The sequence below is a fragment of the Aethalodelphis obliquidens genome, unplaced genomic scaffold (assembly GCF_003676395.1).
Source record: "Aethalodelphis obliquidens isolate GAN/ISIS:26980383/991018 unplaced genomic scaffold, ASM367639v1 scaffold3, whole genome shotgun sequence".
Classification (NCBI taxonomy): Eukaryota; Metazoa; Chordata; class Mammalia; order Artiodactyla; family Delphinidae; genus Aethalodelphis; species Aethalodelphis obliquidens.
The window spans coordinates 20,349,582-20,474,641 of NW_020837947.1; the positions used below are offsets into that span (position 1 = coordinate 20,349,582).

The following is a 125,060-nucleotide window of genomic DNA, read 5'->3' on the forward strand; positions in this document are numbered from 1 at the left end:
GCTGAGCCTGCGCGTCCGGAGCCTGTGCTCCACAACGGGAGAGGCCACAACAGTGAGAGGCCCGCGTACCGCAAAAAAAAAAAAAAAAAAAAATGCATTATAGCTGAGTAATATTCCATTGTATATATGTGCCACATCTTCTTTATCCATTCATCTGTCGATGGACACTTAGGTTGCTTCCATGTCCTGGCTATTGTAAATAGTGCTGCAATGAACATTGTGGTACATGACTCTTTTTGAATTATGGAATGGACCTAGAGTCTGTCATACAGAGTGAAGTAAGTCAGAAAGAGAAAAACAAATACTGTATGCTAACACATATATATGGAATCTAAAAAAATAAAATGATGAACCTAGGCACAGGACAGGAATAAAGACACAGATGTACAGAATGGACTTGAGGACACAGGGAGGGGGAAGGGTAAGCTGGGACAAAGTGAGAGAGTAGCATTGACACATATACACTACCAAACGTAAAATAGATAGCTAGTGGGAAGCAGCTGCATGGCACAGGGAGATCAGCTTGGTGCTTTGCGACCACCTAGAGGGGTGGGATAAGGAGGGTGGGAGGGAGACACAAGAGGGAGGGGATATGGGGATATACGTATGCATATAGCTGATTCAATCTGTTGTACAAGAGAAACTAGTACAACACTGTAAAGCAATTATACTCCAATAAAGATGTTAAAAAAATATATGCATCATATGTAGATGAGTCCTTTGACTTAATCTGAACTGAAGATCCCTGTTCAACATGTAAATTTTAGAGTACCATGAGAACTGACCACTGAGTTAATATTTACCTTAAAAGAATCAAAAAAGTGCCTTCCAGAAAGCAAGGTTGGAACTAATAGGCCCATTCATATCCAAATTTATCTACTGCTTTTTGCAACATAATCCAGCCAAAAGAATGTGATTCAGATCTCAGCTATGCAACTGCTAACTTTTCAATGTTTTTTGAAGTAGGAGCCATCAAGAAAAAAAAAAAAGTAATAGTCATCACCTTGGCATTAAAACACTCGAAGCAATTTGAGATTTTTAAGAATACTTTAAAAATACTTTAAAGATATAAGAAGTAATACAGGCTCATTGAAAAGCTTTAGAAAGTACATATGAGCAAAAAGAGAAAAATTATAATCCCCAAACGCCAAGATGACCACTATTAACATTTTAGTACACACTCTGCTAAACTTTTTTGAAAAAAAAATATTTTTCACATAAATGACTTCATATTGCACATATTTTTTATGTAACATCAAGAACATATTTCTATGGTCATATACATACACACACATTTTTATGAATGTATAATCTTCTACTTTATGAATACATGCTAATTTAATTAGCTCCACTGAGTTTCTGTATGATTTATTCAAGTGCCCTACACTAAAAGGAACAGAGTAGGTTAACCATTGTTTCCTAAAATTATTTTGCCTATGACATCCTTATTTGAATTACACATTAGAACTTATGCTGCTTTCAAAATACTTTGGGAAATTATGATCTCACCAATCCTCAATATTGGATTTTTATGGTGTTTATCATTTTTTTCTGTGATCAAATTTTTACTTGTATATTTCTGTGTGTTCCCTAGGAACAAAACTCCAAAAATGGAGTTACTGGGCCAACTGGTATGCATATGTTAAAAACATGTAATAGGGCTTCCCTGGTGGCGCACTGGTTGGGAGTCCGCCTGCCAATGCAGGGGACATGGGTTCGAGCCCTGGTCCGGGAAGATCCCACATGCCATGGAGCAACAAAGCCTGTGTGCCACAACTACTGAGCCTGCACTCTAGAGCCCACGAGCCACAACTACTGAAGCCCAGGCGCCTAGAGCCCGTGCTCTGCAACAAGAGAAGCCACTGCAATGAGAAGCCCACGCGCCACCACAAAGAGTAGCCCCCGCTCGCCACAACTAGAGAAAACCCGTGTGCAGCAGTGAAGACCCAATGCAGCTAAAAAATTAAATAAATGAATAAATAAAATTTTTTTAAAAAAACGGAATAATTTTTGCCCAACTATCTCCCAATAGTGTATGAGAATAGTCAGTCTTTTGAAATAATCATTTTTTTTTTGAAATAATCATTTTTAATTTAAAGAATAGTTTGAAAGTTATGGGTACTCATCATATATACCCAGTATTTTTAAACTTATATAATTACTTTTTTATGAACATGGCTAAAGTACATAGTTATAAATATCAAAGGTCTTACTGTAATGGAGGTCAGGAAACTATTTAAGAACATAACATAACTCCTCACAATTTATAGAACATGACAAGCATGGATACATTAAATTGTCTCATGTTCATTTTCCTCCTTGTTACATTTATATATTTCTGGATATACATTCTATACTCTTTAAGAAGATATTAGTAATCCCTTATATCAACATAGTACTCTATACTACTAAAGCATTTAAATCAAAAATAATGTGGGGGCAATAAAACATTCTCAGAGCATACTTTAAAATAAGATATTAAGCTGTACCCCCCAAAATATCCTCCAAGCTACACAATAGCACCTACATATTTAGAGCCAAGACTGTAATACCCAAAATCTTTACCAATCAACCAACAATAGTGTCATAGAGGGAAATGTATCTTAAATGTACATCTCTATTAATTTGGAGCTTATTTTCAGTGCATATTTCTCCAGATTCATACAATAAGAAGTAACTTCCTAACATAATAAAGATGGTGCACACAGCAAAAACAGACTTTAGGTTCCTTTTATGGTTTTAAAGTGACTCTGGATGTAAGTTTATAGCCCAAAGTAACTCTCAAAGTTACTTAAGTATAGTGTTCACACCCAGGGTGGAGTTCTGTGCAATTTTCAAAACTCAGAAAGGTCCTGCCTGCTCAAAAATATCTCCCCATAGAGTCTAGCTCAGAATTGTATTTGAAGCTTTTTAAAAATACATAAATTTTTATTCAATAGTTCTGTAGTGGAGACAATGCATCTGCATTTTTTTTAAAAAAAACTCCCCAGTTGATTCATTTGTACAGCCAGAGTCAAAAAGCACTCGGTTATATAAAAAAAATTGGGGGAGGGAGTGGTATCCTTAAGTCCCCAATTTAAATGTTCACAGAAAACCATTAATCTGTCTTAGTCTAGTTTATTATATTACCTAAGTGGAAACTGTGCCTCGAGAAGGTTCATAAGAAGTTTCAAAATGGGAAGAACAGGTAGGAAGACACCTGTTGGCCTAGAAGTAGTCACCAAATGGGACGGAGGAAAGGCAGTATGGAAGCAAAATTCAAGAGGCTCCATCCCAGCAGAAACCACAGTACTTCTTACTTTAAGCATCATTTTTTTTAAGCTGCATTTTGTGTTCAAGGGGTTTCTTATCAATGAACAGCAATCCACTAACAGGTGGCAGTTTCACCAAGCAATGTCAAGCAACATACCAGGAGACCAAGTTGGGTTGAGAAATTAAGATAGGATACAGAGATATTATATTACCATTTACAATGTAATAGTCATTTGTCAGAATTGTTTCTCAAAAGAAGTTTGTCTCACAAGAATAGTACAAAACAAGCCAATAAAAACCTGTGTCTTCTAAGTAGTTTATGCATAAAAATCATTCATTTTCTTAAGCTTCCATTACTTACCAGATCTGGACTTAATGATGTCACTGAACTCGTTCTGCCCATCGTCAGCCCTGGCCTCGTGTTCTCCATACTTGGCCATCTTAGCTGAGTTTCAATATAATCCAAAGACTTTACAAGGTCCTCTTTTTAAGACTTTCAGTTTTCTATAATGATCAACATCAATACCTAAAGAGAAATGGGAAAGTATTGATTTGAAATATATATATATGACTATAACATATATGTTGACATATATATTAACATATAGAACATATCACATATATTGCTATAATATACAACTATAATATGTATAATGACTATATAATATATATGACTATAAATATCAAACTATACATATACATTATATATATAGTCATATACAGTTATATAAAGTTATATATAGTAACCATTCATTCGGCAAATATTCAATCAGACTATGTGTAAGGCACTGATCTGGGCAATGGAAATATGACTATCAAAAAGAGACACAGCCTGTACTATCTTGAAATTCATAGACACCAAGCAATTAATTATATAATGAATTATTTCATTTTAATACTAACATGTTACGAATGTATAAACGAGAAGCATAGAGTAGTATGAGCATACAGAAGAAGAATCTGATTTGCTCTGGGCAATTAAAGAAGGCTTTCTTGAAGAGGTGACATTTGAGCCAAGCCTTCAAGGATGAGATGAATTTAATTAGCCAAAAAGAGAGGTGGGAAGAGAATTTCCCATGTTAAGTGGCAGGAAGAATCATGGAGCATTCATGAACCTGAGCAAAGGCCAGTGCTTTTGGAGAGAACAGCCAAGAGGAGAGAGACCTGTTGAACTAGGTGAAGTAGATAGGACCAGGGACAGGGCCTTAGAGACCATGTCAAGGCTTTCCTAAAGAGCAGTGGGGGGACTTTCCCGGTGGCACAGTAGTTAAGAATCCGCCTGCCATTGCAGGGGAACACAGGTTCGATTCCTGGTCCAGGAAGATCCCACATGCTGTGGAACAACTAAGCCTGTGCACCATAACTACTGAAGCCTGCGCGCCCTAAAGCCCATGCTCCGCAACAAGAGAAGCCACTGCAATGAGAAGCCCACGCACCGCAATGAAGAGTAGAAGAGCAGACCCTGCTCTCGGCAACTAGAGAAGGCCTGCGTGCAGCAACGAAGACCCAACGCAGCCAAAAAAAAAAAAGAGCAGTGGGAATCCCGTAGATGGTTTTAAGCTGGGAAGCAACATGATTGTGGCCTAAATAAGGGCACATGGAAAGAAGTGCGTGGACTTGTGGTATATTAGATATTAAGTAAAGGTCAATAGGATTTGGAAACTGATTGGATATGAGACGCTCAGGATACTAAGGTGCAAAATGACTGCCCAATTTTGGCTTGGGCGATTGAGTCATTCACTGAGCTGGGGAACACTGGAGGATGAGCCTCTAAAGGAAGAAATAATGAGTGTGATTTGGATTTACTGAGTTTGAGATGCCTCTGAGATATCCAAGTGGAGATAACAAAAAAGTCTGATCTCAGGAATGGTCTGGATTATATATAAATCTGAACGGTTACACGTTATATCCATTGACACAGATTTTATTCTGGAAAATACATCATGAAAATTCTGCTGAGAATACATATCACTCAAAATAATTTTAATCTTTAGCAATTAATTAGTCAGAGGCACCTTTAAAATTTAAAGAATTGAGGATTCTATCCTTCAGTACCACTTTTCTTTAAGAATGTCAATAATAATAGCCCTAGTACTTTCTGGAACACAATGCCCAAACAATCCACACAGAATCAGAATTCAAGTTTAAGTTCAGCAACTTGGCTACATCCTAACATCCCCTATGAGCACCCCAAATGCTAGTTAAATAAATTAATCATTTAATTGGGAATATAACACTCAACACATCCAAATATTAATCTACAAGCAACAGACATTAATTCACATATTACAATAGGTATCACAAGCAGAGTTTATGGCTAACTAGGATAGACAACTCAGTTCTTTATTTCAAGGATACACCATGTGGCATTATTATTTTGTAATAGATTTCATTTCACATATTTATGAAATAATTAGAAGTTTTACATATTACAATGTTTTATGACATTCAAGGAAACACCGTATTATTTTATAATATATAAATATATAAAATATATTATTTTTTTCCTTACCAGTTAGGAAAAAGGTGTGTTCTAATAATAAAGAGATCAAAATTACCTTAGAAAAATGTTTTAAGTGTTAAAGTGTTTGACGCACATGAAAACTGTGGTGGATTGCTAAAGCTTTAGGAACAATTTCCTCTCTAGTAGGGAGGAATACATGGATTGTATCATCAGCCTGCCAGATTTTGTGAGGGTATAAAAAACATTTTTCATTTTTTATATCGTCCACTACTGTTACGCTTTATGGATTATTATGTAATTAAGTTCTTTTGGGGAGGTACATAAATGCAGAAGATTTGCTGAATTCTTAAGTGTATTTTATTATATTCAAGAACCAAAACTTTGTTCAGAAGAATGCACATAAAATTTCATTATGGAAAATCAGTTTTGCCCCCCAAAAATTCTCTTTACTAGAAATGAACTAATTATTCCCTTTGAAAGATATTTCTAATGCTCTCCTTCATAAGTGATCTTAGCCAAGGGTCTTCTTCAACACTTTCCAAAGACTTTTCCCAATCCCTAAAAGATAAGTAAACTGTTCACACAGAACTTTATTTCATTGGCACATTAATATTCCTTCATCATAATATTTTATTTTGCCACTACTTAAGATAAACTCTCAAATTTTCTCTTCTTTATATGCTACAAAGATACAGCAGTAAGGGGGATCAGAGGACAAGAATGGGAAGGTGGGAGAAGCACATGAGACCATTTTAACAGTAACAGATACCCACTGACTGACACTTGGTGCCACTAATGGGCAGGGGTCTCCAAGCTGAGTAACACATGGCAGCAATTCATTATTGGTTGTCAGAAGACAGATCAAACTTTCATCACCAACAATGTGCCTCCGTGTGAGCCTCCACTTCTACATCAATAGTATGGAAGCAAGGCCATTTTCCACACCAAGCTAGGCGAGAAACAGAATAAATGAATGGGATATCGCTTTACAAGCTTTAAGCCCTCTGCAGTTGTAATTTATTGTTACCTCTGCTCTAAGTTCTGTTGCCTCGTAATGATGTTCTGCACAGTTTAGCCAGCTCTTTCTCACTGAAACCAGTACACTCTATACTCACCAGCCTTCTTCAGAACGTCTCTGGCTGTCTTATGGACCAGAAGCCGTGAGTATGTGGCAATAAACCCGGGTTGAAAGTATGGGGTTGGCCTTATGGGCAAATCTAATGTTTTAATTTTTTTTTAATTTGGAAATTACAAAATGTAAGAATACAAACATGTTTAACAATGTGCAGTTATGATGGAAATATGGTGTGGGTCCTTAGGCAAAAACTATTCATTCATTTCCACCGGGAACCAAAACCTAAGAATGCTAGAGAGAGTGGAAAAGGAAGCCCAGAGGGCCAGAGTTTGTGGCTCCGCTTGAAACTTGGTAAAAGGCACCGCCCAGTGCCAAGAACTGCCATTCATTCTCGGAAGCGCTCCAAGGGAAGGTTCCTACTGTTGTGGTTAATGCTGTTTACAGGGGCAATCAATTTTAGGTAAACACCTTAAGGAGAGTTAAAGAGCTGTCTCCTCGGTCCCATAAATGCGGGTCCAGGAGGCGGGAATGACTCCGCGTAAACCTTGGCCCTCGCCGCCTGGCCCTCTGGAAGCCAATGCACCCAGGAGCTTCGCATTCCAGCAGCTCTCGCCTGACTCGCGGCGCTATCGGCAGGCTGCGTGCCCCGGGCCCACCAGCAACCAGCCCGGAGGGGCCCACGCGACTTCCTGAGGCCCATGCAAGTTACAAAGGAATGGATGAGGCTACTGCCGGTGGTCCCTGAGGCCGCGAGCTCCCGCCCGAACCCCGGGAATCGAGGCTTCCCCGAACTCGGTTCACGCCCGCTACGGCAACTGACCGTCCCAAGGGGAGTTCCATGAAGAACCGACCCGCGAGGCCCTGGTGACCTGGAGGTTGGTAAAGAGGAGGCTCTCCCCGGGGCATCCCTGTGAGAGAGGCTGTTAAACCCAGGTTAGACCCGGGCTCCCCAGTTAAGCGTAAAACAAAGTGAGAGCTCCCTGGCTCTTGGAAGTCGGACACGTTTTCTCCTCCCCTTGAAACAACCCGGGCACGAGCCCCTTTGGTAATCTGGGGCTTGGCGAAAAAATTCACTTTTAACAGCGTGCCTTCTAAAAGTTGCACAGCCTAAAATTAGTGCTGTCTTGGTTTTTAAAGAGGCCTTGGGCAACCAGAGCCTCGGACCCGGAGCCACAAAGGGACATGAATTACCTTACCACTTGCAGCAAGAGATGCCAAGGGTCCGGGAAACCAGAAGAGGCGACCGCGCTGGACTACGCACCGACCGAGCGCCCCTCGTCACCTCTCCAAAGCCCCACCCTCGGGAGCAGCAACGGCCCGGAGGTCGAGCACGTTTCCTGCCAGGCGGATAGCTGGGAACCTCTCCCCTCCCTGTCCTTGCGGACACCTCCGGGGCCCCGCCTTCCCGGGGCTGGGGTATGTGTGACAGGCCCTCTAGGAAGCCACGTCCCCTCTTGGAGATCACTGGCCCGGCGCGCACGGAGGCGCGACCCTCTCACCCTAGCCGGGAGGAAGACTGGGGGAGTCAAGACGGAGTCCGGAACCAGTCGGAGGAGTTTGGGTCGTCGCTACTACACGGATTCCGAGGACCTTCTCGCCCGAACTCTCTCCACGTTTCTGGCATTCTCTGTCCCGCCGCGGGGAGCTGAACTGGGGTTCCAAGGAAAGTGCAAGCAAAAGTTGGTTACGTCTTAGGCTCAGCCTTGAGAAGGAGCTCGGGACGCTGATCCTGGGCGCGTGAGCCGCAGGAAAGTCCATCCTTCCCGCAGCCTACGCCCCGTTTCCCCGGGGCTGTGGTCACATTACCCGGCCCGAGGCTCAATAATGCATGGGCTTACCTGCTCCCGTGACCCGCGGGCCCGCCTTGCCTGCCCGCCGCCGCCGCGTCCCGAGCGGGCCGAGGGCTCCTCTGCTGTGTTTGAGGCGTAGTAATCGCGGGGGTGTGTGCGAACGTGAGCTCTGTGATGCGGTGGTTTTTCAAAAGGAACTATGGAAAACCAGACAAGATCCGAAAGAAAAAAAAAATTTTTTTTGACACCCGACTGAAAACGCCCCTAACTTGTGCAATCTCCCTGCCTCGTAGTTCCGCCAAAAACAAAAACAAAACAGTCCAAGTGCAAACCTGGAACGGGCGCGCAGGCACCAAGTTTGCCAAACACTAGAGAGTTTTCCGTCTGCTGAAATGACCCGCAAGGAGGGAGGCACCGCTCCCCGAGATTCCCCAATCGGCTTCGGGAGCCGGAGGCTCCTCCTCGCCCCTCGGCGGGAGAAAGCCCGCTGCAGGCTGCGGCTGCCCGCTCCCCTCCTCTGAGGAAAGGCGACTCCACAACTTTGTGCGCGAGCGGCTCGCTCCTCCGGCTCCGCCTCCTCCCTCCCCCCCCCACCCCCGCGGGCCTGCCCCTTTGTTGGCGAAGGGAGAGGAGCGCCGGAGGCCCAGGAGGCAGGGGAGGGCACAGGACCGCCGGGGTGCGCGTGGCCGCCCTCCTGGGAACTGGCTCTTGTCCGGTCACTCGGGGTTCGCTCTCCCGAGGAGGAGAGGGCCGAGCAGGTCCGGCCAGCCGCTCCCCTCCCCCTCGGCTCTCCAGCCCCACTGCCGCAGGGCCGGCAACTTTGTTCCGGGAGATCGGCTCCTCTCGGCTCCGGGTTCGGCCCCGGCCCGGCGCAGGCGGCCACCGCAGGCTGGGCTCCGGGAACGTGGCGCCCGGGGTCACCTGACCGCGCGCCCCGTCAATCAGCGCCCGCCGCGCGCGCCCTCCCGGGCTGCAGCAGCCGGGCTGGCGCTCGGCTGGCCTGGGGCGGCGCACCCGGAGTGGACTGTGAGTGCCGAGAGCCCAGAGCTAGCATGGATGCCTCGTGCTGACACGATCCCCTTTATTCAGATTATCCGAAAATGTGAGTCACACCCACCCCACGCAAACCTGGTCTTTGGTCAGGGTGGTTTTCTTTCTCCCATCTCAGTGTGCTGATGTTGCTGAATTTGGGGTCCTAGTTCCAAGGGTATATTTATTTTATATAGTTTTCTTGGTGTCATTTTTAATGTTAAGAAAAACTTGAAATTTTGTTTTACATTCGTTCATACGTACAAATACTGTTTGCGCTGACCTTGTTTTTCTATTTTTCCAATATACATACGCACAAACATCTATTACAGAGCCTGTTGCAAGGCTGAGGTGACGGCATAATATGAGTTTGTGCTGTGTGTGAATTTTTCTTACTTACATATGTCATTCCCAATGTGTTCCTCTGATTCTTTTACATGATCATCACACTTGGGAGGGGGAAAAAAAAACAGCAACCTAAATTCCTAGTTGGTATAAACAATGAGGAAAGGATGATTGATAAGGGAGCTCTGGTTTATTGCTGGTTTAATATTTGAGAGTTAACAATTTACGAGGTAGTAAAGATAAACCACTAGGGGCCTTAAACAAATTTTTCAGAAAGAACTCACTAGTCTTTTATTAGTTATAAAGTACAAGTTTCCTCAGTCCATTGGGGGGTGGGGGGAGGTTCTGAAAGATAGTATTCCTTATAAAGTCTCTAGCTTAGCCTCCTTCCTTTGGGGGGATTTTCTTCACATAAGCCAAATAAAATCCAGAAGATTAATAGGAAGTGGGTATAATTTATTCATCCACTTTCATTCATTCATTCATTTTACAAACACCAGTTTGTGGCCTTCCAGTTCCACTGGCACTGTGAATAATGCAAAGATAAATCTGAGATGTTGCCTTAAAGAACTTCAAATCTAGTAAGTGAGATAAGGCAAGTAAGTAAGTAAGGAAATGCAAGATCGGCGATAAGTGCTGTAAGAAAAGGACAGATCAAGTGCTTTTTGAGTCTGGCTGTATCAAGGGAGACTGAGGTTTCTTTTAACTGATAATTCTACAGACCCTTAAAGCTGCTCATCATGCTCTGTATCCCGGTGGAGTTAATGGAAACTCAGATTGCTTCCTTTAAAATAAAACCACATTGGAGCGTCTGAGGAGTTCATTACTGAAAATTATGTAAGTGAAGAGCACTTTGTAAATTGCAAAGTGATACACAAATATTTATTTAACCCAAAATTTTGGAAAAACACAGTCGTTTGGGGACATAGAATTTCTGAGAATTTCTGAGTTTTCAAGCTCTGAGGGGATGTTTAGCTAAGCTTCCTGGAAAACCCTAAGGAAAGGGACACGTGGGACAACAGCCTCCGTCTCTATGATACTGACTGCAGCCACGCCCAGCTTCAGGGGCTTATGGGTGCCTTACCTGGGAACCTGTGCCTTACCTGTTTCTAGCCCTTCTCCGCTCACTCAGAGACTGATATACCCTGTAGACCATGAGCAAAAGGAGCCAAAGAACTTCCCACTGGTGGGACAACCAAGCGTCCCACTCGTCCTGCTCCCTGTTTGCTTTGTAAGTAAGGAAACAACACTTAATGGGAGATTTTGACTTCAGAGGACTACGTTTCCATAGAACAGACAGTGCGACCTTCCTTCACAGCCTGAGAATGGAGCTCAGGGGAAAGTGGAGACAGGCCATGAGGATGTGGGTAGCAGTTACTGCCCCTGCGACCAACATTCCAGCTGCAGTCCATGTGCCTGTGATGAGGTTTTGTCTGCCCACCCCGAAGATGGATGTAGAACATTCAGAGAAAGTGATAGGAATGTGGCCTGGATCTGCCATTAATCCAAACTCTGAATTGCCTCACAGCCACCAGAGAACAGTGAAAATTCAAGAAAACTGAACTGATAATCTCTGGGATAAAGCCCTTGACATAGGAGAAAATATGATGATATGAGTATAGATTTCTATATAAAGGTGTAGCCATGTGTAGGTATATATAATATACAGAGACGTGATTCCACATAGATATGGTTCGTATACAGGAAACTGCATCCTAACATAAGAGCCAAAAAGAAAACTTGGCGACTAAACTTTTATGCAAAATTATAAAAACAGTTTCTCTCTAAACGATAGAAAAATGGGGAAATGCACAATGTATAAAAAGCAAGGTGCTTCCTCAGCTTTATCATTGGTGTTGACTGTGAATAAGTACCCCACGTGGAAGCATTTAAAAGAGGGACATAAACTGGAGAATTTACCTCATCTTTTTCAGGTCAAGAAAGTATAGCTCTGTGGCTTATATATAATAAAACTATAATATTTGCTGAATATTGTTGGTAAATTCTTCAGTCAAATGTCTAATACTTGTGCAAGTTGAAGAAACCTATAAATAAAATTCATTGATATAATTAAAGAAGCAAAGAGATAATAATATATGAAATTTTTAGAGGATAATTAGCACAAAGGCAGAGTTTCTTACAATTTAGTGAACTTAAGAATCACCAAGGAGCATATTTTAAATTCAGATTGCCTGCCAGCTCCAAGAAATTCTGATTTACTAGGTCTGGTGAGGCCCAGGAAGCTGCAGTTTTAACAAGCAACCCATGAGGTTAGATCAGGATGGTTGGGGAATTGCACTTTGAGCCACTGTTCCCTAAGGGGCTGGCCTCAAATAGGCCACTTTGGTTGATTGGATGGATCTAGAAATTGCCCTAGGAGAAAAAAAAAATCCATACTGGATCCATCATACTTTCAAAATACCCACGATTAGCCTTAGCTCTTTGCATTCAAGTGTTTCATTCAGTTGTGGATCGCCCTTGAGATTACCAGAGGTCATTCACATCTCAGGAGCCTTCTGGGCAATTCAGCCTGCTAAGCTCGCCCGGATGCTCTGCAGGGAAGGTCTGATGGCAGGAGGCCAAGGAGGAGAGGACTGTGGAGGGTATGGGAGCTGAAATGCAGGGTCCAGAGAAGCTAAGGTCAAAGTACAAGGACTAAGCTGTTGGGGAGAAAAGAGCAACTGATACAAAAGGATACAATAAAGGAGGCTCTGAAACAGAAGAGCTAGGAGCAGAGAGTAGAGGGTGTAAACACAGAACAACTCCTTCAGGTGTGCCTGCCCACTGGCAACCAGAAAACTGGCGTTAGCATCCGTGTTACTTTTACTTGGTTTCATTTACTTTGCATAATTTTATCATGTTGGCACTCGCAGGAATTTTACAGAGTCTCTCCTTCAACCGTCTAATTTTGTGGGTAAAGAAACAAATGAAAGATGCAAAACTGACTAAGGAGTACATTTAGGTAAAAAACAACCTATTGGCAGAAAATGTCCAAATTACTAAGAAGGGAAAAGAGCATCGCTGTGTTATGTAAGTTCATTCTTAACCTGAAGAAGGAGGAGGGCAGAAGATAATGTAGCTGAAAGATAACAGGCTGGATTTAAGTTACCTAAGTGCTAATTATTATATTGATGGTTCTCAGCTATATGACCTTGTGGACCTTAACCTTCAACTTCCTGTCTGTGAAACAGAAAGAATATCTCCCTCGAATGCTGTTGTGAAAATCAAATGAATTACTTAATGAAAACTATTTATCACAGAGTTTCGTACTTTTAAACTTTTATTTTGTTCCTATCTCTTTCTCTTAATTTAAGAGGATTTGGTGCCATTTGTAATCATCTTCATTTCTTATTTTTTTTGAAAACATTCCTGGAGCTCCCATTATCTGCTGAGGGGCTGGGTGTAAGCCACAGTAGCTCTCTTCAGAAAGCTCCTGTCTAGTGAGAGAGACCAACACTTAGATGGACAACTATAAATTAATATGGGTGCACCAGTACAGCCAAGATGTAACATGAGCCTGGAGAGGAACATGTAACCCAATAGGAGGAGACAGGGACAGAGGGGTATCAAGAAGTGACACCTGAGCTGAGCCTTAAGAGATCACAGGGATCATAAAGGACATCTATTGTCTTGCCTCTGCCCAGCATCTTTTCTATTCTTTTGGAAGGAATGTTACCTCTTCCTTTAGGTAATTGCTCTTCTCCTGCGCCAATCCAATTTTGTGGGGCTGTCAATCACTTCTCCATCTGGCCTTGGGGTGGGCTTATGACTTGGAAACAGCCAATCATAGGCCTCAACCCCAGTGATAGTGATTAACCGGAAGAGAGGATGGGAGATCCAGGCTAGGCCCATCTGAGTCCTTCCAGAGGAGTTTTCACAGTGACACAGAAAGGGAAACTTCTCTTTTTTCTCTTTGGATTAGTGAACTGGAGTAGCATAAGATGGAATCCCTCCACACCCATCTCCTGCTCCTATGGCTAGCTAGAGTTCTATACCTACAGAGGAGAAAATGAAAGCATCACACCAGGAGCTGAATAAATACGGAAAAAGAGACTTGAGGATATAAGAGTCCCTGGAAGGCAGTGCCCTTTTTATAGCTCCCTTTTTTCTGACTGTTAACCTATGTTGGAATTCTATCAACTATGACTGAACGAGCCCAGTGTAATATAAAAATTAACCAGGTAGGGCTTCCCTGGTGGCGCAGTGGTTGAGAATCTGCCTGCCAATGCAGGGGACACACGGGTTCGAGCCCTGGTCTGGGAGAATCCCACATGCCACGGAGCAACTAGGCCCGTGAGCCACAACTACTGAGCCTGCGCGTCTGGAGCTTCTCCTCCGCAACGAGAGGCCGCGATAGTGAGAGGCCCGCAGACCGCGATGAAGAGTGGCCCCCGCTTGCCACAACTAGAGAAAGCCCTCGCACAGAAACGAAGACGCAACACAGCAAAAATTAATTAATTAATTAATAAACTCCTACCCCCAACATCTTCTTTAAAAAAAAAAAAAGGGTCTTCCCTGGTGGCGCAGTGGTTGAGAGTCCGCCTGCCGGTGCAGGGAACACAGGTTCGTGCCTCCGTCCGGGAGGATCCCACATGCCGCGGAATGGCTAGGCCCGTGAGCCATGGCCGCTGAGCCTGCGCGTCTGAAGCCTGTGCTCCGCAACGGGAGAAGCCACAACAGTGAGAGACCCGCGTACTGCAAAAAAAAAAAAATTTAACCAGGTAAAGAGGAGACCTAAGTGAAGGCCTGAGGGTAAGAAAGCGTAGGATGTGTGTGTGTGGTGGTAGGTTGCAGGAGGAACGCTTCCTTTTGTTGAAGTCCTGCTTAACCCCCTCAGTTGTCTGTGGACAACGCTAGACATGCCAAACCAGATACATCCACTGCCTTAGCCTGGTAAGGATGGGGATCACCATCTAGATTTCCAGGCCATGGTCATACATTTTATATGCCTACATTGTGCATTTGTTCCCCCACCTTAAACTCCAGTTGGATATTGCAGCTGGAATGTGTCCTAAATCAGCCTGTCTGGCAAGAGCTGTAACCCTCAGCCTAGCTCTGCCTGCTTCCTTGCCCAGGGCCAGAGTTCAGGTTCCTGGATGTACCCTTGGGTCCACTTACAAATAGATACACCCCTCTGGCATTGAGAATCCAGCCTGGGCTGTGCTCCTCCGGTTCCAACGCAACAGGAAGGCTTGATGAGGTGAGGTCCGTGTTCCTGATGACCCTCTCGGGGGCAAACGTTAAAGTGCACAGCTGACTGATTCAAAAGGGACCTGCTTTACAGCCCAAGCTGTCTCCACGGCCCTTCTTTCCAAGACTCCTCCCTCTGGGCAACGGCCTCTCTGTATTGTGGGAAGACTTAAACCCGAGCCTGACCAAGTTGTGATGTTAACCAACTGGCCCTCCTTTAGTAACCATTTTTTTTGCATCTTGAAAACTCTCTTAAAGTTTTCAAGCGGTTACCAAATTCTTCCATGTTCTCACCCTGCTTTTAAAAGACATATTACTGCATCAGTTTCCCCATCCTGTGTTGTGTGTGCCCGGAAGTCAGCGGACTTCTCCCTCTGGAGAACCAGCAGGGGCCGCAGATGCACAGGTCAGTGCCTCCTTGGTGATTGTTGCGCATTTCCGGCCATGTGGACCTGAAGAAGGACTCAAAGATCCAATCACTGTAACAGGGTAAAATATTTGGGCAGTTTATTGGTAATGTGCAGACAATTTTAAGTATTGATTATTTTAATAAACTATTTTACAAAATTAGGACAAACTGGTTTTTAGTGTAGTTACAGTCACCACAGATCTCAAACTACTGGCTGCCTGCACTAGAATGAAATTATGTCACCGCATCAACTGTATCTGTCCTCCAATAAGCATCTTTATTCATGTGTCTGTTCTTTGCAAAGAAAAGCAATTCTACTCAGGTACGCACTGTGCCCCTGCTTTGACACAGTAGTCACCTCCACCAAGGAGGCATCCCAGAGATCTAAGGGCCTCAAGGAGTCATTGGTCAACTCACATGTGCAGGCAGAGCCTTCTTTAGAGAATGCTTCTAAATTAAAATAAGGGCCAAGTTTTTGTTCACATTTATGATCCACTTGGCATCATGAAGTACTATTTTATTTGTTAGAGACTAATATAAAAAGAACAGATGCAGGCTCAGTAGGTCAAGGTTACATTCTTGCTAAATGATGCCTATATGATAACGACTCTTGCTATCTGAAAAAAAGGTTTCCCTGTATTTCAAATTAAGAGAAATGGGCAAATTTGTTTCTCACACAATACATGGTAGTATGTGGATGGTGGACATAGAGATAAGTACCGTATTTATATTTAGAGTTGCAATTTATTTCCACTAAAATGACCTTACATTACATTTATGTCGTTAATTTGAATTAAATATGTGACTTTCTTGTATTAAGTTAGGGGTGGTGTTTTTTGTTTGTTTGTTTTTGCTTAAATAAATGCACAAGAGCTGTAAGCATAAATTGTCTATATTTACATTTAAATACACATTTAAGTAATATTATAATTAAAATAATGTAACTCAGTGAGAGTCTATAGATTGTATTTTTCCTTAAATAGGGTTAGAACATTACTCAAGTTTGAAAAACACTGGGCTAACAGGTAATTGTGTTGACTGCTAAGTACAATCGTAGATTTTTTTTTTTTTTTTTTTTTCCTGCGGTACGCAGACCTCTCACTGTTGTGGCCTCTCCCGTTGCAGAGCACAGGCTCCGGACGCGCAGGCTCAGCAGCCATGGCTCACGGGCCCAGCCACTCCGCAGCAGGCACGAACCCACGTCCCCTCCATCAGCAGGCGGACTCTCAACCACTGCGCCACCAGGGAAACCCTAATCATAGATCTTTATAAAGTATTATCAGAAACATCATATGTCACTGTGTTTGTATAATGCTGAATACTTCAACCTCTATATAGTCAAAAACTCAGTTTCAGTGGCTTCAAGATAAAGATGGAGATTAAAAACATCATCTAATCTTGCTTCTTCCAAAACTCCACTGAAACTAAACCTAAGAGACATATTTTAAGGCATAAGACTACAAGCTAGGGCTTCCCTGGTGGCGCAGTGGTTGAAAGTCCGCCTGCCGATGCAGGGGACACGGGTTCGTGCCCCGGTCTGGGAAGATCCCACATGCCGCGGAGCGGCTGGGCCCGTGAGCCATGGCCGCTGAGCCTGCGCATCCGGAGCCTGTGTTCCGCAACGGGAGAGGCCACAACAGTGAGAGGCCATCATACGGCAAAAAAAAAAAAAAGACTACAAGATAAAGATGACTATGACGACAACAATTTTGAAGCAAGAAAGTATATGGTCAAGTGGAAACTGACTTTGCAGACCTGAAAAAGACTAATTAAGTCAGCAGTGGAGGGAGGCTGAGAATAAATCTAATTTCCACTGAAATGTCAGCCCCACACCCAGGAAGTGATGGCACCAGGAACCCTAAAAGAGGAGAGTGATGGGGGAGAAAATAAAAAGGATTGGTTGTAGGAAAAAGATCCCTCAGTTCCTCAGCCCTCCCTAAACAGCTGGGCAACTGCCTCTCCCCAACCCCAGCAGAAGATCAGAATGTTTTCTCTGGATCAGGGAAACCAAGCCAAAGGTAAGGGAACTATACTCAACGAAGGGAGGATTAAGTATGCATATTCGAAGCTTATATTTCCAGCCTCTGCTCCCAGTGCAGCTCTCAGAATACAGGCAGTGGGTCTATATTCTCCACATGGGGATATAGATAATGTAAGTACATTCAATGGGGAATCTGAACACCCAAGAAGAATCACTTAAAAGCAGACAATAGAAGTTCCAAAACAAACAGATGACCCACATCACCTACCTACAGAAAAAAATGAAAGTCATCCATGAACTGGGAGTTTCACTCAGCTTTTTATTAGAACACCCTTAATCATGCACTAACAAACAATTTAGAATTATCAGACATCTGAGGATAACCTCTCACATAAATATCGGAATAAAATATATAAATAGATAAAGGCAACTTGAAGTAAACAATGATTAGGATGGCAAGGAAAAAAATTTTTTTATTACTATTAATATCTACAGAAGAGAGTAGAAGCTTCTGAATTAACGAAACAAGAATAGGAAGCTCCAAAAAAAACAGAGTTACAGAGAACAACAACAAAAAAATGTAAACATTGTTCTAAAAATGAAAACTCAATAGGTATATTGGAATAGAATATAGAAGAAATCTTGCAATAAGAAAACAAAAATTAAAAAAACTTGAAAAATAAGAGGGAAAACATAAGCAAATTAAAGGACAAGTCCAGAAGTTCCTCGAAGAGAGACTAGAGAAAACAATTATTTCATCAATGAAATAATTTAAGGTTTCTGAAAATTGCTGGATATATATTTCTAGTGTGAAAGGGCTTACTGAGTGTCCAGCAATGAAAATAGGCCCCCACCAAGATACATCATAGAGATATTTCAGAGCACAGAAGACAGAGAGAAGATCCTACAAGTTTCCAGAGAGAAGGGAGTGGGGGCAAGGTCACATACAAAGTAACAGGAACCAAAATGACTCTGAACTTCTCAACAGCAACACAGGAAGTTAGAAGAAAATGGAGCAATGCATTCCAAATTCCGAAGGGAAATGATTTTTAGCTAATATTAAATGTCTGGCCAGCTTTACAACTAAGTTGTGAGGAGAAAAATCTTTCACTGAAAAACTTTACCTTCATTCCACACACACATACTTTTTCTCAGAGAGTTACTGAAGGATATGTACAACCCAAACAATGGAGTAGATCAAGAAAAAAGAAGACATGCTTTTCAGAATAAATGAGATCCAACACAGGATGAATGCAAAGGAATTCTCATATTTACCCAGAATCATGCACCAAGCATGGGGGCAACCCATCTGGACTCATACAAGCCCAAATGCTCCAGAAGAAGCTTAAGAAAATAAAATTGATATAATACTCAACCTAAAGAAATATACTGAGAAGATATTTAAACATCTGGTAGACAAGTATACCAAGAAATGGTAAGCATGTACCTAGAAAACTAGGTAAATGAGAAAACAACAATTCTTAACTGAGGGAAAACTACAAGTTGTGCAGTAAAGGAAAAGTAATCATAGATGTTTACTAGATGACTCAATACCGAATAGCCTCCAGAGTCATAATAAGGTTAACCCTGAACATTGAGTGAATTAAACTTACAGTATATCTCAGTCAGGAAGATGAACAGCAGAGAAGTGTTTATGACTGGGTTCGGGAAGAGGGGAGGAGACAAGATATTTAAATCTTCATCTTCATGACAGGAAGTCCATAGATAATATCTAAACCTGAAAAAAACAAGAAGGAATATTACAAGTGTGTGACAGAGATTTGGAGGTAATATCAGAAGAGTAGCTTTAAAAGTTCAAAGTAGATGCTTCTGAGAAAGGGGATATGGAGAAAAGCAGTTGGAGACTGACATCTGTCTTTGCAAACTTTGTAGAACTAACTGATTCTTTAAATTATGGACATATTTAACTTTAATAAAAAGAAAATAACAGGCTGACAGAATTCATAAGTATGTGCAGAATAGTATGAAAAGCAATGGTTTATGGTTAGACCAGAGACCCAGATCTAAGTACGGCAGGCAGGCCACAGTATGATTTTTGTGGGCCCTAGGCACTTTTGACTTTGTGGGCCCCTTCCACTATAATATCAATATTTTAAATTATTTTCGATGTAATTTATATACTTTGACTTTTTTCTTTCTTAGACAAAATTTAATAAAATTTCATGAGCTTTTTACAAATATCATGGGCCCTAAGCACTGTGCCTAGTGGTTAAATCCACCCTGCAGAAGAAAGAAAGGAGAAAAATACAGGTTTCTGTTTACTCTGTAGTTAACAATGCTCTCTGTGCTAGGGATCAAAATTTCTAGGTCAGAATGATGGCAAATTAAATAATTTTATAAACAATAAAAACTTTTTTTGCTCTGATCCAAGCACTGTTAGTACAAAACTGTTTTACACAGTATTTTCTCTTGATTTTTCTAAATTTATTTCACAGCAGTAACATCATGTTGAAATGCTTGAACCTAGCTGCTTAATGTAAACCAATATTAAAGTTTTTGGATGTATTTTCAATTTTCCATAGGGTTATTCTCAACTGAATACAATATTAAAAGGCTTTTCTGTCTCCAGTTCTTTCTCAATTATTATAAAGTGAACCTGACATTTGCTGTTACAGTCTTTACACGTCTGTATGAAGATTATATCATACATTGTGATCAGCTTAATCATTCCCATTTCAGTTGTTTAAGTTGAAGAGATCAAGACTTTGTGCCCAAAGATGCAGGTGAAAATTTAAAGAATTTCTTTAAAATTTGTTTGAATAATAGTACCTTGCAAGTGTGCAACTCTATACATTTGTCTCAGTACTTTCTCTTTTCTACTTGGATGTCTTTCTATTGTTTCCATTTCAGCATATCTAAAACTGAACTTCCCTTTAAGGTTATCTCCCTCTCTTGACTTACTCAATCCATTCAATTGGTAACACAATTCTGGTCACTCTAGCTTGAACCTAGGATTCTTGCCTCTCATCCCCATGTTCAATATCTAACTGATTAACAAGCTCTGTTGATTCTTCCTTCGCAATATTTCACATATGTATGGTACCAGATCCCAACCTTACCACTCCTTCTCTTCTCTGTACTTGAACTTTTTTAATGGCCTCCTAATTGGCCTCACTCATCCAGCTCTTTCTCCTTCAGTCTATCCTACGCTTTTCATTACATAGTGCTGTTATAATCATGTTGTTCAAGAGTCTTCAACGGCTCCCAATTGCCTCCTGGATAAAATTGGCCATTTGAGTCTGGTAGCAAACTACTCTTTTGCTATTCTCAGACCTTTTGATTCACTTTTCGTCAAAAAATCTTTTACAGCACACCCCCATACCTTTGGTCCCTCTGTTCTTTCTTCTGGAGTGTCTCCTTGTGACTTCTCCCTTTTTATTAATGTGGCTCAAGTCCATCTTCTCTTTGAAGCTTTTCTTGACTACTCATCCCATAATGATTCGGGTTCTTTGGATCCTAAACTCTTATTGTCAGTACCATTCATTTAAAATGTATCATAATGCCTTTTGGAGTTCCCTGGTGGTCTAGTGGTTAGGATTCAGCACTTTCACTGCCATGGCCTGGGTTCAATTCCTGGTCAGGAGACTGAGATCCCACAATATATGCAGCCAAAAAAAAAAAGCATCACACTGCCTTTTATGTTTAGTTATAGCCTCTTATTTATGCATCTTGTTGCCTAAATAAATTTTAAGCTCCTGAGGACCCAGAGTGTGTCTGATACTAACATGGTATTCGTCACACAGTATGTGTCCATTCAATAATTGATTGATAAAGGAAAAATATTTTTGACTGAGCTTTTCCATTTCCATGTAGATACCTGGCATTATAATATATATATATGAATGTGAATGTACTTAATACCATTGAACTGTACACTTAAAAATGGTTAAGATAAAAATTTTGTTATTTATATTTTATGACAATTAAAATTATTATATATATACTATACCAAAGTCCATGTTTTATATATCTTCAAATTATATCTGACAGTTTTGATGTATTGATACTATCTACTTGGTTTATCAAATACGAATGAGTTGGAAGAAAACACTGGGTTCGAGTCCTTGCTCTATCAGAGAACAACTATATGATGACCTTGGACAAATTGCTTAACATTTTGCACCTCCACTGCCCGTTCTGTAAAATGAGTGGATGGATTCACTGGATGATCTCCAAAGGCCCAGTTGTATGAGTCTGAAACTTCGCGTCTCTGGAGAGCACACATCATCTCCAGCATCATGGGAGAAAGCTCTTATCTGGCTCCCTTCCCAGATTTGCAAACCAAACCGCACTGAGCATAACTATTCCACTTCCAGCCCTGTGGATTCTAAAAACTGTTTGGGAAACTGATAGCAGCTATGAATTTGGAGACCTATGCTTCTGCCCCACCCTGGCTGTGCCTCTTTTTTGGGAATTCCAGCCAGGCTTGCACTCAACTGGCATGCTGTCCCAGTAGCACTCATTGTACCCAGGCCCACTGGGAAGGGATAAACCCCTCCCTTTGGTGGCCTCTCACCAGGCCTCTTGCTCCAGCTCAGGGTGTGGGAGGGGTGGGGAAAGGCACTTCTTCCCTCAACTACAACAGGAAGCGCTCGGGAAACAGGTCTCATTCATTAGTTTAGCAAGATTTCTGGAGTTTATTAACCTCACATTTTAAATTTATTTATTTATTTAGGCTGCGTTGGGTCTTTGTTGCTGCGCGCGGGCTTTCTCTAGTTGTGGCGAGCGGGGGCTACTCTTCATTGTGGTGCGTGGGCTTCTCCCTGCGGTGGCTTCTCTTGTTGCGGAGCACGGGCTCTAGGTACGCAGGCTTCAGTAGTTGTGGCACACGGGCTCTAGAGCACAGGCTCAGTAGTTGTGGCGCACGGGCTTAGTTGCTCTGCAGCATCGGGTATCTTCCCAGACCAGGGCTCAAACCCGTGTCCCCTGCATTGGCAGGCGGATTCTTAATCACTGGGCCACCAGGGAAGCCCTCACCTCACATTTTAAGTGGAGGGACTTTTGTCTGTTTTGCGGTTGCAAAATCCTTTAAAATATATATTTTTTAAAATTTCCCACTTTGGGGGAAAGAATATTGTTCTGATGGTTGTCCTTTGAAAGTAATTATGGAAACTGAGTTGTTTGCTTTTTTTTTTTTTCAAAATAATACTAGGTTTTGTTTGAATTTGCACAAATCTCTACTTCATCTTTTAGCTCAGATTAGCTACAGTAACTACAAATCCGCCAACCAAAAAGGCAGTTATATTAACAGTTTTTTAGAGTGCTGGCACGTTGTAAAATCCCAAAGGTTCAGTTCCTACATGCAAAGCGTGGGGCAAAAGAGGAGGGAGGGGGAATTGTCATCTTAATTGTAGATCAATAGCGCACCCCAGCTTTCCAGGAGTCCTGAACAAAGGGTAAAGCCAAATACTTTAGGTCTGAGACCACTGGACTCTCAAACAATTTTTGTTTGAAAACGAGAGGAGAGTGGGCTTCCCTGGTGGCGCAGTGGTTGAGAGTCCGCCTGCCGATGCAGGGAACACGGGTTCGTGCCCTGGTCCGGGAGGATCCCACATGCCGGCGGAGCGGCTGGGCCCGTGAGCCATGGCCGCTGAGCCTGTGCGTCCAGAGCCTGTGCTCTGCAGCGGGAGAGGCCGCAACAGTGAGAGGCCCGCGTACCGCAAAAAAAAAAAAAAAAAAAAAAAAGAGGAGAGAGAGAGAGAAATTTCTTGCTGTCATTGTCTTAATAAGTATTTAATTAATTAGTGATCTGCTGATTCTCCATGGGATTTAAGGTTATTTATATAAGGATTAAATAAAATTGAAACTAAATGGCCAAGGAAAGCTGGACCAAATTAAAATTATAGATTGGAAAGATAAGATAAGGTCAGGAGCAAGGTTAAGACACAAAACCACATGGATACATTTTTGATTACTTCTTGGTGTTGTGCCACAATTATTGTGAATAACAATGCTTGTTTAATTATCACAAAATGTTAATACCAGGCCATTACTCATGGACCCTTCTCCAAGAGCTATTCCCTTAAGTGGCTCAGTGCAGCTGTGCCAGAGCCCTACATATTTTGCTTATCTCCCTTCAGATAATGGTATGGTCTGTCCAATATTAACTTGAGGGGTCGTTCCATCAACAGAGCCAGGATTCCTGGGGTTAACTTCTTTAAATTCTAGAGTCTCATTGTTCATTTTTCCGTCTTTGTGATTGATTAACTGTCTTGCGCCGGCTGGATGAATAGTGTGGTTTCTCTGTGGCACCTCCTTGGACTTGACCTCCAGACTCTCCAGTGGTTACCTTAAGTAGCCGGGTGTTTGGATTCTGTCAAATAGAGATTCAGTGGTTATATCCATTTTTCCGGTTATGTTGGAAAAGAGGCTTTTCTGTCAGTACTTTTGTTTCTAATACCAGTTGTGTGGTTTTGTGATTACAATGCAGTTTCTTCAGAAACTTTCAATACTATATATTTTTTTCCAAAACTTTCACAACCAACACATTTTAAAAATATTAAAATAATACCGCTTTCTTTTTTTAATCCAGAAAATCTTTCCTAAAAAGGAAACTCAATCCCAGTTTGTTTATCATCTCCTCTGAAAACGAAGCTTTTCTATCTTTAACCGAGATGTTCAGCCTACAGGCTGGGCTGGAGGTGAAAAGGTCACAGAAGAATTATTCCAAAGGAGAGAGTATTAAATGTTTCTGCACTCCACTGGTGAATCAGAAACAGAGAACTAAGGGCTGGATGACAGCTCATACACTAAAGAATTCTAGAGCTAGAAAAGAATGTTGCCCTTAGGCTAATGATTTCAGAGCTATATTTTCTCCCTTTGAAGTTGACCTTGGGTAATAGATGTCAAGAGTAGAGTGTGGTACAGGGGCAAAGCAGAGACTATGGCCCCCAAGTTCTTTTTTAGCCATTTTGCTCCACTGTAAGATCATGTCTCTTGATTGGGGAGGGGCGGGGGGAGGTACGATTGACACACAAAAAAGCTGTACATATGTAATGCACACATTTTTGTGAGTTTGAAATAAAGTGTATACACATGAGACTGTCGCCGTAAACAATGCCAAAACCATAACCATCACCTCTGAGCTTCCTTCCTCCCTCTTTTTTTTTTAAAGAACATTTAACATAAGATCTCCTCTCTTAACAAAGTTTTAAGTACATAGTATATTATTATCACCTATATGCACTATACTGTGCAATAGATCTCTAGGATTTACTCATCTTGTGAAACTGAAACTGTGTATTCTTTGACCAATATCTCCCTGATTCCCCCTCCCCATGTATCCTGATTTTCAGTCTGCAAATGAGGTCATCATAAAGAAGAAAGAACTGAATTCTCTCCTTCTGAGGCTCATTGTAAACATTTCTTGTAACCTCAGAACGCTTAGGTCCTAAAAATATCCATTTAGATTTATTTCACGAAAATTTTAAATAAGGAATTTCACATATTTCTGTCTAAACAGAAGAGGCACTCAGAGCACACCCTGTGGTTACATTCCCCGCTCTGCCACTCACGAGCTGTGACTTCAGGAAAATGTTTTACCTCTCAGTTTCTTCATCTATAAAATAGTGATAATAACACTTACCTCATAAGGGTGTTATGAAGGACTCAATGAGTACAATGCATAAATGCAGTTTAGAAAACATGGTATACAGTAAATGGTAATTACTCTCTAGATTTTAGTCAACAGAGCCTGATATGTAGTCAATAAAATTTTTGTAAGTTTTACTTTGGTTTTATTATGAGAGTGAGCTATGGCCTTATAAAAATTTTATTTCATTTTATTTTCAAACCTTACAAATAGCTGTGATATATATTTTGCAGATTAAAAAATTTGAAACTTTGTGCTATGGACTGAATGTTGTGTCTTCTCAAAGTCCTATGTTGAAGCTTTAACCCCCAATGTGATAGTATTTGAAGGGGGTACTTTTGGGAGATAATTAGGTTTGGATGAAGTCATGAGGGTGGAGCCCCCATGATGGGATTAGTGCCCATATAAGAAGAGGGAAAGACCAGAGCCCTCTCTCTCTGAGCCATGTGAGGGTACAGCAAGAAGATGGCCTTCTGCAAACCAGGAAGAGGCCTCTCAAATTGGCTGGCACCTTGATCTCAGATTTCCCAGTCTTTAGATCTGTGAGAAATAAATGTCTGTTGTTTAAGCCACCCAGCCTATGGTATTTTAGTGCCTATGGTATTTTAGTAAGGTCACTCGAGACCACACAAGCAATGAGTAATTGCACCAGAATTTGAATAAGTGCTTGACACCAAAGCCTTGGCTTTTTCCATAAAACCATGCTGCCCCCAAATGTTACAGGGAAGCTACTTGGGTTTCTTCAGACAGAAAGTTCCTCTGAGCCAGCCTGAATCCAACTGGTCCATTTTGCTATCTGTGTTACCATAAGTAAGTTACTTGACTTCTCTGTGCCTTAGCTTCTTCAGTTGTCAAATGGGGATAATAGTAATACTCTATCTCACAGGGTTGTTGAGATAATTGTATGAAGACCTATGAAGTATTTAGGACAGTGTCTGGCATGCAATAAGTTTTAATATTACTATTACTCTTATTGTTACTACTACTACTACTACTACTTATAACTTTGGGGTCAACTCAGATTAGTCTTTGTGAGATGGGAGGAAAGAGCACCACATATTGTCTTTCAGCACAGACTGTAATACTTTACATAGTACAATACTAGTGTGTTCCTTGTGGAATATTAAATTTGTGGTTTTCTGAAATCATCCCTGAAAAATTTACAACAGAATTTGACTGGTCACCCAGCAGAATTACCAGCAGAGTTTTTAGAAAACAGATTTCAATCCACACTCCCATCCCTAGCCCAACTCCTATCTCCCACCCCCATCCTCATGCCAGACCACTTATCAGAATCTGCAAGGATGGGCCAGAAATACCTACATTTAACAAGTATCCCGAGTGAGTCAGATGTGCAGGCTTCTAATCTAGCCCATTTTAAAACAAGGAAAAAATGAGACCCAGAGAGGTTACGTGATTTTCCCAAGGTTCAGGGCTCTTTCCACCATAAGGTGCTAATATTCACACAGATGTGCTGCCTGATTATTCTAGGTCTATTGCCGGCACAGTTTTTTGTCCTTGTCAGCCAGAAGAATTATAGACTCAATCAAAATGCTGAACTAGTCTCACAGATCCACCCCTGAGCACCAGGGACGTTAGGAAGCTGAGGGCTGGGGGAAGACTTGAGTGGCAGGTACCCAAACTCCTCTCCTCTCCTCTGTGAACTGGGATGTGGGGTGACAAACATGGAGAGAAAGCAACTCACTTAAGCAGGCCTGGACTCTGGGTCTGCATGAATACGATAGGGCTCTGCATGCAAACATGTAATTTATCTTCTATTTGGTTTAGCCCTGGTTGAAAGATAATCCTAGGTTAGCCTTTTTGAAAAGCATCTTATCTCTCTTTTGTATTTTTAACCAGGTGTGACTCTCTTTTTCTGTTGTTTCGGCTGCTGTTGACATTGGGGTTGAATTTGGACCCACTGATCTTTCAGAAGATGCCTAAGTTGTTCATTTACTTACTCTCTGACAAGCTTACCTGTGCTTGTAGAGCCACCAAATGGTTTTCATAGCAAAAATATTTCTGAGCTGTTGACTTGTAAACATAGCCTTAAAGTCAATAAAGTCTTTTCTCTGAGAGCTCCCAGGTATGTCAAGAAATCTAAGACAAAAGAAAACAAAAACTCTCCTTAAGGCTCTCATGAAACCAATTTGTAGATATGGTCTAACAACTCTCTGAACTATTGTTTAAAAACATGGGAACGGGATCTTTTGTTGAGGGTGTTTCTAGGTATCTCCCAGACAGGGATAGCTTATAAAATATGGGGGACAGCTGTAGCCACCAAGAGAAAACTAGGAGAATTGTTATAAATACCTAGTCTTGCTCAGCCAGCAGCTAAGCCGGAAGAATGCCTCTTGTTAGGAAGCATGCTTCTACTTTCCTAAAAAGGAAAAAAAAAAATTAGTCATAGGGGCTTGTTTCTACTTCTTGACACGATATTCCCTATGTGGAATCTTTCCTGTGGGTTGCCAGGAGCAGGGAGTTGGAAGGAATATATGCTCATTTTTAACCTAGTGGTTTTGCCCCCTGAAGCCCAGAGGAAAAAGGAATGTTCCCATAGCAAACATTCTGTACTTCCTTTATAGTTACACTCATTAATCTTATAATTGCTTGTTCAATATCTGTCTTCCAATTAGACTATAAATTCCATGAGAGTGATTATGTTTTTCCTTATTCACTACCATGTATCTGGTATAGAGCCCTGGCATGTAGTTTGATGTTCAATAAATACCTTTTGAATAAAATGCTGAATAAATTACGTTGAAGCCATAGTCTTCAACAGGGATGATTGGAGCCAGTAGATTTAAATTGGAGATGAAACCACTAGGTGAATTTGGAGTTGCTGTAGGTGTACAAGGTGGTGGAGTATATAATGAAATCAATTAGATGAAAAAGTGGGAATTTCTAGTTTTGAAGGCAAAAACAGGGAAGAATCTTGTGATTACATTGAACCTGGTATGATTACGTTGGTAATAATTAAGAATCAAAGAGAAAAATGTCAAATTGCCCATAGGTCTGCCTGTCGTAAAACATCTTTCATATATTATAGAGCACATATTAGTATTTTAGGTTCAGTTGCTTTAACAAAGAGGGGTTGTAGATTTTTCAAAGTACTAGTGTAAAAGTAGTCACATCTGTGACAAACTGTACAATTTCAGCAACACAGCATCTTAAAGCCATCTGGGGTAGTGTAACATCATTGCTGGCTTTATTGTTGATAAATAAAGCTCTTGAAAAATAAATCTCCAAAGTTAAACATATGAAGTGTCTGCAATAGTGTCATAAACACTATCTGCTTTTAAAAATTAAGAGAAAAAGATCATTTCATAGATACAAGCTTCTTTGATGGAATGAATATCTATCTGAAAATATGATGATGAAAGAGTCTAATTGAAAAATGGTTGCGAGCATGTCTCTGTTGAACTTCAGTCCCTTGTAGTGCTGCCTCTACCAAAGGAAACTGAGAGTGACGGGCTCAGAATTGAATAGCAGATCAGGATCAAAACTGGAGAACCAGGAACACACAAAGTGCAAGAGACAAATACTATCAAATATTGACTTTTTTTTTTTTTTTTTTTGCGGTATGCGGGCCTCTCACTGTTGTGGCCTCTCCCGCCGCGGAGCACAGGCTCCGGATGCGCAGGCTCAGCGGCCATGGCTCACGGGCCCAGCCGCTCCGCGGCATGTGGGATCCTCCCAAACCGGGGCACGAACCCACATCCCCTGCACTGGCAGGCGGACTCTCAACCACTGCGCCACCAGGGAAGCCCCTCAAATATTGACTTTTAAGTGAAGGAATTTTGAATAGATTACACTTAGAAAAAACATCATTTGGAATAACGTATGCCCGCAAATTTAAGTATTTGACTTGTTTTTAGAAATCTGCAACTTGGTAGCTTTATTAAGGTATAATTACATACAATTAACTATACATATGTAAAATGTACAATTTGATGAGTTTTGACATATGTTTATATTTGTGAAACCATCACCACAATCAAGAAAATCGATCAATCTCCAGAAGTTTTCTCAGGACCCTTCTCCTCACTCTTGTTCCTTCCCCTAGGGAAATTCATCTCTTTTTTAAAAAATGTTTAAAATTTTTAAAATTATGATAAAAAACATAACATAAAATTACTATCTTATGGATATAACAAAGATTAGAGCAGAAATTAATGAAATTGAGACTAGAAAAAAATAGAAAAAGTCAATAAAGCTAAGGGTTGCTTTTTTTTTAAAGATCAGTAAAATTCAGAAACGCTTAGTTAAAGAAAAAATATAACTAAAGTCAGAAATGATTTCAACCAATGCTACTGAAATAAAAAGGATTATGAAAGAATAGTATGAACAATTGTATGCCAACAAATTGGGTAACCTAGAAGAAATGGAAAAATTCCTAGAAACACACAACCTGCCAAAACTAAATCACGAAGAAAAGGAAAATCTGAACAGACCAATAACCAGTAAGGAGATTGAATCAGTAAACAAAAACCTCCCAACAGATCTCCCAGCTCTCTGATGTTAGGTCTAGAGCATCAGGAAAGACTAAAGATTGTAAGAAAAAAATAGAAGCCATGTTTCAAAAACCTGTATTACAGGTATTTCATCAGTTTAAGATGAGTCTCAAATAGCTAGCAGTTTGGTTCTCAAAAGATCTCTGAATTGTGTTCCCTTACTAGGGCAAGTGGGTCAGGACTGTCATGAGACAGGTGGAAAGGAAAAATCCAGCAACAGTATTTTCTCTAGCAGTAAATGAGATGTGGTGATCAGGGGAAAGTAAGGTATACCAAATGGGCAATGTCAGTCAAGACAACATGGCACAGAATATCTGTATTCTGGCCAGGTCACAGAGACTTGGCATAATAGTATGTGAAAAAAGGGTCTCGAATTTATATGGAAGGGAAAGTAGATGCAAGGAAATGCACAAGTAAAAAATAATTTGAAGAGACAAGCAACAAACACTATAGCCAATAGTATATCAAAAAATCTACAAACAATACATTCTGGAGAGGGTGTGGAGAAAAGGGAACCCTCTTGCACTGTTGGTGGGAATGTAAATTGATACAGCCACTATGGAGAACAGTATGGACGTTCCTTAAAAAACTAAAAATAGAACTACCATATGACCCAGCAATCCCACTACTGGGCATATACCCTGAGAAAACCATAATTCAAAAAGAGTCACATACCAAAATGTTCATTGCAGCTCTGTTTACAATAGCCAGGACATGGAAGCAACCTAAGTGTCCATCAACAGATGAATGGATAAAGAAGATGTGGCACATATATACAATGGGATATTACTCAGCCATAAAAAGAAATGAAATTGAGTTATTTGTAGTGAGGTGGATGGACCTAGAGTGTGTCATACAGAGTGAAGTAAGTCAGAAAGAGAAAAACAAATACTGTATGCTAACACATATATATGGAATCTAAAAAAAAAAAAAAAAAGGTCATGAAGGACCTAGGGGCAAGACTGGAATAAATACGCAGAGCTACTAGAGAATAGACTTGAGGATATGGGAAGGGGGAAGGGTAAGCTGGGACAAAATGAGAGAGTGTCATGGACATATATACACTACCAAACGTAAAATAGATAGCTAGTGGGAAGCAGCCGCATGGCACAGGGAGATCAGCTCGGTGCTTTGTGTCCACCTAGAGGTGTGGGATAGGGAGGGTGGGAGGGAGGGAAACCCAAGAGTGAAGAGATATGGGGACATATGTATATGTATAACTGATTCACTTTGTTATAAAGCAGAAACTAACACACCATTGTAAAGCAATTATACTCCAATAAAGATGTTAAAAAAATTTTTTTAAAAGAGAAGGCATAAAATGGATGATTCTTCTTTGGCCATTGTTTGGTACAGTCTGATTTCCAAATCATGTATATTCTTTATAGTTTCTAATGACAAGGAGATATATACAGAGAGAGATAGATGGATATATCTCTCCTAACAAAGAAAAGCTCAAGACCAGCTGATATTACTGAAGTCTACCAAACATTTAAAGAAGAATTAACTCTTATTCTTCTCAAACTCTTGCATAAAGTTGAGCAGAAGGGAACACATCCAAATTCATTCTATGAGGATAGCATTACCCTGATACCAAAGCCAAATAAAGACACTATAAGAAAACTACAGACTAATATCCCTGATGACTATTAATGCAAAAATCCTCAACAAAATGATAGCAAACTAAATTCGACAGCACATTAAAAGGATTATACATCATGACCAAGCCAAATTTATTTCTGGAAGGCAAGTATGTTTCAACATATGAAAATCAATCAATATAATAGACCAAATTCACAGACTGAAGGACAAAAAGCACATAATCATCTCAACTGATGCAGAAAAAGTATTTGACAAGATCTAACACACTTTAATGTAAAAACACTTAACCAAATAGGAACTGAAGGAAATTACCTTCATAATAAACCACCAACATAATAAAGCCAATATACAAAAAGCCTATAGCTAATACCATACTCAATGGTGAAAGACTGAAAACTTTTCCTCTAAGATCAAGAATAAGATAAGGATGCCCACTTTCACCACTTCTATTCAACATAGTATTGTCAGTACTACCCAGTGCAATCAAGCAAGAAAAAGAAGGAATAAAAGCCATCCAAGTTGGAAGAGAAAAAGTAAAATTATCTGTTTGCAGATGACATGATCTTTTATGTAGAAAACCCTAAAGATTACACATGCACACACACACAAACCTGTTAGAACTAATAAATTCAGCAAAGTTGCAGGATATAAAATCAACTCACCAAAATCAGTTGCATTTCTATATACTAGCAATTACCAATTGGAAAAGGAAATTAAGAAAACAACTGCATTTGCAATAACATCAAAAAGTACTTAGGAATATACTTAAGGAAATGAAATGCAAGTACACTGAAAGCTATAGAACATTGTTGAAAGAAATTTAAAAAGAAACAAATAAATGGAAATACATTTCATGTTTGTGGATTAGAAGACTTAATAATGCTAAAATGTCCATACCACCCAAAGTGATCTACAGATTCAACGCAATCCCTATCAAAATCTCAATGGAAGTTTTTGCAGAAATAGAAAAAAATCATCCTAAAATTCATATGGAATCACAAAGGACCCTGAATAGCCAAAATAATTTTGAAAAATAACAAAGTTGGAGGACTCACACTTACTGCCTTAAAAACATATTATGAAATGGTAATCAAAACAGTATTGATAGGCCAATGAAATAGAATAGGGAGCCTGGAAATAAACCCTTGAGTATGTGCTCAAATGATCTTTGACAAGTGTGACAAGACCACTCAATGGTAAAAGGGCAGTTTCTTCAACAAATAGTACCAGGAAACCTGGATATTCACATACAAATAATGAAGTTGGGCGCTTAATTGGCTCATAATGGAATAAAGACCTAAACATAAGACTTAAAACTGCAAAACTCCTAGGAGAAAATATAGGGGGAAATTTTTCATGCATTAAATTTGGTAATCAGTTCTTGTATATGAAACCAAAAGCACAGGCACAACAAAAAGCAAAAAGTAGACAAATGGGACTACATCAAACTTAAAGACATTTTTAATCAAAAGACATGATCAATAGAGTGAAAAGGCAACTTACGGGATGCAAGAAAATATTTGAAAATCTTATATCTAATAAGGTATTAATATCCTGAATATATAAAGAACTCCTACAATTCAACAACAAAAAAAATCAGTTAACCCAATTTTAAAAATGGACAAAGGACTTGAATAGATATTTCTCCAAAGACAACTGACCAACAAGTATATGAAAAAATGCTCAACATCACTAATCATCAAAGAAATGCAAATCAAAACCACAATGAGATAACCTCATATTCATTGAGAAGGCTACTGTGAAATAAAGAAAGAGAGAAAGAAAGACAAAAAGAAAGAAATGAACAAGTGCTGACAGCGATGTGGAGAAGTTGATGCATTGTTGGTGGGATTTTTAAATGGTGCAAAAGCACCTTGGGAAACAGTTTGGCAGCTCTTCATATTATTTTTGATTGCTGCTTTAATTAATTAATTACCTTAAATTAATTACTAATTTAATTACTCATACAATTTTAATTTAAATAGAACTACTATATAATCCAGAAATCTTACTTCTGGATATATATCCAAAAAAATTGAAAGCATAGTCTAGGAGATGTTTGCACATCCATGTGCATAGCAGCACTATTCACAATAGCCAAAAGGTAGAAGCAACAAAAATGTCCATCAACAGATGAATGGACAAACAAAATGAATATACATATAATGGAATACTATGCCACCTTAAAAAGCAAGGAAATCTTGTCACATGCTACAACATGGATGAATCTTGAGGACATTAGGTTATGTGAAATTATCCTGTCACAAAAGGACAAATGCTGTATGATTTCACTTATATGAGGTATCTAAAGTAGTGAAATTCATAGAGACAGAAAGTAGAATAGTTGTTGCTGAGGGCTGGGGAGAAGGGGCAAAGGGGAGTCATTTAATGGGTATAGATTTTCAGTTCGGCAAGATTAAAAGGTTCTGAAGATGTTTCACAACAATGTAAATATACTTAACACTAATGAACTGTATGCTAAAAAATAGTTAAGATGGTCAATTCATGATTTTTTACTACACACACACACAAATTCTATAAATAAATAAATAAAACTGACATACCAAGTGTTGATAAGAATGTAGAGGAACTGGAACTCTCATACACTGCTAGTGGGAATATCAAATGGTACAACCACGTTGGAAAACACTTTGTCAATTTCATAAAAACTAAGACTATATCTCCTCTTCCACTCTAGGAATTTACCCAAGAGAAATTAAAGCATAAGTCCATACAAAGACTTGTATAAGAATGTTCCTAGTAGCTTTATTTGTAATAGTCAATAGTAACAACCCAAATATATATCAACAGTGAATAAACAAGTTGTGTAAATTCATACAATGACATATTACTCACGAAATAAGTATACTTTGTAGATATCATTTATTGAGTTTTTATTATGTACCAAGAACTGTGTTAAATGCTTTAAACATGAAATCACAACTCTATGAGGTAGAAATAATTAGCCTTATCTTACAGATGATGAAACTGAGTTTGGAAAAGTTGGTAGCACAATATGCCAAAGCCAAAATTTGAACCTAGGTATAGAGTAATGCCAGAGGTGGAATGCATAATCCCTACAGTGTACTTCTTGAACTCAACAGGAGCAATACACTGGTAATCTGACAGCAAACCTCTCAGCTGAAGAGATCCTTAGGGAAAAGGAAGCTCTGGATCTCTGGCTATTCACCAGTGTTTTTAACTGACATACAGCACAATGTTGAGAATGTGGACTGTAATGGTTTTTGTTTTTGTTTCTTTTTTAATAAATTTATTTATTTTTGGCTGTGCTGGGTCTTCATTGCTGCACGCGGGCTTTCTCTAGTTGCGACAAGCAGAGGCTACTGTTCGTTGCGGTGTGCAGGCTTCTCATTGCGGTGGCTTCTCTTGTTGTGAAGCACGGGCTCTAGGCACTCAGGATCAGTAGTTGTGGCACACGGGCTTAGTTGTTCTGCCGCATGTGGGCTCCTCCCAGACCAGGGCTCGAACCTGTGTCTCCTGCATTGGCAGGTGGATTCTTAACCACTGAGCCACCAGGGAAGCCCTGTAATGGTTTTAAATGTAAACTCCCTAGGTGTGAATTCCCACAGTTATTATTCCCTAGTTGTGTGAGCTACTTAATCTCTCTGTTCCTTTATCTTTAGGATGGAGATAATAGAGTCTACTTCAGTCTCTGTAGTTAGAACAGTTCCTGGCAAGTAGAGTTTACTTTTTTTACTTCTTAAATTTAACTTTGAATTCTTCCTATCTCTGTTAAGGAGATAAGCCACATTTTTTAAAACTTCATTCAATTTAATGTATCAAAATCTGTTCTGTGCAATGCCCCGAGCTAGGCATTGTTGGGGATCAAAGCTGAGTCAGATGACAGAATCTCTCTCCTCAGGAATTCTGTAGTCTATTAAGCAAAATGCCCTATTGGCCTAGTCAGTATTGTTAACATTTACATGCCCTGTGCTTTGTGATTGATTGGACTTTAAAGATTTGACTTTGCAACATTCTAACCTATTTTGCATTATGACGTACTGTGAACAGGCCATTTCCCATTTAGGGCTTCCTAAATTACCAGCAGCACTTCTTTCTTGATTAGCAATATTTCTTGATATTAATATTGTTACTGAATGCAAGTTTGTGTGCCTGACACACAGTGAGACCAAACAAACTAAAACGTCGGAGTTTGGAGCAGAGAAAGGTTTACTGCAGGGCCAAGCAAGGAAAACAGGTGGTTTGTGCTCAGAAACCCTGAACTCCCCAGTGGTTTGGGGGAAGAATTTTTATTTTTTTATTTTTTAGATATTTACTTATTTATTTATTAGCTGCATTGGATCATAGCTGCAGCACCTGGGATCCTTCATTGTAGCACGCAGGCTCTTCGTTGTGGCATGCGGACTTCTCTCTAGTGGCACGCAGGCTTCTCTCTAGTTGCAGTGTGTGGGCTTCTCTCTAGTTTTGGTGTGCAGGCTTGGTTGCCCTGTGGCACGTGAGATCTTAGTTCCCCAACCAGGGATCAAACCTGCATCCCCTGCATTGGAAGGCGGATTCTTAACCACTGGACCACCAGGGAAGTCCCCTTTGGGAGAGAAGTTTTTAATAAGCAAAATTTGGTGTGAGGGCTAAGAGTGTGTGACTTTCTTCTGATTGGTTGGTGGTGAGGTAACAGGGCTGTGTTCCAGGAATCTTGAGCTCAACCTGCAGTTACTGTCCTCTACCTGGGCAGGGGCTTTAGTTTGTGTAGAAGAACTCGAAGATAATACTATGTATATCCCTTGAGGAGGAACCAGGACCCTGCTTTATAGCTGCACTATCGTTTCTTGACAGCTCTTCTTCTGTTTCTGCATTACTTCTCCTCCCTATTTAGTAACTGTTTGAATCTGCTCTTTGGAACTTAGGGAAGGTCTAGGAGGATGAAGCTTTTTTCCTACTGACAAGAAATGAGGGACATGAAAAGGTTTATGCCCAGTTTAACTTACTAAGTTAAACCGATTTTGAAATAAAGATTTAAGTATTTTAAGCATCGTCAAACATAACTGCTAGATATTGTAATGTTATACACAGAAATCAACACACCCCTTTAGTGAGGGGCAGAAGGAATCACAAGTTATCACAGCTTAAGGCAGACCAACTTTTTGGTGTTATGTAGGTGACCCATTTTGCTTATGTGAAAACTCAATAACATTGGAGCTGGAGTGACTGTAGGACAACTACATCTATTAGAGATCAAAGCTAGGAATAGGTTCAATTTTGGCACAGTGAAGCTTGTCTAAATTGATCATTTGACCCCTCTGCAGTGCTGGCTTTGGGAAAGGACAAATAGGAGAACTACATCAGGTTCTCTAGGTTAGGGATCAGCATTAAAGCTATGAAGTAGAAACGTGTTATGGGTTGTGTTAACCTAAAAAACTTCACAACCTAAAAGTTGAGAATTATGTTTTATTCAGCAGGCATACTGAGGACTTAAGCCTGGCAGACACCCTCTCAGATAGCTCTAAGGGGCTGTTCGGAAGAGGTAAGGGAGGAATCAGGATATATAGGAGTTTTTGCAAAAAGAAAAAAAAAAGCCCACATAGTTGGAACATCAAAAGATTACTGTTAATTAAAGAAAAAACAGACATCTCAAGTTAATGAATTTAGCACTTTTCTATGTATAGGAAGATGCAAGAGTCTGGGCTCATTGAAATCATTCCTTTGATATGCACCTTATCTATCTAGGGCCAGTGTCCAGTTTTCTTCATCCCGAATCCCTCAGTGTGCACTGCAGAGGAGTGGCTGCAGTGGCTGATGCCTTGATGACAAGGCAGGCAGTGACACTTCGTCCACAGTTGAACTGTATCTCCTAAAAGTTCATATGTGAAGTCTTAACCCATAGTAGCTCAGAATGTGACCTTATTTGGAAATGGGATTTTTACATACATAATTCGTTAAGTTAAGGTGAGGTCAGTAGGATGGGCTCCTAATCCAATGTGACTGGTGTCCTCATAAAAAGGGAGAAAAAAAAAAGGGAAATTTGGGCACAGAGATTCACACATGGGAGAACACCATGGAAGAGCAGAGTTATGCTGCCTTAAACCAAGGAACTACCAGAAACCAGGAGGGAGACCCAGAACAATACTTCCCTGCACCTTCAGAAGGAGTATGGTCCTGCTGACACCTTGATCTCAGACTTTTAGCCTCTAGGGCTGTGAGACAATAAATTTCTCTTGTTCACCCTGAGAATGAGAGAAAATACTTGCAAATGAAGCAACTGACAGAGGATTAATCTCCAAAATGTACAAGCAGCTCATGCAGCTCAATATCAAAAAAACAAACAACCCAATCCAAAAATGGGCAGAAGACCTAAATAGACATTTCTCCAAAGAAGATATACAGATCGCCAACAAACACATGAAAGGATGCTCAACATCACTAATCATTAGAGAAAGGCAAATCAAAACTACAATGAGGTATCACCTCACACCAGTCAGAACGGCCATCATCAAAAAATCTACAAACAGTAAGTGCTGGAGAGGATGTGGAGAAAAGGGAACCCTCTTGCACTGTTGGTGGGAATGCAAAGTGATACAGCCACTATGGAGAACAGTATGGAGGTGCCTTAAGAAACTAAAAATAGAACTCCCATACGACCCAGCAATCCCACTACTGGGCATATACCCTGAGAAAACCATAATTCAAAAAGAGTCATGTACCACAATGTTCATTGCAGCTCTATTTACAATAGCCAGGACATGGAAGCAACCTAAGTGTCCATCGACAGGTGAATGGATAAAGAAGGTGTGGCACATATATACAATGGAATATTACTCAGCCATAAAAAGAAATGAAATTGAGTTATTTGTAGTGAGGTGGATGGACCCAGAGTCTGTCATACAGAGTGAAGTAAGTCAGAAAGAGAAAGACAAATACCATATGCTAACACATATATATGGAATCTAAAAAAAAAAATGGTTATGAAGAACCTAGGGGCAGGACAGGAATAAAGACGCAGACGTAGAGAATGGACTTGAGGACACGGGGAGGGGGAAGGGTAAGCTGGGACGAAGTGAGAGAGTGGCATGGACATATATACACTACCAAATGTAAACTAGATAGCTAGTGGGAAGCAGCTGCATAGCACAGGGAGATCAGCTCGGTGCTTTGTGTCCACCTAGAGGGGTGGGATAGGGAGGGTGGGAGGGAGATGCAAGAGGGAGGAGATATGGAGATATATGTATATGTAAAGCTGATTCACTTTGTTATAAAGCAGAAACTAACACACCATTGTAAAGCAATTATATTCCAATAAAGATGTTAAAAAAAAATTTCTCTTGTTCAAGCCACTCAAAATGTGCACTTTGTTATAGCGCCTTAGCAAACTAATATAAGATGGGAAGGGAATTCTGTTCTCTTTTAATTTTTTTTCTCTTTAGTGTTACACTAATGTTAGGGCTCTTCTGCAACTTGATTTTTTTTTTTAATTTAAAGATACAGGGAGGGACTTCCCTGGTGGTCCATTGGTAAAGAATCCACCTTACAATGCAGGGGATGCAGGTTCAATCCCTTAGTTCCCTTAGTCAGGGAAATAAGATCCCACATGCTGCGGGGCAACTAAGCCTGCGTGCCACAACTACTGAGCTCGCATGCCTCAGCTAGAGCCCACGTGCCGCAAAGTACAGAGCCCATGCACCCTGGAGCCTGCATACCACAACTAGAGAGAGAAAAGCCGCACGCCACAACTAGATAGAAGCCCATGCACCACAACCAAGAGCCCACGGGCCTCAATGAAAGATCCCACATGCCTCAACAAAGATCCTGCATGCCACAAGTAAGACCTGAAGCAGCCAAAAATAAATAAAATAAATAAATAAATAAATAAATAAATAAATAAATAATCTTTTAAAATAAATAAAGATACAGGGAATTCCCCAGCTGTCCAGTGGTTAGGACTTCATGTTCTCACTGCTGAGGGCCCCGAGTTATATTCCTGGTCAGGGAACTAAGATTCCACAAGCCATGAGGCACAGCAAAAAAAAAAAAATACAGAGATAAAATAGTCATTTCCTTCATGGTGCTTAAGATCTGCTACAGGAGATAAAACAGACCAACTGGGAGGGCATACTTTGAATCTCACCTCTGTCGCTTATTTGTTGTGTGACTTTGGGCAAATTACTTAGCTTCTCCAAGTCTCAGTTTCTTTACCTGTAATATGGAAATAACAAGATCACCCGCCAGTGTTGCTGAGTAATTTGAGATAATGTACGCAATCTAATAAAGCACCCTCACGAAATACAGCTATTATTATCTCAAAACAACTACAATTTAAGGCAGAATATGAAGACAAGATCAGAAGTATAATTGGTGCTTTAGGAGCTCAGAGGGGTGAGGTATCACATATGGCTGGGGGAACCTGGATGAAGGCAGTGGCATTTAGATTGCTCGTTAATTAATTGGCAGATGGGATTAGTGAGATGACACTCATGGTGAAAAAAACAGCATGAACAAAGGCAATGTGTCTGCAAAACACAGGTACATTCAGCAAGCAGTGAGGTGTAGGCTGGAGGGTTCAATAAGAATATTAGCTTAACTGTCTTCTTTAGAGAACACCCCTGACAACTTTGGCTTAAATGGTTTCCCACCTCTGCCCCATACCTCTGCATCTCATCACCCTATTTACTTCCTTCTTAGCGTGTATCACAAATTGTAATTCTCCTGTTTATTTATCTGTTTACTTGTCTATTATCTGTAAGCGTAGAGTCTGTCTCTCTTATTCAGGTATAAATCCCAAGGACATGTTAAACAAATATTTGTTGGGAAGAAGGAAGGGAGAGAAAGAGAGAGATTGAAAGGAAGGAAGGGTTGGAGGAAAATGAATGAATGGAGAGTAGAGGAGTATCAGTAGGTCAGGTCAAGAAGTAGTTTGGAACCAGAGCATGAAGAAGTTCTTGAAACAGGGGACTAAAGTCCCAAAGCAGACCTCTGAATCACTGTTCCCAAGGAAAGATTTGGTATTTTGTTTATACAACAGCCACTTCTGATGAGCCTTAACTTCAGGCCAATATGGGAAATACTATACACCAATGGTTCTCAAACTATGGTGCCTAGACCAGCAGCATCGGCGTCATCTAGGAATTGGTTAGAAAGACAATTTCTCAGTCCCTACTCCAGACCTACTGACTCAGAATCTGCATTTTAACAAGGTCCTCAGATGATTGAAAAGCACTGAGAATCAAAATCCTGTCTCTTGCTGTAACATCCAGTCTTAATCCATTTGGGCTACTACAGCAAAAATACCATGAACTGGGTGGCTTAAACAGCAAGCATTTATTTCTTATAGTTCTGGAGGCTGGAAAGTCTAAGATCACGGCGCCAGCAAATTTGATGTCTGGTTTATAAACAGTTGTCTTTTGGCTGTGTCTTCACAGGGCAGAAGGGGAAGGGAGTTCTCTGGGGTCTTTGTTATAAGGGCACTAATCCCATTCATAAGGGCTCCACCCTCATGACCTAATTAACTCCCAATGACCCCACCTTCAAATACCATCACACTGGGGATTAGGTTTCAACATATGAATTTGGGGGGACATAAAACATTCAGTCTCTAGGTGTCCATTTATTGCTTTCATCTTCCAGGCCTGAGAAGAGAATTGGGCTAAATGTACTTTGAAGTAGTGGGACTCTTATTGCAGAAATCAGAGGTATAAATATTCCCACTCTATTAGGTGCCTGTAGATAGATCTCAGCCTCAATCATAAGAGTTCCTTAAAACTGCAATACACAAGTAGTCTTTTAAACAGCAGTTATTCCGGGACATTCCAGTCTGAAGCCAAAAATGATCTCCCACCCAAGAAAGGAACTCAAAAGAAAAATACCAGTGACAGTAAACCACCACAATTAGAAAAAAAAAAGACAATGCAAAAACAAAACAAAACAAAACAAAACCCCACACAAATATACTCAGAGAAATAATCTGTCCATTTAGGAAAATGCTGAAGTCTGTTTGTGGGGAAATATTTAGGATAAAGACAGGGGACTAAAGGAGTAGAAACAGACCAAAATCCTTTAGTGAATCATGGAATCTGTAAACTGGTATCAGATGTTCGCCAGTCATAGAGCCACAGGGAGCCTTAGCAACATTTCAAATTCTTCCAAATAAGGTAACCCCAGCCAAAAGCTATGCTCTTAAAGACAGCGATTTCCTCTTACCTGCTCATCTACTTGGTTTAGAATGAACCAATTGTTTTCAGAACTATAGTGCATTTATACATGTAAGATTAGAAGGATTGTAAAAAAGGTTTCTTTACACACTCACACCACATTTTTACTGAGTCAGACTTTCCAAGGTATCAGTTGGAGAAAAGGATTTATAATCCTATTTATAGCCCAAGAAGAGAAGCTGTCTGTGGTTTCATTTGGTGGTTAGGGAGTAAGGAGGATTTGTTTTCCCATTGTAACATAGCAACTTGATTTCACTGCTGCTCCTCTGTCATATGTACAAAGGGAGATGCCAAATCCTCCAAGAGAGAATATTCCAGAAGGTGCAGAGATGGGCTGTAGTCAGCCTATGAGTTCACAGACATACATACAAAAAGTAACTACTTCAAGCTGAAGGTTTGAATTCCAGAAACTTAGAGAGTGAGTTGTATAGAATTATAGGCTTCTAGCAAAAACTCTTAATAGAATGTTAACTGGAAGAAGTAGTTGTGTGTCAATATATCCATCTTCTCTGCCCCAGGTGGGCTGGGAGTGGGGTGCTGCCTGGGCTGGAGTCTGCTCCCTTGGGCCCGTTGTCTCTGCCAAGCGATAAGCAGCCGCCTTCGTCTACCCCAGTGTGCCACACAGTAGCGTTCTCTGTGTGTGACAAGTTGTAAAAAGATTGGGAAACACTGGTATGAATTACACCCACGCTGTAGGCTTTCCAAACGTGTGACTAGATTCATGATTTTAAGTGGCACACAGGTATGACATTAAAAACACTGAATTGCTTAGTGAGAAAAAAATTTCCCATTCAATTTTCTTTCAATCCTTCTAACAGGAGGAAGAGAAATGATCAGTTGGGTGTTACCATATCTCCAACCAATTAATTTTCCTTTTAACAAACAGAGACCAGATCACAGGCACAGAGCTTTTTTCTTTTGTAGTGATTTAAAGTTTCATTTAAAAATAAACATATTTAGGGCTTCCCTGGTGGCGCAGTGGTTGAGACTCCGCCTGCCGATGCAGGGGACACGGGTTCGTGCCCCGGTCCGGGAAGATCCCACATGCCGCGGAGCGGCTGGGCCCGTGAGCCATGGCCACTGGGCCTGCGCGTCCAGAGCCTGTGCTCCGCAACGGAAGAGGCCGCAACAGTGAGAGACCCGCATACCGCAAAAAAAAAAAAAAAAAATTTAAAAAATAAATGTATTTAGACAAAAAAGGAGTTGATGCAAAGAAAACATTGAGCAAAAAATGGTACAAATTGCACCTTCCCATATGGCAAAATTGTGAAGACTATATTCAAATGACTGAAGTTCAGAAAACACCATCTATTGAATTTACTCCACAATATCTCTGATAAGTGATTTAAAATGCTTCTAGACTTAGCAAGCATGTTATCAACACAATTTATTTAATTTTCAGACACAATTAAATTGTTAACACTTGGCATTGAAATTTGTTTCCCAGGTTCTTCCTATCATGAATTCTAATTAAATATTTGAAGATATTTCTCTTTCTTTAGTATCCTCTCCCGTACTTTTAACATCCTTCTTTTCCTGGGACACATACACACCAGGCCATCTTTCCTCAAGCCAAACTCTCTTCGGTTTCTCCTCCTTTGACTTGATTCCGGTCACACTCACCCCCCTGGCAATTCTTCTCTGGGCTTAGTCTAATTTATCAGTGTCTCTCTCTCTTTTTTTTTTTTTTGCGGTACGCGGGCCTCTCACTGCCGTGGCCTCTCCCGTTGCGGAGCACAGGCTTCCGGACGCGCAGGCTCAGCGGCCATGGCTCACGGGCCCAGCCGCTCCGCGGCATGTGGGATCCTCCCAGACCGGGGCACGAACCCGTGTGTAAAGTGCAGAGCCCAAGATGTAAGAACAATTGCACGGCACCTCCCAACGCAAACTCATCTGCTCTGTGCTATGCTGTTGGAATTGCGGTATGACCAACCATCTGTCTCTCAGAGTTTTCAAAAGATAACTAAATGTTTACCCTTAGCCCTCTTTGATTCTAAACCAGAAGCTGCTACTAAAAGGACTCCTTGAAACCAGGGAAATCATGCTCATTCTCCACACTCCCTATAGGGCCTGGCATTGCTCTCAGAATACAATAGGAATGCAATGCATGTTTGTAAAGCACAACTAAGATGAGCTGGTGAAAAAAAGAAGGAAGAAGAGGAGGAGGAGGAAGAGGAGAAGAGGGAGAAGGAGAAGAAAAGAAAAAGGGGGTCCTAGTATTGGATACCCTGATAGCAACCGGGTATGGGAACTGATAGCAAGAAAGGAAATAGAAAAAACATACCAAGTGGTGACTACTGTTCAAAAAGCAGAGTAGAACTGCCAAAAAGAAAAACAAAGTTGCCAGTTTCAAAACTCCATATAAAACTACAGCAATCAAGACAGCGTGGTATTGATATTCAAGAAAAAAAACATATAAATCAATAGAACAACATTTGTAGCTCAGAAGCATTTATGGTCATTAGATTTTTGAAAAGGGGGCCAAGACAATTCAATGTGACTTGTCTTTTCAACAAGTGATATTAGAATAATTAAATACCCACATGCACAAAGATGAATTTAGATCCTTATCTCATATTATACTCCAGAAAAATTCAAAATAGATCGTAGAGCAAGGTATAAATCATGCTAAATTAGACTTCATCAAAATTAAAACATTTTGTGCTTCAAAGGACACCATCAAGAAAATGAAAAGATAAGTTGTAGAAAAAGAAAAAAATTTACAAATTATATGTCTGATTAATTACTAGTATCTAGAATATATAAAGAATTCTTTCAAATCAATAATAAGAAAACAACTGGATTTTAGAAATAGACAAAAGGCTTGATGCACATGTCACCAAAGGCTATATACAAGTGGCTAATAAGCACATGAAATCATGTCCAACATCACTAGTTATTAGGAAAATGCAAGTTAAAACCATAATGAGATACTGCTTCACACCCACTAGAATAACTACAACCAAAAAATCAGGCAGTACCAAGTGTTGGCAATGATATGAAAAAACTGGAAACTTCATACATGGCTGGCCAGAATTTAAAATGGTGCAACCACTTTAGAAAAGAGTTTGACAGTTTCTTAAAATGTTAAACATAAATTTACCACATAGTGCAGCAATTTCACTTCTAGGTATCTACCCAAGAGGAAGGAAAACATTAAGTCCACATCAAGACTCGCATATAAATCTTCACAGCATCATTATTTATAATAGCCAAAAAGCGGAAACCATCCAAACTTCTATCAAGTAGTGAATGGTTAAATAAGATGTGCTATAAACATAATGGAAGACTATTCCACAATAAAAAAAAGGAACAGTACATGCTACAACATGGATGAACCTCAAAAATATTACGCTAAGTGGAAGAGGCCCGTAACAAAAGATCAAATATTATATGACCCATTGCTATGAAATGTCCAGATAGGCAAATCTATAGACGGAAGTGGATTAGTGGTTGCTGGAGCTGGAGGTATGAATGGGGCTCCAGCAATTGGGCATGAGGGATCAATTCGAGCAGATGGAAATGTTCTAAAGTTGGATCGTGATGGTGGTTGCACAGCTCCATATATTTACTAACAATCATTGAACTGTACACTTAAAATGAGTGAATTTTATATGTAAATTTTATATCAATAGAGCTGTTTTTTTTTTAAAAAAGAATACAGTAATGCAGAAACAAACTTTGTAAGTAAAAAAAAAATTATGTTTCAACCAGATGGTGGAATTATGAGTTATTTTTATATATTTCTGAATTTTCCAATGAAAAGTGCATTTTTAAATCAGAAGAAAACAATAAAGATAATTTTTAAAAATTATCCTCTGAGAGTCAAAATAAAATCACTACGTGATGGACCAGAGGAGAGTTAGGTAAAGTCACCTTGATAAAGAGACAGAGTGGCTCTCAGGCCCGCAAGGTTTGACAGTAACCTGACTAAAGTTAACAACACATTTAAAGAAAGAAGAATCAATCAGCAGAGAACACTGATCAATAAAGAAAGCAAAGAAAAGGGACAGTCATAGAGGCAAGTATTGCAGGGCCTTACCTGTGCCACGCAGAGAGCCTGAAGGCTGGTCACAGAGCAGGTGTGCACAGCCCCATGGTAGAGATGGATGCCGTACATCTCATAGAGCTTTGGGCCATTAGGCACTCTAAATACACTGCATGCTCACCATAAAACATTTTTCTAACCTTTTTTTCCCAAGCAGCTTTACGTATAGAGAAATCCTAGTCATATTGTTGTATTAGGAGTTAACACATATTCTGGTTTATATACTTCAGACACCTGATGTTTACACAGTGTGAGTTGGCTTGTCCAAGTTGGATCAACTCTACAGTGGTGGCAAGATGGAAATTATGCATCTGGACAGCTAAGAGAGACTGTGGAATGTGATAAATGCATTAAGGTAAATGTCTCCCTGTGAGACCACTGGGAAGCCAGCCAGTCAGTTCACCTTTCTCAGTGACAACCCAACCTTGACAAGAGCTTCTCATTCAGACTTCAAATATCAAGAAATCCAAGACACCAAGACATATTGAAATGATCGTATGCTCAGCATACTTTTTTTTTCTGGCCACGTGGCGCGACATGCAGGAGCTTTGATCCCTGAAGCATACTTTTTTAAGAAGCCACTTATGGGAAGGATTTTAATTATTTAAATCGTGTACTTACTGACTCTCGATCCATCCAGCCATAGCAATGATAACTCCATCACGTGCTAGTTCAATTCCACCCTAGTCATAAAATGAGTCCTGTTTAAATGGAGAGCTTCCTTCCAGTAACTTCTGGGGGTGGTGATGTTGGAAAGAGCCTGTGGTTTTGTACCCTCTGCCTCTGGGGACGATGGAGCTCATTTTTTTGAGCACTAAGCTACAACCTATGGGCACTTTGCAACACTGACCTTTTGTCCTGGTTCATAATATCTACTCTCATTCCCATAAGGGACTTTAAGGCCAAGCCCTTGTATCTCATTCCTGCCTGCCCTCTACCTCCTTCCATACTCACACTCTCATCCTAGTTGGACCCTGATAGTGCCCCTGCCTTGACCTGGATGGATGATTTGATTCTGGCACTCAATGCTCTGAACCGCCATTTCCTGGAAGAGTGGTTCTCAGCGTGGTTGCCGCCATACTACAGTTCAGTTCTGATGTTAAGCACCTATAGTTAGCATGGACTCTGTAGGTTTAAGGGAAGTCCCCAACAAGCCTGCCTTTACTTCAGGCACCAGCTGCAAGTCTGGGGGTCTCCAGGCTACCTGCCCTTCTGATCAACTGGTTGCAAATTTCGGGAGTTTCTACTACCCCTTCAGGTTTGATAATTTGCTAGAATGACTTAGAGAAGTCAGGAAAGTGCTATACTTATGATTACAGTTTTATTGTAAAGGATACAAATCCTTTGTATCCAAAGACCAGCCAAATGAAGAATACATAGGGGGAGATCTGGGAGGGTCTACATGCCTTCTTGCCATGGAATCAGGACACGTCCCCCTTCCAGCACATCAGTGTGTTCACCGACCAGGAAGGTCCCCCAAGCCTCAGTGTCCAGAGTTTAATTGAGGTTTCATTATATAGGCATAATTGATTGAATCACTGGCCACATGACTGAACTCAATCTCCAGCCCTCCTCCCTTCCTGGAGGTTGAAAGCGTGTACTAATATCATTGTGCCTCAAAGACTCAACTCTCTGACCCCATGGTTGGCCTTTTGGGCCTGAGCAGCCCCCATTCTGAGTCATCTCCTGAGTATGAACAGAGGTGTGGGGTCTTCTCTGGCAGTCCAGTGATTAAGACTCCCCATTTCCACTGCAGGGGGCATGGGTTCGATCCCTGGTCGGGGAACTAAGATCCCGCATGCCACGCGGTACAGCCAAAAAATAAATAAATAAATAATAACCAACCGCTTCTTAAAAAACAAAAGCAAACAACAAAAAAAAAACCACAATAAAGAAGATGTGGCACATATATACAATGGAATATTACTCAGCCATAAAAAGAAACGAAATTGAGCTATTTGTAATGAGGTGGATAGACCTAGAGTCTGTCATACAGAGTGAAGTAAGTCAGAAAGAAAAAGACAAATACCGTATGCTAACACATATATATGGAATTTAAGAAAAAAATGTCATGAAGAACCTAGGGGTAAAGCAGGAATAAAGACGCAGACCTCTTAGAGAACGGACTTGAGGTTATGGGGAGGGGGAAGGGTGAGCTGTGACAGGGCGAGAGAGAGTCGTGGGCATATACACACTAACAAACGCAGTAAGGTAGATAGCTAGTGGGAAGCAGCCGCATGGCACAGGGATATTGGCTCGGTGCTTTGTGACAGCCTGGAGGGGTGGGATGGGGAGGGTGGGAGGGAGGGAGACGCAACAGGGAAGACATATGGGAACATATGTTTATGTATGACTGATTCACTTTGTTATAAAGCAGAAACTAACACACCATTGTAAAGCAATTATACCCCAATAAAGATGTTAAAAAAAGAAAAAAAAAAAAAAAAAAGAATTCCACCCCTCATTTCACCTTTTATGATGAGGTGAAATGGGATTGTCCCTGATATGGTTCTGTAGTCTGTGAAGAAAATGAGCGATTTGAGGGTAGAAGTTTGATCCTGGTGTCCTTCACAGTCAATTACAGAGCAAGGAGTAGGACAGAGATCTCTTAGTATAATGAAGTCAAAATTAATAGTTCACATAAAATATGTTTACAATATTTAAATTTGTCATATAATGCATATGTGGATTGGAGGAAGAAGATTCATTTTAATGTGTCAGATATGATCTACATTAAATATATTAGGAGAGAACATACTTATAGTTCTAATCCTACCTATATCCACAGAAGATATCCAGAGATGAATCCTGAGGGACAGAAAGGAGTGATCCAAATCTATCATACGGACTATAACATTATATCCTATAAGCTACATTGCATCATAGTAAGTTATCCTTATGCTAATTCCACACCCCACCACCCTACACTAGAATATGCACTGCTTGAGTTCCAAGACTGTGTCATAATCACTGTTGTGGAATTAAATTCTTTCACTCCTGTGCGTGTTTCCATGAGAACCTAATTTCTAAGTAATTCTTAAAGTTTATATTTTATATAATGTATAAACTGATGAAAGTTTTCTGTTTGGAAGATTGACTACTATTATGTCTTCTGTATCAGTAGCAATGTCTACAATCATCTAATGAAACCATTAAATAAAGGGCCAAGTTTCCTTTAAAAAAAAAAAAAAAAAAAACAACCACAGGTGTGATCCAAGGGCCCACCATGAATAACAAAGACACTCCTGTCACTGGGGGAATTCCAAGAATTTAGAGTGTCCCCTCCAGGAACTAGGGACAGATGCCAGTCAAATTCTTTACTATACAACAGTTGCATATTGCAATTGCCTAATAACCTTTTGGAAAATTGTCCATTCCTGAATCCCACCAAGAGATTCTCATTTAATTGGTCTGGGGTACAACCTGGATATAAGCATTTAAAAAATCTCTGCCAGACGATTCTATCCTATCCTACAAGTTGTGCTAATGGCCCTGCTTTATCCCCTTAGTTTGAACTTCTAGGACATGTATGCTCCTCCAAATTAGACTGGAATTGCTGGTTTGTTTAATGGAGTTCCCAACATGCCACTTGGCTGGGACCAGACCACTTAGGATCTAGCTCAGATCTGGAGTCTCCGTGTTACACAACTCTAAGTGGCCCCATTCATTTCATAGCCTATGTGAATTGTGCCCTGGATTTATGCAGTGTACACACTACACAGGGTGGCCGTGTCTTGATCTAGTCACCACACATCAAGTTTTCATCAAAATTTGCCAAATGACCAACTTATCAGGTTTATTGATTTTACATATTTATCAGCTTGAATAGGACTATGTTCACATTTCTAACAGCTTTAACTTTTAATTTCAAATGTAAAACTGTCTAAAATAAATCAGAATTTATCTAAAACAAACTTGTATATTAAGAAAAAAGTAAGAGGGCTTCCCTGGTAGCGCAGTGGTTGAGAATCTGCCTGCTAATGCAGGGGACACGGGTTTGAGCCTTGGTCTGGGAGGATCCCACATGCCGCGGAGCAACTAGGCCCCTGAGCCACAACTACTGAGCCTGCGCGTCTGGAGCCTGTGCTCCGCAACAAGAGAGGCCGCGATAGTGAGAGGCCCGCGCACCGCGATGAAGAGTGGCCCCCCCCTTGCCACAACTAGAGAAAGCCCTCGCACAGAAACGAAGACGCAACACAGCAAAAATAAATTAATTAATTTAGAAAAAAAGAAAAAAGTAAGAGCCGAAAGATTCCCATATGAAATGCTGACATTTTGCTAAATTGAACATTCTGTAAAAGAAAATAGTGAGTTTTGTAAATTCATATAAATTTGACATGTTAGTCTACAAATTAGCTTCTAAAAAACTGACCTTCAATGAATTGGAAGCTGCATATTATTTTCTTGGCTTCTGCTATGATAATCTGCTATGATTAGCTTTCATCATCTAAAAAATTTGCTTATATGAAAATGGGTTAAACCCATTTTCCACTAAGATTTCTTTGGGCAGCATGTGATTAAGAGATTACATTTTTAAAGTGTTTAAAATAAAAAGGCAAGAGTAGGGAAAAGGAAAACATGAACCACTTCTGACCCACCACGGTTTTTCCCAAAGGCCTGGCAAGTACTCTTCAGCAATGAACCAAGAAATTTTTGCAGCAGAAAATTATATTTTTTTAAGCAGCACTTGGCAACTGTGTTGGGATAAGAGGTTGTATTTGACATTAAGGCCCTGATGTATTTGACATTAAGGCCCTGACACTGGTACATTTCCTGAAGAAAACAGTGATCACCTTTATGCATGTTATCCTTACAAAGCCAGTTCAAGGTACTTACGTGGGCCATTTTTCTGACCATCCATCTAAAGAAAAAATTGTCCGGAAAACTTCTCTTTCTGCCTCAGACTGGAATAGGAAATAATTTTTAATAAACTTCTTTTTCTGCCACCCGGAAGGGAAGGGGATCCGAGTTGGTGATTATGATTGCATTTTAAGTTACCTAAGAAAATGGCTAGTGAGAAAAAAAATTGCCTTCTAAAAAATAAACAAAGCAACCAAAGAAAAACTTCCCTAGTCCTAGCTTTGAAAGCTCATCCTGAATTCCAGACCTCTAGTTTTCAGTTTATTTCTGCGTTTTTGATGAATTTACCAGCCCTAACAGCTGACACTGTAGGACTCAATAAAAATCCTGATAAATATGTAGCTGTGGTTGGTAGTCTTTGAAAAATAAGTAAAACTTCCCAACTTGTTCCACAAACCTCAATTATCTCAGACTGTTAGAGCATCTGGAACTAGGGAGCCAAAAGTTAAGGGTTCAGAGCAATCGGGTTCCAGAGTTTCATTTGGGTGGGTAAAGGTGCATATTAGTTTTGCTTTTCCACCTTCTGCTCCTTTTCAAGAGAATAAATAATTACAGTGATTTATCTTTGAAATGCGCAGCTTGGAGTTGGATGTCGAGAAGTCACATATGGTATCAGCACTTCAGCCCGAAGTAAATAAAATGGTGAAATATGTTTAGCACACGATAAGTCTAGGCACTGAGAAAGAGAGATAAAAAGAAGAAACATGATTAGAGAACTTTACAAAATACCCAGCTTTTGCAAAAAGAAAATAATTATAAAAAAATACAAACAGTGGGGAAAAAGACAGAAAGTCTTCCAAGTTCCAAATTTCCATCCTAATTCTAGCTCCCAAAAGGCCAGTCAGTTTCTCAGGCTCTCGGCCTGGCTTCTTCTCTTCCAGGTTTCAGCCTCCCTCCCTGTGGTAATTGCCCGATTTTGGGTACAGCGGAGCAGTTGCTCAGATCTCTAATGCCATTCAAGGCTGACGTGAAGATTCAACCTAGCGGTGGCCCTTAGTGCTTCCCTGCCTTTCCCAGAAGCCCCAACCAGGCACTTTGGCAGCACTGTGGTGCCTGCCATAAAAAAGATCTGCCCTCCAGAAAAGCTGCCTTCCAGTTCTCTTTTTCCTCCAACAAAGGTTGAGTCTGCACACAAATTTTAATTTGCTTTCAAGTCCTTGAAAAGTCCAATAAATCAAGCAACTGACTGGGACTTCCCTGGTGGTCCAGCGGTTAAGACTCCACGCTCGCAATGCAGGGGGCCCAGGTTCCATCCCTGGTCAGGGAACTAGATAGATCCCACATGCTGCAACTGAAGATCCCACGTGCTGCAACTAAGACCTGGCGCAGCCAAATAAATAAATACTTAAAAAAAAATCAAACAACTGACTTTGCCATTGTGCACAATAGTTTGTGTGTTGGATGTAGCCTTCGATATGTCTATGCACAGAATCTCATCCCCCTCCTGCCTGAACCTCTCTCCACCCCCATTCCTGCCACCTGAAACTGCTCTTTCCATCAGTCCTCACTGATGCCCTCCTAGTTGCTACATCCAAGTAACCATCTATCCATTCATATCTTATTTCCCAGATCACAAGAAGCTGACACTGTTCACCAGTTAATCAACAAAAGACATGGATAATGTCCTTTCTGTTTTGTTTGTTTTTCCTTCAGAATCTCTGACCACTTCTTCACGGTCTTCATTGTAGCGTTCCCTTTCTCTACCCATTACTTAAATGTGAACTTTCTGCAGAACTTCATCAGAGACCCTCTTTTCACTTATCTCTTTATTCTTGAATAATTGGATTCAGCCCTTTGCTTTCATTGTCACCTATATGTTGATGACTCTCATCTAATATCTCTAGCCTGCCTCTCTCCTGAGTTCTGATCTCACATGTCTGAGGGTCCTTGGGGAGGCAGAGAATGGGAGGATCCAGAGAGGAGGGACACATTAATGGGACCAGAGCTTTCACTTTCAGAGACTCTTCTATTCCTTTAGTGTCCTAAAGAAACTTAAAATATGCAAAGGATGCCGTCTGCTTTGCCTGGCACCTTAATATTAGCATATCGTAATTTTACTTAGAAGTAAAAAAAAAAATTAAGCGTGTATTTCTCTTCTAAGTCAATACTCAGGTAGACAAGTTGAAAATTTAACAATTCCTTTAGACCGTATGTCATTATTTCAGAACAGGATTAAGAGGAGATGTGATAAAAAGAAAAAGCTGGAGTGTTATTATGGGGAGATGGTCAGTAACGTCTTTCTTATATTTCTTATACTAATATTAATATTTATACTAATCTGTACTAATACCAGGTAGGACTAGCATTGGCTACAGACGAAAGAAACCTTCTCCAAATAACAGCTTATTTCAGTCTTCATGGGTGTCTGAAGGTTCGTCGTCCAGAGTTGGGATGGAGACTCTGCTAAGGCTTCAGGAAAAAAGCTCTAGCTGACTTCTCTTCCAATCCTGGGCTGTGACCTCCATCTTCATGGTCCAATATGATGGTTGAAGCATCAAATTAATGTTCCCAGGAGCAGGCAGAGGGCATGCTTACACGATCTTTTAAGTATGTTTTCCTGGAAGCTTTCCAGTAACACTTCTAATTGTAAGTCACTGGCCAATTATTCACATTGCTGCTTGCAGTTAAGAGAGAAGCTAGACAATGTGGTCTTTATTCCAGGCAGTTCTGTTTCCATCAAACACTGCGCTTCAATTACTGTGGATGATGTGAAGAATATGTGTAGGGAGGGGTACAACAAGCGGCGTCAGCGATATTGTTTTCTGAACAGTGAATAAAACCTTGAGAAAATACCTAGATTTATTAGATCATGACAGGGAATGGAAATGTTCCTTTGTATAAAGATTTTGTGTAGAAAAAAGATATTTGTATGGATAAAATCAATGAGCTCATAGGATTCTTTTCAAGGGTCCTCATGCTGGCTCAGTTTCAGGTGCAACACAGCATTGTGAGAATCCCTTGCACTAGAAGGACTTAGGGGTCCACAGGCCATTTTCCTGAGAGGTAGTAGGCAGGGACCCATTACACAGAAGCTGAGAGAGCCATAGAGCCTTAAGTGCCTCTGGTCCTGGTGGGTAGACTTGTCTGAGAAGCTGCCAGCTTGGGATGGTTCCCCACAGAAGGGTCTCTGTTATTTTGTGCAGTTCATCTCCGAGTATCCCAGTGAGGACTCCCACCATTTCTCTTGAATTTACAGACTCCACTGTGGGGATTTTTCTCCCCGCTAGTCAAGTTAAATCTTCCTTTGTTCAGAATCCTTCCTCCTCCTCTGTTCTTACCCCTTCAACACAACCACAACCTCAAGAATGTGATCTTTGCACACAACATTCTACCATATCCAGCAAAAAGCCTCAATAGATCACTCCTAGTACTTAAGGAGATTTTTGTTTGTTACTCTTTTCTTATTTTCTCAGGCAAAGCCACCTTCTTCAAGTACATGGGTAGGGGTATGTCTGTGGCTTTTGTGGCATTTCTAAGCTGTAGTGAGCCTTTCTAAGCTGTGAGCCTTAGATTAAAGGTGTTATAAAGGAAGTAAACAACAACCAAAAAATTCTTAACTTTCTTGAACTAAAAAGCTACATAGAGACCTATATCTGAAATACTGATATTCTGAGAGATAAAATAATGTCGAGTAAATATTTCACATGTACAAATAATTCAGTTTCACAACTGTGTTTTAGAAATGCTTGGCTTTTAATCAAAGAGACATACACCTGCTTTTCTAAGTTAGGTTTCAATCTATACATCAAATGGGAAGTTCAGTAGGACATTTTGGGAAGGGATTCAAAAAACTGGAAATAATAGCTGCCTGTATACTTACCAGGGACCTGAGACAGTGGTAACTCCTGGGTCCTACATTAACCCTTGTCTTGCCACTGGGCATGCCTATGGGCCAAGACTTGTACCCTGGCAATCTCATTAAAGTAGCAAAATGTAAAAGCAGAAATAGGAAGTCCTTTCGCCATCTCCATGTAAACTGATGGAGATGCTGTGAAAAGAGCAAGGGTTGAGAGATACACCAGCCTGGATTCAAATTCCAGGACTTCATTTAGTAGCAATACTTTGAGCAAGTTACTTAACCCCTCTGATAAGAAAGCAATGAGCAGTAGAAGCCAGCATGGGTTCATTCATAACATCTTACGTCAAACTAACATAATTTTTATCTTTTATGAGGTCACTACTATGCATAGACAGAGTGCATTTTAATGTTGGCACACCATTAGAAAAAAATGTCTCAAGATATTCTTGTGGTCACAATGAATAAATGTAAACTGGATAATCATTAAAAGTAAGTTTGGAGCTGGTTGAACAATGACATACACAAATGTGTATTAATGTATCAATTCCCCCTGGAAAGGATATCTCTAATAGCAGGAAAGTCTTGCTCTGTTATGTTCAAGATTTTATCAATAACTTGAATATAAAATGTATTAAATGCTTAGGTGGCTCAAAAGTAGGAGGGACAGTGAATGCACTGGATGACAGAATCAAAATTCAATATGATCTCAATAACCTAAAAAAAATAGCTGAAATAAAGGTTATTAAAAGAGCTGTGCCAAGCTCATCATTTCGATTCATAGCTGCTTGGGAGATGGGTATGGGCCAGGTTTGGCAAGGGTGTCAGGTCAACGTGACCAGAGCAAGCAGACTGGGTCCGCTTGGCTGGCAGGTATGGAGAGAGTCAGGGAGAAGAGACCAACAGGATGGGGCTCCCACTGGCCAAATCTTTAAAAATTTGAACAGTGAAATTTTAGTATTGATTGTATGGATTATAACTAATTGAATAAAATAGGAATCCATGAGCCCATACTGATAATAAATAAATAAATGAATTAATATGTGAGGGAGAAGAGAAAAGTCTATCTTATAGTAGAATGCCAACTAAGAAATATAGAAGGACTGATGGACATAGGAAAAGATCATAGTAATAGTTTTTTCAAACAAAGTCATCAATGGAGGCTAATATTAGTGGACGAAAGTATAAAATACTTAGTAATTAATTTTACAGTGAAGAACCTGTCCAAAACCATCTTATCCAAGTTGTAAAAGTGAACATCACCAGAAAGGCCTATCTTGATGACTGAGAAGGTTGAAGACTTCTGGTTCTAAATTATATCTCAATATGTAAGGGCTAGAGTGTGACTATAGAAGACAGAGCCCATTGAATCACGAGGAGCACAACAGCTACAAACACATGCTGATGCAGGTGTGTTGAATCAGTGACTCAAATACCATCAGTGCTTTTGCTTTGAGTCATGTGAGTTTTCCAAAAGGGAAACTAACCCTTGAAGAAATTCTGAATAAAACAAAATACAATGTTCCCTTGATTTACATGTAATTGTGTACTTGGAAAATGCACTGTATATTGAAAGCTTGCAAAAACATTTTATGTTTAATATGAAAAATGGATTTAGGTTGTGGGTTCAGGTAAACAGGCTTTTAACCTACAGGGATAGCCTGCTGGACATTCCAAAATCTTGCAGGATGAAGGATAATTCTTTACTGTGTGGAACACCCATACATTGCAGCATGCCCAACCCCCCGGTCCCTCCCTAATGGCAGTAGACCCCACAAAATTATTATGACAACACACAAGTGCCCTACTTTCTTCCAGAATGTCCTCCAGGACCACTGTTATCAGTGTTAAGGACCACTGGTTTAGAGACAAGTTTACATCTGCCAGGAGTGGTCAGTGGGTTATTTCTGCCTCATTGAAAGCTTTGTCTAAGTAAATCCCTTCGAACTCTAATATTCAACAAGTCCACAATTAAATCTCATGAAGCCATTACTTGTTCACCTTCTGAAATATTATAATTTTTTGCTTCTTTGATATTCAAAAAGATACTCAATTTATACCAATACTTAAAAGTTATGTTAGTCAGAACTCTTTTAGCTTCAAATAACAAGAAACCAACACAAACTTGTGTACATCCATACGCAAAAGAGGAATTTACTGTCTTAACTTGGAAACACGAGTGTGGAGCTGATTCCAAAACAACTGGATGCAAGAATTCAAGTGAGGTCTTGGGTACCTTTATCCTTCCTCCTTTCTTCCTTTCCCCTTTTCCCTTCCTTCCTTTCTCTCTCCCCCCCCCCCATTCTTTTCCCTCGCTCTCTCCCTCTTTTCTCTCTCTTTCTTTTTCTCTTTCTTTCTGTGAGCTGAATCCAGGCTCTCTCCTGGTGATGGGCAGATGGCTATGGGCCATCCTCCATTCACATTCTATCTGCTCTCTGAAAGGTCTCTGCTTCTTCTCTCCTACTCTGAACTGTGCCCCACAGTTCAAGAAGGAAACTGTGACTGTGAAAAAAATCAATGTTGTAATTAGTTGTTTAATGCCTGTGTTTCCTAATAAAATGTAAGCTCTATGAGGACAGGACCTTGTCTTTCTTATTTATTGCTGTATCCCAGCAGCCAGCATAGCATTGCTCATTCTAGTCATTTAAAAAATACTTATAGAATGAATGAATTGTTCTGTTGGAACTAGAGGTTGCCCTGCTTCCAGTGCTGATATTTCTCCACAAGAATTTCCTAGACATTTTGAAAATATGGGCAAAAGGCAGCAGTAGCTGTGTATTCTATAAGCAGGCATTGGGATGGCTTATGGTACTGAGATGCAGAAGCAGAATAGAGAAATGCAATGGGAGGGATCCTCTTCACCCCAGATTCACCTAAAGGGCTTCTCCATCCAGAATTATCCAAGTTCATCCCCATCTCATTTTTGTCTGAGAATTACTCACAGGAGACTAAAATCAGCATGAAAGAAATTGACTAATTGATTCAATTAGTACATTACTGAGGTAATTTCAATTCATTAGGCCACTTTAAAATTTCATTCTATGTATGCTTTTACATATTTTCTTTGTAATGCACCAATAAAATTAGGCATTACACTGAATCACTGTAAAAGAGTTCTCCTGCATAGTAATAGACTTGAATGCCAGGCTATACTGTATGAAGCACTTTTCCACACTTAAAAGCATTACATTATATATTATTTTGTATATGTTCCAAGTGACAGGGGCTTCTTATTTTTCTTATGTGGAATAAAAAAAATTTTTGTCAGGTTGCTCTTAAAATTGTAGCTGAACTGGGTGGGTCAGAATTGCTAGTGTTTAAACAATGCGAACAACATCCTTAATATAGCTATTTGTGACTAATCCAGTGGGTGTGACACTCAAGGGAAAACAATAACTTCACTTAGCATGAATTTGAAAACTTAGAGTTTAGAACTCTGTGCTTTTTTTTTTTTTTTTTTTTTTTTTGCGGTACGCCAGGCCTCTCACCGCTGCGGCCCCTCCCACTGCGGAGCACAGGCTCCGGACGCGCAGGCTCAGCGGCGACGGCTCACGGGCCCAGTCGCTCCGCGGCACGCGGGATCCTCCCGGAACAGGGCATGAACCTGCGTACCCCGCATCGGCAGGCGGACTCTCAACCACTGCGCCACCAGGGAAGCCCCCTCTGTGCTATTTTTTAACATACAAAGTATTAAAGGAATTTTGGGAATTTTGTTTGTAAAGAGATGCTGATGATGGAAAATTAGGCATTTGAAGATTTTAAATGGAAAAATGAAGTTTAATGAACAAATCAGAAGAATGCAATCTAAGCCCCTCTCCAAAATTTCATGTCTTTTAAAAATTGTGTCTTTTGCTGTAATTTCTATGTCAAATACAATGTATTTCCTACAGCAGAATCAATTCCATAAACAACTTTTACCTTTTTAACAAAACTGGTCTCATAGTCAGTCCATAAGTACATTTTGTAAGAATCACTGAAGTATAACAATGGATTAATCTCTTGATCATGCTACATGCCATGTACTTCCTAAGCACTTTATCAACATCACACTTAATTCTCACAACAAATCATTTGATAGGTACTTTTTGTTATCATCCCATTTTATAGGTGAGAAAACAAAGACTTGGAGATGCTAAATAACCAGTCCAAAGTCACACAGCTAATAAGGTTTGGAGCTGGGATTAATACTTGGAATGGCCATGGCCAGGCCCTGCAGCCAGTCCAGGGTCCAGCCCAGTCCATCAGCATGCCACAGCAATAGCCACACCCCAACACAACAGGAGGGTGTATGCAGCCCATATAGGGGACACCCCTTGAGCACCTGGCTCTTGTGGCCAGGTGGGATTGTGCCTCTGAGCCCCACAGAACATCTCCTAAATAAGGCTACTCCTTTGAGACTGGGAGAACTGATTTACCTAATATATAGAAACAAACACAGAAAATTAGGCAAAATAAGGACACAAAAGAATATGTTCCAATCAAAAGAACAAGACAAAAAACTCAGAAAAAGAACTAAATGAAACAGAGATAAGCAAACTACATGATAAAGAGTTCAAAGTAGTGGTCATAAAAATGCTCACTGAACTCAGGAGAAGAATGGATGAACACAGTGAGAATGTCAGCAAAGAGACAAAAAAACATAAGAAAGTACCAAACAAAAGTTACAATTGAACTGAAAAATATATTAGAGGGGTTCAGTAGCAGACTGGATGAGGTAGAAGAACAAATCAATGAGCTGGAAGACAAAGCAATAGAACTCACCCAGACAGAGCAGCAAAATTTAAAAAGAATTAAGAAAAGTAAATATACTTTAAGGGACCTTTGGGACAACATGAAGAAGAATAACATTCACATTACAGGGGGTGAAAGATAAAACTTTGGAATGTGTTCAAATTATAGTCACTACCAACTTAAAACAGGCTACTATTTGCATAGTATGTTATATATGAACCTCACGGTAACCACAAGGAGAAAACCTATAGTAAATAACCAAAAGAAAATGAGAAAGGAATAGAAACATAACACTAAAGAAAACCAACAAAACATAAAGGAAGAGAGAAAGAGAAGAAAGGTACAGAGAGGAACTACAAAAACAGTCAGAAAACTACTAATGAAATTAACATACATGTCAATAAGAACTTTATGAAAATGGACTAAATTTGACAATCAAAAGACATAGTGGCTGAATGGATTAAAAAAAAAACAAGACCCATCTATGTGCTGCATACAAGAGACTCACTTCAGAAGAAAGGACACACACAGACTGAAAGTGAAGGGATGGAGAAATATATTCATGTGTATGAAAATGAAAAGAAAGCTGGAGTAGCTATAGTCATATCAGACAAAGTAAACTTTAAAACAAAGATTAATAAAAGATGAATAAGGGCATTACATAATAATAAACAGGTCAATCAAGCAAGAAGATATAACATTTATAAATGTACATGCACCCAACAGTGGAGGCCAACATATATAAAGCAAATATTAATGGACTTAAAGGGAAAAAATGAAAGCAATACAACAAAGGTATGTAACTTTAACACTCCACTTACATCAATGGATAGTTCAACCAGACAGAAAATCAATAAGGAAAGCTCAGACTTAAATAACACATTAGATCAGAAGAACTTAATAGATATGTACAGAACATTCCATCTGAAAGCAGCAGATATACATTCTTCTCAAGTGCATGTGGAACATTCTCCAGGATAGATCATATGTTAGGTCAAAAAATAAATCTCAATAAATTCAAGAAGACTGAAATCATATCAAGCATCTTCTCCAACCACTATGGTACAAAAGTAGAAGTCAATCACAAGAAAAAAATGGGAAAAACCACGAAAACATGGATATTAAACAACATGCTACTGAACATCTAATGGGTCATTGAAGAAATCAAAGGAGAAATTAAAAAATACCTGGAGACAAATGAAAACAGAAAAATGACATACCAAAATCTATAGGATGCAGCAAAAACAGTTCTAAAAGGGAAGTTCATAGCAATATAGGCTTACCTCAAGAAACAATAAAAACTCCACATAAACAATCTAACTTTACACCTAAAGAAACTAGAAAAAGAAGAACAAACAAAGCCCAAAATTAGTAGAAGGAAGGAAATAGTAAAGATGAGAGCGGAAATAAATTAGAGACTAAGAAAACAACAGGAAAGATCAATGAAACTGAGAGGTAGTTCTTTGAAAAGATAAACAAAATTGACAAACCTTTAGCTAGACTTACCAAGAAAGAAAGAGAGGACTCAGATAAATAAAATCAGAAATGAAAGAGAAGTTACAATTGATACAACAGAAATACAAAGGATCATAAGAGACTGCTATGAACAACTCTACAGCAGCAAATTGAACAACCTAGAAGACGTGGATAAATTCCTAGAAATATACAATCTTCCAAGACTGAATTATGAAGAAATAGAAAATCTGAAGCGACCAATTACTAGTAAGGAGAATGAAACAGTAATAAAACATCTGGATCCGATTCCAAAGGCAAGGGAATCAAAAGCAAAAATAAACAGATGGGACTACATCAAACTAAAATGCTTCTGCACAGCAAAGGAAACCATTATCAAAATGAAAAGGCAACCTACTGAATGGGAGAAAATATTTGCAAATCATAGATCCAGTAAGGGGTTAATATCCAAAATATATAAAGAACTCATATAACTCAACAACAACAACGAAAACCTTGATTTTAAAATGGGCAGAGGATCTGAATAGACATTTTTCCCAAAGAAGACATTACAGATGGTCAACAGGCACATGAAAAGATGCTCAACATCACTAATTGCTAGGGAAATGAAAATCAAAACCACATTGAGAAATCACCTCACACCTGTTAGAATGGCTATAATAGAAAAGATAAGAAATAGCAAATGTTGGAGAGGATGTGGAGAAAAGAGAACCCTCGTACACTGTTGGTGGAACTGTAAATTGCTTCAGGCACTATGGAAAACAGCATGGAGATTCCTCAAAAAATTAAAAATAGAACTATCATATGACCCAACAATTCCACATCTGGGTATTTATCCAAAGAACACAAAAACACTAATTCAAAAAGATATATGCAAAAAAAAAAAAAGAAAAAGATATATGCAACCGTATGTTCATTGCAGCAATTTTTACAATAGCCAAGATATGGAAACAACCTAAGTTTCCAATGATGGATGAATTAAAAAGCTATGGTATCTATATCTTTATCTACATCTATATATACAATGGAATATTATTCAGCCATTAAAAAAGAACAAAATTCTACCCTTTGCAACAACATGGATGGACCTTGGAGGCATTATGCTAAATGAACTGTCAGAAGAAAGACAAATACTGTATGATTTCACATATATGTGGAATCAAAAAACAAAACAAGCAAAATAAAACAAAGACAAACTCATAGATACAGAGATCAGATTAGGGTTACCAGAGAGGAAGGGGCATGGCGGGTGGTGGGCAAAACGGATGAAGGGGGTCAACTGTATGGTGATGGATGGTAACTACACATGTGGTGGGGATCACTTCATAGTGCATACATATGTCAAATTACAATGGTGTACGCCTGAAACTTATATATTAAAAAAAAACACTTGGGCCATCTGACTCCTAATCGCAGTTCTATGTTGCCACTTAGGACCTACACTGCATATTTTACAAATACACATACTCCTATGTTTATATTTAAAGGAGATTGTAGAATTGAGATGAATAGGCAACACTCTTTTTAGTAATCCATCTTTCCAATGCAATTTTAAAAGTTAACCTTATTCAGAACTGCTAGCCTTATTACACTATAGTAATGAATAAAATGACGGAAAATACAACCTAAACCAAAAGATAAATTTGAGACTTGAATTGCACAGGTATATTATATAGTTTATCCAGATAGAAGTGATTCAAAAACTACTTAAGTGTTTGTCTCTTTGGGCTTCTGAATCTTGATTCTCCTAATGAGTAAGGTCTACCTTAGCTGAAGAAGGAGGAAGAGAAGGGAAAAAAAAGTGTGAGCCTGCCTGAACCCATACCATACTAACTATACTTTCTTACTTTCTGTATTCTTGATGCTCTGACATCTGGGGCCTTGCTGACCAGGGAGGGACTGCTTCTCCCAGGGTTAGATAATTCCTAGGAATACCAGAATACTCAGGGCAGCCCCTACACTCCAGAGCCCGCTGAAATTATTCTAAGTAGCCAATCCTAAGACTGTTTACCCTGCTTTGCCCATTCCTTCCTGTGAAAACCACAATAAAAGTTCTTGCCCATGCTTTCTCCTTGCTCCCTCTGCCTCCTGACTGACCCTAGTTCTTCCCTATGTGGCCCTGCATGGTGTGCCGTGGCTCTTGTTTCCAGGGAATCTGTGAGTATAAAAAAATTCTTCCTTCATGACAGTCATTTCTGTATCTGAGTGTCTTACCATACCTGATTAAAACAAATCCTGAGTACATTTTAAAACACATATCCTAAATGAAGATTAACGTGTGTACAATAAATAGAATGAACTGTGAACTATACTCAGTGGACTTCAACGTTGTTCATTTATTCAACAAGTATTTATATAGTGCGTACAATGTATAGAGACACTCTGCTAGGCAGTTTCCATCTCACTTCAGTAAGGACCCAGTGCAATCATTGCTTCTCTGCCAAGCACTCTGATAAGTTGTTCAGAGACATCAAAATCTGTGTGGATAAAAATGAAACCAGGTGGTTCACAAATGAACCGGGTGGTTCACAATGCATCTCTATCCAGTAATAGAGTGGATGCAAGGGACCTGGAATTATGTCCCTGATTCTTACGTGGCATCTTTGTAACTGAACACACTCATTAAAACTTGGGGCATTATCATTTATATCATTTGAGCAATTAGCAAATGTGTGACATGCAATTAATTTGTTCATTAAATAGCTGCAATTGTATTTAAAAGCAAAATGTGAAACAAAGGGAATAATTAAGATCCCCAAATTCCAACTTGCTACTAAGGACAAAGAAAGCTTCTTGTTCAAGATTTCTAAAATTGGACATGACTTCTGTAAAGCTGATGACTAATCCAAATCCCTATTTCTCTTCAACTTCAGAGTGAGTTTTGGAGTTTGAATAAACTATATTATATTGAAAGAAACAAAGATGATGGCTATGAGATAAAAGCCCTATGCATACAATTAAAATAACAGCTCACGCAAGTGCTGTCAGTGATTTGAGATTCTTTTCAACGGCAGATTTATCATTAATGACTGAAAGAGAGAAAACAAAGGTCAATTTACTGGCTGGATTACACATAGCCTTAATGTGCTCCTAAACACAGTAACTGTGGAAGAGCCATCAGGATTTTACAGTCAGAATAAGGCAGACAGAATTTAGCAAACAAATTTGCCTCAATTTAACCAGTAGGTGTCACTATTTATATGTATTGGCAATACTTTTCCTACAGAGTTCGGCATGAAATCCAACAGAAAAAATCCATTTTGAATAACTTAAAATAAGCTTATAAATCCACACTCTTATTTATAGATCAATTTAGGGACTTAATTTATTATTGTTAAAATAATCATTGGAAAATCATTCTAAGCTTAGTGGTGGTATACCTACAAATGATTCAAATTTAAATTCAAAATATTTTAAGAATGAAAAAAAAAGGGTCTAATATAACAGGTCTACTTCTCAAGGAAAAGAAAAAATTCTGCTACATTTTAGGACAGGGTTTCCATTTTTAAGAACTACTGATATCCTCTAGCTCTATCTATGTAATTTTGGATGAAAGAAAACATTACTCTTTAAATTTATTAAGGAAAATTGTGCCTAATTATATCTACCACCTAGGTACAATGGGTTTGGGTGTATGATATTGTCTGTCAAAGGAGGATACGAATGTATAAGTGTTTTGGAAAACTGCAAAGTGGTCTATACATGCAAGGTAAGATTTCTTCCTACTTGCACAGTGTAGTTCTACTGTACTTCCCACAAACGATGGCTCCTGAAAAGGGAAGCAAACTCAGTTACGAAACACTCACCTTTGTGAGAAGAGTATTACAGCCTCACAACCACTTTGTGGAAGTAAATTTTATTTTCCTATTTGCAAATGAAGAAAGAAGGCTGATAACCTGGGAAAGTTGATAAGTCTGTCTGACCCCAAAGCCTGGGTTCTTCCTACTGAGTGACCTTGTGATATGTACTTTGTAAACTGAATCATATTCTTAAAGTTTGCTGCACTAAATGGAAATTAACTTACAGAATCCTGCTAGTCAGAGGAAATCAATGATAGAACATTTTACAGAGTAGGATATAGTAAAGCAAAAGATTCCATCTAAATTGGCATGTGAAGATTGCAGTTAAATAGTCCATACATATTGATCAATCAAAAACTTGTGATTCAGTGCCCTAGGATCCATCTGATAGATTTTCTTGTTTCCAGACCAGCAGCTTTCAGACATCATTTCACCCCTCTTTGTGGCATCTCAGTGATCTGTGTGTCAGAATTTTAACAAGCACAAGAATATTAGCTGGTCTTTTACCATTTCTGTTATAGCACAGTAGCTGGTTATTACTGACTAGAAGCTTGATTTACAATATAGTTTTAAAGGAACAAAGTAAAAATCTAACTACTCTGCCTATTCTTGGAAGTATTGTTCTGTATTTGCACTTGAACATATTAATACAAATAAATTAGCAAGAGTCCCTGCGTTCAGACTGGGAAAGCTTCAATGTTGTTGAAATCAATGTTGTTCTTGTATTGGCAATATTTTTCCTACAGAGTTCTGCATGAAGTCCAGCAGAAAAAATCCATTTTGAATAACTTAAAACATGCTTATAAATCCACACTCTTATTTATAGATCAATTTAGGGACTTAATTTATTATTGTTAAGTCAATATTGTTCTTCCCCTTGCTCAGCTTTTAAGGAGGAAGAGAGACACAGACTGTGCTCAGTCTAACTGGCTGTTGACTGAATTAAATAATTTTCCCCTAAAAAATATTTTCTGCCAATTCAACATGCCCCCCTGTCCTGAGCATATACGGACCGACCGAGTTTCTACATCAACAGATATACTTTCAAATGTAACACTAATCACGTTGCTTCTTGTTTTGGATCCTTCAGTGGACTCCAGGCACCATACTTAGCATGGTTTCAAGATGTTTTCCCCCACCTGTATCCCTCTCCCTCTCTTCCCTGCCTCTCCCTGAACCCTACCTCTCTTCCTTCAGTTCTCAACTAAAGCTGACTCTCTGGGAAAGAGTTAGGGCTTTTGGAACTTCTCCTTTAGCACCTTGGGCATAATTTATATTTCCTCATTATAAATGTGGTTTACTAAAATCTCTGTCTCTCACCATCTAAGCTCCTTGAAGGAGAGGCTGGCTTATTTATCTGCACATCTCAAATGTCTAACAGCGACTGACGCATAGCCAGTTCTCAGTGCTGGCAGGATGCTTATTTCTAAACGGTTTAGACACTCTCTCTTTTCCTCTTCCCTTCCTCTTGAACAATTTAATTCTAAATCCATTAGATGGGCCCAAGCAAGGTAGATGTTACACTGGGGCAGGGGATGGGGGCAATTTTGAGAATTACAAATACGGATAGAAAAACTAGAACAAAATTTACAGTGTTGGATCAGAATTAGAGTATTGGTAGGAACTCCCAAATCTAAATAGATACATATATATAGATAAATATAGGTGTGGACACACACACAGACACATATACTCCCTGATTCTCTCTACTGAGAGGGCCTGGGAACAGTAACACATCAAAAGCAATGAGCACACCTAGTACTGAGATCTTGCTTCCTAACTAGCATTCTCCACTAAAGGAAACTGGGGTTCTTTTCAAAATGTCTGATTCTACATTGTCTGGGTCAGGAGGCGTACAAGGTAAGCATGGAATATCTTGGACTAGGAAGTAAGGAGTGCTAAAAAATGATGAAGACATGTCAAAGGTCAGCCTTGAATAGACTCCCACTGACCGAATCTGGGACACTTTCAGCATGAAAAGTAATAATTATAAAATGGATTGTAACCATTAATTAAAATAGGACACCATGGGTGCATACTTACATGCCTTATTCCATAATAATTGAATAAAATGGAAAGTTTGATGAGGAATGGGATATTTACATAACTTCAGAGCACTTCCCCTCAAAATATGCATTAATCACAAAGGGTGAACTATAGTGGAGAAAACTGGCAGAAAAGCCTTATCAAGTGAACTAAGTTAAGATCAGTAACAGGACAGACCAAAACCATGCCACCGGAGAGACTACAATGCAAACACAGTGTCACTTCCAGGATACCCCTGCTTTATTTATAAGCATAACCTGAATCTAATCAAGAGGAAACATTAGACAAACCCAAACTGACAAACAGATGTTCTACAAAAAGACGAGCCTGTCATCTTCAGAAGTTTCAAGATCATGAAAGTCAGGAGAGACTGAGGAATCGTGCTAGATCGCAGAAGCTTAAGGCAATGTGACAAGTCAATGCAATGCATTATTCTGAACAGGAGACTTTTACTTTAAAGGACCGCTGGTGATTAAATGGGGCCTGGGGATTAGATGGTGGTAAATTATCAACCTTAATTCCCTGATTTTAACGGTTGTACTGGAGTATCTATTTGGTACCTTACTCTCAAATGATTTGAAAAAAAAAAATCTTTCCACTGTACTTGCAACGTTCCCCCCCCCCAGATTTTAGATTACTTTCACTTTTTAAAAGTATTTAAAAAACAAAAAGCAGACCGCGCCATTCGTATTTTAAAATTCTTAGCCGATTACCAATTAGAGTCCATTTTGTAGCTATGATACATACTGTCTCCGCCTTCATGGATTTAACGGAAGAATTGTGTGCATACAATTAATTTTGGCGAAAAACTAGGAAAAGGTAGAGATGAACTTTTGACTTTTCTGCACAGGCACTTTTCTAACTATGATGCTGTATCACAAGCGCCCTTCCTGCCCAGCTGGCTGCCTCCCTGCAAGCGAGAGAACTGATCCCCGCGGCGCGGGCTGCCGCCGGAGTCCCAACCCCACCTGAGCCCCGCGAAGCCGTTGACCGGCAGTGACGCCCACCCCACCGCCCGTCCTGGCCCGGGGAACAGCGCCCGCGGCCCCGCTCGCTGAGTCGCCTCTGGTCCGTGGGACGCGGGGCCGCGTCTTGTCGGGCTTCCGCCTCTCTCAGCCAGGAGACAGAATTCCTGAGTACAAGACATGGTTTGCTCGGTGAAATTTACATTTTAAAAATAAATTAATTTTTTAATGAGAGAAGAGGAAAACTATCTACCAGGAGTGGGGTTCGAACCCACGCGGACATATGTCCATTGGATCTTAAGTCCAACGCCTTAACCACTCGGCCATCCTGGTGCAGGCGCACGATCCTCTCTTCGCTCTTCCTACAAGTCGTACTGCACCGTCCTCCTCGCGCCCGCCCTTAAGAAGGCCGGGGGCCCTTCGCCGCCGCTCCCTTAGTTTTCCCAGCCCGAAATGGAGCTGCCTGCCAGCCGGAGCCTCCTTTTGACGCCGCCGCAGCTCACTGTTGCCCCTGGCCCGCCGCGGCCGCCAGGGCAACTGCAGCCGAGCTCGGCGCGCTTTCGGCGGCGGCGGCGGCGGCGGCGGCGGCGACCCTCCGGTCGCTTAGGCGGAACTCGGGCCCAGCCGCTCTACTTTCGGTTTCGAGGTGCGCGGGCGCGGGAAACAAACACGCTCGTAAACCTCTGGATTTCTAGCAGCACGTTTTAGGAGGCGCCCGGGAGTGGTGGCGGTGCTGGGACGGAGCCCAGAGAGTGGCGTTTAGTTTGTTTTTTGGTTTGTTTCATTCCAGGTAGAATCAACTTCAAGGAATGAGTTGCATGGGCAGCAGCAGAGTTCTTGGACGCCCGTCCCTATGGGCCGCTTTTCTTCTCAACAAGTCACACGGGCAGGGAGTGTTGTAGCGACCCGTGTCTATACTGCGGCGCCACGTGCAGGGAGCGCGGCACAATTCGCCCTCCCGACTGGCTTCGGGCACGCTTCAGACGCAGGGCCGGGGACCTCCTCTCTGTTCCCAGACCCTCCCTTGCACCTAGATGTTTATGTTCTCGTATCTTAACTGTTCTGCAGCGCCCTCCTTCCTGCCTGTGCACAAGAGATTTCAGTTCGTCCTCTCAGTTGACTTCCTTTTCCAGGGCTTTCGCTCCATTCTCCACCACACAGGACCCGGAAGCCACCACAGAGCCAAGGCTTCTGTGTTCTGGAGCGTCAGGGAGCCTGGGGACTGAGGCACCGTCCGGCAGCCACGCCCTTGTTGAGACAGTGCAGGCAGCTTTGACCGAGAATTTACGTCATCCAGGAGACTGTACGCGTTCACGTCACCAACTGGCTCCTCACCCACTGGGTCACACTGTGAGAAACCCATTGCCCTGCCACCTCCTGGACGCCTGTGATCCCTGGGAACACTGCCCTGACCTGTGGAGGCCTTCGCCCAGCCTGCTGCCCTGGTTCTCTGAGTTCCAGCCAAGAACATGACCGCCCCTGAGGGAGCTCCCCCGGACAGTAGTGGATGGAATTGTCCCCTACCCGCTTTGCCACTTAACATAGTGAGGGAACAGTGGCCTGCATCTACATCCCGGCCTCAACACTATCACTCCCGCTGAACATGAGGCCTGGCCCTCCAGGAGCGTGCGGTCAAGAACAGTGATCGAGCATTTCCTCCGGCCTGGCCCTGCCCTGCTGAGAGAAGAAGGGGAACTTGGACTCTTGCCAGGGTCTAGAGACATTGGTGTGATGATGACACAGGATCACCACCCACTAACTCACCATCTCCATCTCGGAGTCTAAGTTCTGGCTTGTGCCTTAGGAAGCAGGCCTCAAAATGGAGGAAATTCCCCAAACGTCAGAAGAGTGTTCAAAAGACGCTGGCAACTGCAAGGCATGACAAATATCCACTTGAATGTTAGAACAAAATGTGAAAGGCAGGGTGCAATGACACTTGTAATAACTGACAGTATTAGAGAGCAAATGACAATATTAAGATAGATTTTATAACATTGGAATTTCAGGAAATCGCATTTGACATCTTCTTATGGGGAAATGTTTCCCTCTACTTAAACTATTTTTCACTGTGTGTGTGTTTATTTAAGCCATGATATTCTTTATGCATTCTATAGTGGTTTAAAAAATAGGTCTAGGGCTTCCCTGGTGGCGCAGTGGTTGAGAGTCTGCCTGCCGATGCAGGGGACACGGGTTTGTGCCCCGGTCCGGGAAGATCCCACGTGCCACGGAGCGGCTAGGCCCGTGAGCCATGGCCGCTGAGCCTGTGCGTCCGGAGCCTGTGCTCCGCAACGGGAGAGGCCACAACAAGTGAGAGTCCCGCGTACCACAAAAAAAAAAAAAAAAAAAAATTCTAGAACTGCTTTGATACTCCTCCCTTCAAGACATAGAGCCTAATTCCCTTCTCCTTCAGTGTGGGCTGGATCTTGTTTCTAAGGAGTAGAATAAAACAGAAGAGACAGTATGCAACCTCGGAGAGTAGGTCATCAAAAGACACTGCTGCTATCAACTTGGTTTCTCTCTGTTGGATGATTCCCTCTGGAGGAAACCAGCTGCCATGTCCGGAGCAACCTTTTGAGAGGCCCATGTGGGGAAGAGCAGCCAGCAAGGAACTGAGGCCTCAGCCCAGTCAAGCCTTCGGATGACTATGGCCCTGGCCAATATCTTGACTACAACCTCTTGAGAGACCCTGAATCAGAACCACCTAGCGAAACCTTGATTTCCTGACCCTCAGAAACTACATAAGGTAAATATTTGTGTGTTATTTTTATGCAGCTATAGATAACTAATAGACAAACTAGCCAGAGGTGGTAACTCTAGCTTTGACAATGTATTCACAGGCATATATTTTGTTTCCATACATGTATCTTAAAAGACCCTGCTGATGGCAACACCAATTGCCTAAGATAATGGGGGACAAACTAGATCACTTTTACATGATTGGTAGGAGTATAAAATGGTATGACCACTCTGCACAAAATTTGGCATTTCTTAAAAGAAACAAACATACAACTACCATAGGACCCAGCAATTACACTCATGAGCATTTATCCCAGAGAAATGAAAACTTACACACACACACACACACACACACACACATGAGATATTTGTTGCACTTTAATCAATTAATGACAGCCCAAAACAAAGACCCTGCTGACCCTTTTGCTAACATTGAACTTTCCTTCTTCTATTTGTTTCCAAACTCTTGGAGTTGCCCAAACTTTCCAAGTCCACTCATTTACTTTCACTTTTTCCCAGAATCCTCTGCTGTGTGGCTTCTACTTTTCTCTCTCTTTATCTTTTCACAATGAAAATATCTTTACTAAAAGACATTCAAACTGTGAAAGTTGTATGAAGTTCAAACAATATAGAAGTGAATAAAGTAGAATGCATAACCCCTTTCCAGAACCCCTGTCATTCCAGTTATACTGAATTGGGACCCCTTGTCCCTTAGAGATGCTAAGCCATTTTCTGTCTCTCTCCTCCTGATTCTTTCTGCCCAACTCTCCTCCAAGGCCCAGCATAAACCCTACCTTCCCACCACACATAGAATTGTAAAGTGAAATGAGTATTAAGTTACACTTACCTGCAAATATGAGTGTACAAAACTTAGGAAGGGGCTTCCCTGGTGGCGCAGTGGTTGAGAGTCCGCCTGACGATGCAGGGGACGCGGGTTCGTGCCCCGATCCCACGTGCCGCAGAGCGGCTAGGCCCGTGAGCCATGGCCGCTGAGCCTGCGCATCCGGAACCTGTGCTCCACAGCCGGAGGGGCCACAACAGTGAGAGGCCTGCGCACCAAAAAAAAAAAGTCTTGGGAAGTGAAAGCTTGTGCTATTCCTTCCCTTTGTCTTCCTGCCTTCAATGAGCTGGTGTGAAATGAAGTTCTTGGAGCTGTAGCATCCTGTGACTACAAGGGGACAAGCCAATGGATAAGGAGCTAACACCCAAAGATGCCAGAAGGATGGGCTTGAAGGAAACTGCCCTTACAGACCGTTATGAGCCAGAGCTAGCCAGAGACTATCTACCTCCCATCTGCCTGAGGTATGGGATAATTAACACATCTTGAAATATATACCAGTGGTTCTCAAAGCATCCGGATCACCTGGGAACTTGTTGGAAATGCAAATTCTCAGGCCCTACCCCAACTTCCTGAATGTGTGTCTCAGAACTGGGTGATGGTGAGACATGCTCGGGTTTTAATGGCCCTGTTTTCACGGTAGGTTTCTGAGGAAACATTTCCTAAGGGCTCAGACAGTATGTGTAGAGTGGGTGAAGGGTTCTACAGTATTCCACAAAGGTTGCTTCCTTGACTGAGTCCCCATTACTGGCTTGATTTCTTATCATTTACCTTTTTATCCCCTAAGTGAGCTTATCTCCTGAGGGTACACTTGCTGTCTTTCTGTATTTAAATAAATATACAAATGATTGCGTGGAACCCTGAAGCTGCCTTCTCTTCAGGTGTGTCTCCTCTTTGATAGACTCTTCACTTTCACTTTACTAGAAATCTCTCACTTGCTAATTTCATCCTAACACCCTTTTATTTCAACATCAGTTAAACCCTTCAACTTCCAGGTTACTTTTAAACCCCCTCCTTATCTCAACAGTGAAGAAATATGGCCCTATCATAGATTTTCAGAGTATCATTGAGACAGGCTGGCACCTGGGACCTGGGACCCTTTGCTGCAGTGGTTGCACCTGGACAAACATCTCCTTGAGGAACAGGATACAAAGAAACTATAAGGGACTTAAAATAACTGCGTACACGCGCAGCTGGGGCAAATTATGGACAACAAGATACGAAAAGACCAAAAACCCAACTGCCACTTCTGAGGTGTCAGGAGCAAAAGCAGGGTATTGCGCATGATCCCTGCACACAGCACCGCCAAGGGGGTGGGCAGACCACCTAAGTCACCCCTCCACCTAACCGCGGGGCCCACCCCTATCCTCCCATATAAGGAACCAGCTTACCACGCCCCCTCAGCGAGTGAGCAAGGGAACCTGTTACTTGTTTTCTCTCCCTCCTGCTGCAGCATGAGTCCCAGTAAAGCCTTGCCTGAATTTCTTGTCTGGCCTCTTACCAGTTTCTATTGATTAAAGAGTCCAAGGTCAGTAACATTATCACTAAGCAGCATCAACACTAGGACGTATTTTCTCATCTGAGGGTGAAAACGAGAAGCATCCTGTTGCTTACATTGGGGATTACGAAATAGTTTCCAGGCACTTTCAGATGCCTGAGTGTGCAATTCTTCTGGGTTCCAAAGAACAGAGTTGATGGCTGAGTGAGTGTGAGGTCAACCAACCCTGACTCTGCTGAAATTGTGGTGAGGCTCTTTCAGACAGCTCTGGGCCGGAGATACCACAAAGGGAAGCAGGGTTGCTGGGACATGGGACAAGGGTCGGGCGACGGAGGTTTGTATTGCCTGGTGCCTTCCATCTCCCAGCAATTCAGGGCTCAACTACAGAGAAGTCCAGTGGGAATTTTGCAAAGGACTCCTAGCCTGCTTTCAAAAGGGCTCTTTACTCTCTCCTCCCTTCCCCCTCATCTTTTGTTTTCCAATTTCACTAAAGACAAATTTTGTTTTATAGAGCAGTGTATTAGCATCACTTTACCGTGAGAAGCACTTTACATGTTACCTCATTTTACCTTATTTTCCCCATTTCTGTTTTAGTTCTTTATTCTTAATTTTTTTATAATTGCTTTACAATGGTGTGTTAGTTTCTGCTTTATAACAGAGTGAATCAGCTATACATATACATATATCCCCATATCTCCTCCCTCTTTCGTCTCCCTCCCACCCTCCCTATCCCACCCCTCCAGGCCGTCACAAAGCACCGAGCTGATCTCCCTGTGCTATGCGGCTGCTTCCCACTAGCTATCTACCTTACGTTTGGTAGTGTATATGTGTCCATGTCTCTCTCGCTTTGTCACAGCTTACCCTTCCTCCTCCCCATATCCTCAAGTCCATTCTCTAGTAGGTCTGTGTCTTTATTCCTGTCTTACCCCTAGGTTCTTTATTCTTTAAGTGTTCTGCCTCTATCTTATTTTCCTTACTTTGTCTTTATTTGCGTTGCCTTTAAAAGTATTATTACATAACATCCAACTGAAGTTATATTTATTCCTTGTTAAGTTTAGATTTTTTCTTAATCTGTGTGTTTTGATTTTATTTTACATATTGTCGCTTTTTTTATTTTATAATTAAATCTGGTTATTTTATCTTGTAATAGTTCACTTTTCATGACATTTCTATTTTAACCCTTATATTTAAATTTTAACCGTTTAGTTTTTCTTAATTTTCTCTCTTCCGTGTGTTATTATACTTAATTCTTTTTCAGGGATATTTATTTTACTTTGGGTTTTTTTTTTTGTTTGTTTGCGTTATGCGGGCCTCTCACTGTTGTGGCCTCTCCCATTGCGGAGCACAGGCTCCGGCTGCGCAGGCTCAGCGGCCTAGCTGCTCCCCTACTGATGAGTCCCAGCATTGGAAGAACAGGCACTTTCTTTCATTTCCCAGACAGATTTACCTTCTCCTGGGTCTATGCATGTTTTAACATCTTGCCACTCAGTAACATTTCTTGTTTGACAGGTTTCTTCCATGAACCAGGTTACCAAGTGCGATGAAGATCGTGAAGAGAGGCTGTTGCCTCATCTATGCCCTTTTAAGGGTGCTTTAGACCAGGGAAAACCACAGGGCAGGGCAAAAGAATAAACTAGTTAAACATTCCTAGCCGCAAAAGAAATTCCTGTTTCGTCACATGCAGGCTAAATAATTTCTTTTTATCTAAGGGTGACATTCCTTGTATGTCCTCTCTACCCCCTGGAGATTCTCTTCTTGATTTGGTCCAAAACCGTCTTTTGAAAGACTTGGTGCACCAGCTGCTGGCAGCTGGGAGGCACATAACAGTAGATCTGCCAGGACGGCTTCAACAGGGAGAGACTGAGGCCTTGCAGCCCAGCCGAGCTCAGAGCTCAAAGAAAGGGCAGTTTGGGGTCCTCCAATCTCTCCTTGATCTTCAACTCCTGCAGCAGAAGGAATGGCCTTGCCAGTTATTTCTCTGCACAGTATACCTGCAGTTGAACACTTTTTTTTTTTTTTATGCGGTACGCAGGCCTCTCACTGTTGTGGCCTCTCCCGTTGTGGGGCACAGGCTCCGGACGCGCAGGCTCAGCAGCCATGGCTCACGGGCCCAGCCGCTCCGCGACACGTGGGATCCTCCCGGACCGGGGCACGAACCCGTGTCCCCTGCATCGGCAGGCGGACTCTCAACCACTGCGCCACCAGGGAAGCCCAGTTGAACATTTTTGTATTGAGTATTATGGATCCCTAAGGAGTCTGTATGTGTGTGTGGGATGAGGGGATGCCCCGACCTACTCAGGAGAATGGACAGAGGCATCTCAGGGGAGCCTCATAAAAAGAGACCTCAGTGATTGAGGACAGTTTAGGACTGTTGCTCAAAGCCAGCACCTGAAACACAGCCTTTTATGACTAGAAGCAGGGAGCTAAGTATTTTGCATAAATTACCCCACTAGATGCCGCGTGAGAGAGGAATACGTACAGCTGAAACCCAAGCCAACACATTTTGTCCACAATTTTTAAAATAATCTGTTTTATTTGAATGGAAGAATAAAAAGGAAAAAAAAATCCCTTCTTAAAAAGTTTTACAACTTTCTTTGCATCCCACCTTGGTCTGTACCTTTAATAAGGTACAGAGTCTTCCTGGCCCCACCTCGTGGCAGCCAATCCTGGTCTCGATTTGCCTCCAGTTCTGCCCACTTCAGTCCCTATGACTCAGATCTTCATTCTCTCTCTGTGCAACCTTTTCAGACTGACCATTCCCTTGGATGATCTGCTTCTCCCCAAGTAGCTTTTTCTCCAATCCCAGTTCTCTTCCTCTCACCAAGACGTTACCCTGCTCCCAGGACGCTGCCCCCTGCTCTGGGCCCAGCACCCAGCACAGCACTGCATTCTTAGCTTCCACTTCTTAGAAAAAATAAGATGGTAATATTACTTCACAGAATTGTCATAAAAATATGAAATCAAAGCATCTTGTAGGGGAGTTCCCTGGTGGGCTAGTGGTTAGGATTCCAGGCTTTCACTGCCAGGGCCGGGTTCGATCCCTGGTCGGGGAACTGAGATCCCACCAGCTGGTGGCGAGGCCAAAAAAAAAGAAAAGTGTTATGCCAACAGGTGTTGTTATGTTGGTTGAACATGTTTGCTGTGGGAAGACTATTGAGCAAAGTGTGGTCAGATCCAGATTGGTGCCCACACAGTAAACAAACGAAGAAACAGAGGGGGCATGAATGTAGAACAGATATGAGGTATCTATCTCCAAGAAAACTTAGAAAACTGAGGCACTGCTCAGTGCCAGCCAGTGAGCTTTGGTACGTGTGGATATGTATTCGTTCCCTCTTTCATTCTTTTCCTACTTTGTTCCATAATAGATTTATGGTGGCTTAGAGCAAATCTCCAAGTGTGGGTACCCCACAGGTAAAGGGGCCTGTAAGTGGAGACCACATCGGTGGGGCAGTATAAAGATCCTGACATAGAAACACATTCAGTCCATGCATGTTCCTGTTAAATGGCTTTAGGTGCATCTCTGTTTGGGATAGCGAGACTGAGCACATGCAAATAGCTGGGCCTATCTGAAAATAGAGAGATAAGGATATATATTATTAATATATATACATGTGTTTATATATATGTATGTATATGTGTAATTTGCATGCTTTGTTCTTTTTACCCACTATAGAATGTTATGGGATGCTGGGAAACTGAGAGAGGGTTATGTCTAAAGAGTTTGCTATAGGACCATGAAAATGTATCTATATATCTATAGATTAGGAAAAACAGAAAAGGTCCAAGAAGTGGCTAGGGATGTTGCAATTAAATTGGGGTATAAAATACTTAAAAAATAAATATCAAGAATTAAAAAATGACAGTTTTGGGGACTTGTCTCTCACTCCTCATTTTTTAGGATATCACTAGTATTAAAGCATCCTATGCAGTCCCACTCAGATCATCCGTTCGGAAAGTCTTCTTTCTCACCAGTATATATATATATATAATCTTTACAACAAAGCTGCTAGTGTATGAGGACATCTTGTCCATTCTTTATAACACATGTAGATAATAAAGATGCTCAATGTTTATATGAGGGTGAAGTTATTACACTCTAGATCCAGTTCATTTTCCATTTCTAATAGTCCTATTTTATTAATTCCAGTGATTTTCAATTCTGCTATCAAAAGCAAGTCAACTGTTACTCTGATTACAAATGGATGTTTCAAACTATTACAAATGAGTGACTTGCATGCTGCAGTTCGAGATACCTTGCATATTTTGAAGAGAGAAGTATGATGGTAGAAAACAGAATGGCAGGATTTATACAGAGAATCCAAGACTACCATTACCCTATTTTATTATTTTTAAGCTATGCATAATATTCAGTAGTTTCCTGTCAAGATAGGAAGTTTATACTTGTAGAGCCTGACAAATATTTGCATATGACATTTAATTATAAAGCATTGGTACAAGAAGGACCCTGTTCTCTTTACAAGTTGTTATCTTGGAAGGCCACAAACTTACTCTTGTGATGTCACAGTTCAAACATTTTCATATTATTGATCGGCTTTTTATTTATTTCTTTATTTATTTATGGCTGAGTTGGGTCTGTTGCTGTGCGCGGGCTTTCCCTAGTTGCAGTGAGCAGGGGCCACTCTTCGTTGTGGTGCGCGGGCTTCTCATTGCGGTGGCTTCTCTTGTTGCGGAGCACAGGCTCTAGGCGCATGGGCTTCAGTAGCTGTGGCACGTGGGCTCAGTAGTTGTGGCTCGTGGGCTCTAGAGAGCAGGCTCAGTAGTTGTGGCACATGGGCGTAGTTGCTCCGCGCAGCCTGTGGGATCTTCCTGGCCCAGGGCTCGAACCCGGGTCCCCTGCATTGGCAGGCGGATTCTTAACCACTGCGCCCATGGAAGTCCCCGATCAGCTTTTTATAAATTCTAACTCTTATTATCCTGGATAACAATGCATGCTAGGTGAGCATCTTTCCTATTTTGGATATTTCTGGAGTTGTCACCACCTGTAGTCTGCTGCTGTGACTGCAGGGGTTGGCATTTGGCTAGCTAGGAGTCACTGCATATGTTAAAATAGCTTTAAAAGATTTCCACCTTCAGCCCCTGAAGGATCTGTTGTTCTCTGTGATTGGTTCTTTCATTTTGTACATAAGTGACATTAGTGTATGACATTTGCACATTTGCCACAGTCTTCTTACCCAGAGTCAACTTGCAGAGTTTGCCAAATGAGCGTCACAGGATCAGGTGAACCCAACTCTACAACACCTCTTGGTGGCACTGGAGCACCCTTTCCTAAGGAAAAAGCCAGCATTTCACCCGCTTCTTGGCACCACAGTCAGAGCTAGGAAGGGCTTCTGGGAAACAGGGCAGGATATGGGAAAAGCCAACTGATCCCTTTCCTTTAGTCTATTGTGACCTGGCCTCCACAGCTGAACTTCTTCTGGGACTTTTTGACTCATAGCTTAGAAAGAATTAGGGGAAAACACTTGCCAAATTGAGCAGAACAGCTGCTTCCTGATTAACTATTTTTTGAGTGGAACATCCAATTTCATCTTCATAACACGCTTGGATATAAGGAATGAAATGCCACTGTGAAAACAATTCTTTCATTGTAAAAAAATTTTAAAACCCTAATATTCAAAGAAGATAGGGTCTTGGGTTTTTAAATTCTATTTTATTAAAGACTATTAACAGAAGAATATTTACTTTTCCTCAGAAGTTAATAACTATTAATTTAATTACTAGTAGCTCTCTCAGTCTACAAGAAAGTTATGCAATAATGAACATAGCACTTAGCATGTGCCAGGCACTGTCCTAAGTGCTTTTACATATTTAGTCATTTACTTCTTCCAACAACTCTATGAGGTAGGTCCTATTATATCCATTTTACAGATGAGGAAACTGAGGCACAGGGAGGTTAAGTAACGTGCCCAAATTATATAGTTGGTATATGGCAAAGTCATGTTTTGAACCCAGAGAGTAGGGTCCTGAATCTCTGTTCTTAACCACTATGCCACACCCAGACAATTACTAAAAACCAGGAAGAAAAATTCTTGCCTTTTCAATAAGCAACAGTACACTAATCTCTTAGTATACTAAAGTGAAGTTTTTACCTAATTCTCCAATGTGAAATGTAGGAAATTAAAAAATACATAGAGCCAGCAAACTCCTTGACTTTTATGAATGATTCCACACGAAGAAACTGCTTTATGGGTTGAATTCATGAACTATTCTCTCTTACGAAAACTAGCTGGTGGCCTGTATTTCCAATATCTCTTCCCTACCATGAAAGACATAGCAATGGAGCTGTGTGAAGACTTTTTTTTTAGAGAAAGTTAATTAGGTCATAGGTGAAACCTATCCCTGGAGTTAGCTGAGAAAGAATTGGGAGAAATCTGAGAAGAGCCCAGTGGGACTTGGTTTCCACGATTCTCATATTTAACCATGAAATTAAAATTAGGAGCAGGGCTAGATGTCATGGTCATAAGCAGATTAGTCAGTGAGTTCCAAAGAGTTCACATACTCTTCTTTTTACTCCTTTTAAAAGTTCACTGTCTGAAGGACGCGAGAATAATGACCACTGAATAAACTCTCTCTTTTATTAAATAAGTAGAAAGAGTTAATAGTTGACTCAAAAGAAAGACAGGAAACATGGTAAGTGCGGGTAAGGGCATTACAAAGCTTGCAAATGAAACCAGATCTCCAAAATATGATGATTTTGCTAAACTATTATAAATAACTCAGGAGGGAAAGCAACATACCCCATGTGAATTATTTTTCACACCCCCCCCCATTCAGAGTTCCATCCAGTTGTTGAAGCCTCAAGCAGGTAGTAGAAAATTTTTTTAAAGACTAATTGAAAACGCAGACTAAGATTTAAATGGTCAACACACAAATGCATAAAAGGGATGTTTATAATGTAATGTATATTAAACTAACGTGACCAGAATTATTTTATTTTAAATTACTACATTGCCATGCATGAAAAGAATGGGCCACAGTAAAACAAAAGTAATTATTTCTAAGACCGTTTTTTAATATTTCTAGTTCCGTATGCATTTTCAGCATTTGACACCTGTTCTTTACCACTGTAACCAACACAGAGTTGTTCAAAATAAAGTTTTGACCCAAACTGGACTATGGAGATGCAGATCAGAGTGAGATAAACTCATAACAAGCAAACCAACACCAACAACCAGTAAAAATGTTTCATGGATGTTTATATACCATATTTACAAAAGTAAAGTTAAACCAACTGGTCATTATGTACATGCATTAGTAAATATTGGTAGTTTACATTTACATATATGTGCATTGGTAATAATCAAGTACAAAGATAAATTTTAAATTATTTTTATTTATGAAAAATATATATAATGTGACAAACATACTTCAATTTGAGTGCCTGTTCAATACTCAGTGCTTAAAAATCTTTGGAAAAAAAAAATCCCAAATTACATTCTGATGGAAGATATTAAAAGTAAGAGGTAAGGAAATAATAGTAAGTGTTAAATGTAATTTTAATAAGTAGAGGAGGTGAGCAGAAAGAAGATATACATCCAGGCGGGAATCACATAGCGTAAACCAGATGAAGAATCAGAAATGGCAGGTGTGCAGTTTTTCCCAAGATCGGTTCACTCAAAAATGAACACAACAGAGGTACTTTCAGGATAGGGTAAATGAAGCCTTGATAAGGAGTTCATACTGTGAGCCGATGCAGGACTGACTTCCTCCTAGAGGTCCATGTACAAACATGCCTTGGACTTCTACCGTAGAGTACGTTGCCACGTCAGTTCCTTATTTGGCTTCCTTTAAGAGGCAAGGGTGCTATGTGCCATACAATGACCTCACAAAACTTCAGTAGGCATCTGTCCTTACAGATGAAACAGCGGGGGGGGATCAACTCTCTTTCCAAGTACGAGCTGGACTGGAATTCTGGGACCGAGTTTTTTCCTTCTCTAAAGACTGAGGTCCCTAGGGATTAGGGCAACTCACCCCAGTGCAGACAGCCTCAAAATCTTTCCCAGTGTGCTTCCCCTCCCATTCCTGCCAGGGATGGGGTGTGGCGGCCTGGGCCTTCTGCTAGTTGAGGCAGGGGCAGCAGAAGCAGCAGACGGTCCGGCAGGGGTTCTTCTTCTTGTACTGCACGGCCTTGCTCACCTGCACCTTGGCCTGGCCGGTGTAGTCGAGGGTCTTCTGCACGTTGAACTCGATGACGTCCAGGGTGTCAGCCTGCTGCTCCACCAGCATGGCCATCTGCAGGAAGAGGTCGTGCAGGTCGCGGATGCGGCTCTCCAGCCGCAGCATCTCGCGGTGGCGGCTCTCGATCTCGTTGAGGGCCGCCCGCGCGCCCTTCACGTCAGCCAGCAGGTTCTCTGAGAACACGTCCCACTTGCCTTGTTCGAACATGTCCTCGATCTGGTCGCCCGACACGTCCTTGCCCATGATCTCCAGCTGGCGCTGGATGCGGATCTTGCAGTTTTCGCGCTGCTTCATCTCGGCCTGGTTGTACTCGAGCATGGCGGCCTGGAACGGGAGGGTGAGAGCGCTGTACTGTGCGCGCGCGATGCGCGCCACGGCCGAGTGCGCGCCGTGCTGGGCCTCGGCGACCTCGCTCAGCGCCTTCATGGCGCTCAGCTTGCGGTGGATGCTCTCGCCCCGGGCCTTGATGTCCTTGGCAATCGAGTTGGTGTCCCGCTTGATGCTGCTGAGGCGCCTCATGGACGTGAGGAAGCGGGTGTTCTGCTTTCCCAGCCGCTTCACGTCGTAAGTTAGCTGCTGGTTTTCATCCTGAAGGTCCTGGATGTCTCGGTACAAGGATTCCAGGATGTGGTCCGTCTCGAACACGATATCCTCGGGGGGCGAGTCAAATTCATTGTCCTCGTCTGGGAACTGCTGTTCATACCGCTTGGTTAACTCCACAAGTTCTACTAGCCGGTCCTTCATTATGCCTGTAAATAGAGATACTGAGGTTAAATTCCTCAGAACTTAATTAATTGAGAGTCAGATATTTGCATTGAGGGAATTAAAGATTGAAATAAACCTTCTGCTCACTGCTCAGCACTCCCAATTCTTTACTCCTGGGTGTAGGTAAGAAATGCACTAAAGGAGCTAAATGTTTCATAACATTTTGCTTATGAGTAAAGGACTAACATGACTGAGAGTCACGAACACACTTGTATTTTATAGCTTATAGTATCTCAGTGCAGTAGCGGAGGTGCCCGGAACTCAATCAGCAATTTCAAATTTTAGATTGCATTGGGAATCCATCTCTTTTTCTTGCTTTACAGTTCTCCAATAATCGCAAATCAAAGCACACCAGAGAAAAGAAAAATAAGAAAAGACTTGCAAGGATAATGATTGTTAATTAAGGCCAGTCAAGGCTTTGGGGTCAACTCTAAGTGTTGTCTATCCTGTGTCTATTTCAGCAGTGGTGAGCATCCTGTACATCATAAGACTTTTTTTTTTTTTTTTTTTTTTTTTGCGGTACGCGAGCCTCTCACTGCTATGGCCTCTCCCGTTGCAGAGCACACGCTCCGGACGCGCAGGCTCAGCGGCCGTGGCTCACGGGCCCAGCCGCTCCGCGGCATGTAGGATCTTCCTGGACCGGGGTGCGAACCCGTGTCCCCTGCATCGGCAGGCGGACTCTCAACCACTGTGCCACCAGGGAAGCCCAAGAATATTTTTTTAATGATAGAAATCATGGTTTAATTTTTTATCTTAAAAATGTTATAAGAATAAAACATGCTTAAAGTAAAACAACAACAAAATGAACAAAGACAAAAATCTAAAAAGGAAGTATAAAATTTGGTGGAAGCTGAAATCTCCTTGCTCTTCTGCCTAATATCACCTGTACATACTTCAGAGTTTGAATGTCTGTTTGATACTCAGTGCTTAAAAATATTTGGGGGAAAAACCCCAAAATATATTCTACTGGAAGGTATTAAGAGTAAAAGAGATAGAGAAATAGTTAAGTGTTTTATGTGATTTTAGCAAGTAGGAGAGGTGAGCAGAAAGAAGATATTTATCTAGGTGGGAATCACATAGCACAAGCCAGATGAAGAATCAGAAGTGAAAGATGTTCAGCTTTTCCCGAGGTCCCTAGTGGTGTATCATTAACAAAACTTAAAAAAAAAAAAGTTTTATATGGAAAATTTCAGTCGTACACAAGCCCTGTAGCAGTAATATAACTCCCATTTATCCATCACAGAGCAGCAATATTTGCCCACTTTTAATGGCTTCTTGAAACAAGTTGGCAGCTCAAACAGAATTTCCATGTTTTTGTAAGAGTGGTTCTGATCAGTTCCCTGCTTAGCAAGGCACAACCATGTTCTCTATGTCCATATTTTTTCCAATGAAGTAAAAACTTTCATTTTTAATAGCATGTATAGATGCCAAAATAATAAACATTTTGCCCTTTTATATAAGATTTCGTGGCTAGAAAGATTTCTTTCTACTATATAATTTGCAGAAAAGAGAGGGAAAATGTCAATAGCAGCATTTAATGGCTACTCAATCTATCAGGGATCTTGCTTTCAAATTAGAAGCTTCTCTCAAGTTGAAGTAATTAATTTTACCACCCCACTAATGGAATGCTGACAAGTTGGATTTAGTGATAAATGGAAAATGGTGAAATACTAACCACAGGTTCTTGTCTGCCATGGTCATTATTTACATAAATTAAGCAAGGTTTTATTCCATAGTGGTGTTTCTGAATACAAGTTATCCTGCTTAAAATGCCATTTCTGCTTTCTAGTGACAAAAATCAATACTGGACTTTCTCAGTGATGGGGAAGGTGACTCCTAGAAGCACAACTGAGAGGCAGAAAAAAGACCCAGGCTGGACCAAAACTATGCCTTCCCTGGCCTGAACTGCCTGATACCCAAATATTTCCTCATTTTGAACAAAATTTAAAGACACACCACAAGTTGGGGGGGGGATTTCAATATATGGCACATAATGGGTTAACTTACTTAATGTATCAATATTAAAAACTCCTGCCTCCCCAAAACAAAAAAAAACACTTGCCCAAACAAAGACGATGAAAAGGCAATTCATATAAGAAGAACTATAAATGCCAGCGAACACAGGGATAGTTAATATGTATCAGGTACTTACTGTAATGCCAGTAAACATGTTCTAAGCCCTTTTCATGTGCTACCCTCTTTAGTCTTCATACGGACTTCATGAAGTAGGTGTTGTCATTATCAGAGTTGGTAAGTGAGTTTAAGGAGGTTAAGGAACGTACCCAAGGTCCCCGGTAAGTGAAGAGTCCGACTCTAGAGTAGCCCCACTTAACCACTACAGTCACCTATCTCCAGCAGGTGTATAAAGGTGAGCATGAGGGACTTCACTATCAAAACAAGGAAATGCAAATTAAACCACTGAGATTTCTTTTTGCCCCCTAAGCTGGCAGGAATTTTTTTAGATAATGATTTAAAAGAGAATTCTGTGAACGCTGAAAAAAATGCTTATAGGAGGGCAAACTGATAGAACCTTTTTGAGGGCAGCTTAATAGTATGTATAAAAGCTTTTAAAATGTGTATTTGTTTTGTCTTAAGTACATTTATTCTAAGGATATATGCAGGGGTATGTGAAGCTCACTGCTGTAAATATTTTCATCACCACAGTTTTCACAGAAATTCAAAAATGATTTAAAGGTGCAAAAATGAGGTATTGACTGCCACATAATCACAGAGTTTAGAAGGCTATAATGGGATGAAAAGTGTAAATACCATTTTGGGTAGAAAAACTATGTAAAGGGAAGAGAATGAGCAGTGCTACCGTGCATACATCCTGAAATAAAGACTTGAATAATACACATCAAGATGTAGTTTTCTTCAAATTGTGGAATTATAAATGGTTTTAATTACTTCCTTGTGCTTTTCTGTATTTTCCAACATTTTTATAATTTCCATGTAGATTTATTAATTAAATGAAGCCCCAGAAAACTATATTTGTTTAAAGGACTAACTTCTTTTTTTATTGAAAAATGTGAAAGTGAAATATTTGTTGCATTATTTTTTTAACATCATTATTGGAGTGTAATTGCTTTACAATGTTGTGTTCGTTTCTGCTGTATAACAAAGTGAATCAGCTATACATGTACATATATCCCCATGTCCCCTCCCTCTTGCATCTCCCTCCCACCCTCCCTATCCCACCCCTCTAGGTGGTCACAAAGCACCAAGCTGACCTCCCTGTGCTATGCGGCTGCTTCCCACTAGCTATCTATTCTACATTTGGTAGTGTATATATGTAAAGGACTAATTTTTTAAAGTCTTTCTTTAAGGTGCATGCATTGCAATCAGGTTATCACCTTATATGACATGGGGAAAGTACATTAGTTGACTAGCATCAAGTTGAGCTGTATTTATCTGCTTATGTTAGTATCCAATATATTCTACTCTGAAACAAGTGGATAGGACAGAGAATGGATAAATTTTGATGAACAAGGCAAGAAACGGTGATGGATGCAAGGAAGGCTTAGGAGGAACTATCATGGAAGGTAAGGGTGGTTAAGGGGCAGCATCACACACCAGAACATTAGGAGCCTGCTTGTTGGTCTCCCACTACTCCTAGACAGGTCCCAGGCTCTGTATTACTCTCCTAAAGCCCTGAAAAAGCTATTTGGGAGAATCATTTCATTCATAATATGAATAGCAAAGTGCACTGCAATCATATAGAAAATGGCCTTGGAAGAATACAGTCAGAGGCAGTCACTCCTCAAGACCTAACAACATGAAGCCATGGGTCCTAAATCAGGCGAAGGTCTAAGCTCACTTGAAGGCTCAAGTCCATAATCTGGTAAGGGGAGAGTCAGGAAGGGTGTGGGGAACTCAAGATTCTCTCTGCAGGTATAGACAAGAAAGTAGCCTTTACCTTGCCTTCCGGCCCACCTTTTCTGGCCCAGCCCAGCCCCAAATGAGTTGGTCCCACTGATCTAGAAGGTTTCCTGGTTGCCAAGGAGGAAACATTAGGAAAACTACAACAGAAAAAAGTCAACCAAGAGGCTTCTAAAAATGTTCCCCAAAAGGTTAAAATGGGAGAGACCTTCAAGATGGCAGAGGAGTAAGACGTGGAGATCACCTTCCTCCCCACAAATACATCAGAAATACACCTACACGTGGAACAACTCTTACAGAACACCTACTGAACGCTGGCAGAAGACCTCAGACCTCCCAAAAGGTAAGAAATCCCCCACGTACCTGGGTAGGGGAAAAGAAAAAAGGTAAAACAGAGACAAAAGAATAGGGATGGGACCTGCACCAGTGGGAGGGAGCTGTGAAGGAGGAAAGGTGTCCACACACTAGGAAGACCCTTCGCGGGCAGAGACTGAGGGTGGCGGAGGGGGGGAAGCTTCGGAGCCGCGGAGAACAGCGCAGCAACAGGGGTGCGGAGGGCAAAGCGGAGAGATTCCCTCACAGAGGATCAGGGCCAACCGGCACTCACTAGCCCGAGAGGCTTGTCTGCTCACCCGCCGGGGCGGGCGGGGGCGCGAGCTGAGGCTCGGGCTTTGGTCGGAGCGCAGGGAGAGGACTGGGGTTGGCGGCGTGAACACAGCCTGCAGGGTTTAGTGCACCACGGCTGGCCGGGAGGGAGTCCGGGAGAAAGTCTGGACCTGCTGAAGAGGCAAGAGACCATTGTTTTGGGGTGAGCGAGGAGACGGGATTCAGAGCACCACCTAAACGAGCTCCAGGGACGGGCGCTAGCCGCGGCTATCAGCGCGGACCCCAGAGACGGGCATTAGACGCTAAGGCTGTTGCTGCCGGCACCAAGAAGCCTGTGTGCGAGCACAGGTCACTCTCCACACCTCCCCTCCCGGGAGATTGTGCAGCCCGCCACTGCCAAGGTCCCGTGATCCAGGGACAACTTCCCCAGGAGAACGCACGGCGCACCTCGGGCTGGTGCAACGTCATGCCGGCCTCTGCCGCTGCAGGTGCGCCCCGCTTCCGTACCCCTCCCTCCCCCCGGCCTGAGTGAGCCAGAGCCCCTGAATCAGCTGTTTCTTTAACCCCGTCCTGTCTGAGCGAAGAACAGATGCCCTCAGGCGACCTACACGCAGAGGCGGGTCCAAATCCAAAGCTGAACCCCGGGAGCTGTGCGAACGAAGAAGAGAAAGGGAAGTCTCTCCCAGCAGCCTCAGGAGCAGCGGATTAAATCTCCACAGTCAACTTGATGTACCTGCATCTGCGGAATACCTGAATAGACAACGAATCATTGCAAAATTGGGGCGATGGACTTTGGGAGCAACTGTAGACTTGGGGTTTGCTGTATGCGACTGACTGGTTTTTGGGTTTATGTTTATCTTAGTTTAGTATTTAGAGTTTATTATCATTGGTAGATTTGTTTATTGATTTGGTTGCTGTCTTCCTTTTTCTTTCATATATGTATATATATATTTTCTTTTTCTCTTTTTGTGAGTGTGTATGTGTATGCTTCTTTGTGTGATTTTGTCTGTATAGCTTTTTTTTTTTTTTTTTTTTTTTTTTTGCGGTACGTGGGCCTGTCACTGTTGTGGCCTCTCCCATTTCATTGCAGAGCACAGGCTCCGGACGCGCAGGCTCAGCGGCCATGGCTCACGGGCCCAGCCCCTCCACGGCATGCGGGATCCTCCTGGTCCGGGGCACGAACCCGTGTCCCCTGCATCGGCAGGCGGACTCTCAACCACTGCGCCACCAGGGAAGCCCTGTCTGTATAGCTTTGCTTTTACCATTTGTCCTAGGGTTCTGTCTGTCCATTATTATTATTATTTTTTAATATAGTTTCTAGCACTTGTTATCATTGATGGATCTGTTTCTTGGTTTGGTTGCCCTCTTCTTCCTTTTTTCTTTTTTTTTTACTTAAAAATTTTTTTTATTTTTAATAATTAAAATTTTTTTTATTTTAAAAACTTTATTTCTTTATATTTTCTCTTTTCTTTCCTTTTTTCTCCCTTTTCTTCTGAGCCATGTGGCTGACAGGGTCTTGGTGCTCCAGCCGGGTGTCAGGCCTGCACCTCTGAGGTGGGAGAGCCGAGTTCAGGACACTGGTCCACCAGAGACCTCCCGGCTCCATGTAATATCAATTGGCGAAAGCTCTCCCAGAGATCTCCATCTCAACGCTAAGACCCAGCTCAACTCAACGACCAGCAAGCTACAGTGCTGTACACCCTATGCCAAACAACTAGCATGAAGGAACACAACCCCACACATCATCAGAGAGGCTGCCTAAGATCATAATAAGGTCACAGACACCCTGAAACACACCACCGTATGCGGTCCTGCCCACCAGAAAGACATGATCCAGCCTCATCCACCAGAACACAGGCACTAGTTGCCTCCACCAGGAAGCCTACACAACCCACTGAACCAACTTTAGATACTGTGGGCAGACACCAAAAACAACGGGAACTACGAACCTGCAGGCTGCAAAAAGGAGACCCCAAACACAGTAAGTTAAGCAAAATGAGAACACAGAGAAACACACAGCAGATGAAGAAGCAAGGTAAAAACCCACCAGACCAAACAAATGAAGAGGAAATAGGCAGTCTACCTGAAAAAGAATTCAGAGTAATGACAGTAAAGATGATCCAAAATCTTGGAAATAGAATGGAGAAAATACAAGAAACGTTTCACAAGGACCTAGAAGAACTAAAGAGCAAACAAACAATGATGAACAACACAGTAAATGAAATTAAAAGTTCTCTAGAAGGAATCAATAGCAGAATAACTGAGGCAGAAGAACGGATAAGTGACCTGGAAGATAAAATAGTGGAAATAACCACTTCAGAGCAGAATACAGAAAAAAGAATGAGAAGAATTGAGGAACGTCTCACAGACCTCTGGGACAATATTAAATGCACCAACATTCGAATTATAGGGGTCCCGGAAGAAGAAGAGAAAAAGAAAGGGACTGAGAAAATATTTGAAGAGATTATAGTTGGAAACTTCCCTAATATGGGAAAGGGAATAGTCAATCAAGTCCAGGAAGCACAGAGAGTCCCATACAGGATAAATCCAAGGAGAAATACGCCAAGACACATACTAATCAAACTATCAAAAATTAAATACAAAGAAAAAATATTAAAAGCAGTAAGGGCAAAACAACAAATAACATACAAGAGAATCCCCATAAGGTTAACAGCTGATCTTTCAGCAGAAACTCTGCAAGCCAGAAGGGAGTGGCAAGACATATTTAAAATGATGAAACAGAAAAACCTACAACCAAGATTACTCTACCCAGCAAGGATGTCACTGAGATTCAATGGAGAAATTAAAACCTTTAGAGACAAGCAAAAGCTAAGAGAATTCAGCACCACCAAACCAGCTTTACAAATGCTAAAGGAACTTCCCTAGGCAGGAAACACAAGAGAAGGAAAAGACCTACAATAACAAACCCAAAACAATTAAGAAAATGGTAATAGGAACATACATATCGGTAATTACCTTAAATGTAAATGGATTAAATGCTCCCACCAAAAGACACAGACTGGCTCAATGGATACAAAGACAAGACCCGTATATATGCTGTCTACAAGAGACCCACTTCAGACCTAGGGATACACACAGACTGAAAGTGAGGGGATGTAAAGAGGTATTCCATGCAAATGGAAATCAAAAGAAAGCTGGAGTAGCAATTCTCATATCAGACAAAATAGACTTTAAAATAAAGACTATTACAAGAGACAAAGAAGGACACTACATAATGATCAAGGGATCAATCCAAGAAGAAGCTATAACAGTTATAAATATTTATGCACCCAACACAGGAGCACCTCAATATATAAGGCAAATGCTAACAGCCATAAAAGGGGAAATCGACAGAGAATCACCAACGGACAGATCATCCAAAATGAAAATACATAAGGAAACACAAGCTTTAAATGATACATTAAACAAGACGGACTTAATTGATATTTATAGGACATTCCATCCAAAAGCAACAGAATACACTTTCTTCTCAAGTTCTCATGGAACATTCTCCAGGATAGATCATATCTTGGGTCACAAATCAAGCCTTGGTAAATTTAAGAAAATTGAAATCATATCAAGTATCTTTTCCGACAACAACGCTATGAGACTAGATATCAATTACAGGAAAAAAATCTGTAAAAAATACAAACACATGGAGGCTAAACAAGACACTACTAAATAACCAAAAGCTCACTGAAGAAATCAAAGAGGAAATCAAAAAATACCTACAAACAAATGACAATGAAAACACGATGACCCAAAACCTATGGGATGCAGCAAAAGCAGTTCTAAGAGGGAATTTTATAGCAATACAATCCTACTTCAAGAAACCAGAAACATCTCAAATAAACAACCAAACCTTACACCTAAAGCAATTAGAGAAAGAAGAACAAAAAAACCCCAAAGTTAGCAGAAGGAAAGAAATCATAAAGATCAGAGCAGAAATAAATGAAAAAGAAATGAAGGAAATGATAGCCAAGATCAGTAAAACTAATAGCTGGTTCTTTGAGAAGATAAACAAAATTGATAAACCATTAGCCAGACTCACCAAGAAAAAAAGGGAGAAGCCTCAAATCAGTAGAATTAGAAATGAAAAAGAAGTAACAACTGACACTGCAGAAATACAAGGATCATGAGAGATTACTACAAGCAACTATATGCCAATAAAATGGACAACCTGAAAAAAATGGACAAATTCTTAGAAAAGCACAACTTCCCAAGACTGAACCAGGAAGAAATAGAAAACATAAACAGACCAATCACAAGCACTGAAATTGAGACTGTGATTAAAAATCTTCCAAGAAACAAAAGCCCAGAACCAGATGGCTTCACAGGTGAATTCTACCAAACATTTAGAGAAGAGCTAACACCTATGCTTCTCAAACTTTTCCAAAATATAGCAGAGGGAGGAACACACCCAAACTCATTCTACGAGGCCACCATCACCCTGATACCAAAACCAGACAAAGATGTCACAAAGAAAGAAAACTACAGGCCAATATCACTGATGAACATAGATGCAAAAATCCTCAGCAAAATACTAGCAAACAGAATCCAACAGCACATTAAAAGGATCATACATCATGATCAAGTGGGGTTTATCCCAGGAATGCCAGGATTTATCAATATATGTAAATCAATCAATGTGATAAACCATATTAACAAATTGAAGGAGAAAAACCATATGACCATCTCAATAGACGAAGAAAAAGCTTTTGACAAAATTCAACACCCATTTATGGTAAAAACCCTCCAGAAAGTAGGCATAGAGGGAACTTACCTCCACATAATAAAGGCCATATATGACAAACCCACAGCCAACATTGTTCTCAATGGTGAAAAACTGAAACCATTTCCTCTAAGATCAGGAAGAAGACAAGGTTGTCCACTCTCACCACTATTATTCAACATAGTTTTGGAATTTTTAGCCACAGCAGTCAGAGAAAAAAATGAAATAAAAGGAATCCAAATCGGAAAAGAAGTAAAGCTGTCACTGTTTGCATATGACATGATACTATACATAGAGAATCCTAAAGATACTACCAGAAAACTACTAGAGCTAATCAATGAATTGGGTAAAGTAGCAGGATACAAAATTAATGCACAGAAATCTCTTACATTCCTATACACTAATGCTGAAAAATCTGAAAGAAAAATTAAGGAAACACTCCCATTTACCACTGTGACAAAAAGAATAAAATACCTAAGAATAAACCTACCTAAGGAGACAAAAGACCTGTATGCAGAAAACTATAAGACACTGCTGAAAGAAATTAAAGATGATACAAACGGAGAGATATATCATGTTCATGCATCAGAAGAATCAACATTGTGAAAATGACTCTACTACCCAAAGCAATCTACAGATTCAATGCAATCCCTATCAAATCACCAATGGCATTTTTCACAGAACTAGAAAAAAAAATTCACAATTTGTATGGAAACACAAAAGACCCCGAATAGCCAAAGCAATCTTGAGAACGAAAAACGGAGCTGGAGGAATCAGGCTCCCCGATTTCAGACTATACTACAATGCTACAGTAATCAAGACAGTATGGTACTGGCACAAAAACAGAAATATAGATCAATGGAACAGGATAGAAAACCCAGAGATAAGCCCATGCACATATGGTCATCTTATTTCTGATAAAGGAGGCAAGAATATACAATGGTGAAAAGACAGCCTCTTCAATAAGTGGTGCTTGGAAAACTGGACAGCTACATGTGAAAGAATGAAATTAGAACACTCCGTAACACCATACACAAAAATAAACTCAAAATGGATTAAAGACCTAAATGTAAGGCCAGAAACTCTCAAACTCTTAGAGGAAAACATAGGCAGAACACTCTATGACATAAACCACAGCAAGATCCTTTTTGACCCACCTCCTAGAGAAATGGAAATAAAAAGAAAAATAAACAAATGGGACCTAATGAAACTCAAAAGCTTTTGCACAGGAAAGGAAACTTTTGTCTGGGAAATACAGAGGAAATCTATGTAGAAAGAAAAAATGATGGGGAATAAATCATTGAGTCTAGTTTAATTAAACTTTATATTTCATAAAAATATAAAGTTTTTTTATGGAGTATTTTAAAAAAGAGAAGTCAATAGAGTTTTCAGGATCATTAATGACTTTTCTTTTCCAACTCATAATACTAGCTAAGGACAATCCCACAGAATTTTTACATTTCTTAAGCAATAATACATACATTATAATACCTTAAGCAATACAATACCTTAAGCAATATACTGAGTAAATTTTGCCTACTACCAGGAAAAAATAAAAACCTATCCCTGTTTCGCAGCAATATGTGAGAAACTTCAGACACAGGCAGATACAATGTGGAGCAGCAGATATACAAATCATATGAGGTTTATTATGGAGATCAACTTATAGATTACAGGAGGGGAAGGAATCCAAAAGCATGGAAGAGCTTTCCTTTCTGTATTTACAATGAAGAGATGTTTTAGAGACTACTCGTATGTAATGTGAGTCCAGAAAGTTTAGGATTCTTGTTTCAACAGAAACTAAAGTACACATTTAGACACACACATACACACACATATAAACACACAGAGGATTCAATTACAGGTAAAACTAAAAAGATCCTGCCCCCAGACATATGCTCCAAATGAGCACTTTCAAGCAGTGACTTGAAACATAGCACCCAGGGACTTCCCTGGCGGTCCAGTGATTAAGGCTCCGTGCTTCCCCTGCAGGGGGCACAGGTTCAATCCCTGGTCGGGGAACTAAGATCCTGCGTGCCTCAGGGTGTGGCCAAAAAAAAAAAAAAAAATCCCACAAAAAAGAAAAAATGTAGCACCCACATTTTGATTTTCAGATTTTATAATCTCTATCTCCTATATCCTGATTTTATACGAATTTTTAAAATCTTGTTAAAAGAAAATGATGATTACAAATCAGAATGTGTCTTTATGCCTAGGTCCACCACTGGTCCATATGGTGCCTTGATGAGCCCTTGTGTAGGGACCATATGACATCTGCCATATGACATCTCTGGGTGGATGCAGCCCTGCTCCAGGGCACAGGGACTGATAATCTGGGCATGGGACAGGTTTCCAGCCCCCCTCATCCCTGTGCTGAACACAACTTGCACAGCCCTGTGGGATCACCCTGAAAACACCTTTCTCGACCACCTTGCCCAGTCCCTCCTACCCATCACCACCACAGACCTGCAGTAGGGGCCAGGAAATCCCATAGGTCCTGTGTCACAGTAATTTAGCGGTTACTTTTTAGGACACACCATAGTAACACGACCCTTAAAGGGTAAGGAGTGTACTTTCCCAGCCAGGTTGATTCAGATCCATAAATAATAATTTTACTCAAATAAGTAAAACCTGGTGTTTTAAGCAACTTGCCTAAAGTCACACAGTTAATAAATATGGAACTGAGATCTGAATCCAGAAAATCTGACTTGAGAGATTCTGTAAACCACAAAGCTACACTAGTGTCTTTTTCCTGAGCCTCGCCCTAAAAAGGTTTCTGAAATCGTTAATCTTATAGGGAACCTACTCCCTGTCTTAGTCCATCTGAGTTGCTGTAACAACATACTACATACTGGATGGCTTATAAGCAACAGAAATTTGCTTATAAACAACGGAAATTTATTTCTCACAGTTCTGGAGGCTGGAAGTCTGAAATCAGGGTGCCAGCATGGTCAGGTTCTGTGTCTGGTAAAGGCCTGCTTCCTCGTTCATAAAGGCCTGCTTCCTCGGCCTTCTTCTCACGGTAACCTCACATGGCAGAAGTGGCAAGCAAGCTCTCTGGGGTCTCTTTTATGGGGCCACTAATCCCATTCATGAGGGCTCCACCCTCATGACCTAGTCACTTCCCAAAGACCTTACCTCCCAATACCATCACCTTGGGGGTTAGGATTTCAACACATCAATTTTGGGGGGAACACAAGCATCCAGATCATAGCATTCCCTAATTGAGGTGTTATATTTGGAGCAATTATTAGCTTCTAATAACATAGATCTGGATGAACACATGAAAACCTTTTCACTATTACAACCATTACCTTCTCGCCCACAATAATCTCTTCATATCAGTTTCCCCAACACTGTAATGTTTCAGTTATTAGAGCACTCAATCAGATAGTCACTCATCACAACTGTCCAAAAGCCCACAAAATTATTAGCAATCACAGATAATTCTCTTCTAACAAAGATTCACTGTGGTTATGACTGTCCCAAGACTTTTGAAATACCAAAGCACTGATACTTGGAGGTAGAAGGTTTACAGTCAGGGGCATAGAATTGACAATTGAGGGAATGCTAGCAGATGGCCTTGCTAAGGGAGAAAGTAAAGAGAGGAGCGCTCCAGGTTCAAGGGTCAAATCATCCATACGAGTTTTTCTACTGTTATCTGTATCAGCATTTACAAACAAACACAGTTGTTGCTGTATCTTACATCTGATTTGGCTTTGGCCTTGGAATGTGAAGCAAACTTTTGTCTGGGAAATACAGAGGAAATCTATGTAGAAAGAAAAAATGATGGGGAATAAATCATTGAGTCTAGTTTAATTAAACTTTATATTTCATAAAAATATAAAGTTTTTTTATGGAGTATTTTAAAAAAGAGAAGTCAATAGAGTTTTCAGGATCATTAATGACTTTTCTTTTCCAACTCATAGTACTAGCTAAGGACAATCCCACAGAATTTTTACAGTTCTTTTTCTGTTCCTCTTCCTCTTAAAGTCCTATAAGCCACTGATCCTAATCCTGTTGGCTGGTTACTCCTCTTTAATCCTCCAAGGAAACAAATTATTATTTTCAGCTGGCATTTTTTACACGACTGCAGAAAAATCTCTGTTATCCAACATCATCAGTGCATGAGGTTTTCTTGTGTAAGCGACTTTTACCTAACCAAAGTTTCTCCCTTCAAACTTGAAAAGTATTCACTCCTTTTTGTTGGAAATCCTCTTCTAAACTGCATTGACATATTTCATTGCTTCCTTAAAGAGAGAACATTGGACACAATTTATTGGTGACTCAGATTATCATTACTAACATCTTTGAACTGTGTGATGACACACTTTTATTTTGAAATGTTTCTCTTTCCTCATGGTTACAAGGTCAAACCTTACCACAGTCATCTCCATATACTGCTGTTGACATTCCTCTCTCTCCCCATACAGGTTGTATCAGACCAAGAAATTATATAAAAACCAAGCATTTAACAATGGTAAGCTATAAGTGGGTCAGCAACACTCTAGAGTCGAAACTAGGTAAAGCAAGGAAAGAAAAACTAACTCAGTCAGTGGCAAACTGAGTGTCCAATGTGAGCCTGCCTTTTTACTGGACAACCCAATAAACAATATATAACCAACCCAGTAAACAATATATAACCAACCCAGTAAACAATATATAACCCAGTAAACATATAACCAACCCATCAACAATCTTCACAATAACTATGAAAGAACCAAATTGTTAGATTATTTCCATGATGTGATGACTATCAATTCATAACCTACTTTCTTGACCTGACTTCCTACGTGGCCCATTCTTTCCCCCCCCAAATATGTACATACTCTTTGTGAACAGTTGAAAAAAACTTTTCAACCAACATTCTTTCCATGTCCTCCAATCAAGAGGTATAGACTATTTCTCAACTTCTTGAATTTGGAGTGTGGCCATTAGACTGGAACTTGCTTTGGCTAATGAGATGTTAGTAAATATAATGCAAGCAGAGGCTTGAAAAGCACTTGTGCAAAAGAGCTTATTACTCTTGTAACAGACCCCTGATACAACCATATGAAGAAGCCTGGGCTAGCCTGCAGGAGGATGAGACCCAGGGGTTTTAGTAATCCCAGCTGAACCCAGCCCACAGCTAACCCACTGACTGACTGTAGCCACATGAGTGAGCCAGGAGACACCAACAGAAGAGGGATCAACCAATCGAAAGAACTGTGAGAAATAATTAATCATTGCTGTTGAAGCCATTAAGATTTGTAGCAGTTTCTTAAGCCACAAAAACTAACATACAGAAATTGGTACCTAGAAGTAGCACGTTGCCATAACAAAAACCTAAAATATTCAGTATCAGCTTTGGGACCAGACAGCCGGTGAAAAGTAGTGAGATAACTATTAGCAAAACCCAGAAAAATAGCATGCAAACTGTTTGTGGAGACTGGAGAAGCGATGAGGAAACTGTACAGCAGTCAGGGAAAAAGGCAACCCACATTCTGCTGCAGCAAAACAACTGGCAAAAGTGATGTCTGTGGCAGCATGAAAGATACACAATGAACTTTGAAGTTAGCTGCAAAGACCTCCAGGAAGAATGTTGCAAGAGTTCACTGAGTGTTTCTAGCCGCATATAAGGTTCTGCAAAAGAGGGATGAGCTGAAAAATGAATTATCTGGTTAATAAGCATTATTTAGAGAAAATAGAGAAGAACCAGAACTCACGTGACTGGAAAAGAAAATCTTTTCTCTCTCCAGTCTCTTCAGCTAGAGGACCAGAATTTTAGAGCAAGAAATGGCCTCAGAGTGAAGACCTTTGTAAAATTTAACGTGGTGCCTCCTAGTGCTTCTCAGCTGGACAAAAGGGCCTCTAAGACTCCCTGAGGCACTGTCTCATAGCAGCTTGACGCTCAACCCACAGGAGAGACAGATATGTCTGACCAGAAAAAAAATTCTGGCTGTGGGTTTCAGGGGCCTGAACCCTACGGGATTCTGAGGAAATGCACAACGTTTTTAAGAGAGTTTTACTGACAAGCACAAAAGTATGACCTAAAAGAGACAGAGACCATTCAAAGAAAAAGAGGCCTCTGGATGCTCGAGTTTTTACAGTAAGAACTAGGCTAAGGAAGTTATTTAGAAGCAAAAATAAGCCATTTCTTATGGAAAAGGAAGAATGTTTCAGAGGGTAGAGCCAAGAGCAGTAGAGAAATAGACACCAGTGACCCATTCCCGAGGAAGAGAACTGGGTCCTAATCAAGGGACCTCCCCTTGCTCAGGAGTGGGGGGACACCTAGCAGCACGGACCTGGATAGAGCTGCTGTGGAGTGCTGATGCTGTTTATATTGTTTCTGTAGTTTTGGGGTGTTATCTTTTCCCTATTTCACCATGATACGTTGGGTGTGTATGGGGAAGTAACTTGTTTATGATAACTAAAAACTATGATAACTAGATAACTAAAATATATGATAGTTATGTTATATTTGGAGTATATCTATATGCTATATAGATATATGATCGTTATCTATGATAACTACATAACTAAAAAGTTCATTGTCTCAGGATCAAGAGGATCCACATCTGAAGGGCTGTATCTGAGGGGTCTCATCTGTATCCAGAAGTGATGCAGATGATGGATAAGCCTCTGGACTTAGAGGCTGATGCCTTAATGGGATGAGGCTTCTGAAAATCCTACGATGGGGGGAGCGTTTCTTTCTTGCAGGAGAAATGTGAGTCATTTTTACCAAAGGCAGACTATATTTGATTGCTAAAAAACAAACAAACAAACCAGCCACAAATTCTTAGCAGTACCCCTGATCAACAAGTGGTGTTGATGGAAAAGACATGCCCTGTTAATAAAAGCTCTTAACCTTGGGCATTTTGGGAGAGTGAGGCGAAGCTTCATTGGCAGTAATCTGCTGCCTTCTTAGCAGTCAGTGTGTGGCAACTCACAGGGAGGGCAAAGGGCTAGGAAAGTCAGAGCCCTGGAAATAAGTGGGGTACCCCTAGAAGAGAAGGTGCAACAGAACCTGGGGAGCACATGGAAGAAAAGGAGACCAGCCTGTGTTGAGCAGTGGTCAACATATTAACTGGTTCTGTCTGGCAAAGTGTTTTTGTTGTTGTTTTTCTTTTGCGGTACGCGGGCCTCTCACTGTTGTGGCCTCTCCCGTTGCAGAGCACAGGCTCCGGACGCGCAGGCTCGGCGGCCATGGCTCACGGGCCCAGCCGCTCCGTGGCATGTGGGATCCTCCCGGACCGGGGCACGAACCCATGTCCCCTGCATTGGCAGGCAGACTCTCAACCACTGTGCCACCAGGGAAGCCCTGGCAAAGTGTTTTTAATAGTTCTTTAGTTGAGGGGGAAAAGCTAACTGTCAATCTATATACTTATATGAATGCATGCTTACATTATTTGTATTAAAACAAAAAGTATAATTCTCAAAAAAAAAAAAGTAGCATCAATTTCTCTACTCTTCCAATCTGGGTTTGGCCGTGAGACTTTCTTTGACCGAGAGGACAACAGAAAACATGCTGCAAGCAGAGGCTTGAATAGCACTAGCATATTGGGGCTTGTCCCCTCTTACTACTAAGAGCACTGAAAGCTCTATGTGTGGAAGCTCAGGCTAGCCTCCTGGAGGATGATGATCATATGGAAAGAGAGGCCAGCCCCCAGGTGACCCACCGCTCCATCTGCATGACTGAGCCCAAGTGAGGCCATTGGAAGAAGCACTCAGTATTTACTTTCTGCCAGCTACTGTTATAGAAGTTTTACATAGATTATCTCATTTAACCCTTATAACCATAAGAGATAACAAAACGTGATTTGGTGATGGTTTGTTACCCTGACAAAGCTAACTGATACACCCCTCTTTAGGTTTCTCTATACCCCAAGATGTGTGTTCTTCTTAAACAGGACCTAGGAGGACGACGAGACTCATGGATCAATCATAATTTTTGGAAAGTAAATGCTGCTGCATTCATTGCAATGAACAGAGTTCACTGCTACAATTAAAGAACACAAACATAATAATTGTCCTGTTGATATATGACACCTACCTGATGATCATGGCCTAGGTACACACCTGGATTTTGATTCAGTATACATTTACAATTTTCTATTCATATTGTATACAAACGTTAATGTAAAGCATACACATAAAAGGAGCATGTGTTTCTTAACACGTCTGAGGACAGTCTTCCTTTCCCTTTGAGGAATATGGTCATAAGCATGGTGAGGAGAAAAAAAAAATGATGCTAAAAAAAGATTATCTCATACACAAGCAGCCTCCACAAGCAAGATTCTGCAGAAGTTGTTTGATAATGCAGTATGCTAAATCGGGGTTCTTGAGCAGTGGGGGCAGGACAGCACAGAGATACTAGGCAGTTCTAACCTTGGCTGAGTTTCAGTGTGATAAGAGGTTCTGAAAACTTGAAAAGCCAGTTTTGAAATGGAGGTAGATAGTTAAGTGTATCACAAGTCTATTGTTCAGATCACTAAAGTAAAGAACACCAGTTAGGCAAAATACAACTTCCAAACACGACTCTCCTGCCATATTCCAAACCTCCCTTTGTCATCCAAGACTGAACCAGAGACAATTCTTGCTAACAAATGAAAAAGAATAAAAATTAGTGTAATGTGTACCAGGTTCCTAAGGAACATTAGAAGTGGATTAAGACCCTACTAGTCTTTCAGAGTGTTTAAGGTAATCAGGATACTGCTTCTCAGTTGTAGAATCTGGTTAGAATTCCACATCCACTCAGGGCAGTGGAAGAGAGTGGCTAAGTGTCCAGCCTGAGAAGACAAACTCTGCCACCCCTGGGACTAACCTGGGCTCTCTCACTGGTTTCAGGGTTCCCAGCAGTAAGAGAGGGCGATTCCTAATAGATAAGTGCTTTTCAAACGTCTGCTGATGTCACATTTCCTTGCAGTCACCTTCTCTCTGCCTTATCTTCCACATGTATAAATACCAACTGCGTAAGATGAGGAAGAGAATTAAATGAGATAATCCAGGTAAAGCTCTTAGAAGAGTGCCCAGCAGACAGTAAGCACTCTGTATATGCGCCCGGTTATCGTCTATTCTGTGATTTTAATTTACTCAAAAAATGAATGCAGATTCAGTAACTATTAGTATAAATAGTGCATTTGTTGATATACTGCTAACAGTTTATTACTAACAGTTTGTTACTCATCTCATAATCGTAAGTGAACACTAATACCTGTGGGTCACCAGATTGTTTAAGGTTTTCAATAACTTTTTTTTCCAACTCTTCTTTTGTAAAAATTTCTTTTTTTCTGAGTATGAATGCAACCCTTGCTCTTTGAAAAGAAGAAATAATCCAATGACAGAATTGTTTTACATGGAAAGTAAACATGTCTCATCGTTTAATACCACTATATATAATGACTATAAAATAACCAATGATAAAAGGCTAATACATATTCTTCCAGACTCTTTTCTAATCTAGAAAGTTGTGAATTCTTAAGAGACAGCATCCAGAAGAACTGACCCTGATACTGTGAACTATGGAACATTTTCCTCGTAAACTGCAGGAGTTCTCTGGGTTTCCTCCTGCCAGGGAACCCCTCAGGGATGCAGGGCTATAGGGCAGGTACCACCATACTTTCCACCACCAACATTTTCGTGCAGGTGGTATCAGGTAAAAAGGAACACCGAGGGCAACCTGGAAAGGGAAAGGAAATTCTTTAAAAAAGAGAGAGAATCCTCATGTTTTACTTTCACACTTAAGAATCCCAAAGCGGTTACTCCGATTCCACACACTTGGGAGACTGAGTCTTGAAGTGCCTAAGCCAGTCTGAGGACTGCTATGTTCAGGACTCGGGGTTTGTAAAGCCAGTGGCTAGGCTCTCTTGTGGGAACAGATGAACAATTTTAATTCAGTAAACATCCTTCGAACATCTCCCTCATAAACGTCTCACAGAGGTAAGCCCCATTCCCCACCCCAAGAGGTTTTGTTGCTCGTGGGGGAGCGGTGTTTGTTTTGCTTTCCAGGAACATACTGGGAAGAAGTCTTGCTCATCAGCTAACTGGCTTGAGTCCTGAAAACAAATGTGGCACATGCGAGCAAAAGCACTCCCCTGGGTGTCAGAGGACTGCTCCCCGTTTCCTTCTCTAGCTGTATAAAGTAGAGCGAGACATTTCATATCTCTGTCAGTTTCTCCATCTGTAAATTGCCAATGACACTATCTCATAAGGGTTTCTTTTTTGATCAGTAAATGAGGTAGATAATGTATATAAAAGCACTCTGTAAATTTAAACGTCGTTTACAAACATGGTGTTAGGAGTTATTATTTTGCACAGTTGCCACTCATAATCAGTTTATTTCACCAGGTAGTTCATTTAAAATACTACAAGTACTACTCCTTAAGAAACATGTGCAGATCAAGTGATTTTAAATGATACTGTAAAACCCAACAACTATTCTAATATCAGTTTCTATATTATTCCTAACTCAAGTGACAGAATATTAATGCCCTATATTCACTCAGAACCTCAGCAAAGTATGAGTTAAATGCCTTGCATTTACTGTATACAAGATGTCCAAGGAAACAAACTCATTTATCATAATGAAATTTGAAGGGAATATCTCACATTACACTTATCAAAGAAGACAAATAACAACTTTTTGAAAACAAAACTGACAAACTAAAAAGCAGAAGCTGACCAAATTTCTTATACATTTACCCCAATATAGCAGTTGTGTTGCTTATTACTAATATAGAATCAACACCAAAAATATAATCTTACAGATTTTTTAATATTAACAGAAGTTTAAATTTCCCTTATATCTGAGCTTCTATTTTGTATTAAAGAGATGCTGCATCTTTGCAGTGGTAATTGGTAACTTTCATAATTGGAATCAGGGAATAACCTCCTATCCGACCAAAACTGCAGAAAATTCTATAGCTAAAGAATAACTTTATTTGTTCTCTCATGAAGAAACTATCAATATCCATGTAGAATAACTACCAGCAACCATGAAACACATATAATTTTTTTTTTTTTTTTTTCGGTACGCGGGCCTCTGTCGTGGCCTCTCCCGTTGCAGAGCACAGGCTCCGGACGCGCAGGCTCAGCGGCCATGGCTCACAGGCCCAGCCGCTCCGCGGCATGTGGGATCCTCCCGGACTGGGGCACGAAGCCGTGTCCCCTGCATCGGCAGGTGGACTCCCAACCACTGCGCCACCAAGGAAGCCCAATACATACAATTTTAAATATCATACCTTTCACTTTTCTGTTGAGCATTCATTATACTGTAATAAGATTTTAACATTATATTTTTTAAAAATCTCAATTGTATTAACTAAAATATATTCAAGAGTGTAGAAATCATGGCATCTTGTTAGCTAAACCAAGTTAGGCACTGTGTTAACTAGCTTCTAAGTAATATTCATGAAATAGACTGTGATTTAATGTTCTTGTGCACATCTTCAGGACACATATGCCTGCACAAGCTACTGCGACAGACACTTTCATGTGTTTATTCAACAGGTATTTTGTGAGTATCTATTGTACTATGTGCCAGGAAATAAGAGGGGATGAGGTTAACTCAGTGGGCAAAAGAGTCATGGTCTCAGTCCTTTAAAAATATATATTTTAGGGCTTCCCTGGTGGCGCAGTGGTTGAGCGTCCGCCTGCTGATGCAGGGGACACGGGTTCGTGCCCTGGTCCGGGAAGATCCCACATGCCGCGGAGCGGCTGGGCCCGTGAGCCATGGCCGCTGAGCCTGCGCGTCCAGAGCCTGTGCTCCGCAACGGGAGAGGCCACAACAGTGAGAGGCCCGCATACCACACAAAAAAAAAAATATATATATATTTTTTTTAGATAAGCAAAAAATGTTTATAGAAAGCTTTTTTTTTTTTAAATTTATTTATTAATGCCTGTGCTGGGTCTTCGTTTCTGTGCAAGGGCTTTCTCCTGTTGTGGCAAGCGGGGGCCACTCTTCATCGCGGTGCGCGGGCCTCTCACTATCGCGGCCTCTCTTGTTGTGGAGCACAGGCTCCAGACGCGCAGGCTCAGTAGTTGTGGCTCACGGGCCTAGTTGCTCCGCGGCATGTGGGATCTTCCCAGACCAGGGCTCGAACCCGTCCCCTGCATTGGCAAGCAGATTCTCAACCACTGCGCCACCAGGGAAGCCCAGAAAGCATTTTTAAGGACATAAATGAAAATTTCAAAAATGTGAAATAAGACTTTTGAAATATTTAAAATACAGGTATAGCTGAAACTAAACTTATGCAACTTGCTCATTCTCAACAATTTAAAGACATAACTATGAAGACAATGAGGGAAATACATCTTCAGTTGTCTGTGTAATTACAAAATTTTTCTTAATTTCAATAACTGGTGTCATCCATGACATGAAGATATAACACCATAGAATTTAAATCATGCTGCAAAGTCGAATAAACCTGCAGTGGATTCCCAGCTCTCAGCAAATTGGAAAAACACTATCCATCTCCAGGGGTGCTCAGTAAGGTGCCTGAGACACAGTGAGTGAGTTCTCAACAAAGGCAAGTATTTTCTCACATGATACTTATGGTTTTACTCATGTTGGTAAACATACACACTCTCCGTAACTATCAACAGGAAAATCTGTAAATGAGAGCTACTCACTTTTAACTTCACTGCCCTTAGTCTGTCCTGGCCCAAAGAAACTCCACTACGGCCACGTCATCCTGCCCTGCAACCAGAGATATCTCACTCCTCCCAATCCCTATCCAAATTCAAAACTTGCCCACTTAGGGTCTTCCCTGGTGGTCCAGTGGCTCAGAATCCAAGCTCCCAATGCAGGGCACCCGGGTTCGATCCCTGGTCAGGGAACTAGATCCTGCATGCCGCAACTAAAAGATTCCGCATGCTGCAACTAAGACCCAGCGCAGCCAAATAAATAAATACATATTAAAAAAAAATAAAAAAAGACAAAAAACTTGGGACTTCCCTGGTGGCGCAGTGGTTAAGAATCCGCCTGCCAGTGCAGGGGACAAAGACTCGAGCCCTGGTCCGGGAAGATCTCACATGCTACAGAGTAACTAAGCCCACGAGCCACAACTACTGAGCCTGCGCTCCGCAACAAGAGAAGCCACTGTAATGAGAAGCCCACGCACCACGACGAACAGTAGCCCCTGCTCGACGCAACTAGAGAAAGCCTGTGCGCAGCAATGAAGACCTAACACAGCCAAAAAATTAATTAATTAACAAAAAAAAGAAAAAGCTTGCCCACTTAAACATCCCAATCCTATGTTCCATCCTCTACTTTTTTAAGGCAGTAAATAGCTATTTTGATGAATGTATCTGTTCTTATGTGCTAGTAGCTTAACATACTACTCAATCCAGAAAACACACTTGTATGTTTAAAGAAGACCTATATTCTGGGTAAAATGGCAAATTAAACATTACTTTTGTTCCCTTCCAAAATTCCACTAAAGGAACTTTTGAAAAGGCATACACCAATGAGGTAAAAAACAAGATAGAAGAGAGCAGCAACAAAATTTTGGAAGTCGTAAAGCAAATGGGCAGTGACAACTAGCCCAGCAGATACAAGAAAGTTGAATCCTAAGCAAAGAGTGGAGAAGGCCAAGAAATGATTACACCATAAATAAGTACTCAAAGGTTCAGGAATCAGAATTGAAGGCAGAGTACTTACGGAAAACGAGGTGATGGTGGCGGGGTAACAACAAATATGTTTGGTTAGAAGCCTTTTTAACAAGTGAGTGTATCCACCATCCCCTGTCCTACCCTGGCAGGAGAGGAGCAAGGCTAGACTCTGAATGTAGACTGGGTTAGAGATACCCACCTGGAGAGAGGAGGATTAAGTGAATGTTTTTATAGGGAATGTTGGACCTCCAAGCCCTCTGTTCACCTACCATCCAGCACACTGACCTATGTCCTATAGGCAGAAGAATGGAAGACCATTTTCCATAAAGTAGAAAGAAAGAAAAAGTAAAAAATAACAGAAAAGATGAGGAATTTAGGGGTCCAATCCTTTAAGTTCAAATTCCAAATAATAGGAATTGCAGAGAGAGGACGTTATACAAGGAGAGAGAAAGAGACAGAGAGAAACAGATCACCTACAAAACATTAAAGGTCAAAACACTTAAAACTAATGGAACATGGGACTTCCCTGGTTGCACTGTGGTTAAGAATCCGCCTGCCAATTCAGGGCACACAGGTTCGAGCCCTGGTCCGGGAGGATCCCACATGCCACGGAGCAGCTGGGCCCGTGTGCCACAACTACTGAGCCTGCACTCTAGAGCCCACAAGTCACAGCTGCTGAGCCTGTGAGCCACAACTACTGAAGCCTGCATGCCTAGAGCCCGTGCTCCGCAACAAGAGAAGCCACTGCAATAAGTCCACGCACCATGACGAAGAGTAGCCCCCGCTTGCCGCAACTAGAGAAAGCCCACGCTCAGCAATGAAGACCAAACACAGCCAAAAATAAAAATAAATAAAAATTTATTTTAAAAAAAGCTAATGGAACAATGCCTTTTAAACTTTTGAGAAAGATGTATTTTCAACCCAGAATTCAATCAAACCATCAATCAAATGTGAGAGTAGAATAAAGACATTCTCAGATTTACAAAGTCTCAAAATTTTTTATATCCTATGTTCTCTTTCTCAGGAAATAAGGAAGTGAAGCAGAAAATATACAAAATAAAGAATCCTAACATGAGTTCTAACAGAGGAAAGAGGCAAAGGCATTCCAGGATGATGGCAAAGGGAAACTCTAAGATAATAACTATGAACCTGGCTGAAAAGATATCTGTCTAGATTAGGTGAGTAGGCGGCAGGAGAGATTTCTTCAGAAAAATGAAACTGATAGAATGCCTTATGGGTCAAAATTGCTGGAGCAGAGATTTAGACAATTTGGGGTTGAGTAGGTTGTGAGTGTAAATGAAACTAACAAAAACAATAAAAACCAATTAACTTCCAGAAAAAACATTATGTAGTTGCAGGAAAGTAATCATGACATAATACGTGGCTCAGCTGTGACTAGCATTTTCATAATCATAAAAATAAAATCATGGAATACTGATCTAACAAATTAGAATGGAATTGTGTTGGGAGGATGGGAGGAGGGGACAGAAAGGGTGCGTGTCTGGGGAAAAGGTGTGAAAATGAGCTAAAACACCATCTTCCATACAGAGCAGTCAATAGGTCATGCCTAAAACAAAACAAAAAACAATCAAGAAATAGTAACAGAAGAGTGTTATTTAGAGACATGAATATAAATACTAAAAGAAACAGCAAAAATAGTCGAAAGTAGTTGCCTTTCGGAAGGGGGAAATTAAACAGACTTTTTGTCATTAGACTTTTATTTTTCATTAAATGTTTTATGGAACTAGTTGACTCTAATTATGTATGAGTAAGTTTGATGAAACTAAAAACTAGAGAGAGAAAGAGGAAAGAAGGAGGGCAGGAAGGGACGCAGAAAAGAAGGGTGGGAGGGAAGAAAGCAGGAAGGAAGAAAAAAGGCTTTCTAGATATCCAAAACACTAATCCAAAGGGCAATGGTGTGAATTTATGAGTTTGGCTTGGCGCTAAGCAGGAACTCTTTAGGAATCCTCCGTCTTGTCTGCTCACTTCTCTCTCTCTTTCTCATGTAAACATCTCTTTACAGGTTCTGCTTTAGACTGAACACTTATACACATTTATAAGTGGAATCTGAAACTCTCCTCAAGTTAATATTTTGACTGAACTAAATCCAAAATTCCTGCCAGGGTTAAAAAAAAATCTGAAAAAGAAAGTGATCCTAAAATAAAGCTCAAATAATAAATAATTAATTTTTTTAGAAATTGAAAAGAACACAGCACTGGTGAAGCGGGGGAAGCCCTAGCAGATATTAACACCTATTATAAGACAATAATTAAAAGCGTGATACTTTTGCCAACCTGAAAATTAGATAAATGGACACAAATAAAACATGGAGAAATATACCAATTATATATAAAATATTAGTTTATGAAGAAGCAGCCATCAAAAAATAATAGGGGAGGAAAAAATTTAAGCAACTAGATGATGTAATTGACTAGCAAGAATGTATTTCTCTCTAATCCTTACCAAAGACCCCATAATATACCTCAAGAACATCAAAGAATTAAAAATGCAAACATCAGTAACAGAAGTATTACTAGAAAATAAAGTGGAATATTTATCAGAACTCTGGGATAATAACTTTCTATGGGATTTGAGGTTGTGGAAGAACTCTCAAAGAAAAAGACAACCAAATCTGATTATATAAAATTTGAAATCTCTATGCAACAAGAAAGAATGATAAATACTAAAAATTAAAGCAAGAGATTGGAAGAAAATATTTGCACAAAACATAATAGACATTAGGTAGGTACACAAAATTATGTGAATAGACAACCTCAACTGATAAGACGATATACAGAAAGACAATCACAGGAGATAAAATATTCTCAATAAAAATATGAAATGATAGTATCTGCTCTTTAGCAAATAAATACAAATTAAAAATAAGATACTAATTTAGACTTATTAACGTAGACAAAAATGAGGGGGGGGGAATCACAATACAATGTTTATCGATGCTTTAGTTACTAGATGGAAAGAATAAAATTGAAAATACTATTGTGTATTTATGCTGCTGTCAGTGGTAGGTGTAGGTATCTAGATGTCAACAGAAAGGAGAAAATGTTCGTGGCACTCTAAGTTTCAGCAAAGGGCAATTAATACCTTGAGAAGTTTTCTAATTAAACAACAACAAAATTATGCTGACTACATGGAATTTTCTTCTACAAACTGTTAAGCTTTTCAGATGAGTTGACACTACTATAGTTTTGACTCTTTAAGGGATAAGCTTCATCCTCTAAAGAGTTCTACATTTCCAAAAGGAGAAAAATATTACAGTTCACCACCATAGCTTTTTATTAAAAAATTCTCATTCTCAATGAAAACATAAAAGTTGACATAATTTACAAAAGTATTCAATTGGATTCACAGTGGTTAAACTCGTCACCCACCTACACTGCAGCAATAAACCAAGCTCGAACTATGCAAAATAGAAAGTGTAAGAACAAATGTTTAGAATTATTTCCTCACCATTCATATACTCCCTATATACAATATTTATAGTAAAAGCAAGAAAAAAATTAGAACATATATTGAGTATTACTTGCAATACCAAGGAATATGCCAAAGCATGGAAGTAAAGATGTGAGAAAACATTGCAGATGGTCATCATAGGACATCACATGTCCATTCACTTAAAAATCACACTTCCAGTCTGAGTTATATTTCACTTGCACTATAGTCTTTAATTCCAGTTTTTAGTATCAACGTTGTTTTGAGATGCTGGATGGTGTAGATATGTTTATGTTGACTTAAATGAGATACAGCAGAGCATTCTACACCTGCATCTACATCTAGTAAACGCTGCCCCATGATGACTTAATCCTCCCTTCTCTGCGATCAGCCAAATGGATGGTATCCTTTTTTTCTTTTTTTGAACCAGGGACTGAACCTGGGCTTTGGCAGTGAACGTGCCAAGTCCTAACTTTTGGACTGCCAGGGAATTCCCCAATGGATGGTATTAGCATCCATTGGGGAATTAGCATGAGTTGAGCTGCTAAACCAGGTAGAGGCTACCAACTGCAATACAAGTGTTGCATCCCCTCTCAGCAGAGCTGAGAAAGTGAAGTGGAAAGATGAGAAGTCAGAGCAGACACTGACCTCTAAGCAAAGGTTCTGCAACCTTGGTCTATAATAAGACCCAAAGGCAAATCTGTCAAGCGCCCTCCTAGGCCATAATCATCAGATTCTTAAAATTAACTCTTAAAAAGCTGTAATATAATCTCATGATTTTCAGAGCTTTAAGTTTACATCATTTTACTGTATATTACATATTAAAATATTAACAAATTAGCTTCTAGCAATGGCACATTGAAAGAGACACACAGAAACTTCCTTCCCTGTTCCTCAGCATCTATTTTATTCAATAAATGAAGGAGTCATTTTCTTGTTCTCTCTTTGCCAGTGTGTGCACTCACATACTATAAACACACACCACGCACACACACACACATGCATGTGAAGGATGGGTCAGTTTTGAACTACAGAGACCAAAAGGTCTTCCTTTGTTTAAAAAGAGGTCCCTTGTCTTATAACCAAAGCCAGGCTCATAGCTTCTATTTTTATATAAATTGTGTTTCATAAGAGTGGGACACTTTCTCTGACCTTAGATTAAGCTGCGTTCCTGACTCCATGATCTCACACTTTCTTATACCTCCTCTTTCCTAATATTCATCATATTCCATTGTTAATTGTTTCATTGCTTGTCTTCTTTGCTTGCCAATAAGCTCCATGGGGTCAAGGGCTGTAGTTACTGTATTTGCCATGCACCCCAAAATGTCCAGCTAATAGAAGAGGCTCAATAAATATCTGTTGAATAACTATGCTTGCTAGACTGATTATGTCTTTCAATCCTTTTTGATGAGGCTAGGTGTCCTGTACACCAAGATGAAGAAGACAGTCATTGCCCTCAAGGTGCTCACAGGCTGGTAGGGAGGATAATGATAAAAAAATGTAATAATAGGGGGACATATGGGTTTACTTTCTGAGCTCAGTAGAAAATGGTGAACTCAACTGGATAAGGGGAAGGGAAGGCTTCCTAGAGAAGGTGATGTCTGAGCTGATTCTAAACGGTTTAACAGGGGTTAGCGGGCAAGGAGAAGGGGAAGGGACCAGGCAGAGACAACCTGAGCAAAGGCATAAAGCATTGAAGGTATAGGAACTAGAGCAATTTGGTACTGCAGGAGTGAACCAAACATATCAATATGTGCTAGGAGTTTTACCAGATTATTCTTTAGGTGACTAACATTTCCGACAATGACCTGACTCAAATTCAGTGTTTTTCCTTTTGAAGAAAAATAATTATTCCCCATTTCAATGAATCAGATAATATATTTTCCTGACACAGTTAATCTGTCTCATCCTATTAGACAGTCATTTAAAGCTTTAAGACAGCACCTCAAAGTTTCATCTGGCATAAGATTTTTCTGGAAAATCTTACTCTCCTAGGAAGTTTACTGATTCTTATAAATTCACTGATTCCCCCCCCCCCCGGCTTTTATCTACAACTATTCCAGGAATTTGGCATCTCTCCCCCAGTTATCAAGATAGTAAAAAGCCAAGTCAGAAACATCTGCCTCTCTCCAGCAATCCTGGTCAGAAGCCAGCCAAGGAATTTGGGCCAGGCTCCCCATTGGCCACACCAGGAATATGCTATGAAAGACAAGGGGTGAATATCACTATATCAAGCCTGCTGGGATTAAGGCTCAGGTGCTCCTCTGTTCCACAGTTCCCATGGCTTCTTGCTAATCTGAAAAATTCCAATAGGCTTGGTCACCCTCAAGGGCATAATGGTTCAGGGCAACGGGTCTTAAACCATAGCATGGATCAAAATCATCTGGGGAAAATGTGTTGAAAATGTCGATTCATGGGCTCCACTTTTAAAGATTCCGTTCTAGTAGATCTTGAAAGTTGGCCTGGACTTCCCTTTCTGTTTTCTTTTTGTTGTTGTTCCTTGGTTCATAGAGGATGTTTTAAAATATCTCAGGCAATTCTGATCTTATAACCTACAGGCTACATACTGAGATTCACTGGAACAGTTTGGGGCCTGTCAAAGGCTTATAAAAAAGGGAAAGGGGAGGATGGAGAGAAGAGAGAGAAAATGTAGCTTAATATCACAAAATTGTTTACCATTTAACAAGGGTAAAGCCTTGAATTGCAGCAAAGACCAGCACTTCTGTCGGTGGTCTGGACAGCCTGGGTGTTTGGTTAGCTTTCTCTACTGTGCACCCCACTCCACTCATCCTAGCCAAGCCTCACCTGGCTCTTCTGCGACTAATCTTCCCAGGATGAAGGCTACTGTCTTCTTGCTCTCTGGTTGGCTATTTGAAATCCTTAAGGGCCTTAATGCCAGCTTTCTGGGCTTCACTCATCAGGGCAATGATCTGGGTTAGAAAGAAACGGCAAGGCCCTCGCAGAGAACGCTGTCTTCCAGAGAAATGTAGTGGATGATGTGATACTCAGATCCCTTCACGACCAAGGCCCCTGTTCCCCCGGCTGCCAGGAACATTGGCTGCGGAAGGTTCACAGCGCCAGGAATTGCCCTTGACTAAAGGGAGTTGCTTTGTCCAAGATTACACTTTCTGCCTGAATGCAGGCCACGTGATGTTGGCGATACAGTGACCAGCTCCCTTGCTTCATGGTGGCAGAACGATTCTGAAGGGCCATCCCACCTCCAAAGCTCCCCACTGTTGAGACCACCATTGTACGTGCGCTGCAGTTAATTCTTCCCTCTGCGTAATCCTGCTGCCCTCCCTCCCTGCCAAGTGTTATTCCCAGGGCACCTCCTCATAAATTTCTTGTGTGCAAATCTCAGAGTTTGTTTCCAGGAAACCTGACCTAAGGTACTGGACTTGCCTCTTTTAGTCAAGTAGTGAGAGCACAGCATACTGGGCCTCTGCACCTTACTTCTTGGGTAACGTTGGGTGGTCCCCTAATCTCTCCCAGGGTCTCTTTCCTCATCTATAGAATTCGAATACAGACAACAATAGTAATAATACTTATTATATCTGTTTTGCCAGGCTTTTATGAGAATTAAAGGAGAAAATATCCATGAGAGTACTTCGTAAGTAATGAAGAACTGTACAGTCTTGTCAGCTGACATCACTATATGTTGGTTTACCATGTGATAATCAGGAAAGAGGAGAGGAAGAAGTGGGATATCTACTAATATTATACAATTCATCTTACACACTGTGCCTGACTTTATCTGAAATTAAAAGATTTGTGTCACTAGTCAATACACCCAGGCACATAATAGAAAATTTAAAAAAAAAACAACCCAGGAGGTGAGACATGCATTGCTGCAACCCTGAAACTGAAACAGAAGTGACAACAATCCTTGTTCACTCTTTTTCCATATGAAGATAGCAGGAGAGTTATTTCCACTACTCTGAAAAGTCAGAATTCACACGATTACCCAAAAGGTTATGCAATGAGCAATGAAATGTCATTTTATATCTCTGAACAGAGAAACAAGTAAAACAACTGGGTATACAAAATGGGGAACACTTTTCTAAGCAACTTGTTATTTCTGGATTACCTTGATACCGTATCCACTAAAAAGAAAAAAAAAGTACATTAACTGAAAACATTTAATTAGCTCAAGAAAGATAACTGGAAATTACCAATCCTAAAACGTCTCCCTACTAAAAATTACCAAATTATTGAGTCTTACAAAGAACTTGAATGAGATGCACAGATAATGTCTGGTATCCACAGACTCAGAAGGAGTGACCAGCAAATGACTTACCCTGACAGACGGTTTCATTATCAGCAAAAGTCACAGAATGGTTAGCACTCGGAGGCTTAGAGACCTACCAGAGCCCCTAACTCTCGCAATGCTCCGCTCTCAGGGAAACCACAGTCAAAATGAGGAGGCCAGACAAACCCACATGAAATATTAACCAAAACCCTTCCCTGTATTGTTCTCTGAGCACTGAATGAATTACAGGCAGGCATAGAGGAATTTAGACCAAGGGGTAAACATGTGGGCTGGATCACCCCGGAAGGCTTCATGTCAAGTCTCATATAATGAGAAACTATAAATATCTAGATTTCCTGGTAAAGCTAAAGAAATGCTGAATGAAACATTTTGTTTGTACGTGGAGAAAACATTTCAAAACTTCTAGTTTTAGATATTTGAACATTTTCAAACTTCCAGTGAGTTTGCTGATTCATTTAGGTACAACATTAATTCAACGTCTATAATCCTTACATGGTCCAAAGTAGAGGCCCCTGAGGAAAAAGAGAATTAGACCGTGTTTGCTGAAGAAAACTCAGAGAATTATTCCATGCCAAGGTAGGCCGAATCATGAAATGATGAGAATAGTGAAGAGTTGGGGTCAGATTTTTTTTTTTAGGGGGGGGAGGTGGGGTTGTTAGTCAAAAATATCTTTGTCGGGACCAAAGGAATCGACCTGAAAATAGAAATGAGGGCCCGAACCAGGAAACCTGAATCATTTTGCTCAGCAAAAATCAAGAAAACAGGGGACACAGCAGGGCCAGCTTCACTTACCAAGATTCTGGAAGTTAGAAGCAGGAGGGGCTGGTAAGTACCTGCTTTGGGGTGAAACCAGAACAAAATGGTCCCAGAAGGCAGATTCTAAACCAGGAGTATAAGATCTGGAGCTGTTATGGACCTGCCTGCATCTGTTAGTAAATCTTCTACCACCAGACTCTGCTCTGTAGATTAATACCCTCTGGCCAGCCTTTCTGCTTCCCCGTGGGAGCGATACTACAGATCTTAGCAACAAAATATTGAGTGCATCTAAGAAACACGAGGTGCTAAACTGAGGCACTGGGAGGACAGTTGTGTGGAAGCTGTGGGAACCTTCGGTCACTCCATTAAAATGTTTTAAATTCCCAGGAGAAATGTTCTGATTATTCTAGGTTTATTCCTAGACCAACCAGGTATTTCTTGGGGTGAAGGTGGGGGGGAGGGAGGGTGCCACAGCACAACAGGACCAGAGGGAGCCCCATCTCATGTATTGGTTGGGCTATTCCTGGTTGAGGGAGAATTGTCAGGATCAGGAGAGTGACTCTACTTTGAGTTCACCACAGTGTCTAAAACATCATTCATTCATTCATTCATTCACTCGTTCATTCATAAAGACACCGTATCAGAGCAGAGTGGTTAAGAATGCAAGGTCTGCAAAGGGGAAAGGTGAGGAGGAAGGATAAATTGGGAGTTTGGGATTAACATATACACACTACTATATATAAAATAGATAATCAACAAGGACCTACTGTATAGTACAGGGAACTCTACTCAATATTATGTAATAACCTATGTGGGAAAAGAATCTGAAAAAGAATCGATATATGTATATGTATAACTGAATCACTCTGCTGTACACCTGAAACTAACACAAAATTGTAAATCAACTCTAATATAAAATAAAAATCATATCAAAAAAAATTTTTAAAAGCAAGCAAGGTCTGGAACCTGACGCTTGGGATCAATTTCCTGGCTCTGACAATTACTAACACTGCACTTCCTTCACCAGTGAAAAGTAGTTAACTATAGTACCTACCTCACAGAATTGCAATAAGGAGTAAAAGACTTGATTCACATAATGAGCCTAGAATAGTGCCTAGAACATAATACGCACTCAATAAACTTTAGCTATTGTTAGTATTCATTCAAAAATGTTTCACGAGTACTGACTATATGCCAAACGCTGTGTGAGATCCTCATCATCCTTGAAACCAAACCAACTCTTCCATTTATGTTCCTACCTTAGTCATTAACTAGAAACGCGGGAGTCATCCTAACCTCCTCCTTCTCCCTCATTGCCCACTTCTGGGTTCTGTGGCCAGGTTCCACCTACTGAACATCTGTCAGCTCCTTCCCTCTTTTCCATTCCTCACTGTCACTACTTGACTCGAGCCTTCTTTAATTTCTCATCTTGAATATTACAACAATCTCCTCTGTGTCTCCCTAAGGCCAGTGCCACTCTCATCCAATCTATTCTCTCTCTTGATTCTAAGTTGTCTTTTTAAAACAGGTATCTGACAATATCATTCGATTGACTAAAGTCCTTTACAGGATAAACTCTGAGCTCTTACATGACACACGGACCTTCGTGACCTGGCCCAGCCTGTCTCTCCAGGCCCCTCCCCAGCTGGTGTCCACCCCCAAACAGGCTGATCCTTCTGCTGGGTGGTCTAGTCCTCCATCCGCTGATGACTCCTCCTCTTACATTAAGGTTCATTATTTAATGAATACTTACTGCCTAACACTTATCATGACTGAAGCCTGTGCCAAGTTCAGGGAGTACAATGATGAAGATCACACTCAACCCCTTCTCATAGAAAAAGTAATTTTGACGCTCTTGAGAGAGAAATAAAGTATGGAAATTAAGGTAAAGTTGTCTCCAATTTACCACTGTTTCCGTCACTAGTTGGATATCTTACGGAATTGGAGAAGCTGAATATATTCTGGTATCAGGTCCAAAAGCACCTCAGCATGATTCCAGTCCCAACAGTGGATTTACTCATTTTGAGTCATACAGCTATAATGCGTTAGAAAAGGTTGATTTGAACTATAAAAAACAGTGATCAGAAAGTTGCTTCAATATAGAGTTATAACGTTTTTATGCCATTAATCAGTCACTTAAAAATGCCTGTGACTGTCTAGGGGTAATAACAGGCTAGACTTATTTTTACATGGTTATTAGATAACATGAAATATAGTCAATTCAGAATCTCTAAAAATCATGCCTTTCTAATTAATATATTTTTAAATCACGTATTGAAAGAAACACTGACGAATAAGCTCAACAGGCTGCCTACAAAGACAAGTAGATGATTAAACCCAAAACCTTCCTCGTTCTTCCAGAAATGATGACGCACTTCATTGAAAATCCCAGATCTGCAAGAACTTCAGTCATATTGGGACAGAGGCTCTACTGTGGGCATAGATCTGTCATTGCACTCACCTCCTTCTATTAGATTTTGCAGTGGATTTGCCAGGCTTCTACACCAGTCTTTAGGGCTCTTGTCAGCAAGATCCTGTCTTATTCTCAACTGTATAACCAGAGCTCGGTAAAGAGACTGGCACAGAGAAGGTGCCCAATGACTGTCTGCTGGGCTGAATTCAGCTCAACTCAGCTCCAACAGTGATGCTGTCCACTTCTCTATTGTGTCCCTTCCTAAGAGCTGCTAACCTGCTGCAACAGACCTATCAGCTTCAACATTTTAATTTCTTAGCTCCAATTGGTATCCACCATCTTCACAACTTTTCATGTGGCACTAACTTACTAAAGACAAACTGTCCAAAATATCTTGATTCAGAGTGACATACAATCACCAGGTAATGTGACATACTTCTACAACACCATCCCAATGAAAGTAATAACAAACCAGTTATTGAAGAGTGAAATTAATTTTCTCTTGGGCCTCTGTGGCAAAGCGCATGATTTTAATGGTTATCTTACATCAGTCTAGTGACCCTAGCTGGTATGCTGTACCATCAGGTGCTCTTGGAAACAAAACTTTAAACTGTTACTTCCTATACCACCAGCCCCAGTTTAGCAGCGCCTGCATTTCACATCTTAATTTTATTTTAAATACAGCCAGAGCAAACCTCACTTTTCAAAAGTTCATTAACAAAGTCTCACAATTAAGAGAGTAGCGCTATGACTCATTTTTGGATACCCGTGTGGAAATAACAACTCCTCCCTTTGCTGAGAAACGGCTTAAACAAGTGCATGAGAACCACAGGAAGTAATACAGATCTTGGCTACTATGAGCCGAGTCTAGATAGAATTCCCTCTCGGGACGGTGTGGTGCTTCTACGCGCTGCCACTACCTGTTGTCCCCATTCTTCTAAAAAGAAAACAGTCTTATGTGGGCTTGGAAGGAACTATTTCAAGGCAGTATCAACTTCTCCGTATTTCTTGGCTCCTGAGTCATACTGCCAAGTTCAAGTCAAGAAGTCCCCATTCTGGTATTTTTGAGAAAGTGCAACCTAATAGGAAGTGAAGAGATGATCAAACCGAAGTAATGCCTCAACTAATTTTTTTTTTTAAAAAAATCAGCCTTTCGACTCAAAAACAAAAGTAGTCTTGGGTGGATACTGTATAAGGGAAGCCTACAACAGGTTACCTCTGAAATCATTTCTATGAAGCCCTAAATGCGCAGTCCCTTGTCCACTGGGAGAAAAAGCAATCACTCCGCTCGGTATTAGGAACCCAAATGCCGTGTTCCCCGACGTGCCGAGAGGCGGCAAGAGACCCGACATCCCCCCAAAGGCATCCCTCGTGTCCCCGACCAAGCGAGTCGCCCCACAGCTCTCAGCGCACAGCCTAGCGGGGCGCGTCCTCGCTCCTAGGGGCGGTGAACGAGAGAAAAAGAGACCCAAGGGGAGAAACACAAACCAGGAACGGGACCGCGCGTGCGAACAGAGAAGCCCTCTCCAGTGGGCGCCCGTGCCACGCTGGGCGCCGGGCGGGGATGGAAACCCGTGGCGCGACTCCTGGCGGATGGGCTCCCGGCGCCTCCAGCAGCTCCACTGCGACCGCCCCAGCTCCGCGCCACTGCCACCGCCGCATCTGGGCGCCAGCCCGGCACCCCGGGCGTCGGAAGTTCCCACAGTACGGGACCAGGCCCCGCCCCCGGACGGCGGCGCCGGATCCCCGCGCGCCCCGCCCCGCCCCGCCCCGCCCCGCCCCACCCTGCCCTACCACGCCCCGCCAGCAGCCAGGGTGCTCCGAACCACTGGGACCCCTCCCGCTCTCGCTTCCGCTTCCTCCCACTCCTGTGCGCCCCCGGATGCTCTGGGCGGAGGAGCTGAGAGCCGCGGAGTGCGCCGCCCGAGGCACGTAACCCCTTTTCCTAGCCACCTCCTCCTTGGCCGCCCCCCAGCGCCGGGGGCGTGGCCCAAAGGCGCGGCACTTTCCGCCGGGATCCGCCTGCGCTGGTGACGTTTGCTGGCCGTGCCGGTGCGTTTCCCGCGCGGTTGTGAGTGCTGGGGTGACTGAGAGGGGCTGCGGCCGGCTCTGCACCTGCCGCGCGACCCTGTCGGCGGGTCCCCCCGAGGCTGAGCACCGCCTTCCCAGAACCCACCCGGATTCAGCCCTTTCCAGTGAGCTTTAAACGCCAGCCCGGTTCATTCATTCATTCGTTCGTTCGATACTAACCTAGCGTCCACACAAGTGCTGAGGATACTGCGTGGCCAAAAGCACCGCCAAGACATTGCCCTCAAGGACCCGGCATTCCAGTGAGGAAAGATGAACAGATAAAGTGTTTATCATGTGAGGTTAGTGGTATCTTGAAAAATAAGGCAGAGGCTTAAAAAGTTAGAAAGTGCTCGAAAAGGGGGGTGAAAAAAAGACCTACATTGATGGGGAATGTCAAAGAAATGCAGGAGCCAACAGAAAGAGCTCCCAAAGCCAAAGGAGGAGCAACTTGAACAACAAAATGAAGTAGTATTAGATTACAACCTGAAGTAAGAACAAACAAAAAACCCCAAAACAACCTCCCCCGCCATGAGTCCATAGCAATAAATGGTTGGATAGGGAAGTGGTGAAGAGATAGGCTCTCCTTCAGAAGAATTCCTAGTAACTTGTGTGGATACTCCACCCTCAAGGAGTAGAAGCCTAACTTCCCACTCCTTAAGTGCAAGGGGCTCATAGTGACTTTCTCCCCAGAAGTACAATATGGAAAAGGCGGGAAAAGAGTAGCTTTACAATGGGGACATCTGAAAAACACTACCTCAGCCAGGTGATCAAGGGGGACGTTAACAGTCATAAATCATATTGATAGTATGTGCTCCTGATATGATGTGATGAAAGTGGCACTTTACCTCTGTGATCTTCCTCCCAGAAACCCATAACCCCAGTCTTGTCATAAGAAAAACAGGCAAATTCCAGTAGTGGGACATCCTACAAAATACCTGACCAATATTTCTCAAAGCTGTGAATGTCATAACAAAACAAGGAAGGTCTGAAAAACTGCCACAGCCTAGAGGATCCTAAGGAAACCTGACAACTAAATGTATGTGGTGTCCTGGATGGGATCCTGGGACAGAAACAGGCCTCTAAGTAAAAACTAAGGAAATCTCAATAAAGTATGGGCTTTCGTTCGTAATTAAGTATCAAGACTGGTTCATGAGTTGTGATGATGTACCATACTAATTGTACAATGGTGGTAATAGGGAAAAATGGGAATGAGGGTTATGGAAACTCCCTATATTATCTTTGTAATTTTTCTGTAAATCTAAAACCGTTCTAAAAAAATAAAGTTTAGTTTCAAAGTAAAGCAAAGTAAGAGAGGTGAAGGGGTACTATAATAAACCGAAGAAAATAGGTTTATTGCAAAGGCCTCTAAGATAAAACCGTTGAGGAGGGAAGCAGTGTGGATATTTGGGTTAAGACCATTTCAAGCCAAGGGATCTGCAGATGTAAAGGCCTTGAGGCAGGAGCATGCTTGGCTTCTTGGAGTAATATCAGTGTGGGTGGAACAATGAATGAGGGAAGAGTGATAGGTGGTGGAACTGGGGTGGGGAAATAGAGCATGTAAGGCCTTGGTGGTCATGATAGTTTTTAAATTTTACTTTTATTGAGAAGGGAAGACATTGAAAAAATTTTAACAGAGGTATGACCTGATGTGGCTTTTTTTTTTCAACCCACTGTTGTGTTGAGGATAGATTAAGGGACAAGAATGGAAGTAGGCCAGCCAGTTAGGAAGCTGTGATGGTTAATTTTACATGTCACCTTGACTAGGCCTGGGTTGCCCAGGTATTTGGTTAAACATTATTCTGGGTATGTTTGTGAGGGTGTTTCTAGATGAGATTAGCATTTGAATCCATAGACTGAGTAAAGCAGATTGTCCTCCCCTGTGTGGGTGGGCCTCATGTCATCTGTTGAAGGCCTGAATAGAACAAAAGGCAGGATAAGGGGAAATTTGTTCTCCCTAGGCCTGACTGTCTTCGAGCTAGGACATCAGTTTTCTCCTGACTTCAGACTTGACCTCAAACTGGAACTCAGGCCATTCACTCTCCTGCTTCTCAGGCCCTCAGACTCAGGCTGGACTTATACCACCACCTTTTCTGGGTCTCCAGCTTGCCACCTGCAGACCCTGGGACTTCTCAGACTCCATAATTACATGAGCCAGTTCTGTATAATACAGTCCAATCTCTCAGTATAGATATAGATATATCCCCTATTTGTTCTCTTTCTCTGGGAAACCCTGACTGACACAATGCCATGGCAGTGGAGCTGGTGAGAATGGGCGGGCTCCGGATCTGTTCCCAAGGAGGGGCTGACAGGACTGGCTGACTAATTGGGTGGGGTGAGAGAGGAGTCAAGGATGAGTCCAGGTTTTTCCTTGGAGCAACGAGAAGAAAAGAGGTTCTTTATGCAGAGGTGGGGAAGACTGCCTGGGAAGTAAGTTGTGGAGGTTGAGGGAGGGGAGGGGAGGTTTGTGAAAAACTAAAGAGTTCCATTTTGGGGCTTCCCTGGTGGCGCAGTGGTTGAGAGTCTGCCTGCCGATGCGGGGGACACGGGTTCGTGCCCCGGTCCGGGAAGATCCCACATGCCGCGGAGCGGCTGGGCCCGTGAGCCATGGCCACTGAACCTGTGCATCTGGAGCCTGTGCTCCGCAACCGGAGAGGCCACAGCAGTGAGAGGCCCGCGTACCGCAAAAAAAAAAAAAAAAAAAAAAAAAAAAAAGTTCCATTTTGGACACTTGAAGTTTGGAGTTGTTAAGCTGTCAAGAAGGCAGTTGGATCGGTGATTTTGGGATGATGGGTTCAATCTGGAAGTCTTCAGCACAAACATGATGTGCAGACAGAATTTAGATGTCTGAAGTCTGAGTCCTGGGGCACTCCAAAGTTCAGAGGCCAGGAAGATGAAGAACAAGAAAGGAGAATGAGAAGGTATAATCAGTGAGATAAGAGGTAAACTGACAAAGAATGTTCCAGAAGCCAAATGAAAAAATGTTTCAAGAATGGTCAAGTCTATCAAATGGTGCTAAAATGCGTAAAACTAGGATCAAAAACTAAATACGGAGGTCAGTGGTGAACTTGATGAGAAGGGTTTGGTGGTGTGTGGTGACCAAAGACTCCTTGGAGCCCAGAGAAAATAAAAGGAGAGTAAGTGGAGACAGAGGAATGAGGCAATAGCTGGAAGGAAATGTACAGTCAAGGGAGAATTTTTTTTTTTAATTAGAAGATATACATACTTGTATGCTCATGGGTGTGAGCCAGAAAAGGGAAGGAAAAAGTGACAATGCAGAAGAGAAAAGAGATAATTGCCAGAGCAATGCTCTTGAGTAGATGAGCAGATGGGATCCAGTGCACAGATGGAAAGCTGGGGTTTATTGGGGAAGATAGGGTTCTTCCCTGATGGCAGAGGGGGAGGCAGAATGTATGGGCACAGAAGCTGGTAAATGTGGAGACAGGAATATGTATCATCAATGAAGAAGCAAGATCTCATCGGCTGAGAGTGAAGAGTAAGAGGAAGTTTGAGAAGAGAGGAGAAAGTAGGAAGTAGCATCTCGGGACAGGGAGAGAGTAAATGGACTTTGAAAATGTAGTCAGATTGTTGAATAGTACTAAGGGTTCATTTGAAGTCCGGGATCATGACTATAAAGGGAGGCCAGTTGGTATAGTTGTGTGTTTTCACGAGCCTCATTTGCCTGCTTGGGCGCATAAAACTAGACAGAGACATAACCAGATATAACCAGAGTTTGGAGCTGCCAGGTGAATATGATAGAGGAGACAGAGACAAGAGTGTTGAGTGTCTATGCAAGGGAATGATTATAATGAAGGACCGTGGCATCTAAACCGACTGACGAGAGAAGAGAGGACATGAATGATAGTGATGAGGCCAAATAAAAAGATATTAGGGTAATGGATTGGAAGTTCCAGGGTGTCAAGAAATTGCAGCAGTTAGCAGGTTAGAGAGATTCAGTTGGAAAAAATACAAGTTGGGTTTGAGACAGTGGGTTACGCAGGGGTGCAGATATGGATAATGGCGCATTCTAGGGGTTCTCTGCAATTGACCTGACCACCCCAGCCAGGCCCCCCGCTAGGTCTTCTGTGTTTCAGATATTTTTCTGGAGATGTTGGCTCTCACCTCCAGTCTAGATTTTTTGAGTCGTGAGTACTTTAGGGCAAAGCCCAGATAAAGCAGGGCCAGCGCTTGAAGAGGGACATAGCTGCCACATAAAGCCTCATCCCCTGTATACTGTGGACATCATCTTGTGTACTACTGCCATCCCTCATTTGAAGGGCTTATAAACGCATTGAATCTTGGGGTTGGAAGGTCATCTATAAATAGTCATTTTATATCCCTACACCATGTTTTCATCACCAACTGCCATTTCTCTTTTCTGTGCTAGTTTTCAAATTACTTGAGGATCTGTGTTTAACCTATCTTTTAAAAATTGTGATTAAAATACATGCGACATAAAATTTACCATTGTAGCCAATTTAAAATGTGAAGTTCAGTTGCGTTAAGTACATTCACATCGTTGTGCAACCGTCACCATCCATTTCCAGAACTATTTCATCTTCCCAACTGACAATTCTGTACCCATTAAACACTAACTCCTCATTCTCTCTCTCCCCAGCCCCTGGCAACCACCATTCTACTTTCTGTCTCTGTAAATTTGACTACTCTAGATAGCTCAAATAAGTAGAATCATACAATATTTGTCCATTTATAACTGGCTTACTTCCCTCAGCGTAATGGCTTCAGAGTTTATTCATGTTATAGCATGTGTCAGAATCTTCTTCCTTTTTAAGACCAAATAATAGTCCTATTTCAGTGTCTGCTCTCCTTTTCCTGGGGTATATACCCAGAAATGGAATTGCTGGATTGTATGGTAATTCTGTTTTTTTTGTGGGATCGTTATACTATTTTTCACAGCAGCTGCGCTGCTTTACATTCATACAGCAATGCACAGGGGTTCCAAATTTTCCACTTCTTTGTTAACACTTGCTATTTTCATATAAGCTCTTTTTTATTCCCTCTCTGTTTGATACCCTGCTGGGCACATGATGCTGTATGAGTAAATAAAGAACTGTTATTAACCCTGTAGAAAAGGGAAATGAGATTAAACGAATCAACTTGTACTCAGCAAGCCCCACCTCACACACCTTGTTGTCTTACCGTACCCACATGTGGCTAATTAAATTTAAATTAATTAAAATTAAGCACATTTTTAAATTCGGCTCATCAGCTCATTAGTGACATTTCACCATAATAACTAGTGCTTATTAGTATCCAATATATTGGACAGTGCAGAATAGAACATTTCCATTATTGCAGACAGTTCTTTGGCTACTATATTGGACAACACTTCCTTTTTTTTTTTCTTTTTGGACAGCACTTTCTAGATCCTGGTAGCCACTTCTTTGTCTCACAAATCATATTTGGATAAGCTTTTCCAGAACTGGACAGCAAAATTTAAGATAAAAATCCTTCTTTTAGAAGGGAGGAAATATGCTGCCTAAAATGTCTGTGGCTCTTTGGCACATAAATGACTGCTCTGTGAATTCTCAAAAGTTTTATGTTTGAATATTAACTTGGACTTTTAGTGATCATGTGTTTCTGTTGCACTTGATAATTACCTTTATGAACACAGACTTATAAACTATTTAAATCTTTCTTTACGTCCTTTGAAACACTTACCTACTAAACCATAAGTTTTGAAAAACATTCTCAGAATCACAGTGGAGGCTGTGTCTATTCTACTTACTACTGTTTACTCAAAGCCTAGCACAATACCTCAGACATTGGAGACTCTCAATAAATATTTGTTAGATGATGAGTGAGTGAATGACCAAAGTAAGCCCCGAGCAGAACTTGGGGAAGCTCAGGGTACTGAGAGAGCATTTTTAGAGGGTGGCAGGCAGGCATAACAAAATTTAGGAATATGTCTCTAGCATTGATATAGCTTAAAAAGACTTTCTTTTTTTAAACAGAACATGGAATTTAAGTTATGTTCTTTTATCCCACTGTTGAAAAAGTAGCTTTAAAATTCCTATAAGGTTCTTGTCTATTGCATGTTTATAAAACTTCAACTCTATTTTATGAATACTTGCCACAATGAATATAACAAGAAAAAATGAATTCTAGATTTTATAATGTCAGCATGTGTGCAGATATCTTCTGTTTGCCCCTTCAGATCCACTTTCTACTACCCTCTATCCTGCTCTCAACCCTGGGAGGTTGATCTGAAAGGATTATTCTAACAGGCTCTTGCGCTCTTTGCTTCCCTTGGGTTTGGCTAATAGGAAACTCTTGCAGGAGAGCAGAAGCAGGGGATGAGGTCAGGGAATTTATTCGAAACAGAAGGGATCTCTGTGTCCCTCAGCATAAGCTCACCGTTCCTCTAAGGTGATCTGTTCTATGTGATTCCCTCTCCCTTCGTTCCAGATACCACTCTCTACTCAGGATTCTCAGGGCTGGGTTATGACAGCCCAGAGGTCCCTACAGTTCCCACTGTGCCTACACCTTTATAATAGTACCTTTATTTATAAACCTTCCTTGAATTGCGGGCTTCTCACTGTTGTGGCCTCTTTCGTTGCGGAGCACAGGCTCCGGACGCACAGGCTCAGCGGCCATGGCTCATGGGCCCGGCCGCTCTGCGGCATGTGGGATCCTCCCGGACCGGGGCACGAACCCATGTCCCCTGCATCGGCAGGCGGACTTTCAACCTCTGCGCCACCAGGGAAGCCCCGATACAGCATTCTTAAATGGTAGCTAGAACGTAGTGTCCAAATCCCTGCTTTGTTATGTTTATACCTACAGTCTACGAAAATGTTCCCTGATGATATTTTCATCTTCTTATTTAAATCCACTGGTTAGCTTTTTGAAGAAACAATGTTGTATGTCATATGATATAAATTTTTCTCTAGTACACTCAGACTAGAAAAATATTCTCAGATTCACAGACAAATCTTTTTGCATATAGCTTCTCTACATAAAATGTAATTTATGAAAATATAGAAATAAGATTTTATAAAGTAAATAGGTAAATTTTTAACATTTCAGATATCCCAATATCTAATAAGCTCTTTAAAGGTATGTGAGGAAATCGTACCTCAGTACTTCAAACAAGCCATCATTACTCAATATACACAGCTTACCAGAGAACACAGTTTCTAACCCTTTCTATACACTGAATGTTTCCCTGAAATTCATATGTTAAAACCTAATCCCAATGTGATGGTGTTGGGAGGTGGAGCCTTGGGAGGTGATTCAGTCATGAAGATGGAGCCCCCAAGAATGGGATTCGTGCCCTCATAAAAGAGGCCCCAGAGAGCTCTCTCGCCCCTTCTGCTGTGTGAGGACATAGAAAGAAGATAGCCGTCTATGCACCAGGAAGTGGGCTCTCACCAAATACCAAATTTGTCGGTACCGTGATCTTAGACTTCCCAGCCTCCAAAACTGTGAGAAATAAATTTCTGTTGCTTTCAAGCCACCTAGTCTATTTTTGTATAGCATGTAGCCCGAACAGATTGACACCTTCTTTTTTTTTTTTTTCAGTACGCGGGCTTCTCACTGTTGTGGCCTCTCCCGTTGCGGAGTACAGGCTCCGGAAGCGCAGGCTCAGTGGCCATGGCTCACGGGCCCAGCCGCTCCACGGCATGTGGGATCTTCCCGGACCGGGGCACGAACCCGTGTCCCCTGCATCGGCAGGCGGAGTCTCAACCACTGAGCCACCAGGGAAGCCCCTAGATTGACACCTTTGAAGCTCGAGATTTAAATGTACAATTAATTATTAGCAAATAACAGATCATTAAAAATAATAAACCCCATAATGCTAATACCTATATCAAAGATAACCAACACTTATCATCTGCATCACAAATGTATGAGGTACGCACAACTCAACCCCATTTGACAGGGGAGGAAATGAGCCTTCAAATCTGCTGTCCAGGGCTTCCCTGGTGGCACAGTAGTTAAGAATTCGCCTGCCAATGCAGGGGACACGGGTTCGCGCCCTGGTCTGGGAAGATCCCACACGCCACAAAGCAACTAAGCCCGTGCGCCACAACTACTGAGCCTGCGCTCTAGAGCCCACGAGCCACAACTACTGAAGCGC

The 125,060-nt window shown here is 41.1% G+C and overlaps 2 protein-coding genes, 5 long non-coding RNA genes and 1 other non-coding gene across 17 annotated transcripts in view; 3 read left to right on the plus strand and 5 right to left on the minus strand.

Annotated features, from left to right (window-relative positions):
- The window catches only part of UTRN (utrophin), a 506,668-nt gene extending 497,676 nt beyond the window's left edge, over positions 1-8,992 (minus strand). For 2 of the 6 annotated variants that reach the window (XM_027084340.1, XM_027084307.1), the window contains exons 1-2: positions 8,630-8,992; positions 3,614-3,778 (exon numbers count right to left, since the gene is read on the minus strand). In XM_027084340.1, coding sequence (XP_026940141.1) covers positions 3,614-3,692 — 79 coding nt within the window. In that variant the 5' untranslated portion in view covers positions 3,693-3,778; positions 8,630-8,992. Of the gene's footprint in view, positions 1-3,613; positions 3,779-6,489; positions 6,666-7,982; positions 8,083-8,629 lie in introns of those variants that run through there. The other 4 variants (XM_027084323.1, XM_027084332.1, XM_027084313.1 and 1 more) reach the window with 4 other exon arrangements.
- An 8,615-nt stretch (positions 8,993-17,607) lies between these two features.
- LOC113608289 (uncharacterized) lies at positions 17,608-70,871 on the minus strand. Its single transcript, XR_003428295.1, has 5 exons — positions 70,747-70,871; positions 68,928-69,032; positions 27,461-27,527; positions 27,125-27,247; positions 17,608-19,273 (listed from the first exon to the last, which is right to left on the minus strand). It is a non-coding gene; the product is annotated as an uncharacterized LOC113608289 (long non-coding RNA).
- Positions 62,671-67,522, minus strand: LOC113608305 (uncharacterized). The gene is made up of 2 exons (XR_003428299.1): positions 67,417-67,522; positions 62,671-62,829 (listed from the first exon to the last, which is right to left on the minus strand). It is a non-coding gene; the product is annotated as an uncharacterized LOC113608305 (long non-coding RNA).
- TRNAL-UAA (transfer RNA leucine (anticodon UAA)) lies at positions 67,414-67,496 on the minus strand. Its single transcript has one exon. It is a non-coding gene; the product is annotated as a tRNA-Leu (tRNA).
- On the plus strand, positions 67,707-69,234 carry LOC113608296 (uncharacterized). The gene is made up of 2 exons (XR_003428297.1): positions 67,707-67,809; positions 67,954-69,234. It is a non-coding gene; the product is annotated as an uncharacterized LOC113608296 (long non-coding RNA).
- On the plus strand, positions 69,431-74,317 carry LOC113608280 (uncharacterized). Of its 2 annotated transcripts, XR_003428294.1 has the most exons (3): positions 69,434-69,906; positions 71,027-71,201; positions 74,268-74,317. It is a non-coding gene; the product is annotated as an uncharacterized LOC113608280 (long non-coding RNA). The 2 variants fall into 2 exon arrangements; XR_003428293.1 differs by lacking the exon at positions 74,268-74,317 and having other exon boundaries at positions 69,431-69,906; positions 71,027-71,972.
- Positions 74,318-74,425: 108 nt separating this feature from the next.
- Positions 74,426-76,698, plus strand: LOC113608311 (uncharacterized). The gene is made up of 2 exons (XR_003428303.1): positions 74,426-74,469; positions 76,383-76,698. It is a non-coding gene; the product is annotated as an uncharacterized LOC113608311 (long non-coding RNA).
- Positions 76,699-78,815: 2,117 nt separating this feature from the next.
- Positions 78,816-116,559, minus strand: STX11 (syntaxin 11). Of its 4 annotated transcripts, XM_027084445.1 has the most exons (3): positions 116,381-116,559; positions 83,479-83,583; positions 78,816-81,180 (listed from the first exon to the last, which is right to left on the minus strand). In XM_027084445.1, the coding sequence occupies exon 3, from the start codon at positions 81,173-81,175 to the stop codon at positions 80,312-80,314; it is 864 nt and encodes a 287-aa protein (XP_026940246.1). In that variant the 5' UTR covers positions 81,176-81,180; positions 83,479-83,583; positions 116,381-116,559; the 3' UTR covers positions 78,816-80,311. The 4 variants fall into 4 exon arrangements, with proteins under 4 accessions (XP_026940246.1, XP_026940237.1, XP_026940255.1 ...); XM_027084436.1 differs by lacking the exon at positions 83,479-83,583 and having other exon boundaries at positions 116,381-116,558; XM_027084454.1 differs by lacking the exons at positions 83,479-83,583; positions 116,381-116,559 and adding an exon at positions 99,217-99,345.
- Between the last annotated feature and the right edge of the window lie 8,501 nt (positions 116,560-125,060).

What these genes read in the sequence shown, in the direction of transcription:
- STX11 (XM_027084445.1), bottom strand. Translation starts at nt 81,175, where the DNA reads ATGAAGGACCGGCTAGTAGAACTTGTGGAGTTAACCAAGCGGTATGAA.